The 144,179-nt window shown below is 43.2% G+C and overlaps 6 protein-coding genes and 2 non-coding genes across 10 annotated transcripts; 3 read left to right on the forward strand and 5 right to left on the reverse strand.

Moving 5' to 3' along the window:
- Positions 1–9,493: 9,493 nt before the first annotated feature.
- Positions 9,494–9,612, reverse strand: LOC138954011 (5S ribosomal RNA). Its single transcript, XR_011451679.1, has one exon. It is a non-coding gene; the product is annotated as a 5S ribosomal RNA (ribosomal RNA).
- A 1,908-nt stretch (positions 9,613–11,520) lies between these two features.
- LOC138952433 (exocyst complex component 5-like) lies at positions 11,521–44,656 on the reverse strand. The gene is made up of 18 exons (XM_070324103.1): positions 44,514–44,656; positions 43,838–44,080; positions 41,982–42,179; positions 41,240–41,307; positions 39,183–39,321; positions 38,215–38,259; positions 37,855–37,995; positions 37,357–37,433; positions 36,439–36,549; positions 34,843–34,938; positions 34,106–34,262; positions 32,975–33,083; positions 32,415–32,538; positions 31,717–31,803; positions 30,953–31,058; positions 14,104–14,260; positions 13,696–13,859; positions 11,521–13,230 (listed from the first exon to the last, which is right to left on the reverse strand). Exons 1-18 carry the CDS (start codon positions 44,535–44,537, stop codon positions 13,144–13,146), a joined length of 2,133 nt encoding a protein of 710 aa, XP_070180204.1. The 5' UTR covers positions 44,538–44,656; the 3' UTR covers positions 11,521–13,143.
- A 2,692-nt stretch (positions 44,657–47,348) lies between these two features.
- Positions 47,349–63,110, forward strand: LOC138952435 (endoplasmic reticulum lectin 1-like). Of its 2 annotated transcripts, none has more exons than XM_070324104.1 (14): positions 47,349–47,573; positions 48,699–48,791; positions 49,293–49,373; positions 49,651–49,728; positions 50,464–50,542; positions 50,735–50,772; positions 51,153–51,373; positions 52,561–52,678; positions 54,147–54,338; positions 55,463–55,522; positions 55,902–56,011; positions 57,131–57,208; positions 61,192–61,270; positions 62,891–63,110. In XM_070324104.1, exons 1-14 carry the CDS (start codon positions 47,439–47,441, stop codon positions 62,963–62,965), a joined length of 1,437 nt encoding a protein of 478 aa, XP_070180205.1. In that variant the 5' UTR covers positions 47,349–47,438; the 3' UTR covers positions 62,966–63,110. The 2 variants fall into 2 exon arrangements, with proteins under 2 accessions (XP_070180205.1, XP_070180206.1); XM_070324105.1 differs by having other exon boundaries at positions 54,150–54,338.
- A 9,168-nt stretch (positions 63,111–72,278) lies between these two features.
- Positions 72,279–72,397, reverse strand: LOC138954012 (5S ribosomal RNA). Its single transcript, XR_011451680.1, has one exon. It is a non-coding gene; the product is annotated as a 5S ribosomal RNA (ribosomal RNA).
- A 3,363-nt stretch (positions 72,398–75,760) lies between these two features.
- On the reverse strand, positions 75,761–95,533 carry LOC138952380 (histone acetyltransferase KAT5-like). 2 transcript variants are annotated; one of them, XM_070324041.1, is made up of 13 exons: positions 95,504–95,533; positions 95,317–95,374; positions 94,528–94,596; positions 93,662–93,804; positions 92,059–92,223; positions 91,354–91,425; positions 80,675–80,824; positions 79,253–79,336; positions 78,708–78,797; positions 77,959–78,099; positions 77,221–77,314; positions 76,604–76,766; positions 75,761–76,163 (listed from the first exon to the last, which is right to left on the reverse strand). In XM_070324041.1, exons 1-13 carry the CDS (start codon positions 95,525–95,527, stop codon positions 75,947–75,949), a joined length of 1,470 nt encoding a protein of 489 aa, XP_070180142.1. In that variant the 5' UTR covers positions 95,528–95,533; the 3' UTR covers positions 75,761–75,946. The 2 variants fall into 2 exon arrangements, with proteins under 2 accessions (XP_070180142.1, XP_070180143.1); XM_070324042.1 differs by lacking the exon at positions 91,354–91,425.
- Positions 95,534–97,064: 1,531 nt separating this feature from the next.
- On the forward strand, positions 97,065–107,512 carry LOC138953070 (anti-sigma-I factor RsgI6-like). The gene is made up of 12 exons (XM_070324844.1): positions 97,065–97,446; positions 98,276–98,421; positions 99,361–99,456; positions 99,696–99,840; positions 100,717–100,762; positions 101,043–101,204; positions 103,411–103,466; positions 103,844–103,981; positions 104,640–104,811; positions 105,655–105,765; positions 106,436–106,657; positions 107,006–107,512. Exons 1-12 carry the CDS (start codon positions 97,253–97,255, stop codon positions 107,225–107,227), a joined length of 1,710 nt encoding a protein of 569 aa, XP_070180945.1. The 5' UTR covers positions 97,065–97,252; the 3' UTR covers positions 107,228–107,512.
- Positions 107,513–110,511: 2,999 nt separating this feature from the next.
- Positions 110,512–122,003, forward strand: LOC138952386 (uncharacterized). The gene is made up of 2 exons (XM_070324049.1): positions 110,512–110,862; positions 115,515–122,003. The coding sequence occupies exon 2, from the start codon at positions 115,651–115,653 to the stop codon at positions 120,547–120,549; it is 4,899 nt and encodes a 1,632-aa protein (XP_070180150.1). The 5' UTR covers positions 110,512–110,862; positions 115,515–115,650; the 3' UTR covers positions 120,550–122,003.
- A 3,556-nt stretch (positions 122,004–125,559) lies between these two features.
- Positions 125,560–131,944, reverse strand: LOC138952565 (treacle protein-like). Its single transcript, XM_070324252.1, has 2 exons — positions 131,572–131,944; positions 125,560–128,083 (listed from the first exon to the last, which is right to left on the reverse strand). Exons 1-2 carry the CDS (start codon positions 131,725–131,727, stop codon positions 126,053–126,055), a joined length of 2,187 nt encoding a protein of 728 aa, XP_070180353.1. The 5' UTR covers positions 131,728–131,944; the 3' UTR covers positions 125,560–126,052.
- Between the last annotated feature and the right edge of the window lie 12,235 nt (positions 131,945–144,179).

A 144,179-nucleotide genomic window follows, 5' to 3' on the forward strand; every position in this document is an offset into this window, starting at 1 on the left:
CAGGTCTTCACTGACAAGCTAGGAACAGACGGAAAATTCCGAACAAAAGTAAATGACGTCAAAGTCTCTTTCGCTTTGCGTGTAACTTTGTCATGACGTCTTTTTTGTGACGACTGTATCCGCTGGCTGGCTGTTCTATCAGGCTGCCTGGCTGGCTTTTGCTCCGTGTGAATTCCTCCCACCGCTAAGTCGTTTTTGTAGTTTATTTCGCATTTAGGTCCCAGGTAACATTATGAAGTTTTAATACGATCAATCGGGCCCATTATCAAGTTAGTGTATCAACTTTTGAACGAACTGCGCCCAGTAGTTTCCCAGCAATAAGCTGTTAAGTCGAGACAGACACACACATACACACACACACACAGACACACAATTAAAGTCTGTTGAGCCCAAGTACTAGCGTACTCGGGGATAATTTTCAAATATAAATGTATCTTTAAACAATCAATAATTCAAACAAGTTTCTTTTTCATTTAATTCTGAAAACCACGATTGTATATATTGATCTTTTAGGCATTGCAACGTTTTCAATTTAAACCATTTTTCGGAACATCGTAAATTAAACTGGTCATGCCAAAAACCACTAAGACCAAGAGCATTTAAAGTTGTTTCAACCTGTTTTAAATAGGGTGCTTCATATATGTTATTTACATAGAGGCGATGCAAAAAACGGTACAATACATTTGAAAACTTATTACTATTATTACAATCCACCAATTTGAACCAAAAACTAAATATTCTATTTTTTACGAGGACATCTAGTGGAAATTTGCCTAATTCGCCTAATACCATACACGTTGGGGTCGACTTTCTCAATTTCAAAATAATCTTATAAAAACGTAGCTGCAATTTTGTTGCTAAATTTACCAATTTGAGTTCGTGATTGTTGTTCACAAGAGCTTTGATTTTACCAAGTACCAGACTTTTATGTCAGTGGTATACTAAAATAGTGTATTCTGTCAGCTATTCACATAAATAGATACAAGAGTAATAAGAGATATAATAGTCAATACGTAACACTGTGACTGGCCAACTAGAACTTTTTGAAAAACTTCCGTCACCAATCGTGTTACTGTGTTCATGTTGTGCACACCCAAAACGTTTGAAATGCAGCTGAAAACACGAAGAACTCCACAGTAAAACTAGCAACATGCCACCTGTCCATGGAAATCAACAATTTTCCTTGTTCACTGGTGAATTAATCTGCACTAATTTCAGTTCAACAATTTTTTTTTGGCATTAGAAAATGTCTAATTGTCAACACAGGTCCTCCCAAAATGAAGTTCTGCACTGATAGTTATTCATGCTATACACCCGTCAATGATATCGTTCTACAAGAAGGTCCACGTTTGGAAAAAGATACCGTAACCTTTAATTTCTAAATAAAAAGAAAACACAACAGAAACCATCACATTTTCGTCAGCCTGTCGCCGACTTCTTCAGGTAGGAAATATAATTTCTCTCAAGATTTCGAAGATGTTTGGAGGCACATTACAAATATTCATGAGCCAATATGTTCACCGTCTCATGTTAAGTATTTTCCCTCCATTATGTTTATGTATAAAAAAAAATATATAAAAAAAGGAAGTGTTTGCTTCAAGCTGTTTTTAAAATCCCAGGTTCACGTCCAACCCATGACCAATTTCTTTTCTTTATCGGACACACTTGCTTTCTTGCCATGCCTCTCTCAGAAGCAGTCTTGCGAGAGAAAGAATGAAAATTGAACTAGTCCACAAAGGTAGGTAATTTCAATGGCTTTATTTTACTCCTTTACAGAGTGGTGATTGCAAAGAGAGGAAAAAGTCAACATTGCTTTCTCACACAATTAACAGTTTTAAAGTACATGTACTTTTTGCAGTGCTCAGACACAAACAGACAAGAAAACAGGCAGACAGACAGACAGACAGACAGAACGATCTGCATACAAGCAAAGTACAAAACGGAAGAAAAGAAACCAAAAAAATCACCCAAAGCAAGTACCGTACATGTTGTACAAACAATCTACTTATTTACAATGTAAGAAATAATCTGACAATGACCATTTCAATATTGCACATTTTCACACAACTGGGTGGCTTTGCGGTCTGGTATGGAACCTACCAGTACCATACAAAAATAAAACAAAACAAAAAAATTGTGCAGAGTATTCATGTTTACAAACAAAAACGAAAGATGAACGAAAGGAAAGATAGAAGAAAAAGACAGAACAAGGCACAAAGAAAGACAGACAGAAAGATTAAAAAAGACAAAAACAAAAGACAGACAGAAGAAAGACATATCAAGTAACAAACACAAATGAAAGCTAGGGAAAAAGACAGCATAAAAAACAGAAAGACAGATAAACAGAACATGAAAAAAAGTAAGAAAGAAAATAATTCAAGCAAAGAAACCTGCAGAAAGGCCGTTAAGTTCTGGCTCACGTTGCTGTCTGTAAGGCTTCTTTTTAAGCCTACTGTCTATATGATACTTACCGAGACAGTACTATTCTTGCACATTATCTATTATAGGCCGAAAAAATTGGACAAAACGCTGAGTGGGTACAATTATCTCCCATAACCATGCGCCACCGTGGATCCCAAGCACTGTCCGAGTGCTTCCCCCTTACAGGATGTAGGTGGCGCGTCCTCTTTCTTTATGAGCTGCAGACCCTCAAAAAGCCCATAACATATCAAGAGGGGAGGCGGGAGGGAAACTCTAATAGTACTGTCTCGGTAAGTATCATATAGACAGTAGGCTTAAAAAGAAGCCTTACAGTCAATATAACACTTACCTCGACAGTACTATTCTTGCACAGAATACCAGAGTGGTGTGAGGGTGATATGTAGAGTATTAAACTCCTTAATCAAAATCACTTAAATCCAAGGATTAAGATACCCAGGCAATTTTCGAACAGTACTACCGTAAAAGAAAATATACCCAAGAAACATACCTTAGACTGACGTGACCATGCTGGCAACCACTGCTGTGTGGTGAACTCAATGTCAAAGTCCAGGCCACTCAAAGCTTGAATACCACTGAGTCTACGGCAAGTGGCTAAAGCGATGAGGAACAATTAGTCTTAAAAATCAGCAACTTGATACTGATGCCTGCCAGGGGTTCAAACTCATTGCTACGCAGGAGTTTGAGGACCAGAAAGACATCCCCCTTGGGAAATGAAACCCGAGGTTTAGACACCGCTGCATTGCTAATACCCGAAAGGACATTAGCGATGAGGGAGGACCTGATCAAGTGTTCAGGTCTGCGACCAGTAGCGGCCGCAATCGTGGAAGCGATGGCAGATCTGTATCCAAGAAGAGTCTTAGAAGAAAGACTCTTCTTTTGATACACTTCCACCAGGAAGTTGGCCAAGTCCTGTGTTGAGGGATAAAGCGGCTTTATCCCCTTGGACAAGGCGAAGGTGGCCCAAGCTCTCCAGCGTAAGTCGTAGAGCTGATTAGTTGATCGCCTCTTAGCGTTCAAGGAAAACTCTACTGAACTCTTGTGCAATCCTAGTGCAAGCAGTTTGGAGCGCACAAGAGCCATGCGGTCAAGCACAGACTCTCTGGACGTGGATGAGGGAGGCATGATCGAGGCTGGAGCAGACCTCCCCCGTCCAGATCCAGAGGTAGAGGGTCTACGTGGTGAGACCGCGAAGATCTGGAAACCACGGAGCTGTTGGCCAGTAAGGCGCGACCAAAATCAGTCTTGGTCGTTCCTGCAGATATTTTGCCAGCACCCTCGGAATCAGAGATGTCGGGGGATAGGCGTAAGCATCGAGGAGCCTCCACAAGAGAGTGAATGCGTCCAAGTGGAACGCATTCATGTCTCGAAAGGGGCTGACGTACCTGGGAAGCCGAGCGCTGAATCGAGTTGCGAACAGATCGATCAGAGGACGGTCCCACCTTGCCCACAGACGCTGTAGAACGTTGTGAGCGATGGTCCATTCTGTGGAGAGAACCTGATCGCCCTGACTGAGAATGTCGGCCAGGGCGTTCAGTTTCCCCGGAACGAACTGGACTGACATCCGGACCTGATTGGTCTGGCACCAGAGCAGAATCTCCTCCGCCAACAGGGAGAGGGACCGAGAATTGGTGCCCCCCTGGTGGCGAAGGTAAGCTAAGCATGTGGTGTTGTTGTCCCCGTTGAAAATCAGAGGGGCCAAGGACAGGCCGAATGGGAGGGCCCGAAACTCGAACACCGTGCCCTCCCAAACGAACCGAAGCAGATGTCGGTACCCCGGGGCCACCAGGATGTGGAAGTAAGCATCCTGGAGGTCCCAGACGTGGCCCAATCGTTTGGCCGGATGGCCAACCGGACCGACGAAGGGGTTTCCATCTTGAACTTGCACCTGTGAAGGTACAAGTTCAAGGTGGAGAGGTCCAACACCGGCCTGAACCGGCCGTCCTTTTTGGGGACGGTGAACAGGCGGGAGCAGAACCCCGGAGAAGGCTGAGAAAGGGGGTAGACCGCCTTCTTCTCGACCAACGAGTTCACCTCGTCCTGAAGAACCTGCCATCTGGCAGGGTCTCGAGGAGGGGGGAACGTCCAGGGTAGAGCGGACAATGGAGGTTGTGACGACAGCGGTAGAGAAAACCCCGACCACACCACCCTCAAGAAAAACTGGTTGGAGACCAGTCTGCCCCACATGCCGCGGGCCCGAAAAAGGGAACCGACGGACGAAAGAGGGGCAACTTGAGGGGGCGTCAACGTAGGGCCGGGACTCACTGAAAATTCTGCTGGCGGGCAGGCGCAGGCTTGCGACCACCCCCCCTGGTGGTGCTGCTTCCCCTTACCTGTCTGAGCACCCTTCGTCTTGCTTGGGAACGCAACAGGCGCCTAAGAGGAGGAAGAAGGAGGCAGTGAAACTGGCTTCTTCTTCTTCTTCTTCTTCTTCTTCTGAGGCTGGGAGCTGGAGGTGACTGTAGCACTTCTCTTACTCCCCGCCGCCGTCACCGAAGCAGCGAGGCCAACCATCAGAGAATCAGTGTTCCTCTGGCGTGTGGACTCCACCACAGAACGAACAGTGTCCGGATGAAAGAGGGAAGAAGGCTGAGGAAACGTGTTCCTCAGACTCTTCCTCATATCCGGAGGCACTATAGAAGTAGGCAGAAAATGATCACGGAACAGGGCCAATAAAGTGGACCCGTGTTCCAATGGCCAATTCTGCCGCAGACGTCACGCACGATCGCACGGCATGCAAAGCCCGATCTACTCGAACCGTGTGAAGGACCCGAGTGGAATCGGACTCTGCCCGATCGGGAGGGTCCAACAGTGTGGACAGCGTGCTCATCCATGTCAAGGCCTGTGATTGGGCCTCGACTGTGGAAGAAACGGTGGCCTCAAGATTGTGGAACGAAGCAGAGCTCAGTTCCACCTTCTTGACCGAAGGCACCTCCCCAACGAACACATCACCGTCAGCCCCACCCTAAACACTCGAAGTCTGGAAAGGGAGAGTTCGAGAGTCAAAGGGAAAAGGGAGGGACGAAACAGATTGGACACGAGGAAACAGTGGAGGTGCGCCTCCCGAAGGAAAGCATGGCACTGAACCCGCGTCCTCCCGAGGAACATAGGTCGCGTTTGCACGTGAATCTGTACTCCTCAGGCGATGTGCTGCCGCTTCCACCGTGGCACTAAGACTAGGGTGGAACGCGAATTGCCGGCGGCCGGATCGTTCATAAAACGAGCCGCCGGCAGACGCGGCGTGAGCCTCCCGCGCCCGGGCCGAAGCGGACTCAAAGGACGAGAGGGCGTCTCAGGGAAGGACGTCCTGAAACTGTTCAAACGTCCTTCTAGCTGTGCGAGGACGAGCCTCCTGCCTCTCGTCCTCAGACCCCGGGTCCAGGTCCTGTGTGTCAACACTAGACGACAGACGCTTAACACTATTGTGACTAGCACTGCCACGGCGTTAACGTCCTGCCTGCCCAAGCTTGCCACCAAGAAACTTCCCAAAAATCAGTAACTGTAAAGAAATCTGTCTAGCAAGCTTGAATTAAGTCCAATCACCACCAAATTTTGTGTACTAATTCAAAAATGGATGCCCCGTTCAGTCGTGCTATTTATAAGTTTGTCACGCGATTTGTTTTAGCAAAGGGGGGTGAAAGGGGGGTGAAAGGGGGATAATTTGTGTTTTTTAACGTTTTTTTGTGTGTGTTTTATTTTCCACTGCTTTTTTTAAAAGTTATTTTTTAACAGAAAGTATTATTAATAATGTTATAACCAAACAAGGTGTAAAACCTATGAATTAGCTGAAATATTGTTAACATTGTACACAGAAATAAGGAGACAGTACAAAGAAAAAAACAAGCAAATCACGCATTCACTCACAGCATCCTGACTCAAATGAAACAAAACTGTAACACTCACCAAATGATGTCTAGGTAATCCATATTGAATATAAGTCACATTTTCACAACAAAGTACCAACTGTCCACCTATGAACAATTCCAAAAGGATTTGAAGGCTCCAGCCATCCATTGTTATCAGTGCTGCCACGCCCCCATAGCTCCTGCACGATTCCGAGATACATGTTCGTCTAGCAGTATCACCCCCTACCACGTGTAGTTGCCGACTCGTACTAGCAACAACGGGACTGTTTCTTCCTCAATATCACTGCTATTATCGCTTTCTTGAGGCTAAAACGACACGATGTATCATGATCTACAGGATCCTCAAGATCCAACATCCGGAGAATCTCCTCCCGTGACAAGGCTCGCCTTCGATTCATTTTTTTTGTTCGAAAACACCACGCAAATCTGCATTAATTTGATCAAGCCGGAAGAGAAAACCACGTGTATCAAGGGAAACAACTCAATTTACTGCAAGCTTCAAAAACCGGGAAGCAATCACGAGTCGTGTACCTTGTATGTCTAATACTAAAATAGTCGCTTCCCGTCCGTGGGCGTTGCAGCGCTATTACTAATATAGTCGCATCCCGTCACGAAAGTGTTAAGAGAGGCATCCGTGACGTCAAGACGCCGCGTGATGTCTGTCATGTACTGTTGGAAAGTACGAAGCATAGCTTCGGAAGTTCCATCAGAAACCGGCAAGGGTAGAGGATCAGTGTTAACCTCAGGGCGACCCTGATCCTCCTCCCTATCGTCCTCCGACTCACTCTCCTCTTCACTTCCCGACAACTCCTCAAAAGCAGGAGTGTAGGGAGCTTGAGGGGGAAGAGCCGAAAGCGATGAAGCAGGCTGTGAAGAAACGCCCACAGAAGCAAGAGGCCGCGAAGACCCCTGCCCCAAAGACGAAACGTCTCCAGCAGCCGAAGGGGGAGAAAAACAACAACCCTGCGACTGTTGGGTCAGCCCAGCCAACGAACCCCCGCCATTTATAGACTGAACGGGAACCCATCGGGTCTGATCAGAAAAGAAATGGTCCGGTCCGGTCGGGGGTGCCGATCCGGTCCGGTAAGGTGGTCCGGTCCGGTGCCGTACCATCCGGAGGTCCCGTTCGGCACCGAACCATCGTACCCACAGAAGTGTTCGGGTGGTTAGGTCCGGACGTGGACATACCGTACCATTCGTAGGTCCGGTGGTCCGGTATGGTCCGGTTCGGTGCCAGACCATCCAGACCAACAGAGGTGGTCGGGTGGTCCGGCACCGGACCATCCGGACCCGTAGGTCCGGACCCGTAGGTCCGGTACCATCCGGAGGTCCTGTTCGGCACCGAACCATCCGTACGCACAGAAGTGTTCGGGTGGTTCGGTCCGGGCGTGGACGTACCGTACCATCCGGACCCGTAGGTCCGGTTCGGTGCCAGACCATCCGGACCAACAGAGGTGGTCGGGTGGTCCGGACCGGTCCGGTAGGGTGGTCCGGTGTTCCGGTCCGGTGTTCCGGTCCGGTCCCGTACCATCCGGAGGTCCCGTTCGGCACCGAACCATCCGTACCCACAGAAGTGTTCGGGTGGTTCGGTCCGGACGTGGACACACCGTACCATCCGGACCCGTAAGTCCGGTGGTCCGGTATGGTCCGGTTCGGTGCCAGACCATCCGGACCAACAGAGGTGGTCGGGTGGTCCGGTCCGGACCGGACCACCGGTCCAGTACCGGACCATCCGGACCCGTAGGTCCGGTCCGGTCCCGTACCATCCGGAGGTCCCGTTCGGCACCGAACCACCCGTACCCACAGAAGTGTTCGGGTGGCTCGGTCCGGACGTGGACATACCGTACCATCCGGACCCGTAGGTCCGGTTCGGTGCCAGACCATCCGGACCAACAGAGGTGGTCGGGTGGTCCGGACCGATCCGGTAGGGTGGTCCGGTGTTCCGGTCCTGTGGTCCGATCCCGTACCATCCAGAGGTCCCGTACGGCACCGAACCATCCGTACCCACAGAAGTGTTCGGTTCGGACGTGGACCTACCGTACCATCCGGACCCGTAGGTCCGGTGGTCCGGTATGGTCCGGTTCGGTGACAGACCATCCGGACCAACAGAGGTGGTCGGGTGGTCCGGTTCGGACCGGACCACTGGTCCGGTACCGGACCATCCGAACCCGTAGGTTCGGTCCGGTCCCGTACCATCCGGAGGTCCCGTTCGGTACCGAACCATCCGTACCCACAGAAGTGTTCGGGTGGCTCGGTCCGGACGTGGACATACCGTACCATCCGGACCCGTAGGTCCGGCATGGTCCGGTTCGGTGCCAGACCACCCGGACCAACAGAGGTGGTCGAGTGGTCCGGTACCGACCGGACCACTGGTCCGGTACCGTACCATCCGGACCCGTAGGTCCGGTGGTCCGGTGTGTTCCGGTTCGGTGCCAGACCACCCAGACCAACAGAGGTGGTCGGGTGGTCCGGTCCCGACCGAACCACTGGTCCCGTACCGTACCATCCGGACCCGTAGGTCCGGGGGTCCGGCAAGGGCCAGAGGTACTGTCCCGCACCGGACCCTAAGGTCCGGTACGGTCCCGTACCATGGGTCCCGTCCGGACCAAACCCGGAGGTCAAGTCCAGTCGGGACCCGTGGGTCCGGTTCGATCCCGACCCGTAAGCCTGGAACGTTCCGGACCCTTGGTCCGGACCATCCGTCACCCGAACACCAGACGCTAAGGAATGGCGTGGGGTCAAGACGGTCCGGTCGGAGGTGTCGGTCTGAGCAACAGAAACAATGTTCCCGTCGCCCTGACCATTCGACAGAAGTACCACGTTCTGTCGAACACCTCCACGTCCAGTAACTAGTCGGCCGGAGCGTTTCAAGAGGGACAGCCACCAGTCACACGGACGTCAGAGGGAACCGTAGTAGCAGTGGTCGTAGGCACGAAGCCTGAAACCCCTGCCCCCACAGGACCGCCCTGAACGGGGTCAATTCGCATCCCAACCCCAGCGGGGAGGGAATTCAGAGACCCCGTCATCTCCTCCGATCTCCCCCCCCCCCATGAGTCCGAAACTACTGTCGAAACAGCAGCAGACGACCCAGCGAGGGAGTTCAGAGGAGGACCCGTGTCCCTCCTGGCTTCCACAGCGGTGGAAACCGAGGAGGGCACAGGAGAGGCACCGGAAAAGGAAGATTTTAATGCCAACTGCACCCGGTGTTCCCAGGCGGTCACCCATCCAAGTACTAACCGGGCCCGACGTTGCTTAACTTCGGTGGTCGGACGAGAACCGGTGTTTTCAACGTGGTATGGCCGTTGGCTGTCAAAACCTGAGTCTCTCCAGTAGCCCCTAGATCGGATTCAACAACCCCCAAAGAGGGTTGGGAATCGACCCGCCCCCGGATTCGAGCCAGGGAGGAGAAGGAAACCTTCCCCCCAGGCTTGAAACCGGGAGGAGCTGAAGCCTGAGACTGAGGGCCGGACAACGGCGTCGAAGGGGGGGAAGCCTGTTCCACTGAAGGAGAAGGAGAAAGAAGCTTTTTCTTTCCCCTCGACCTTCCCCGAACCTTCGACGGCGCAGCCCCGCCCGAAGTCCCAGGCTCAAGCCCAGCCTGTTTGAGCAAGCTCGCATTGAGCTTGCTCAAACAGGCTTTCTCCGCCCTCCCTCGCCGCAAACGCAAAGCGTTTGGGGAGGGAGAGTCGGAGCGCCGAAAGGTCCCCTTCTCCGTGCGTAAAACATGACGCTGGGCGCCCGGAGAAGGGTTGCCCCCGGCAGACTCTGGTTCCGTAGAACCAGAGCCCAAAACAGGACGAGACATCCTACCTCGCCCTGTACGTACCCTTAAAGACCGAGAATTAACAAAATTCAAAGAAAATTTAGGTCAATACTCAAGTGAATGCGGCGAAACGAGAAGCAGACGACCGGTCACCACGAAGTAGGACGGGAGGCACGCCGAGTCCGCCACACAAAAACGGAGGCACAAGTTGAAGGAAACACAACGTAGCCTCAAGCCAGAAGTGGAATAACACACAATAATCCAACAGGTGATAGTCCACACAGAAAAGGAGCCTCTTAGTCCAAAATAATCCGGGAGCGTAGCAGAAACACAGCCGGTCTGACACGCGCGAAAAAAGAAAGAGGACGCGCCACCTACATCCTGTAATGGGGGAAGCACTCGGAAAGTGCTTGGGATCCACGGTGGCGCATGGTTATGGGAGATAATTGTACCCACTCAGCGTTTTGTCCAATTTTTTCGGCCTATAATAGATAATGTGCAAGAATAGTACTGTCGAGGTAAGTGTTATATTGACAGACCTTTATATGGAGTGGCTGAATGTATAGCATGCTTCAATGTGTAATCACACAGAGTAACACATGATTGGCTGGCAGAAATCCATATCAACAGCAAAAGCAAGCACTAATTCAACAGTAGGCACACACACATGCATACACACGCACAAGGACACACACACACACACACACACACACACACACACACACACACACACACACCCTCGCATGCATGCATGCACACACCCACACAAACACCTACACACACCCACGCACGCACACAATTGCACACATACACACAAACTCACATGAAATTTTATGTTTGTTCCACAGCTCCTTTAAAACTGAACTCTTTTTTCCTGCGTTCAGCCTAGCTGATGCAGTCTGTTTAACCCTCCATCCACCCCCACCTCTAATTTACACAAACTAAAAGAGCAAAAAGACGTTGTCATGGAATGTTGGCGTAACTCAGTTTAGACAGCTTTTCAGCAGAAGGCCAAAACTGATTCTTTTTGACTCACATGCGAAGCAAAAGTGAGTCTATGTACTCACCCGAGTCGTCCGTCCGGACGTCCGGACGTCCGTCCGGAAAACTTTAACGTTGGATATTTCTTGGACACTATTCAGTCTATCAGTACCAAATTTGGCAAGATGGTGTATGATGACAAGGCCCCAAAAAACATACATAGCATCTTGACCTTGCTTCAAGGTCAAGGTCGCAGGGGCCATACATGTTGTCTAAAAAACAGCTATTTTTCACATTTTTCCCATTTTCTCTGAAGTTTTTGAGATTGAATACCTCACCTACATATGATATATAGGGCAAAGTAAGCCCCATCTTTTAATACCAGTTTGGTTTATCTTGCTTCAAGGTCAAGGTCACAGGAGCTCTTCAAAGTTGGATTGTATACATATTTTGAAGTGACCTTGACCCTGAACTATGGAAGATAACTGTTTCAAACTTAAAAATTATGTGGGGCACATGTTATGCTTTCATCATGAGACACATTTGGTCACATATGATCAAGGTCAAGGTCACTTTGACCCTTATGAAATGTGACCAAAATAAGGTAGTGAACCACTAAAAGTGACCATATCTCATGGTAGAAAGAGCCAATAAGCACCATTGTACTTCCTATGTCTTGAATTAACAGCTTTGTGTTGCATGACCTTGGATGACCTTGACCGTGGGTCAAGGTCACATGTATTTTGGTAGGAAAAATGTGTAAAGCAGTTCTTAGTGTATGATGTCATTGCTAGGTTTAGTTACCCTAAAGGTCGAGGTCAAGCATGTGAGTCGTATGGGCTTTGCCCTTCTTTTTTTCTTATGAAAGATTGTTTATAATTGTACCTGGTATGGATAGAAAAGATAAAAGAATGTTAAATCACGTTTTGTCCATCTTATTTTAGAAAATATTTCTCATGGAGAATGATTTACTTAAAAACATCAAAATCGCCAAGATAGTTCTCGGACGTATTAGAAAACGTATTTGAAGGCGCCACGCTGACCCAGAGAGGCTGCTTATAATTAGATTTGGCATGGCGACCGCTGGCAGTATCGTCCACTGCAAAATAAACATGATCTTATATTTCACCCCCTTTATTTTTCACCAACCGGCTCTGCACTCGTGGACATTAGAAGGCTGTATGATATGAGCAGAAACTTTGTTGTTTTTCTCGACTTCAGAAGCTACATTTTGTAAAGTGTTTTCATCGGAGGTAGAAGAGGAGGCAGGTGGAGATTCACTGAGTTTATACTTTCTGTTTTCGTGCTATTAAAATAGGATTTTTTTTAATTTAATGGAGACAATTAAACTGTGAAAGCATATTTCGAGCAGACAACAGTGAAACTCAAAATTTGCTCAGACTAGTACTGCAGCAGAAAGCCAAGGAAAAAGGAAAAGGATGAATTCCTTTACGCCCGTGACGGGGACGATAATGCCTGTCAGCTGAGATAACTTCCAGATATCAACACTGCCCTCCCCTCGCCCATCCTTTCCTCCCTCTCCCAGCATCCCAGCTTCGAACAAGTCCTTAGGCTAAAGAAACGAGTGACGCCAACATTCCAGGACGACAACGATATGCTCCATCAACTCCACTTGTCAGTACTGCTAGAGTGCGCTTTTTGATTAAAAATAAAGCCTGCTGTAAGGCATTGTTTTTGTCGTAGCAGTGACCTTAAAATTTGATGGAGATGAACCAAACTTTCTGAACAAAGGAGGATTATGCAAGGCTATATCTGTGCTGATTTTGAAGGGCCCAGCTGCAAACAAATACAAGAATAGCAAACTTTCATCAGGGAAATGTCCACATTTCCTGTTGCTATATGGCACCTATGTGACCTTGGCAATGTAATTAAATCAAACTTAAAAAAATGTGTCAGGGTCAACAGGGTCGCCAAGTGTCAAAGGTATAGCTTCAAAATTGTCTAAAAAAACAACACCATGATCCAGTACACAAAAACAAAATTGGGAACCAGTGATTGTTAACTCCGATGAAAAGTAGTCACAGCCTGTCGTTGTGGAATGGATAAACCTGTTGTGTTATCCACACACACTTATTATTTGATGAAGTTGGCTATTCTAGCTGTGCGATAGTCGTCTCTGTGCTGAACAAAGTTTTGAATCACGCTGTCCTCCAAGTCAGCCTGCAACACAAACCAGAAACTTCATGTGAGCAGTAGTCTATGAATGTAGTATTAACCTAGATAGTATAAACTTGTAAATGCAGTGTCAACCTAGATATCATAAACTTATAAATGATAAACTTATATTGAATAAGAGACTGCAGGTGAGAATAAAAATGTACTCACCCGAGTTTATGTTTCAACTTCTTCATGCATGTTCTTCTTTGGTTACTACTCTTGTTTTCTTTATCTTATTCTAGATATTTAAAGCTTAGAAGAAAACAATTGAGAAGTAAGAAGTAGAGAAGGGAGCTAGCGCATAAATCCCCCCAAACAAAAATCCACACTCTGCGAATTTTTATACTCTAATAAGTTTAAGGCAAAACATCAGCAAAGTCATCCTTCACTGTTGATGACACTCCGCAATCTGCTTTGACTTCTAACAAAAAAAAATTAAAACAGCAAAATTATACCCTCTATACTCACCAGCTGCTCACCGCTACGAACGACCTTGAGATTCTCTGGAACTACCACCAACAAGTTGCAGAGAGCGTGCAGTCGCTCGAACAGCTGGGTGATGATGGGAATGCGCATCCCTTCCTTCACGCACTTGCGATACTCATTCACGTCACAGATCACAAGCATCGCACCTGGTTGAAAAAATATTTACAAAAATGAAAAAGGTAAAAGCGTAAAATGGTTTTTTGCAAATCTAACCCTAACCCTTCCTACAAGAACAATGTTTTTTTGGTTTTTTTAATCTGAAGTCTGTGTTCTCCTGACACGTAATTTATATCTTTACCAGACCTGGGAACACCTGTTTTGCACTTGGAGTATTCTCAAAGAGCCATAGTCAAACAAACCCAAACACATCCACAAAAAGCATCCACTGACCTATGGAATTGTACTGAAAGTTGAGGATGTGTTCGTAGACCATGCGATGGAATCGTTTGCCGAGCTCGGTCATGCAGATCTCCACGTTCTGTCCATCCAGGCTGCTTCGTATGGACTCCACGAAAGCGGTGAGTGCTCGTACCACTTTGCTGCAAGCCTACAAAACATATTGGATAATCTGAAAGTTTTACTCAGCATTTTTTGTGTGCAGATTTTGAAAGTACACTGTATATATATATATATGTATTTCTAAGTTACTTGCCACATATTAAAAGTCTCATGCTTTCTCCTCTGCAGCTTTAACGAAGTAAAAGTCTGTACTGCAAGCATTATCTTTTTCAAAACATTGTCCATATTATTTTGCAGGTTTCAGTGTAACCTTTTGTCCTCTACCCTCCCAAAACAACCCTTACCATCCTCTCAACATTCCCAAATTCCCCATACACCCTTAGAGAGCACACACACACACACACACACACACACACACACACACACACACACACACACACAGCAAGAGTCTGACACATACACACACACACAAACACACACACACAAACACACACACACAGAGTCTGACATACACACACACACACACACATACAAACACACACACACACACACACACATAGGGGGATTTTCGCCTATTTGTGTATCATTGTTGTACTTCCGTCAAAATGCGGTAATATGAGGACCTGTTTTGACTTTTTTGTTTGAAGAAATAGAAAGTTAAAAATAAATGGAAAGTTTAGGGAATTCGATACAAAGGTGTCAAAAAATCTTTTACTTCCATATTTCACTAAATATAGTGTTAGGAACGATTTGAAAAAAGCAGCAATATGCGGACAAGTCACTATTTCGAAGCAATTTGCGGACCTCAAAACTACACAGCTAGCTCTGAATTTTAGTGGTCCGTAAATTGCTGCATTTGTTGTTTAAGGGTAAATCCTGGACTTACATAAGCTAATCTACAGAGCTGGTAAGAGAAAACGAGCGGTCGGTTGAGCAAATACCGTTGACACAGGAGCAGTACGTTGTAAAGGCAATACAACCATAAACGAGTGCTGCCTTTCCAGGACTTTTTTTTATGAAGTTGTTGCTTAACATATATTTAAGTTGGGGGGGTCGGAATTATGTCAATCACCCACATCAGTGTTTGCAAGCTCCTCAGGAACTAAAGAATACAAAAAGGGTTTTAGAAGGAGTGTGTGAGTAAGACAGACACAAGATTAAAACTAATGGGGGAAAGAGATGGAGAGAGTAAGAGAGAGAGACAATGACAATTCTTTATTTTACGAGGGTAATAGAATAAGCATAGGAATACTTTTACTGCATCTGACCCTCGCCCTAAAGAGGGACTAAATCTACTATGATAACTACTACTACATGAATACATAAGAAGTGAAATAGTATAGGTTTATGAACATAAGCGCATTATATGGAAACATTGTAGTTCATAAATGTTTATGACCAGGTGCAAAGCAAAAAAATGTGTAAAAATCAGAATAATATGCAATAGTACATCAACTCTGCAAAATGATGGATTTTGTGCAGAACATCATAAATTCGTGGGAAAAAAACACGTTAATTCAAAAAATGAGTTACTGTATCCAAAAGGCACATTAATGCGATATATAATTGTTTTTGAAAGAATCTGTACTTGTATCTTCCCGTAGGGCATTCGGCGGAGCGTTCCAGAGACGGCTACTAGACTTAAATAATTAAGTCTATCCCAGGAAGAGGAGTGTTAAATTTCATAAAGTGGTGTGCATTCTTCAAAGAGAACTTTGAGAAAATGATGTGGGGTAAAGTTTCGGATATAATTTTTTGCATAAGGATTCCTTTGTTTTAAAGCAGCCTTGACTTCAGAGGTAGGATCCCTAAATGTATGTAGTCTAATTCTGTGAGAGTAGTCTGCTTTAGTAATACTACTGTTAGCGCTCTTTTATGTACTCGGCTAAGTGGTTTTAAGGAATGTTCACTTGCTGAGTTCCATAAAGTGGATGCATAATCAATAACAGCTTGGATATGAGCAATGAAGAATAACTTCCGGGTGTGGCAGTTCAAGAAGTGTTTCATTCTAGATAGGAGATACACTTTCTTTGACACCACTTAAGGGGTTACTTGTGTGTTCAAATCGCTCGTCAGAAACATTACACATTTTGTGCACAGGTTCCTCTAAGCAATATGGACACATCTGTGCAAAGAAAAAAGGGGGTCGACGTATTAACTTTTTTTTTAGAATTTTTTTACTGGGGGTTGTCAAGTACGATTTTGCGAAAAACACTGCGATTTTTAACATGATCCCAACTGACATATTTAGCTCTACAAATAATAAATGAGACATTAGTTTGTGTATATAAATGAATGGAGAGTATAACTTTATCATAAAACGGTACTTATCAACGTGCATTTTCAGAAAATGATCGAGGTTTATCGAGGGCGTACACATAAAATTATCACTCCTTTAGTAGTAAAAACGTATTTAAAAAAAATTCGCGTGTGAGAAACATTACACATTTTGTACACAGGTTCCTCTAAGCAATATGGACACATCTGTGCAAAGAAAAAAGGGGGTCGACGTGTTAATTTTTTTTTTATAATTTTTTTACCGGGGGTTGTCAAGTACGATTTTGCGAAAAACACTGCGATTCTTAAGGGGTTACTTGTGTGTTCAAATCGCGTGAAAGAAACATTACACATTTTGTGCACAGGTTCCTCTAAGCAATATGGACACATCTGTGCAAAGAAAAAAAGAGGTTGACGTATTAACTTTTTTTTAGAATTTTTTTACTGGGGGTTGTCAAGTACGATTTTGCGAAAAACACTGCGATTCTTAACATGATCCCAACTGACATATTTAGCTCTACAAATAATAAATGAAACATTAGTTTGTGTAGATAAATGAATGGAGAGTATAACTTTATCATAAAACGGTACTTATCAACGTGCATTTTCAGAAAATGATCGAGGTTTCTCGAGGGCGTACACATAAAAATATCACTCCTTTAGTAGTAAAAACGTATTTAAAAAAAATTCGCTCGTCAGAACATAACTAAACTTGAACACAGCTAAGTTCACTGTATACAGACACAATACCTGCAAACAAAATAAGTTGTTGTCGTATTGTCTGCTTCACAATTATTCCCGTACCAACCCCACCCCCATATCTTGACTGACAAAAATGATAAAAAAAGAAATAATTTGGGAGTGCTGTTGGTCAGTTGGTAGAGCGCTGGACTTGTGATACATGAGTTTGAATCAGGGTGAAGGGTTGGGGGTCGGAACATTTGTGTGCAAAGTTTCATGAAGATCTATCCAGTAAATTTCTATGAATCGCACACCACACACACACACACAGAGACACACAGAGACACACACACACACACACACACACACACACACACACACACACACACACACACACACACACACACACATATATATATACACCAGGGTAGATCAGTTAGTTTGTAAGGGGGGTGTTTTTAGAATTCAAGAGTGTAAATCGAGGTCGCAGAGCGCCCGAGACTGATCAAGGGGCATACGCCCACCCTCCCCCCCCCCCCCCCCCCCCCCCACCTCAACACAAGAAAGAACAAAAAGTCGCACGTGAAATCCATTACACATTTTGAGCACATGTTTCTCTAAGCTATATGTCCACAACTGCAGACAGACAAAAAACTTTGTTTTCTTATTCATTTTTTTTTTATAAGAGTTTTGTCAGTTTTGGGGGGTACCGGGTGGACACATATGACCTTACAGAAAACACTGTAATTCGTAACGTCATCCTAACTGACATTTTTATCTTTAGAAAAGATAAATAAAACATTACTTTGTGTAGATAAAAGAATGGAGAGTATCACTTTATTATAATACGGTACTTATCAATGTGCATGCCGAAAATTATCCAGGATTGGCGAGAGCGTACACATACAATTATCACTCAAAAACGTTGTAACACAAAATTGGCTCGACAGATCATAAACAAATTTGAACACAGCTAACTTCACTATATACCGTTGCAATACCTAAGAAAACCAAAAGGTGTTTTCTTATTGCTTACTCCACAATTATACCCGCACCACCCCCACCCCCATATCTTGACTGACAAAAATTGATAAAAACATTCATTTGGGAGCCCAGTAGGTCAGGCGGTAGGGAGAAGTGTGGGTACTGTGTGCAGAGTTTCATAAAAATCTGTATAGTAGTTTTCTCTGAATCGCAATACAAACACATACACCCAAACACTTGGTGCCTTTAGTGCACCGATACCCCCTGCCAACCCCCCCCCCCCCTTCCCTCCCCCAGATCCAATACCACCCCCCCCCCCCCTACACCACCCGCCTACCCCAGTAATCACAAACACACACACACACACACAAGCAAACCAACCCCTCATAGCGATAAGAATAAGTACACAGTCAATAACTATATTTCTGACTATTTACAATTGGAATACATGCATACTCTCTCTCTCTCTCTCTCTCTCTCTCTCTCTCTCTCTCTCTCTTTCTCTCTCTCTCTCTCTCTCTCTCTCTCTCTCTCTCTCTCTCTCTCTCTCTTTCTCTCTCTCAAATATGATTTTGAAGCGCATTACATAATCACGGTATCTGATATCTAAAGTGTTTCGCTATGTATTCGTCCTGATCTTTAGGATCCGGAGGATTATTTTCTGTTGATGATCTAAGGTAACGGAATTGTTCTTGCATTTTGAGGGAATTTGACAGGTATCGGGGTGTGTGGGGGTGGGGGGGGGGGATTTGGTGTGGGGTAAATTATCAAAAGGCTTGCACCCTAACACAGCTGACTTGTAATCTAGCCTGAACTACGAAAGCAGCCACACGCATACTCATAGAGGCACGCATGTTTGTGTGACGGTTTGCACGAATAAACATTGAAAATTAGTTTTGAGTTTTGATAAAAACAAACGACATTTCCTTTTAGCACACAGGTGCTCAGCAAATGTGTATTGAAACTCGTTCAATTATCCCAAAATGTCATAACGTTTGGCAATATAATTATTTAACAACAACAAAAAGACTACCGGATTCCGTACATAAAGAAGTCAGGGGCTGTAACAACAATTCGCGGCATTGGACTGTGGGAGGTCCTACACAGCTAACACTGCGACGCGTAACCAAAATCTACGGACACACTTTTTATCAGTTGATGATACGAACACACTTGCATATTGGGGCACTACTAATTGTGTATTTCAGTTATAATGCATCACGTTACCTCAAACTTCGTCTCAAGTTGGAAATGTCCCCCTTGTCCAAAACCCCGCTCCTACCATCCACAACAGGGAGGACATTTCCAACTGGAGACAGAGTTTCATGAAGATCTGTCCAGTAGGTGTCTCTGAATCGCACTACAATCACACAAACACACAGACAAGCACACAGACACACGCACATACACACGACACACATGGGTGAATCAGTTACTTTGTAAAAGGGGTGTACTTTGAATTCAAAAGTCTAAATTGAGGACGCGAAGCGACTTAGGCTAATCATAAGAATGCGCCCCCCCTCCCCCCCCCTCCCCGAAAAAATAATCTGTCGTGAGATACATTACACATTTTGTGCACAGGTTCCTGTTAGCAATGTGTACACAGGTTGGGGTTTATAGTATCGGTCCTCCCCCCCTTCTCAATTTCCCCCTGTCCGCAAACAGGCATCCTCTGCCTCGGGGTCGCATGGACCCATATCTTCATAGATCAATTGGATATTGTTAAAAAGGTGTTTGGGGAAAGCTCCTTTGAACGGAATCGAGGTAATAATTCATTTCAAAACCAGGTGTTTTTTGTGGCTAAGTGTCTGTTCTACACGAACATTCTATAACTTGTTAATCTGTGTCCGAATAATGAACTGTTAACAAAGTTACTCGTATGAAGGAACTATGAAGCCAAACGCACCAAATGGACACATATTAACTGTGACACACATACACACACACACACACGGCGAACACATAAACAAACAGACAAACAAAGCTTCGCAATGCCGTAATGGACACCCACTCTCACTTAGTAGATTCCTTTCTTAAACTATTTATCTGTCACTATTTCTCAAAACTTCGCTTTCTCGCACTCAAGACGACATGCACAGACACAAAGACACACGGGCACACACACGCCCGCCCGCCGGCACGCACTCACACAACAAACAACACACACACACACACACACACACACACACATGAGGAAGGGATAATCACACATAGTGCGCCAGTGAGGTTAGAATGGTGAGGTGGGGTCTGAGGCTGGTAAGGGATTTGGGGGTAGGACCGACGAGAGGGCACGGATTCGGCGGTTCGCCGTGTCGAGTCAACTTCATATAGATCTGTGTAGGTGATTAACAGCCCCAGCCGATCTGGATCTGTTCAAGTCAAAAGTAAAGTCAAGGATACGAAGAAGTTTACCGAAAAACATCGATCCCAAGGACTCATGTTGTAACTTTTCAAAGCAGTTACATTCAATCAAAGCTCTATCCACATTAAACCGAACGGGAATCGTCGAAGATCCACGCAACTTCACTGCAATGTCGAAAACGAACTCATAATGTCACCGCAGATCTATAGTTGGTTTTGGTTTTGTGTCGCAGCAAAGAAACGAAGCAAATCTCCGGCTTTTATTTCACACTAAAAAAACGTTCATTTAGCGGGTTATTAAAATATATTTCTTTGAGGTTGCAAGGCAATGGCATCGCTGAGATGTACTCCTTCGAACACACGACACAGGTTAGAAATTGACTGCATTTGGGCGCTTTTTACGGCCAAAACAGAGTGAGCTTTTTGACGGGTTTATGGAAAATTCACTTCGGGGGCAGGTCTAAAATCCTGTGTACAGTGCCAAATCATACATCATTCAAAAGAGCAAAGTATGTTCTTTATTCTAACATATGGGCTAGGGTAAGTCATAGATATAAGTATCTGTCTATTATATCTGTAGGCAAGTGTATTCCATTCCTTCGATAGTCTCGTCATCTACACTTGCGTGAAAAATGCAATTTTGAGTCTGTTTTGCATAAAAGACCTGCGAGATTTGTAGAAGTCAAAACAACAACTTACAGTCCAGCCTCTCAAATTTCGTTCCATGCAATTTGTTTGTCTGTACGTATAGACTGAGGGGTGCCCCGAAATGATTTGTAATCACAACATTCACAGACTTCAAATACGCCATTGAAAACTCGTCCACGTGCGTTTTAGATATATACTTGGGTGACTAAAACTGTCGTACCTACCAAAGGCCGCTTCGCGTAAGAAAATGACTACCAGAGTCGCAAGGCTCGGGATTTTTTTTTACAAGAAATTTATATTTCGTTGTTCTAGTCCGAATGAATATGAAGATATGGCGAGTTGAAAACGCCGATTCTTTCGCCAGAAACACGTCTGTTTCCATACCGGAAAGAAGGAATGGACTGAGCTACTAGAAGCACGGCGCCGTGCGTACAATCGATCGAATGATGTTATTCACACAATACCATTTGGCGATCTCTAAAAAATCATTTAAAAACGAACTAGTTGACATGTAATGAAACTATTTACTGAAATCAAGAAGTATCTTAGTTCTAGCCGTGCATATGACACACCCTTTCGCGAAAGCACACTGAACCGTGCGTATACGCATTCGCACCCGCAAACCACCAACCCAGGCGGGTTATCCAGATCCAGATCTAGATCCAGATCCAAGGGAAGTAACTCAGTGAGTATAAACATGAGCAAGAACCGCAACTCAAACACACTCGTAACACCTTAACTCTTTAAGTTGCTCTATGTGGGTTGACCAAGACAAGTTGCTATCGATAACAAAACCCAGCACTTTGTGATGATCGACTTGTTCAACTATTTCACCATCCAACATTAAAGCAGGACCAGCTGAAATAAGATTCTGGCGTTTTTGTTTTGTTGTTATGATCATATATTTGGTTTTCTTTGGGTTAAGAGACATATGGTTTAGTTCAGTCCACTCTGTCAACTGGTGCAAACTCCTTTGAAGTGATTCTGATAAGCGAGTTAAATTTGTGTTGCTGGAGTGAATTGTGGTGTCATCTGCAAAAAGTTCACATACATTTTGAATATGAAGGGGGAGATAATTAATGTATATAGAGAACAGCAGGGGTCCTAAAACCGATCATTGTGGTACACCGTATTCTACTTCTTGCATGCTCGACGCCGAGGCGTTTGTAAGTACAGTGTGTTGTCTGCCGGTGAGAAATGAACTAATAAGTTTGACAGTTTCGATTCCGACGCCATACAATGCGAATTTTCTCAGTAATAACGTGTGATCAATAACGTCAAAGGCTTTGACAAAATCAACAAAAATGGCACCACAGAATTCATTGTCATTTATTTTCTCTAGCCATTGATCAACAAGAGAAATTAAGGCAGTATGGCAGGAATGGTTAGCTCTAAAACCCAATTGTTTAGGGTGAAGTAAATTGTTTTGGTTAAAATGCGTTAGAAGATGCTTGTTAATGTAAAGAGAGAGAGAGAGAGAGAGAGAGAGAGAGAGAGAGAGAGAGAGAGAGAGAGAGAGAGAGAGAGAGAGAGAGAGAGAGAGAGAGAGAGAGAGAGAGAGAGAGAGAGAGAGAGAGAGAGAGAGACTAAGCTGTGACTAAAAACTCTGTCCTAAGTATCAAAGATCAGTCAATCAGTCAGTCAGCCAGTAAGTCAGTCTCTCTCTTACACTATCTCTCTCTCTTATACATATGTTAGATGTTCATGTTTCATGAATTCCCTGCAGATCCGAATAATCCTTAACAAAACACTGTATTATTGGTAAAGTCTGTGTATTCAAAACGTTTATTCTGCCACATTTTGTCTATATAATGCAGGCGCTGATTGTACCAGACGACGTTCTCACTGAAATTAATAGGTTAATGTTTCGCTTCGTGTGGCGCAAAAAAGACTGCAACCGAAAAGCATTTGAAAAGGTGAAAAGAACTGTTTTATGTAACGAAGTAAAGCAAGGTGGATTAAATATGATTGATTTGCGTCAGATGCAGTGTTCCTTTTTGTTAAGCTGGGTTGTGAACCTAACTCTGTCTAATGAGGACCAGAAATGGTCATGGCTCCCAAAAGCACTGTTTTTCCGTTTTGGGAGTCGCTTTGAGTGTTTTTTTGCGAACATTAATAGCAAACCATTAAAAGGATTGGACAGTATTAAATCGGAATTTTGGTCCGCTGTGTTGAAGGCATGGCTTGATAACAATCAAGTCGATAATAATGGTAATTCTGTTTCGGGTTTATTGTGGAACAACAAAGATATAATTTGTCAAGGAAACCCATTTTTTTTGCGGATTGGATGATTAATGAGATGAGGATGATTATAATGATGATGCTATGGATTTACAATTTGGTTTGAGAACTCTGTCCAGTAGTCTGCTTTTGCCTGTTCATTGACCGCAGCACACTCCTTTTCAACTTCTTCAAGGGCTGTTTTATTGGAGGCTGACTGATTCTTCTGATATGCTTTTGTATAGAAACTGGCTATGTCAACCATGCCAGAGACAGACATTCGGCTCTCCTGCCAGGAAGCCAAACTGCTGCTAGCCAAGCTAAAAAGAGAGGAAAGAAAGCAGGCACTGTCACAAACATGTGAAGAGAGAGGATGGATACACCTCCCCTACAATAGGAAAGGGCACCACCTCCCACTCCCCCCGAGACCCATGAGCCTGTTGCGTCGCTTGCGCACGGTCAGCAGCCGCATCTACTGGGACAAGGTAGTCTGTCAGTGTGGCAAGACTGGACACCTCACACACGTGTTTGAAGGTTGTGACACTCTCAAGGAAGAGATGTCTAGTCTCATCCGCTACAGAAGGGAGAATGCTCTCAGTCTGGGAGACTTTCTCCGCCCACACCCATCACTCGGAGAGAAACCGATGATGGTCTTGGTCACCAATCTGTTCACCTCAACTGTTGCGAGCTGGTTCTAGTGTGCTTGCAGCAGACCCAGCACAGCACAGATCCACTTCTGGAATCTTAAGCTAAATGTGTCCCAAGACACACATTTTGTAGTCCTGGCATCCTGAAAGGCAGAGGCCCCAACCTACAGGTTTGCTTCCATACCAAAAACGCCTCCAGACACGGGAACTTGGGAGCAGAGGCAACAGCTCCGCTTGAACCTCAGAAACCAAATGTGCCTCCAGACACACAGATCCCTTAGACGGCCGAGGCTGTGGCCTCTAAGGTTCTCTTGTACCAAACCGCCTCCTGACTCTGCATCAGATTGCTTGCGCTGGCATCTGCTTACATAGACCCACATTAAGTCACCACCGTGTGGTAGACACAGACGACATTTGGTAGCACTGACTGCCAGCTTTACGGTAATGCGTACCCCTAGCGCGGCTCTGCTTGGGTGGGAATGTTCTGAGCAAAACACTATGTGTTACTCCATACCCCCCGCCCTCCATGGAACTTCTTGACCCCAGTTTGCCCAGTCAGTAGAGGCGCTGGCTTTAAAACCGGTTGTTACTATCAGCGTGGGTTCAACCCCCAAGTTCGGCGCGGGATGTGTGTCCCAGAGTCAACTTTGTGCAGACTCTCCTCGGTGTCCGAACACCCCCGTGTGCACGCATGCGCACGATAAATATCCCAGGGTCACAGCAAAAGCCTCAGGCCTTGGAAACACGAATACATGCATGCAAAAATATGAAGCTCGGGTGTCCGTTCGGCCAACAGCCAATAAAGTAACCATTTCAGCACTGACCCAAGACGACCCAACCCGGTCCCTAGCCCATTTCAGGTCTCCTCTAGCAGCCGGCAGCCAGCTGTCTACACACCCCCCCCCCCTGCATTTTTATTTTTTATTTTTATACAAAGCCGGGTTTTCCATGTAACATGCCCCTAATGGCTTTGCCGTGAGGGCGTAAAACTTACATCATTTTCTCGTGTGTGTATGTATGTGTGTGGGTGGGGGGGGGGGGGGGGGGGGGGGGTGGGGGTGGGGTTGAATAACAACAGGGGTAGGACAGGTAGGCTGACGCTCAGAGAAAACAAGTCTGCACAACACTGGTGGGCAAAAAGGTAATCCATGATGCATGACAAGTACACTGAGGCTCAGAGAAAACAACACTGGTTGTCATAAAAGGCAGGCCATGATGACAGGTACAATCCTACCCGGACCCTTGTGTCGTTCCGCTTTGCTGCACATTGGGGACACGTTGTACCCGCCGTGTGCTGTAACAGGAGCAGAATGCAGCTATGTACCGGTCTTATTCATTACACCATATTATGTGTTTTTCCACGCTGCAAGCTTTAGGTAAAGTAGTCACTGAATAATTATATTACCCCTTTCCAGGGGCCATCGGCCTGTAAAGTAATAATCCACTGTCATCTCTCTCTCTCTCTCTCTCTCTCTCTCTCTCTCTCTCTCTCTCTCTCTCTCTCTCTCTCTCTCTCTCTCTCTCTCTCTCTTTCTCGATCTCTCTCTCTCTGAACGTTTGCTCTCTGTGCGTATTTGATAATTACAGCTTGCACCCCGAACTGTCATCAGTTTGATAGGCTACCCTATGTACCCGTATAGCCTGATGCAATCGACCCCAGCAACCTTCCACTCTTTCCATGTGTTGTTTATTTTGTTTTGCTGTCCCCCACCTCATTCATTATCTCCTAGGCTTAGAGTTTTAAATCTGTCATCAGCTTGTGCCACTAAAGTTGTTGGTGTATGCACAATCAGTTGGAACTTCTTATTCAACAATAACTCTTGCATCATGGTTTGATGACCAGTTTATACCGACCTGTCATATGTAGAACACCTTGTGTACTGATCGTCTGATGCAATCGACCCCGCACCCTCCCACCACCACCACCACCAGCTATCCTCTGAGTGTATGGTGTGGTCAGTGGAAAGACAAAACTGTGTACATTGATAATGACAAAGACAAAATGGTATACGAAGATGGAGACGTAAGACACAGGTTAAGGGATGGTTCAAGACGGAAACGTAAGACGTTTCAAGACGGCGTCAAGACACAGGTAAAAGGATGTTTCCATCGTGGATCCATTGCTGTAAGTCGACATACACTTCCTTAGGTTCCTTATTTTATACCCTCGACAACGAAATAAATAATTTTAAAAACAAAGAAAATGAGAGCTAGAGGCAAAGATTGCACAATCTGTACAAAGATAAAGACGTAAGACGTTTCAAGATGGCGTCAAGATAGAGATGGAGACGTAAGACGTTTCAAGATGGCGTCAAGACAAAGATTAGACCGTAAGATGTTATAAGACGAAGATGGTGACGTAAGACGTTTCAAGATGGTGTCAAGACGAAGATTTAAACAAAACTCAAGACGTAAGACGTTTCAAGACGAAGATTTAAACAAAGATGGAGACGTAAGACGTTTCAAGATGGCGTCAAGACGAAGATTTGAAAGTAAGACGTTTCAAGACGTTTTAAGATTTTCTAAGACATGGTCTCAAGACGTAAGACGTTTCAAGATGGTGTTAAGACAAAGATGTGAACGAAGACGAAGATGTAAGACGTTCCAAGACATGGTCTCAAAACGTAAGATGTTTCAAGACGTTTCAAGATTGCGTCCTCAATTAAGATGCGTCCTCAAAATGGCGTCCTCAAAAAGGCATGAGATCCCCCTTACTATATACTACTACTGGGAAGTTCGAGTGCCACCCACGATCCAAATCTACGTCAGTTGCTGTGTTCTGCCGTTCATTTTTAATAACTTAAACAAGTTCAAATGGACAAAAAACTAAACATCCGAGACACTAACATTTTTTACACACAATGTGCTGGTGCGCTTATCATTATGACATAACATTTACGAAAATGAGTAACAGGTACAACTTGGCAAATTAAAACAAATGTGAACTGTATTATGTCAGTATGATAAGAATGAATTCTGAATATAAATTAACCACCTTTGTTTAAAAGAACAAACGGGTGTAGCTCAGTTGGTTTGACGGGAACACAGAGACATAGAGAATACTACATGGCTCGCTGTGTCGTACCAAATTTACACGAGGTTTTTTTTTAAATATTGAACTGCGAGCGAAAGCGAGCTGTTCATTATTTGAAAAAGCAACGAGTGTAAATCTGGTACGACACAGCAAGCCATGTAGTATTCTGTTTATCCTACACACTGTACTTACGTGTATTTTACTGAACATTTCCTGCAGTCGAGGCAGCTATATTGAAGACGCTTGTTTTGGAACCTCGATCTCTTCTAAAGCCTCGTGCAATATATTACGTCAAAGTAAAGAAACGTCACTCTGAAAGTGTGGCGTGAGGTGTTAGTTCTAAAAATTCATCGAGGGTAACTAGCGAGCACAATTTTTTTTCTATAATGACGTTCGTCTCGGTGACTCTGGCATCATAAGCAGTGGAAAACAGGTCCCTGCCAGACTTGCTTGATATGACCTCATTTACATGATATACACACGTGTGATTTGAACGATTATTATATCACGAGTGTCTCTCTCACGTATGTAGAATAACATAAACTATCCAGCTGACGACGGTGGCCAACTCAGCCGGACGTAATGATGTGTGACCTATGAAGTAGGATCCTTTACAAGTCCGAATGCAATTGTTGTGTCTGCTGCTCTCTCCTCATGGACTTGAAAGCCCTTTCCATCAGTCTTTCATGACAAAGCTTGCTTTAACAATTGCCTCTTGAAAAAGCGCTGAGTGACAACTTCGGGTAACCTTCGCCGGCAATCTCTTGCTCAATATGTAAAGAGAGAGAGAGAGAGAGAGAGAGAGAGAGAGAGAGAGAGAGAGAGAGAGAGAGAGAGAGAGAGAGAGAGAGAGAGAGAGAGAGAGAGAGAGAGAGAGATAAACAGACATACGGACAGACAGACAGAGAGGAAGAGAGAGAGAGGAAGAGAGAGAGAGAGAGGCACACACACCCACACACAGAAGGACGGACGGACGGACGGACATTTCTTTTATTTTCTCTTTGTATTTTGATATGTTTCTTTAGTGTCCTCTTGTGCTTCAAATAATTTTCTCGTCGAACCGAAACACATAAATGTGAAGCCTTTTTTAATCAATCTAACTTGCTCACTAAGTTGTATCATTCGGGCGAAGTGGCGCAGTGGTAAGACGTCGGCCTCCTAATCGGGGGGTCGTGAGTTCGAATCCCGGTCGCTGCCGCCTGGTGGGTTAAGAGTGGAGATTTTTCCAATCTCACAGGTCAACTTATGTGCAGACCTGCTAGTGACTTAACCCCTTTCGTGTGTACATGCAAGCACAAGACCAAGTGCGCACGGAACGGATCCTGTAATCCATGCCGGAGTTCGTTGGGTTATGGACACACGCAAATACCCAGCATGCCTATACCAACCAAAGCGGAGTGAAGCTGACTATGGGGAACCCAAATGGGCAAACGAGCTCACACGTCACCAGAATTTCTGGAATGCTGAAGAAAAAGTATCATGCTATTTTGAAGTATAGGAGCCTTTTTACAGTGATTAGCTTCTTCACTGGTCCACATTAGGAGCATGGGCGCTTGATAAGGACCAGTTGTGAATGTTTCTGTATTCATTTTTGGATGAATTTCTATCAAACCTAGTTTGCTCCAATTAGGCCTAAAGGCTAGCTAAAGAGAGTAAAACTACCAAACACTATATTAAACTTCTTCGCAAGATTACAAGCTAGTTATCAGCGTGAAGCTAAAGACATCCATATTAGGGGCCTCTCCTCCACCTGCAGTAAGTAAACATTTCTGAAACCTCCATCGACCCTGTTTCGAGACACCAATGTCACAGAGTCGTCTGTTATGTTATAGAAACACCTTCCCTGCTTCTTGAGCGAATGGCAAGGACGGGAAAGTAGGTCATCCATGGGAGGGGGGGGGGGGGGGTCTTAAATTATTATCGCCATTCAAATTAGTAAAATAAACAGGATGTTATTTCTTAGAGCAATGTTCTATGCAGTATACCCCGAACTCGTCAAACAAGTTTAAAATGGGGGAGGGGGTTGCGACGGGGGGAAGGGATGGGGGTATCGGTTGAAAGAGGTATGGTAAGGAGGGGGGGGGGGGGGGACTTTCACAAGTATTATACTTTAATAAACTACACAAAATCAGTCATCCGTCGAATAGAATGTAGGACACTTGCTCACAACATGAAACCTGCATGTTAAACTGAGCAAACAAGAAATTCCTCCGAGGTAGGAAAAACACCCCCGTCAAAGGGAAATAACCTTCTCAGTTGGTGGCAGTGACTGAGTGAGAATGGTTATTTCCCTTTGACCATTAAGATGTCCCTCTATAAGTCCTTGTATAATTTTAATCCACCAATAACTCCCTAACCGTGTGTTTGACTGGTCCCAATTTTTGTAAGGACCGTCTCAGGAATGTATAGAACCTGTTCACCAAGTTTGGTGACAATCGGTCCGTTCATTCTTGAGATCTATATGCGGACACAAACAAACAAACACATCGACCAAAACCTATACACACCTCTATACCGGGGGTGTAAAAACCCGCACAGCTGCTTTCATATGCGTGCAAGGAGTGAACTGAACAGTGTGCACTCTAACTTGCTTTCCTTCGGCTAGGAATAAGAAGACACCTCTTGTGTAGTTGTGTGTGTGTGTGTGTGTGTGTGTGTGTATGATAACAATCTGCTATTTGCCGTATAACTGGAGACTGCCTACGTGTGTGCGGTAACTTAACGCAATTCCACGCGAAAAACGTGCTGACCTAATCCACAGAAGCAGGCAGAGAGAGCACAGTCGCTGGGCCTTCCTCCTTTCAATGTTTTGTACTGCTCTTGTACAGCCAGTCCTCCGTTTCTTAGACGCTAGATTTGGCGAGTGTGGCGAGGAATTAGCGTTTCTTAGGCAATTCTCGCCGCGAGCTGAACTGAACTGCACTGAACTTTATTTTACAAGGACACACACACACATTGACCCCAGAGTACCAGGGAAACAAGTCTAATCCGTAGACAGAGAAACAAACAGAGACACAAACTAACAAACAAAGTTCTTTAAGAATAACGGTGGTAATATACACAAAAAAGAGAAAACAATCTAGTTCATGTATGTACATGTAGTACACACACGTTGCAGTTAACGACACCTTGTTTACTTATGTGATTATCTAACACGTTGGTAGATCATAAAGAGGGATGCAATTCGTCAACGACTATCTTAACCTCGAACAAAACAATGCATTTTTACGATGTTTGTTGCGTGTTTGCATGCAATCAAGAGTCACTTCATCCTTACCCCGTATCACACACTTTATGAGGAGGTAAAAATAATACAGCAACTACAAACTATGCACTAATCGAACAGCCATACAGTTTCCTCCGCAAATCTGCTTTTGTTTTTGACGTGCTATATCTGGTTAATATTTTACAGCAGTTTAAAAACGACATAACATCGCTGGCAGCAGTTGGCACTAAATACAGAGATGCTCTGCAAATGTGTAAAATCTGTGTATGATCTGAAAATGGATATCACAATGGATCTGAAATTTGTGTGAAACAGGGCTCGTTGTCCACACATATATCGCAGCAATATGAGGACAACTTGCAAATTAATTTTTAGTGGGGTGCAGCAATTTGCGGACGTCCGTCACTATATTGCAGCAATTTGCGGACCAAAGACCGCCTATTTGGGGACGTCCGCAAATAGTCGCATTTTTTGGCCGATGTCCGCAAATTGCTGCGATATAGCGACGGACGACCCCATTTGGTCCTATTTGGTCCGCATATTGTGGTAAATCCACAAACACACACACACACACACACACAGAGTCTGACATACACACACACACACACAGTCTGACACATACACACACACACACACACACACAGAGAAAGCTACAACTAGCTCCACAGCGTTAACTGTCCACTACATTCAAAAACTGCTTACAGGCGAAATCATCTGCATGGGTGCGTCCTCCTCTGGTTTGAAGTCTGTCTTCTTCTGTTCTGTGGTGAAGATGAACCGGATCCAGCCAACAATCGCTGTGATTGATCTGATAGATACATAAAAGGTAATTGACTGAAAAGCAAAGAATAACTCTGAAAACAAAGTATGGCTGAAATATAAAAGTCTATGAACAAGAAATTAAAGTGTACGTGGGTCTTGTAGCCAAATCAGAAGAAATCAAAGAGCAAAAAATGCTTGTTAAAAAAGAAAATTGATGAAGGACATAATTATGTGAGAAAACAAAGAGAAGAGAACCTTCTGGGAGTGTCGACAAAATGAACCCAACGTTCTTTTTCTTAATCCGATGCATTGCTGCTGCTTAGATTTTTTAACCTAGCCTCTTGCTTTTTTTCTGCCTAAATTCTGATTTGTTTACCACTTTCATATGGCAGGAAAATGCTTCTCTAAGCAAATTTGAAAAATCTGTTTTTACTTGTAACAGAACTGAAAGTCTGTCAGCTGAATGTTTTATCTTCTTACGCCCATTGTGTTGTGTGCTGGAATGTTGGTGATATTTTAGAATAGAATTTATTAAAAAGCAAAACACCATTACTGATCCCCCCCCCCCCCACACACACATTATAGCACTCACAAACACTCTCTCTCTCTTTCTGTGCACTACACATAATAATAACAATGTATTGTATCTCTCCCTCTCCAACTCTGTCTCTCTTTTACACACTCACACACACACACACACTTACCGGTCCAGACCCATGCCTATCTTCTGCTCCAGTTGCTCACGAGTCTCTCTCTTCCTCTTCAGACACACCCCATGTCGCTGAGACGACCTGCACGGTAAGAACAGACTTTGCACTGCATGGGCTTTTTAAATGCTCTCCATAATTGAGCCTGAAGTCTACGCTTAGTCTTTTTACAGAAAATGTCCGTGACAAAGGTTCTTGCAGCCAGATACGTGAAGTAGACTACGCAAAGTTGACTTTCGCTTCTTAATTTGAGTCTTGAACCAAAACTGTTTGGCACATCTGCCAAAATGACAGGAAAGTTTTCTGCAATTTACAAGAAGTTTTGGCGTTGCCAACACTAAACGATATCCTTGTAAGTTGTAGGCAGAGTTCAGCCCGGGAGGAAATAATTATGGGTCAGTTGACAGTGCATATATGTGTGTGTGTGTTTCTGTGTGTGCTATGTATGAGACAAGGGTGGTGCAGTGGTACGTACGTAATCTCAATGTGCCCTTTGACTCCCTGAAGAGAATTGTCATGGGTCATCTTCAGATTGTATGTGCCAATGGCTCATGATGCGTTAGTAAAGAACCTTGATCTGCCAAAATGACAGCAAAATGTTAGGCAATATTAAATATGTTTTAGTATTATTGCTAAATGGCAACCCTTGACAACATCTGTGTAAGTTGTGGGAATGAAGAGAACCAGACACTCACAAGACAAGGGGAATCAGGCTGTCAAGAAACTGCTTCTCAAAGAGATGGAAGAGAGTGTTGGCTTCGTTGACAATGTCGAAGAAATAAATCTCAGGTTGTGCCTTGGGTTCTGCCAAGGGAATGCCTGTAAGGATCAATAGAAAAACATTGAACAATTCTGAGAAAAAAACAAAAACCACAAAAACTCATATACACATGTATGCATGCATACATGCAAACACACACACACACACACACACACATACACATACACACACAAACAAACACACACACACACACACACACATACACATACACACACAAACAAACACACACACACACACACCAGGAAGAGTTATCTATGAAATGTAATTCAAAAATTAAGTTTTTCTTTCATATTTTCTCTACATACACTGAAATAGTAAGTTGCAAGTGGCGAGTGTGTGCATGTGCAGGCATGTGTGTGAATATGTGTGTGTGTGTTTGCATGCGTGCATGTGATTGTGTGTATGTGCATGTGTGTGCGTCAGGCGCTATAACCATATTAATGTGTTCATAAGATCATGTATTTTCTGTCTCACCTAGCAGACCAATCTCCACAGCATAATCGATGTGTTCTGTCACAAGATAGGTGACCAAAACCTCAAAGATTTTCACTGCGTTTCCTGACAGGTCTGATGAATAGGAAAGCTGTAAAAATAGCAAACAAACAAATCCACCATAATTTTGCCATTAAAAGCTAAGTTAGTACATTTATAATGAGTTTTACAGGCTGATTGTCTTTATAGGAGGAATACAACTTTCCCAATTCACTTCAACTAGCAATAGTACCTTACTTTTCTGAAGTAAAATCCTAAAGAACAAGACATTTACAAAATAACTATCAGAAACAAAAAAGACAAAAAGACATACGGAAAATTAGAATCAAATGCACACATCCTCAAGCTACCCCTCCCTACTAATCACCATCTCCCTTGTACCTCCCCACCCCCACCCCCTGTACACGCACATACACACACACACACACACACACACACACACACACTGAAACCCCTCCCACTGACACACACACACACACACACAAACCCTCAAGCTACGCCTGTCTGCCATACTAATCCCCCCAATAACCCTACCCCCCACCCCTTGTTCACGCACATACACACACACACACACACATACATACACTGAAACCCCTACCCCTCCCCCCTACACACACACACAAACCCTCGAGCTACTCCTGTCTGCCATACTAATCCCCCCCAATAACCCTACCCCTACCCCCTGTTCATGCACATATACACACACACACTCAAACCCTACATACACATACATTAACTGAAACCCCTCCCCCCTACACAAACCTTCAAGTTACTCCTCTCTGCCATACTAATCCCCCCCAATAACCCTATCACCCACCCCCTGTTCATGCACATACACACACACACACTCAAACCCTACCCATTCCCCCTCCCCTTTTACACATACACACACAATTCCTCAAGCTAATCCTGTCTGCCATACTAAGCCCCCAATAACCCTACCCCCCTCCCTCTGTTTACGCACATATATACACACACTGAAACCCTCCCCCTCCCCCCTACACACACACACAAACCCTCAAGCTAATCCTGTCTGCCATACTAAGCCCCCAATAACCCTACCCCCCTCCCCCTGCTTACGCACACACACCCTCTCCCTACCCACACACGTACCACTTGGCAGCGCCTAAAGGCGTTTTTCGTCTCTTGCAAAATGTTGATGGCCACTTCTTGTGAGAGGAAGGTCTCTCCCCCAAAATTCTCCACCCCTTGCCCTGCCTTGGTGACCGTCCCGATCTTGGCCTGAATGTCTCGCTTCAGGTCGTGGATACTGGTAGGGACAGAACTACACATTGTCACGTCAGCCCAAAGTTTCCATGGAATTGTGCCACCAGGGCAACAACCCCAATTTTAAGACCTCCAAATTCCAAGAAAATTAGGTCTTAAAAACGCCGGAGTGGGAGTGCTCAAATGGGATTAAATTTACAGTGTTTATGTACAGAAAATCTGAAAAACCAAGGTCTGAAAAAGGGAGAGGTTTTAAATTGGCGGAAGGGGTGGGGGGTCTTCAAATCGGGAGTTCCACTGTACAGTGCAACCCCCATTTCAAGACGTCCAAAAATTTGATAAAGCAGATCTTAAAAAGGAGGGAGTGCTAAACTGGGAGTACATTTACAGTGGTAATGATAAAAAAAAATCTGAGAAAAGCAAAGTCTATGGTGATGCCCAGCAAAATAAAAGATGTAAGAACTGTTTGGAAATGCAATTTACTTATATATGACCTGCCCCAACCAATATAGAAATGATGGCATCTTATCTTAAAAAAATAAAAAAAAATTAAAACAATTAAAACAAAATAAAAGTGTACATTAGCTGATGCAACAGTACATGATAGACCAACAAAAACATACCCGCCTGACTGTAACTGTCTCTTATGATGATCCTTGGATTCGTAGTAGTGCGTGAGTATGGACCCACAGCGAGTGTGTAGGTATCGCAGCTCAACTCTGGTACACACACACACACAGACAGACACACAGACACATACACACACAGGCACGTAAACACACACCCACCCACACACACACACACCACAGAAAGACAGATACAGACTTTACATTATGTTGTAAACTTACGGACACATGTAGTTGCTTTTTATGTTCATTTACATGTATTCAAATTATTCAATTTTTTATTATTGCAGAGTTGCCAACTGATACGGATTTCCCGTATCGGATACGGATTTTTCGTGATTTTCGAGTGATACGGCGTATCACGGGGATTGATACGTAAAAACTTCATTGATACGGGAAATTTCAAAAATGACATTTGTAAAAAAAAAAGGGGGGAGAAATATTCCGATTGGACGAAAGCGTGAGATCGGTTTCCGATCACGGTTCCGTTCATGTTTTGCTGTTCTTGAATGAGCTTCAATATCCCCCCGGGGGGCCGGCCCCGGCCTCCGAGTCCATGTCCGATGCTGATATCTTCGCGGCACTTGGTGCAAAACGCGAAATGTATGCCGCGTCTTGTCGATTCGGAGATGAAGTCATACTCTTGTTTGTAACTCTTTTCAAATTTTACAAGAACTTTCGGGCGCTGGACCGTTGTTTTCTTCATTTTGTGGTCGTCTGCTGCTGCTTCTTCTTCTCATCCACATTCGACTGAAGCGCATGCGCTAGCCACAAATCTCGCCTATTCTCGTTTAGTTTCGATTTTGATCACAGCGTTTGTGTGACGAAGCCTCGCGCTAAACGAGATTTCAGAAGTGAAACTACGCCGAGTACAGGCGCTTGAAAATACACTCCAGTCATTATTAACTATACTCGAAAAATGTTTAATCGGGAAACTTTTGCACTATTCGGGAAAATCCGGGACTGGACATAAAATCAGGAATGTGAAGAATGGATTTTGCCTGTGTTCATTATAGTTTATAGATAAATCATGAAATGATAATAAGAAAGCATATTCAATACACATCACTTTTTCATACAATTCAAATCAATACTGATTTTAGTTCATTATCAGAACAGAAGCACTGAAATCAGTATTGATTGGCATTTTATGATGAAATTGATTGATCTTTATACCATGCACCTCACTACCATAAACACAACTTTCAAATTCTGCCTTACGCGGTAATACCGCGGTGCCGCGCGCTATGTACAGTTTTTTGGCCTGATGATACAGTTTTTTGGTAATGTGATACAGGAAAACATTGATAGGGGTTGACATGTATGTTATTGTTGAAAGTTTTCATCAATTCAGATCCCCATCCTTGCATGAAATAAATCATAGCATTTACACATATTTGAACATTCAAATTTTTAATCTGTCAGATCATAAGAACGGTTTGAATAAATCTACTTTTTGCTTAGAGCACTGTATATTTGATAATCCCACATACAATTCCTTTATCATTTTTCCTAGGACAAAATAAGCAAAGCAGTTTCTTTCCTCCAGGCAGACAGAAATATAAATTAAAGACAAGAGACTATAAGACTCACTCCGCGTATTTGTCTAAATGTTGGCTGAAAATGGCCCGCGTTAGCTTGGTGAGGAACGCACTGTCAGCCCCCAGCTTGAACTTCCCCAGTTCACCAGCCAGTTTGTTAGTTCTGGAATCAAAAAATACAATAAAATAGTTCATACGATTATCAAATAAAATTACGTAAAATTACACACAGATGTTTGCACTGCAATCTAGGAGCATGTTTTCTTTGGCATTTGAGGAAAAATCATTGACTTTTATTTCACTGGTCAAACAGACAGTCATATATGTGACCCTCCACCACGAAATGAGTCGCATGTCACCTCGCGCGGTTCTGCGCTAGGCTTAATATAAGTCCGGGGAGTGTCTAGTAACAGTGTGAGGGTCACCTTAGTCACAGGCTTATAACTCGAAAAGTTTTCGCTCTTTTCTAAAACGGTTTTTACCACTGGATAGAGCATAAAAAACTCTTTAAGAAAATGTAAAAATATGAAAATCATGCAAAGGTGACATGCGACTCATTCCGTGGTGGAGGGTCACATATCTTCTCAGATGCCCAGAACTACCACTCTCCAGGTAGCACACACACAGTGGAACCCCCCTTCTAAGACCCCCAAATCTAAGACTCCCCCCTTTTTAAGACCTCGTTTTCTCAGACTTTCAGTTCATAATTAACCTCTGTAAAATTACCCTCATTTTAAGACTCCCTCCTTTTTAAGACCTGATTTTCTCAGATTTGTGGAGGTCTTAAAAGGGGGGTTCCACTGTACTTCCTTTACAACCAACACTTATATTTATGAGGTAAAAGCGACAAAAATGACATTACTTGCAGCCCTATTTTGCTAAGGTTCAGTGATGAATCATATTTTGCACTTCCAAGTCATATAATTTAACCATCAAATTTCAGTGATGAATCAAAGTAAAACATACTCACTTTGTGTACAAATCAAAGAGATTTTTCAAGTATTGCTCTGGCTCGCTTCTGTCTTCCAACATCGATGCAACATGACCCTGACAGGTAAAGAAGAAGAATAATGTTGAACATTCCATAGAACTTGTTCAATGTTTCTTTTTGTTGTATATGTGTGGGTGTGTTTGTGTGTGTGTTTGTGTGTGTGTGTGTGTGTGTGGGTGTGTGTGTGTGTGTGTGTGTGTGTGTGTGTGTGTGTGTGTGTGTGTGTGTGTGTGTGTGCACACTGGACATAAATGTATGCATGAGCGTGCATTTTATAATAAGAGTGGGTGCGCAGCCACATATGCGCATGTTTGCATGTGTGTGCACGCAAGTGTGCATGTGTGTGTGTGTGTGTGTGGAGGTGGGAGATGCGGGGGGTGTTCAAGTGTACATGAGTATGTGTTCAAGCTCACGCTCACATGCTTGCTTAAACATGTAGACATTTGTTGACGCATTTGTGTGCACATGAGTACAAACCTGTATTCTATTCTGGAAGATGTGTTGCACAAACTTGCCCATCACACTGTCAGGATTGACGAAGACTTCTGTGATCAGCGTCCAGGTTCTTTCACACAGCGGCACAACCTCCTCAAACGGACTGCCTTTCAGGAATGCACCCTGCAAAAAAGGGGGCCAAAAATGTCTATTGAAAGATTGAGAAAAAGAAAAGCGCATCACCTGTGGATAATGACCTTTGTGAATAAGCACACACGCACACACACACACACCTTGTATCATTTTACACGAAGAAACTTTAACACAAGACAAAAACAGAAATACAGTACAAAACCTTAACACAAAAACCCGAACAAAACAAAAGGCTATAGTAATTCTCACCTTCTGGCTCTCCACAATGAAAGTCTCAATGCACTTGCCATAACCCTGAAAAGATGAATCAAATGCAGTACCAACATTGATCAAATGCAGATTTAACATTTTCAGAAAATTAATCACAGAAATTGAAACAGACGGCTAAGATTACAAAATCAAGAATCAAAAAACAAGAATATTTCTTCTTGTTTCTATTCTTTATATATCCCAGAGTTTAAAACCCTTAAAAAAACAATTATCAGAAAGTCTTAAACAGTTAGAATCCTCTTATGCCAGCACTCTGCCCCCACTGAAAACAAACACTGATCAAGAGTGCATCAAAGTTTTTTATTCTGATGTTTGACATTATCTGATGCACTAACAATAAAACTCAGTCATAACAAGGGAGCCAGCAAAATGTGATTTGTGGCTTGTGAAAATGATGATGATGACGACGACGACAACAATGACAAATATGATGATGATGCTTCTTCTTCTACTTCTTCGGTCACGGGCTGAAACTCCCACGGCTTTAACATGTATGACCGCTTTTACCCTGCCATTTAGGCAGCCATACTCCACTTTCACGGGAAGAATGCTGAGTAGTTTTGTGTTTGTATAACCCACTTAACTCTGACATGGATTACAGGCTGATTTGAAACAGATTTACAGGGATGGCCAAATCTCACATTTTTAACTCGCCAACCCGGCGAGAAAGTTCAAGAAAATTACTAGCCCGCCAGAAATGTCACTGGCCCGGTACATACCACGTACAGTTGCTGCATCTACCTTGTTTATATGGCTTTGAAACTCGATATTACAACCAAAAGTGTTGCATTGGACCAGAATTTTCACTGGCGAGTTGCTAGGCGCTTTGAACTAGCCCGGCGGATTTTTTATTCGCCCACGGCGATCGGGCGGACGATTTGGCCATCCCTGCATTTATACATGTACTGTCAAGCCATTCATCCAGTTTTACCTGACACCACTCTCACCTTGAAGTTCTGCAGAACAGAAGCGATGCGCTTCATTTTGCGCTTGTCAGTCTGTTGGTGTGACAGCCTGAACTCTTCTATCAGTTCCTGTTCCACATGGTCGTACTTTTCCGCTATCTTCTGACGAGCTCGGTCAAACCTGGAGCAAGACACAAACTATTTAAAACTGATTGCTATGCTGTGATAATCAGTGGTCTCTTGTGCTAAACTAGGATTCAAATTGTGACAAAAAGATCTGCAATGTTGAAAATGAATACAGTGGAACCCCTCACAACGACCCCCCTCTCTAAGGACTACCCCGCCACAACCACCCTTTTTTTTTTAACCGATGTGTTTCCTTATATAGTTGTCACCAGTGTAGCGACCACCCCGCTCTAACGTCTAAGGACCGACCTAACAGCTTGTGCAACGACTTTGTCAGACGAAGCCAAGACTCAGTCAGCGTAACGCATCACTCATCTTGCGTAAGCAAAGGCACTAATTAACCGCTGAGAGGTGTGATGGTTGGGTGGGCTGAGTAAACATCACAAACCAATCATCGAGAAAACAAACTCACGTGACCAACACACACCGTTCAATTCAGTCAGAATAGACAGTCTTTGGACAGAAGAGCAGTGGAGATCGACATGGCGTCTACAAAGAAAAGAAAATATTTAACTCTCGAGAATCGAGTGAATGTTGTGAACAGACACAAAAAGGGAGAAACTGCCATCGCGATTGCAAAAAGTCTTGATGTTGGAAAATCGCAAATTCAAAGAATTATCCAACTCCAAGAAAACATTCTGAAAAAGGTGGGGAAGTGGTGACAAGGCAGTGAACGCACTCACCATGCACTCAGAGATGATGCACTGACATCATACGAAAGCAGCCACACAAACACAGCACAAAGGCAGAGGCAGGTGTGCAGATGCTTTGTGAGAATAAGCGTTGAAAACCAGTTTGAATAAAAAACCAGCAGATAGAGCCGCAGGTCATAATCATTCTTCTTGTCTGGCTTTATTGACTGCATGCCGATCTTGTGGCAGTGACTTTTCACTCTTCAGTCGGACTGTACACAAACCGCTCTCACTCTCCTTCACTGACTACCCTAAGCCCTGACAACTGATCCTTGGAAATTGTTTGGAAGAGTACACCTCTCTATTTCTCTCCAATGCTCTTCCTGCTGACTTCAGTGGCACCGGACACCCCACTGAGTTTAGCCAGCTACCCCCCCCCCCCCCTCTCTCTCTCTCTCCCCCCAGCCATGTACTGTTTGGTGCTGTGGCCAGAGAGGTGTCACCGGCTAATTGAGGCCAGCTGCACTGTTCACTCAGAGCAAAACTAGTTGACTGTGTCTAACTTTTGACAAAGCAACACAACTGAAGGGTTCACAGATTAGGTAACCGACTCACTGGTCAAGGCTACAGGGAAACAAGAGTATCTTGTCAATGAAAGAGGTTACACACAGATACGCGATGCTGAGAACGGTGGCCGATTTTTCACTCTCTTTCTCAGAGGGCCTTCATCATTGCAGGGACTGCTGTAAAGAAATGCTTGCTCAGAAACTAACTCTTTTTGCATTGAAACATGCACCAGAACTGGTGGACACCATCGACAATGTCAAACATGAAATCGAAGCAGTTTGCTTGAGGAAACGGTCGTCAGCAACTCAAACTTCTCTGTTTTCTTTTTTTAAGAAAATCTGAGGTGACTTTCTTTGTGGCCCCGCCCCCTCCCTCTGTAAGGACCCCCCTCCATAAGGACCGATTTTTGTCAACATTTTCAAGGTCGCTAGAGAGGGGTTCCACTGTACATCAAATATACATCAACATCATTTCAACGTCAATGATTTCAGATACTGATCAACAGCAAGAACTGACCATTCTAAAGATCCTCTCTTTCATAACTTTCAAAAGAACCAACCGATTCTTCTTTTTTTTCTTCTGCGTTCATGAACTGAAACTCCCACATACACTTTTGTTTTTGCACGAGCGGGTTTGTATATCTATAACTGTTTTTTCACTGCCGTTTTAGGCAGCCATACTTCGTTTTCAGGGGAAGAGCAAACACAACTTTACCGTCCTCCTACAGGCAGCTCCAGAGCAATCATGTGAAGCTTCTGTATGATGTCTGCTGTCACCATCAGCTGAAACAAAAATGACAAGATTATTGTACAGACTGCATGCAATTTGATGGACAGATTGTCTTGTTTGTTTCTTCATGTCAAATACTGAATCAGTAATGAGAAAGAGAAAAATTAAACTCATAAAAATACTAGTTTTATGTTTCTAAAGAATGATTGTATTCAGAAGCTGAATTTGAACAGAGAAAACGATGTCTTATAAGTACAGCAGTACCTGCGATGTGTGGACCCTCCCATGAGAGGACACCTCCCTTAGAAGGACACCTCCTCTTGTCCCTTTTTATATTATCTCTACCAAAGTATACCTGTCATGAACGGACACCTGCAATGTAGGGACACTTTTGGCTGGTCCCAAGGGTGTCCTTTCATCGCAGGTACCACTGTATAACATTAACAGATGAAAAGCAAACAAGACAAAATTCATCAAAACAACACAAACACACACTACTTCCAACCACTACCACCAGCAACTGTACTCTCTCTCTCTCTCTCTCTCTCTCTCTCTCTCTCTCTCTCTCTCTCTCTCTCTCTCTCTCTCTCTCTCTCTCTCTCTCTTTTTCTCTCTCTACCACAACAATCAATTAAACACACACACATACACACACAAATATCCCCTCCCCCCCCAACACATAATCACCTCCGCCAATAACCACCACAACAACAACAGACTACTGTACCTGAAATGGATCTGTCAGAACAGCAGAAGTGAGGGGCTGCTCCTGTAAGAACTCGGCCAAATAGTTCATCAGTCGCTGGGCCTCCACCGCTCGTGCTCTGGGCGTGTTCACTCCTTCCAGCTGGTCACCCAGATGAACGACCTTTGTTGCCACATAACTGATCCGCTCGTCAAGCTTTTGGAAGTCTGTGTACAGGTTCTGCAAAAAAACAAGGTAAGAAATCTTTACGCTAACAAGAACACTGACTGTTGTTGAATGAGTAAAAGACAGAAGGGTTTCTTTTATCGTGTACAATCACCTCCAAGATGATCGATTATTCTAGTTACGCCAAGTTAAGAAATCAAAACGTCAACAAGAACACCGACATTGTCGTGTTTTTCCTTTCGCCACTCTCAGTCGCAAAGGAGACACAACGAGTTGTGTAGGTTCTGTAGATTTATTAACAGGTGGAACAACGGTGACAATATCTCTCAGCACAGTGTAAGAAAGAACAAGTGCAAGACTGGTAAAGAACAACAATACGTGTGCGCAGCCCTACTTATATAGTTAATGGACATACGAGAATATTCGGGAAACAACGACACTAATCTGGTTAGATCTACACAGTTCCAACTGTTCCGATGAGCGTCTACGCTTACATCATGAGTGACTGCGCACTTAATCAAAGTAAGTTCCATAATGTTCTTTATCCTTCTATTCGATTCCAGTGGTATCTAGCGATCTCCACAACAGACATGTTGTTGAATGAATAAAAGACAGAAGGTTTTTTTTCTATCGTGTACCATCACCTCCATGATGCATTCTGATAATCATCGGTCCATGCCGTATCGCCGGCATGTCTCTCTGACAGGGTGCATAATTACTGCGCGGAATCTATCAAAACAAGAATACAGAGTTATCTCCTATGTTTTTCGCTAATGTTTCTGAGAATAGACGAACTGAGACGAAAATAATTGCAGATTGGCCGACTTCGACAGTGATCTCCGTTCTGTTCTTCACAGTTATGATAAAGACATCGTTCTAAGGTTAATACAAGTCGAAATGTTGAGACTGCTGTGGGAAGGCGACCTTGATATTGTTGCATCACTCCCAACTGGTTACGGAAAAAGTGTCGTCTGCTTCGTAACCAAAGTTGATTATCACGTGACACTTTTGCCATATTTAGAGTTGTTTGCACAGTCCAGAGAAGGAATACAAAGGCATCCTGTCAGGGATAAATGAGACCCGAAGGGAAGTAACTCATTTTACCTGAGTTCAGGATGCTCCATGATGATCTAATCGGATTATTCTAGTTACGCCTGAATCCCATTTACTCCTGGCCAATTATGCATTAAATAATTCATTTACTTACTTCCCTCCAGGTAAAACACAGATACTGTAGATAGTACAACTACAACTGTACAAGGTTTGGCTTTTTACTATTCTAGCCCCTCATGCTCCATTGCTGCATTAAATCTAAAAAATGACCCATAAGAATTCCATTCAGTGGCAAAAGGCGCATCAAAATTACTAACCTCCGCGCTACCCCGTGCACACCTACAGTGTTTGGATTTGGACAAAGAAAAACCAAACTCAGCATCCACACAGTGACACACAAACTCAGTCACAGAAATTTCTTTACAGGATATAGTGTCAAATACCTAGCTCATTTAGTACCAGATCTTACCATTTGACTTTTGAACAAATACCAAACAAATTCCAGAAGGTGGGGGGTGCATCTGACCTCTGGAACAAGTTAGCATACCTGGCCTTTCGTACCTTCGATTATCATTATGTCCAGGCAGGATTTGCTTCAGAGGGTCAAATGAACCATACTTTTTTCTCCCATGCTGTGACCCCTGGTAGTAATTACCAACCTGGTTTGTTTTCTGCAGCTCTCCGACACGACCCCAGTGTCGTTTTTCTTCTTCCCGTGCTGCCGCTTCCCAGGAATCAATGTCTTTCTGGACCTTTGCATTCTTTTCCTGAAGGTCTGATATCATTTTCTCAAACGCACCATGGAGCATCATTGGATCAAAATCTTCTGGCCGACCTCGAGCCCTGGCGCCCATTGTCTTGGACGTCAAGCGCTCCACAAATTCGTGGACGCTGAAGGGCTCCTGGAAAACATTGAGCTAAAAGGGTGACGTTCAGATTTGGGTTGAGTTGATGTTTAGCATTGCTTTGAACTGAGTGCATGATAGATTAAAACAGAAAGTTGAAAGGAACATCTTGAAATCCTGCTGTCACTGCAGAATCATTTGAGAATAAATCATTAAATGCCACCTCCTGTAATTAATTGTGCTAATAATTACTGCTAAAACAAAAACAGTTCAGATCTACGAGATTAAAATAATAATAAGGCCAATATATCTCAGATACGTCCAGTTTAAAAAGAATTCACAATCAGTTTTCAAACTCGGAAGTTTACTGTCACTTACATGTAAACAGTGACTTTCAGATAGATCATATAGCTGCAGAAGAACACAACTCCAAATCAAAATCGACTTCTGAGGTATACAGTTTACTTTGAAATAATAAAACTGCACTTACCTGGTCAAGCTCCTCGACTGACATTATCTGCAGTCGAGAAGTTGATGTCTTAAAAGTAGAATTCGCGCAATTACTTGCAAATTTATGTGAAAGTAACTTTTTTTCTGTAAAGAATGGGTCACAGGCGGAAGTGGGACGGAACCTTGGTGCTACACCATAAAATGTGCCCCTAATTTTTCCCCTCATCAATACTGCTATTATTCCGGTCACACTTCTTATGCAGAAACATCTAGGTAACAAATGGAAGAAAATTTCAAACACGGCTATAAACGATATTTTATAATCAGAAGTGTCGACAAATGACCGTAAACTATTGCTAAAATAATTTTGGATTGGGCTCAAATATGCATTGTATCCGGTCTGTGAGGGGGAATAACTGCACAAGACTGTAGCAGACGATTTAGTCTTGGCTACAACTTTCGGCGAGACATGACGAGATTTACGAGGCTTTTGTGATAATGACAACAGGCATCAGATTGCTTTCATTCTTTTTTTCTTACTGTCTTTGTCAAGGTAGATGTTGAATCGGTCTCGAGACAAGAAATAACAATATTCAAATAAAACCATTCCGCTTTATCTCGCATTGCCACATTTTAAAAACGGTGATGTAACCACATGTGTCTAAGTTTAAAGGCACAGTAAGCCTCCCGTGAACAATCACAGATACTGTCAGGCTTTTACACACAGTACAAACACCTATGGTAACACCCTTCCATTTGAACGCTTACCAAACGGGAACATCCTAGGTGCCCTACGTAAAGAGCGAGCAATTTTTAAAGAATTAATTTTGCAGATTGTCTCCTACACTTTTTGGACCCATTGTGAACTCAGGTCAAAAATGAGTTACTTCCCTTCGGGTCTCATTCTAAACTGGCGATAGCCGTGGACCGAAGAATGTTTTTGGACCGTGGTGCGTTTTTGCGCTAGACCTAACTTTTAAAATCTAAATAATAAATTGACAGCTTGTTACACAAACATTCTTTAATCATAAAAGAATTCTTTTTTCATCAAGACAAGATCAGTACAATTCGAAGTTGTGAAAGTTTAAAAAAAAGAAAAGCCCGGAAGCAGGGTCACCCAAGTATCCTTAGCGGATTATGACAGTATTCAGTTATTCTGCAGAAAAACAGAAATGCTGGAGAAAAACTGTTTGTTTTTGCAGCATTTCTGCATAATGTCATCTTTCGCGAGAGCAACGTTTTTTTCTGCAGTAAAACAGTTTTACTGCAGTAAAATTAAAATCAAGAATGCTGCAGTAAAACGGTGATGTTGTTTTACTGGAGAAAAACTGTTTACACTTTTGCTGCAGCATTTTGGCATTATTCAGTTATTCTGCAGAAAAACAGAAATGCTGGAGAAAAACTGTCTTTTCTGCAGCATTTCTGCATAATGTCATCTTTCGCCGAAGCAACGGGTTTTTCTGGAGCAAAACATTTTACTGCAGCATTCTTGATTTCAATTTTACTGCAGTAAAATGTTTTGCTGCAGAAAAAAACGCTGCTTCGGCGAAAGATGACATTATGCAGAAATGCTGCAGAAAAGAACGGTTTTTCTCCAGGATTTGTCTTTTCTGCAGAATAACTGAATAAAGTCATAATCCGCAAAGGATACGCAAGGGTCGTAGCAGACGACGGTGTATGCATGTCGCCAGTTCCTCTCAACAGTCAAAAGCCATCACTAGAGTTCTTGTGAATCACAGCCGTTTGTTTCGTGCATAAAAACGTGCTATTGCAGATAAGCTCACATCGAGTCGCATGCAAATTACTAACTGACGACTACATTGTGGAAAAGGGAAACTGGATCACACGGGTTCACGATGGCTCAGGGGTAAGATAAACCACGCAAAAATAAATTCCTTGAACATTGTTCGCTCTTTACGGAGGGCACCTAGGACATGATCAGGGGCGGACGAGGGGGGGGGGGGGGGGGCACAGGGGGCACGTGCCCCCCCCCCCCCCCGAAAAAAAAAAAAGAAGAAAAAAAAAGATTTTTCTATGCTGATTCTATGACCATTTCTAAGTTCAAATGGCACCAGATGGCACCATTTTGCTTCTTTGGGCAAATTTTTTTTCCGGGGGGGCATGCCCCCGGACCCCCCTAGCAAATATACCTTTTCGGTATCTGAGCAGCTCTTGCGAGACACGCTATTTGTTATGCTTTGAACATCGCGAGAACTTCGAACCTTGGCTTGTGCAGCTCGCACGAGATCGCTGTACCGCATGCTTTGCTATGCTCTGAAGTTTGCGAGAGATTACGAGAGCTTGGAATACCGATAGAGTCTAATCGGGTGCTTCGCGCCCATCACATTCACTTTCGATTCAAAGTGCCCCCCCCCCCCCCCCCCCTTACAAAGCAACTGATCTGCCCCTGATGATGTTCTCAAGCGGTGAGTGTTTAAATGAAAGGGTGTTTGTACTGTGTGTAAAAGCCTGACCGTATCTGTGATGGTTTACGGGAGGCTTACTGTGCCTTTAACTGAAATGAATATTTTAATCCAACAGCATTTGTGTCTTGACCAGTCATTGACATTTTAGCAGGTCATGCATTCATGTCAGAGGACGGTTGGGAGGTATGGAAAATATGTGTCAGTCATTCCAAGGAGGCTTTTGGTGACAAATGTCTCTTTCAAAATGTATAAGTTCTGGCAAATTAAATGAGTATCTCCAGGGCGTAGATGACAGACGAGTTGTAAATTAAAGGATATTTTTCGAGGACGATCGCAAGTATACATGTACGTTTATCAATATGATTATATAATTTCGGACGCCTGTTGTTCCGACTCATAGGTTTACCAAGACCAAAGAAATGATTTCGGTTGGCAAATTCACTGCGGGACAACAAGATGGCGGCTTACAACAGTTATTGAGCTCGCTCCACGTCAACCAAGCCTCATTTAGCTCATATCAGCTGGAGAGAGACGTGAAAATGGCTCAGACACTTATTGTTGTCGTCATCCTTTCGATTGCATGGCTGCAGTCGTTTGTTGTTTGGAGCTTTGATCCGTTTATGGATCAAACAATGTTTATGATCGACTGGAAAGGCCCTCTGCTTGAGCCGATCGTGAGTCGTCTGCTAACTAGTACTTCAGTAGTAGTGCTAGAAAGTTTACAGTTCCAACTTCAGATCATACCATCCACAGATAATTATGTTTTGATCAAGAAAGACGCAAAGTTGTCAATCTCATTCGGTACCTCTCAATCTTTCTTTTCGGATAAACTATAACAAAAAATTAAATCAGTCCAGTGCCAGTGGCACCAAAAATACAAGAAAAATACAAAATGTACTGTGTCATTGAGGGACCTGCATGTGCAGTGCAGATCAACCTACTTCACAATTTTGTTAACGATAAAACAGATGTTAGAGCAAACCAGTAAACAAACAATTAAGCAACTGGGGTAGTGTCAACCAGCAGTCGTTGATACTTTACCAATTTAAAGTGTGAAAGTTAGGGCAACGTACACTATAAAAACAAGAGGCGAAGCCATCAAGGCTCACGTAAGAAATCGACAAACAGTAACACAAACTCAATCACTCCGTCACACACACACACACACACACACACACACACACACACACACACACACACACAGAAAGAGCATAGGTGAAACTGTGCAAGAAAGCGAGACACTAGATCTAGATCTGTCTGTCTGCATGTAGCCTACTTACAAGGACACGACTGCCAACTAGTCTCGGCGCGCTCAAAATAATAATGACCGAGACTGTCAGTACTTCCTTCGCGTGACGTCTAACCCTCTTACGTCATAATGTGACGTCAATGTAATGTGACGTCTTCAAATGTTAGAGTTTCTACCACAGACATACACACGCACAGACGCACGCACGCACGCACGCACAGACAGACAAAGTTACGATCGCATAGGCTACACTTACGTGAGCCAAAAAGTATAGGTATAACTGCAGTATAACCCATCAAATTTGCAAAGTTACAAACCTACTGGTTCATATGCACTACTCAGTTTCACAGATTCTTTTCTGACAACGATGATTTTGACAAATTACCATGACTGCATAAATGGATTTGGTGCACATCTGGCTGCATGTGTGTGTTTTTGAATAAACCATTATCAGCTGGCTTGATCGCTGTTACGTGTATATGTGAAAGAAATCAAATGTAGCAATGTTTTATAATGGGTTGCCTTATTTCAATTATCCTTTTTCTTTCAGGAAGGAATCTCTTCTGAAAATGTGGTTGTTATGACCAAGGACAAAGAGCAGTACCGATGCATTCTGCCAGAAGTCTATGACAAAAAACGCCTGGTTGGTATAGATCTCCTCTTTTTCTGTATGAACGATGTATGGGGAGTTACAAAGATCTCATAAGCCTTGCAGTGCAGAGTAGTGTTCAGATCTTTTTGTTGACATTTATCATTTTATGTAACTACATGTACTTTTTCCCTGCAAAATGAGTTCAAGCCAAAGTTAAATGCTTACATGTGATGATGTATATCATTATTGTGCTAGTTTCTTTACTTTAACTTATATAAGAGCTTGAAATTGAATAGATTATCACACTTGGCATAGTTTACAACTATTTTTAATTTTTTTATTGCCATACATCATTACATGTATTACTTTTTTGCTCTTTTATTGGCCAGTTTCTCAGCTGAAATATGAAGAACTTGCGTGATGTAAATGTTAAATGTTGTGTAATTCCTGTTGATATTTGGAAATATATATCTACACTTACCTACTGTAGGAAGGTTACTGTGGTATTTATGGTAGTCTGGATTATCAGTGGATTTACTATGTTTGTTTCAGGAAGGTGCTGATGAGTACCAAGGCCCTACTGCGTCAACACTTATGGCTAGACTTTTTCAGCAGACAACATGTTCTTACAGGGTATGTACATGCTTTTTTGCCTGAAGCCTGTGTGTGTGTGTGTGTGTATATGTGTGTGTGTGGACATATTTATGTGATATTCAACCCTGAAGCAACCCATGATTTATAGTTCATAGTCACACAGGGATTAGTGCCTGCTATTGCTACATTTACAAAATACTTTGAAATTGAAGGTGGTAAAGTGAGAGGATTGAGAAAGTTTGTGTGTGTGTGTGATAGTGTGTGTTTTGCCTGTGTAGGTTTCTCAGAATCTTGTTGACTACTTTTGTCATTGCAGCTTGAGAGTTACTGGACATATGAATTATGTCATGGGAAGCATCTCAGGCAGTACCATGAAGCGAAAGAACAAGGAAAGGTAAGCTTAGCCCAATGTGTTTTATAAACCTTTATAGTGAAATCCCCCTTGACCCCCCCTCCCCCCCCCCCCCCCAATTTATTAAGACCTCCCTCTTTTTCAGATTTTTTGTTAATAACCTCTGTAAATTTACCTCACTTTTAAGACCTAATGTTCTGAGTTAGATTTTTAGAGATCTTAAAAGAGGGGTTCCACTGTACAGCAGTACCTGCGATGTGTGGACCCTCCCATGAGAGGACACCTCCCTTAGAAGGACACCTTCTCTTGTCCCTTTTTATATTATCTCTACCAAAGTATACCTGTCATGACAGGACACCTGCAATGTAGGGACACTTCTGGCTGGTCCCAAGGGTGTCCTTTCATCGCAGGTACCACTGTATTACCAAAGAGTCAATCAGAATACACTTCACACACAGAGAGAGAAACGGTCGTGTTATCACAACAACCAGTCACAATTGAAGTGCAAGAACACATCAACATTTTTATTTTGATACGAAAAACTGTCATATGAATTCAAAACTCGTAGGACTTACTGGTTGACCATTACTTTTCAGAGGATGTAAGTCACTTGTTCATTTCAGTGCTTGTTATTCTCTCGGGTGCCAAAGATTGGTTCCGCATCACTCTTTCTTACTCTTGTTAAACATGTTATATTTAGAACACTCACATCTGATCATAGCACTTTGCCTCATTTGATTTCAAGTTTTTGTTTTTTGTTTTGCAATCTGATGACAGAAGACAAAGCTACAGGAATATTTCCTTGGATTCGGTGACCCCAACTTTGCTGGTACTGCCGCAGGCAGTGACACTACAGGTTAGATGTGTGTGTGTGTGTGTGTGTTTATATTAGGATTTTCTCTGAAAACGTGTATTCATTATTGTTTAGTGATTTGTTGGTTCCATTTTTGCTCTGTTTATATTGTCAGTAACATTGTTTGTATCAGTCGAGCTTATATTTCCTTGTCAGCAGTTTATTTTTTTTAATTTTATTTTTTTTAAATTGCAGACCAAGCAGATGGTACTCCACCACCTGCAGACGCAAATGTAAGTTAAACTGTTAAACTATGCCTGAATTGTACAAACACGTGCATTTTACATTGATTTTCTAGAGAACATTACTTTTGCTAGATTGCAAACAACAACGATCATTAGGCATTATTTGAGTGCCTATGTGTATATGCAGAAACATGCTAACAGACATGCATTGGTTGCATACACAGACACAAATGCACAGAGTTACAGAAAGTTTGACAGGCTCATACATACACACACGCATGTACAGGGTGACACACACAAAGTGACACATGCACACACATGCACACACACACTCTCTCTCTCTCTCTCACTATCTCTCTTGAAGCAAGCAAGTATAATTTCAGCTCCAACCATCCAAACTGTTTAAAAAGTTACTTACTTCCTTCCAGGTAAAAAGCAGGCGCATAGATGGGGTGGACCTCCCATACTATGAAGTGACGATGAAAGAGGGAACACCGTGTGACCTGACGGGAAAACCGCGGCTGACACGCGTTTTGTATGTGTGTCAACCTGACGGGCACGGAGAGGTGTACGAAATGAAGGAAACATCAACCTGTGAATACGAAGTCATGGTGCTTGTTTCTGTCTTATGTTCACATCCTCACTTCAGGTACGTTGTGATTCTGTATACAGTGGAACCCTCCTTGTCAGACCTCAAACAACCTGAGAAATTCAGGTCTTTAACTCATTGTCTCCCAGGTACGGATATATTCGTACCCACTCATATGGCTCTATCTGACCAGGTACGAATATATCCGCTCAGACTGTCAGCTTCAGTCGCTTCCTGTAACGTCCATACAACGCCTGCATTCCAGCGTGTTGATACACAGTTACTACAATTCTGAGTGACCTGCTGCAGCACAGCTGGTCTAGGCTAAAAAAAAACTTGGTCAACATAGGTGGGGTAGAAAGTGTTAAAAGGAGGGAGTCTGAAAATTAGGCTAAATTTACAGAACAAAAGATCTTGAAAATTAAGGTCTTAAAAAGGGGGAGGGGGGGGGGGGGGGGAAGAGGGGATCTTTAAAGGGGGATTCCACTGTAGAACTAAGAAGTATGTGGAAAGATGGGGGAGGGCGGGTGGATGTGATTGGAGGGAAGATGTAATAAATATGTGATCTAATCAAATGGTAAGTACATAACTGTGATTTTGAATTTATCTGGTGTTTTTTCTCTTTGTAGTTTAGGTCAGTAATGCTGATGGGGTCTATGTCGACCAAAAGAGTGGGATTCCCTGTAGGTGGAGTTCCTGGAGGGGGATTCCCTGTATACAGGGAATCCCACCGGGTGGAGTTTTTCAATGAAACTTGCAAACCATACTCGAATTTCTAAGAAATATCAAAAAAGATTGAAAAACATCAAATTCTACTGATGTCGCCAAGCATCACGTGACTTTCAGCGATATCAGCGACACGCTACAGGAACTAAATCCTGTGGTATTCCCTGTATACAGGGAATCCCCCTCCAGGAACTCCACCTACAGGGAATCCCACTCTTTTGGTCGACATAGACCCCATCAGCGTCGGTAATGGCTATGCAAATAATGAAAAGTCAAGTCTGTATGTGTGTGTGTGTGTTTGAAGCAAGTGGGAACAGATGTGCAGAAACTGAAAGTGATTGTGATTGATGTCTGCTTTGTATGTGGATTTAATTTGCAAGTCTGCTTATTTTATTATTTGTTTTATGGAAGGGTCAGTGTACATGACTGTACAATGAGGAGAGAAAAAAAAGAAAAATCTTCAGCATAAATTAGCCCTATGCGCATGCTGATAGTTTGATGGTACACATTGCTTTCCTCAGGCCGAAGAACCCACCGATGAACAAGATCAGCTGTCACTCTTTGTCTGGATCACCACAGAAACCTCTCACCCTTGACACCTGGGAAAGAGAGACCAAGCGTTTAGATGCTGCACAACAGGTAATTGTCTCTGTCATTATTCACAGAGGTTTTGTTTTGTTTCTGTTTTTTACTCACCTGAGCTATCAGGAGGGTATTGGTAATGCCGCATTAGTAATGAGTAGTGTTAACCCAGATTGAATAACTATATACAGTGGAGTCCGGGTACAACGAATCTCAAGGGAGATACATTTTAGTTTGTTACATCAGCAATTTGCTGTAGAGTTTTCAACCCTAAATGGCAAGTTTTCCCACTCACCTTCAAATGATCGTCCCATCGATCTTTCCTTGGAGAGTACAATCTCTGCATGTTTTCAACAGCTTCATAATATAATCCATAGAGAGAGGCATAGTTCAAATGTTCACTTTACTGTCACAATTTTAGAAGTAAAATTTAAAAAGTCGTGTAAAAGCATGTACATGTACATTCTGATCAATCTCCGTGTCCGTCAAAAAAGACACTGCACACACTGACACTGCCGCGACACACGTACTAAGCTGTTTTGAAAAAGTCCAGAATGTTTGTCTGACGCTGCTCAGAACTGGCACACTTCTCCACTGTACACTCCAATTTGGAGATCATATCCAAGTCACAAACATCGCTGCACTTTGCCTGCAAGTAGCGACGTAGGGTATTGGCAGCAACACGTGCTTCTGTGGCAGTTGGTGTTGGGAGCGGTTCTGGGTCAACACAGCGGCGGTGGCTGGTCCGTGCACCTCCCGCTGTTTGTTCAGAGTTGGCTCATCACGCGATGTGCACTTGTGTTTGTGTATTTTTGTGTATTTTTGTCTTTGGCGACAATTATTAACATCAGTTCGTTATAGCCTTGTGACTTTTAGAGACAAAACGCCTCTGGGGCAATGAAAACGTGTTTGTTAAAAGAGGGGTTCGTTATGCAAATGAGTTCAAAAGGTTCGATGTAGCCGGAAAGTAACAAGTAAGAAATAGAAGGCTGTCTGCCGGAAAATCAATGGCAGTTTGTTGAAAGAGGGATTTCTTTATACCCAGGTTGGTTATAGCTGGATTCCACTGTATATATATATGGATTGATACAGGTCAGAATGGGGTCAAGTAGGAAGGAAATCATCGTTCTCTTGAACATTATTTGATAAAGCTAGACCAGCAAATACTTGGGTATAGATTCATATACGGTCGAGCCTGCCCTTGCGACCACCTCCCCAAAGTGACAATACAACCACCACTCCCATGGATCCCAGACCCGTTTTTCTTCTCATTAGTTCACCTTTCCATACCGACCACCTGTCTGTCACCACCATGTTTGTTTGCTTCCCTTGGGTGGTCCTTTTTGACAGATTCAACTGTATTACATATAAATTATAATAATAATAATAATAATAATAAATCAATTTTCTATTGTGCAAGTCCCGATTCACAGCTCCAAGCACTTTACAAATCAAAAACACCTCACACTTACACACATGATGAAAGTCGAGTCGTATAAGCATTTGCATTTTTGGTTCCTCTCAGCAGGAGTTACTGTTTGGCATGCCAGAAACAGATGAAAGCATGGAGGCGCCCGCACAACCCACAGAACGCAAAGTCCCCAAAATTCTAACGTCCAAGTCGACACCCGCCCTTGGGGTCAGCACATCCATTAATAAACTGACCGACCACCAGGTTCTGAGAGATCTCTTGTCTGGGGACTACTGTTTACAAGGGGTAAGTCTGCATGGCAGCTAAGCCTCTGCAGGTGTAGAAGTTTGATTTGAAGAGATGTGTTATTTTTATGTTATCAACAACAACAAATTTGTTCTTTTCACATGAATACTTCTATCACAGTCAGAAAAACACAAAAACAACACTCCCCTTCCCCTTCCCAAAAAAACTCTCACACATACACACAGAGATTTGCAGACACACACACACACACACACACACACACACAATCACACACACACACATACACACACACACACATCACCATTAGGCCAAAAAAAAAAAATTGTCTGTTTAGGGTAACATGACCAAAAAAAGTAGGGTCGGTAGGTAGGTAGGGTTTTTTTTTGTTTTTTTTTTGTAAATGCTATGTTGACTGAACATTCACTTCTTATATTTGATGAATACATGTTTCAAAACTAACGTATAAATAAAACAGAGAGAAAGGGAGAGAAAGAAACGCCAAATGTCTCTATTTAGCATTTTTACCTTTTTTTTTTTCTTTTTCTTTTTTTAAATCAAAAAAAAGTTTTTGGGTCGGCGCCAAATCGATAGGGTCGGTCGGGTTACCCTAAACAGACAATTTATTTTTTTTGGCCTTACCATAATGTTCAACCATAGCAACAATAACACACACACAAAAACACGCAATAAGGCTCAGCTGTGACTGATATTTCAAGGGACACCTAATACCAGTAAAGTGTAAATTTAGTCTCTCCAGTCAGATATTTATGTCACTATACAAGACTGGCTCATTTATCATAGATTTGTATTTTGCTATTTTCACATCACAAAAGGAAAGGGAAGGGTGGTATGAAGACTTTAATATCTGACCTTAATATCTTCCCTGATGACTTTGATATCTCCCTTCCAGCTTAACATTCGAGGTGATATTATTTTCATGCAAGTATTCTGATCATATGATATTTATGTGGTGACATTCAGTAATTCAGCAGACTTGTTCAACAGCTGTAATTATGAATCCATACATTTCAAATTTTGCTACTGTTGATTCCTCTTTCTCCAAAGCTTTTTTATTGACTGCTACCCCTGAGGACCCGTTTGTCTCAAAACCATAAACAAATATTTTTTAAAGGGCAAAATAATATGTAGTTGATGGTGTGCAGGGTGCGGGGTGGTGGAAACATGAAGTGTGTCTTGGCCGATACGCTCGCCAGTTCCACAAGGTGAGGGGTGTATTATCGCTATCTCTTTTGTGCTGATAGCAGTTTTGTATAGAAAGGTCAGTGTAGATTTTGAATTTTATGACATTTGTGTGTTTGTTTGTTTGCCATTGTGCGTGTGTGCATGTGTGTGTATTTAAATGTTTGCAAAAATAGTGTGAGTGCTTCTGCTCCACTGTTTATGTCAGTGTACACATACGTAGATGTGCCTTTTTTCATTTGTTGTTGCTGTTAGTGTGTGTGTGTGTGTGTGTGTGTGTGTGTGTGTGTGTGTGTGTGTGTGTGTGTGTGTGTGTGTGTGTGTGTGTTTTGTTTCTTGTGCGTTTGTTTGTTTGATGTTTTGTTTTTGAATAAAGCATAATTTTTCTTTCATGTTGCTCAGGATAAGAATGGAGAAGTTTCCGTATTGCTGGGCAATTTTGATGAAGAGGCACACATTCAGTGGCTGGCAGGACATCCCAATAAAAAACCAAAGCCTACAGGACAGAGAAAGTGAGTAAAAAATATCGCCTATATATTGTTAAATTTGATACATATACAGCATCTGAGCTAGATTTTAACTCACTCCAAAATGTCTGATCTGCATTTATGTATGCACTCAACTACACAAGCACACACACAGACACACATACACTTTGTAAAACTAGGCGTTTAGAACTGCGTTTTGTCCCCCCCAAAAATACAGTGAAGATGCTAATGAGTTGTGTTCAGTTACTGTGTTGAAATTAGTTTTGTGGTTCACACTTGAGTTAACAACGGCTTTTATGTCTTAGTTAAAGCCCCAGTATGTCTCAAATGGTTTACAAAACGATTTAAATCTTCCAATGAGAAAAGAAGTTCTAAGCTTTTGGAACACACTTGCAATAGCATTTAATAACATTACATGGAACTGTTCGTTTGCATTGCTATTTAGCTCGCGTAAACCACACACCAGATTTCGTGGTTTATCTAAACCCTGAGCCATCGTGAACCCGTGTGATCCACTTTCGTTTGTTTCACAATTTAGTCGTCAGTTTGTGATTTCAAGTCAATCTGCTGTATCTGCAATAGCACGTTATTGTGTACCTCTAAGAGTCACACGAACTTGTCGGCGGCGGCTGGCTTAAAAAAAAGCGAGCGCTATGCAGAAAAATCGTCTGCTTTGAGACACGACCTTTCGTGACCCTGCTTCCAGCCTATCTTTTTTTAAACTTTCAAAACTTCGAATTGTACTGATGTTGTCTTGCTGAAAAAAGAAATCTTTTATGATTTCGGAATGTTTGTGTTACAAGCTGTCAATTTATTATTTAGATTTTAAAAGTTAGTTCTAGCGCCAAAAACGAGGCGCCTGATTGTGGAAGAGACGGTCCACGAAAATAAATTCTTTGAAAATGTCTCACTCTCGACGGAAAGCAGCCAGAATGTTCCCGTTCAGTGAGCGTTCAAATGGAAGGGTGTTTGTAGTGTGTGTAAAAGCCTGACAGTATCTGTGATGGTTTACGGGAGGCTTACTGTGCCTTAAAGGTACAGTATTAACAATTTATAAAGGCTTAAAATGAAAGAAAACAGGGCCCACAGATATAAAGTCTTGAACCGGTAATGGTAATCATGGCATGATGTTTTTCCTTACAGATACCTGAACTACCTCTACACCGGTGGAGACCTTTGTGACTTGACAGGCAAACCTAGAAAGGTGGAAGTAAGACTAAAGTGAGTCGATCATTTATTTTGTTATTAGAAATGGAGGGATGTTCATCTAAAAAAAAAAAATAAAAAAAATAAAAATTCCTTCTTGTGTAAGTCATCATGGGCAATCTCCAGATATAACCCCGTCGGTTCGAATCTTCAAATGGTTCATAACTACAAACACCGTACCGTACCGGTTATGGATTCCTAGAACCGGAATGCGTACGGAACGGGAAAACCAACTTCATCGGCACTCCATATATACTCCAGTTATAGCCCCGTCTGCTTCTTTCCGTCCATATGATTTTCAGTAGAGACGGGGCTATATCGGGAGTATATATAGACACAGGACATCTTCTGAATTTAGTTATTTTAATTTTATATCCGTTTTCTGACAATCTAAAATCTGCACGAAAAAGGGTTTGCTTTTTGGAGATCATTTAATGCAGATAGCAAGGGGCGTGGAAAGAGGGGGGTGAAAAAGAGAGACGGGGTGATTTAATAGCCCCGTTTAATAGTAGCAAAAATAGCAAAAATAGTGTGTGTCTCTTTTTGTCATGGTCAGATTTCTTGACGGAATGAACCGTATCAGATCCCAGAACTTCTCTCCCTCTGTGACTGTCTCTTTCTGTCATGGTCGGATTTATCGTCGGAATAAACCATATCTGTTCCAAGAACTTCTCCGGCTTCCCGAGGCACGAAAACATAGAAATGCTAGGAAAGATATGGTTCATTTCGTTGATTAGTCTAGTCATGACAGAAAGAGACAGTCACAAAGAGAAGGATTTGTTCCCAAATCTTCTATCTCTCTGTGACTGTCTCTTTCTGTAATGGTCGGACTCATCAACAGAAAGAGTCATATTTGTTCCCATTTCTTCTATCTCTCTCTGACCCACTGTCGCTTTCTGTAATGGTCGGACTCATCAACAGAAAGAGTCATATTTGTTCCCATTTCTTCTATCTCTCTCTGACCCACTGTCGCTTTCTGTAATGGTCGGACTCATCAACAGAAAGAGTCATATTTGTTCCCATTTCTTCTATCTCTCTCTGACCCACTGTCGCTTTCTGTAATGGTCGGACTCATCAACAGAAAGAGTCATATTTGTTCCCATTTCTTCTATCTCTCTCTGACCCACTGTCGCTTTCTGTAATGGTCGGACTCATCAACAGAAAGAGTCATATTTGTTCCCATTTCTTCTATCTCTCTCTGACCCACTGTCGCTTTCTGTCATGGTCGGATTTATCAACAAAAAGAGTCATATTTTTCCCATTTCTTCTATCTCTCCCTGACTCACTGTCTCTTTCTGTCATGGTCGGATTTATCAACAGAAAGAGTCATATTTTTTCCCATTTCTTCTATCTCTCTCTGACTGTCTCTTTCTGTCATGGCGGGCCTTATGGACGAAATGAAGTAAGCCCTATATCTGTTCCTATCACTTCTATTTTTTGAGACTCGGAGAGCCGGATAAGTTCTGGGAACATGGTTCATGTCGACTCTTTGACTGTATCTTTCTGTCATGGTCGGATTTATCGACGGAATAAACCATATCTGTAACCAAATCTTCTCTCTGTCTTTCTGTGACTGTCTCTTTCTGTCATGGTCGGATTTATCGACGGAAAGAGCCATATTATTTTGTTCCCAAATCTTCCATCTCTCTGTCACTGTCTTATTCTGTCATGGCTGGACTTATGGACGAAATAAAATATATCTGTTCCCAGCACTTCTATTTTTGTGTGACTCGGAGACCCGGATAAGTTCTGGGAACAGATATGGTTCATGCCGACTCTGTGACTATCTTTCTGTCATGGTCGGATTTATCGACGGAATAAACCATATCTGTTCCCAAATCTTCTCTCTCTCTTTCTATGGCGACCTCTTTCTGTCATGGCTGGACTTATGGACGAAATGAACCATATCTGTTCCATGTTTCTGTGCCTCGGAGACCCGGATAAGTTCTGGGAACAGATATGGTTCATTCCATTGATAAATCCGACCATGACAGAAAGAGACCGCCACAGAGATATGGAGAAGTTTTGAGAACAGATATGGTTCATTCCTTCGATAAATCCGACCATGAGAGAAAGAGAGTCACATAGTGAGAGAAAAGTTCTGGGAACAGATATGGTTCATTCCGTCGATAGATCTGACCATTACAGAAAGAGACAGTCAGATAGTGAGAAAAAAGTTCTGGGAACAGATATGGTGCATTTCGTCGATAAATCTGACCATGAGAGAAAGAGACAGTCACATAGAGAGAGAAACGTTCAGGGAGCAGATTTGGTTCATTTCGTAGACAAATCCGACCATGATAGAAAGTGAGTCAGATAGAGAGAGTAGTTATGGAACAGATATGGTTCCGGCATTCTGTTGATAAATCCAACCATGACAGAAAGAGATGCAGTCACAGAGAGAGAGAAAAGTTCTGGGAACAGAATGATATGGTTCATTCCGTTGATAAATCCGACCATGGCAGAAACATACAGTCTCACAGACAGAAACGTTCTGGGAACAAATATGGTTCATTTCGTCGATAAATCCGACCATAACAGAAAGAGACAATCACACGGAGAGAGTAGTTCTGGAACAGATATGGTTTATTCCGTCTATAAATTAAATCCGACCATGAAAAAAAGAAACAGTCAGCTGAGAGAGAGAGAATTCGTTGATAAATCCGATCATGACAGAAAGAGACAGTCACACTCACAGAGAGAAAAAAGTTCTGGGAACAGATATGGTTCATTCCGTCGATAAATCAGACCATGGCAGAAACTCAGAGAGAGAGAGAGAGAGAGAGAGAGAGAGAGAGAGAGAGAGAGAGAGAGAGAGAGAGAGAGAGAGAGAGAGAGAGAGAGAGAGAGAGAGAGAGAGAGAGAGAGAGAGAGAGAGAGAGAGAGAGAGAGAGAGAGAGAGAGAGAGAGAGAGACGGAGAGAGAGAGAGAAGGAGAAAGAGAGAGATAGATAGAGAGAGAAATAAATCAGACCATGGCAGAGAGAGAGACAGAGAGAGAGAGAGAGAGACGGTCTGGGAACATATACCATTCATTCCGTCGATAAATCAGACCATGACAGAAAGAGACAGTTACAGAGAAAGAGAAGTTCTGTAACAGATATGGTTCATTCCGTTGATTAATCCGACCATGACAGAGAGATAGTCACAGAGTCATGACAAAAAGAGACAGACACAGCCAAGCCTGTCACTGACAAAGAACTTCTGGGAAAAGCCTGTTCATTATGACTCGTTCCGTCCACACACACATACACACAAACAAACGCACGCACGCACGCACGCACCCACATCCACACACACGCAGACGCACATACGCGCCCACACCCACGCACACGCAGACGCACATTTTATTCAGTTTTGCTATTGTAAGTATTCATGTCAAACCGCGGGGCTATTAAATCACCCCGTCTCTCTTTTGCACCCCCCTCTTTCCACGCCCCTTGCTATCTGCATTAAATTATCCCCAAAAAGCAAACCCTTTTTCGTGCAGATTTTACATTGTCAGAAAACGGATATAAAATTAAAATAACTAAATTCAGAAGATGTCCTGTGTCTATATATACTCCCGATATAGCCCCGTCTCTACTGAAAATCATATGGACGGAAAGAAGCAGACGGGGCTATAACTGGAGTATATATAGAGTGCCGTTGAAGTTGTTTTTCCCGTTACTAATTTTATAGTTAGCTTACCCATTCCGGTTCTACCGGGAATCCAGAATCGGTACGGTGTTGAACCATTTGAAGATTGAACCGACGGGGTTATATCGGGAGATAGCCGTCATCATGTTCCAGCATTATAAGAGTTCCAGAGATCCCCAAATTGCATGATTCTGCATTAAACTTTTATTTAAATTTTTTTTTTGGGGGGGGGGGGGGGGGGTCGGGGTCGGAGGGCGTCATGCTTTTAGGCTTTTTGTTGTTGTTGTAAATGTCATGATCTCATGGTTTTTACTGATAAATTAATGTATGAGTTTATAACACTGTTTGTTTTATCTACAGGTGTGTTGCTAACAGCCAGAGTCCTCATGGAGTTTCGCTGTTTTTGTCAGAACCTTCAAGCTGTGAATATGTTTTAGTCGTAAGTACTGATTTGTCCTTTTCCATGTTTGAACAAGTCTGTAGTTTTGTGCACATGGTTCAGACATGGGACTGGTCCGAATTTTATCGGAATTCCGATAATTTCCTTAGCTCACAGACCATTCTTGAGATCGATGCAAATTCGTTGAGAAAAAAAAGGGGGGGGGGTGGTGGTGGTGGTATGAACCGTTCAGCTGTAGCTGTCTGCGTCTGAAGTCAGTGCGTTCACACCCCAGCACTCGCGTGAACACATAGCAGTATCATGGGTCGCGTTTGATTGGCTGTCGATCTCCGACGATTATCGCCTAGGCCTAATTATTCACCGATGGCGGTTTGCGGGTTGTTTTGATTGGCTGCCGATCTCCAAACGCCGAAGGTGAAAAAGGTAGCATCATGGCGTCTGGATTCCGTATTGTTTTGTCGGCTGTGGAAGCTCTTACGATCGACGACCAAAGTGTGAAAAACAAGTGGAAAGCCAACTGGCTGTCAGAAGAAGTGACTATCATTATCAACAAGAAAGAAAGGCGCCAGCTCATTGGCGACAGTATCGCCAAAATATCCATTCCCGGTCAGGCCGTGTGGACGTGGTGCGACAACGGCCACTGCGTGATGAAATACGGACTTGGTGGAAAAAATGTGTTGGTTCTGAAAGTTTTCAAGTAAGTTTTGTGTGTGTGTGATTGTTATAAATTACACTTTTGTTTAAAATGCTAAAACATATTATTCTTGTGGTTTTTATAGCTTTTTAAAAAGGCATGATCTAATTTTTTGCTATCAGGAGAGGCCCCAAAATGGCCTTTATAATTCTAACATTCATTTTCCGTCAGGGGGGCTTTGTCCCCCTGAACCCCCTACCGGGGCGTTGCCCCTGGACCCCACCAGGGGCCTATGCGGCTTACTTTCCTACTTTTGGAACATTTGCTGGTCTCATGTCTGATGGTTACAATTGTTGGTTGTATGCGGGTAGGGTAAGGATAGATTCTTTCAGCAAACTTTTTTTCCATTTGCTTTCCGTTCTTTTCCTAAAAGTCAAACAGAGACAGAGACTCAGTGTTGTTCCTACTCCAAGGCCTCAGTTTTCGGTCATTGGTATATACTTTTTTTTTATCTTATGCATTCGTCTAACCCCTGGTCTATCAAACGTCTGATCATTTTAAAATGTAGGCCTTTTGACCACCATTTTCCTGCCAAGCTGACAAAGCCAGGACATTTTGACTCATACATTATTTTCAATCCATGTCCGACTGACCTTTTGTCTTCTGATGCTGGGAATAACACTGTGGTTTAAGACACACACACATGCTTGAATGTCAAAGGCACACATACACACAGAGTTTACACCAGGGACAGCAGTGTGTTTGTTTGTTTGTGTGTGTGTGTGTGTGTGTGTGTGTGTGTGTGTGTGTGTGTGTGTGTGTGTGTGTGTGTGCGCGGGTGTGTGCTGAACCCATATGTGAATGTGTGAGAAAAAAGATTTACGGAAGTAATGATGAAATGGGCGTGCATGTATGTAGTATGCAGTGCACATTTCTTGCAGACTGCTTCCACTGTGAACAATCAGTCATGCAACAGATTTCTCCTCCATAATTAAATCAACCCTGTGTAATTTTTCGATTGACAGGTTGAATCTGCCATGCTGTGTGAACTGATGGATCAAGCGGATGAAAATGCGCTTTTGAAAAATGTCAACTTGTAACATCAATCTCCAATCTGCCAACTTACACATCCTGATTTATCTGTGATCAGTTAGATTTAAAACACTGCATTTGTGTGTGGGAGAGAGAGAGAGAGAGAGAGAGAGAGAGAGAGAGAGAGAGAGAGAGAGAGAGAGAGAGAGAGAGAGAGAGAGAGAGAGAGAGAGAGAGAGAGAGAGAGAGAGAGAGAGAGAGAGAGAGAGAGAGAGAGAGAGAGAGAGAGAGAGAGAGAGAGAGAGAGAGAGAGAGAGAGAGAGAGAGAGAGAGAGAGAGAGAGAGAGAGAGAGAGAGAGAGAGAGAGAGAGAGAGAGAGAGAGAGAGAGAGAGAGAGAGAGAGAGAGAGAGAGAGTGTGCGTGTGTGGGAGAGAGTGTGTGTGTGTGTGTTTGAGGCGAAAGAGTGAGTGTGGCCGGTGCTTCTTTGAATGTGTGCATGAATGATATTAAGTTTGCAGGAAAATGGGTGTGGGGATCGAGTGGTGACAGGTAGTTTCATATGCATATATTGCTCAAACTTTTTCTTTATCTTGGTTTTTGGCATTAGCCATCAGTCTGTTTTGAATGTGTTCTTATGAGATTTTTATTTGCGACCTCAATTTTGTCTTCCACTTTGTGGCCTTCATAGTGCATACTAGCTTCCTTCGAATAAGCGTTCAAACATCAGGGGTATATACAGCTGGAGTCGGTAGTTCCACATGTAACCAGATGTGAGATTTTTTTATGTAAATTTACAATTTTCCGTACATTTCAAAGTGACAACGGAAAGTCTGTTTGTTTGTTTGTTTTTTTGTTAGTCATATATATATATTAACCTCATTAAATTACATATACTCTACGTGGTCCTTCTAAAGGGTCAAGGCCGTTCTTTTTTTAGGGTTGCTTCCCTTGTTACCAAGGTGATGCGTACAAGCGTCCTAGCACTAAACTGAGGTAAATTGCTCTGTGAGTTGGTAAGTATATTAATCAAATGAAAATTTATTACTAAAATGTTTGATTAAATTACATATACTCTACGTACTGTTAGTAATTTCAGTTAAAATGAAGGTTTTACAATCCTATAGCTCGTGACACAATAACTAGGATATTTTCTCTTGATGTTGTTTCTGTTCATAACCGAAGTAAACTTGAATACAGAGTTTGGGGCGGGGATGTAGCTCAGTCGGTAGCGCGCTGGATTTGTATCCAGTTGGCCGCTGTCAGCGTGAGTTCGTCCCCACGTTCGGCGAGAGATTTATTTCTCAGAGTCAACTTTGTGTGCAGACTCTCCTCGGTGTCCGAACACCCTCGTGTGTACACGCAAGCACAAGACCAAGTGCGCACGAAAAAGATCCTGTAATCCATGTCAGAGTTCGGTGGGTTATAGAAACACGAATATATACCCAGCATGCTTCCTCCGAAAACGGCGTATGGCTGCCTAAATGGTGGGGTAAAAAACGGTAAAATTCCACTCGTGCAAAAAACACGTGTACGTGGGAGTTTCAGCCCACGAACGCAGAAGAAGAAGAAGAATACAGAGTTTTGGAGAGTGCCAATTTATTTTCAATTTTTCCAAAGTTCAGTAGGTAGGCAATGTACGCAGCTACATTTATTAAAAACTGTTACCTGCATCAATGCCTGGAGTACGTTTACTGATTTTGCACTCGCATTATTCAATGAAGTGCTTTTGTTTGATCACGTGACACTTGTACTTACTGACAATAACTTTTATGCTGTTGTCCAAGAAGCACTTATCAGATTATTTCCTGCTGCAAATGTAAAAAGGATTATCCTTGAGCCAGATCCTTGCTAATTTATTTTAGCACATATTGGTTGGTGGTTTACGTTTTAGAATGGATAATTCCTGTATTAACTTTTTTCTCCAGATATAGTGGGATTGAGATAGACATCAACTCATTGGGCAAAAAAAAAAAAATAGGTGTGGTTACGGTAACATAGCCAAAAAAAAATAGGGTAGGAAGGTAGGCAATCACTTTTTTTTTTTTTAACTTTTTTTTCTAATGTGTACAAATTAAACCTACTTGACAGGGAAATAAGTGTGCGACTCGGGCGATTTCGCTTTCATTGCGTTTTCTGCACTCGGTTTTTTGTGTGTTTTTTGTGGGTTTTTTAAGGTAAAGGTAAAGGTATTCCCATAACCATCTGGTCGTAGGGGAGAGAGATGTTAGAGATCTCCACTTTTCTGGGGGCCAGCTTTTTATGAGGGCGGTGCCCATCTCCTCTCCCTCGCTGCCTTTGCCTTCCCCGGCCCTGAATAGGGTCAGGTACCCATTTCCAGCTGGGTGGACTGGAGAGCGCTCGGAAAAATCGGGTATTTGTATTTGTCCCCGAGTGGGGGACGAACCACGACCTCCAGCGTGAGAGGCAAGCGCTCTAACCACTGCGCCACTCCGCTCTCTTGGTTTTTTTACAAATGTAATAAAAAGTTATAGGGTCGGCTCCTAAAAATAGGGTAGGTCGGGTTACCGTAACCACACCTATTTTTTTTTAGGCCTTATCAAAAAACAAGAAAGGTAAGTTGTTGGAACGTTGTTGACAAAATTATGTTATTCACTAATTGATAATTAATTATGATCAACTTTACAGTCACTAATTAATAATTATGATCAATTTTCATCAACTCATTAATTATGATCACTTTATGTTTGTATGAAAGAAGATGACTGTCCTGCTTGTGAAATTATTGTTGTCTGGAGAGCTTTACAAATGTAGTAAATATAAGTATGTTGTAAAAACAAGTGTGTACAAATACCTGCTGTTTTCATGAATATTTGTTACAAATGTCAAAGAATATAACAGGGAAGTTCATGTGTATATCAGCCTGTGTTTTCTGGGTTTTTTTTGTGGAGAGAGAGTGATAGAGAATGTCACTGTGTGTGTGTGTGTGTTCTCACAATTTCTTACTGCAGCATTTTAAAGGACACACAGATTTTCATGCAGATTATCAGAAATCTCTCTAAAAAGCAGCTGGAAATGACAATTCTTTTTTTAACTTTGTTTTATTTCCACTTCAGCACATATACATACAAATGTTAAACACACTATTTTAGAATCCTCTCTTCTTTCATTTCGTCATCTGTCCACTTAATACACAGACACACACATACTATAAAACACACACAATTCAACCATCTCACCCTCTCGCTCTCATCTACACAGCGATACATAACAGTTGCAATCTTTATAACCTGTACAAGACTGGGTAGATATTATAACATGTGACGTACGACTGAGAGTCGAGACTACAAGCACACAGTCACACAGGTCATACAAATGTTTACACCACACTTTGATGTACTATCCCAAGAAACAATGGCGGCAGCAGCAGCAAGACATCACTACTGGAAGTAGAAGAGGGTTGTCTGTAACAATTAATCACAACTGTAAGGCTTCTTTTTAAGCCTACTGTCTATATGATACTTACCGAGACAGTACTATTCTTGCACATTATCTATTATAGGCCGAAAAAATTGGACAAAACGCTGAGTGGGTACAATTATCTCCCATAACCATGCGCCACCGTGGATCCCAAGCACTGTCCGAGTGCTTCCCCCTTACAGGATGTAGGTGGCGCGTCCTCTTTCTTTATGAGCTGCAGACCCTCAAAAAGCCCATAACATATCAAGAGGGGAGGCGGGAGGGAAACTCTAATAGTACTGTCTCGGTAAGTATCATATAGACAGTAGGCTTAAAAAGAAGCCTTACAGTCAATATAACACTTACCTCGACAGTACTATTCTTGCACAGAATACCAGAGTGGTGTGAGGGTGATATGTAGAGTATTAAACTCCTTAATCAAAATCACTTAAATCCAAGGATTAAGATACCCAGGCAATTTTCGAACAGTACTACCGTAAAAGAAAATATACCCAAGAAACATACCTTAGACTGACGTGACCATGCTAGCAACCACTGCTGTGTGGTGAACTCAATGTCAAAGTCCAGGCCACTCAAAGCTTGAATACCACTGAGTCTACGGCAAGTGGCTAAAGCGATGAGGAACAATTAGTCTTAAAAATCAGCAACTTGATACTGATGCCTGCCAGGGGTTCAAACTCATTGCTACGCAGGAGTTTGAGGACCAGAAAGACATCCCCCTTGGGAAATGAAACCCGAGGTTTAGACACCGCTGCATTGCTAATACCCGAAAGGACATTAGCGATGAGGGAGGACCTGATCAAGTGTTCAGTTCTGCGACCAGTAGCGGCCGCAATCGTGGAAGCGATGGCAGATCTGTATCCAAGAAGAGTCTTAGAAGAAAGACTCTTCTTTTGATACACTTCCACCAGGAAGTTGGCCAAGTCCTGTGTTGAGGGATAAAGCGGCTTTATCCCCTTGGACAAGGCGAAGGTGGCCCAAGCTCTCCAGCGTAAGTCGTAGAGCTGATTAGTTGATCGCCTCTTAGCGTTCAAGGAAAACTCTACTGAACTCTTGTGCAATCCTAGTGCAAGCAGTTTGGAGCGCACAAGAACCATGCGGTCAAGCACAGACTCTCTGGACGTGGATGAGGGAGGCATGATCGAGGCTGGAGCAGACCTCCCCCGTCCAGATCCAGAGGTAGAGGGTCTACGTGGGTGAGACCGCGAAGATCTGGAAACCACGGAGCTGTTGGCCAGTAAGGCGCGACCAAAATCAGTCTTGGTCGTTCCTGCAGATATTTTGCCAGCACCCTCGGAATCAGAGATGTCGGGGGATAGGCGTAAGCATCGAGGAGCCTCCACAAGAGAGTGAATGCGTCCAAGTGGAACGCATTCATGTCTCGAAAGGGGCTGACGTACCTGGGAAGCCGAGCGCTGAATCGAGTTACGAACAGATCGATCAGAGGACGGTCCCACCTTGCCCACAGACGCTGTAGAACGTTGTGAGCGATGGTCCATTCTGTGGAGAGAACCTGATCGCCCCGACTGAGAATGTCGGCCAGGGCGTTCAGTTTCCCCGGAACGAACTGGACTGACATCCGGACCTGATTGGTCTGGCACCAGAGCAGAATCTCCTCCGCCAACAGGGAGAGGGACCGAGAATTGGTGCCCCCCTGGTGGCGAAGGTAAGCTAAGCATGTGGTGTTGTTGTCCCCGTTGAAAATCAGAGGGGCCAAGGACAGGCCGAATGGGAGGGCCCGAAACTCGAACACCGTGCCCTCCCAAACGAACCGGAGCAGATGTCGGTACCCCGGGGCCACCAGGATGTGGAAGTAAGCATCCTGGAGGTCCCAGACATGGCCCAATCGTTTGGCCGGATGGCCAACCGGACCGACGAAGGGGTTTCCATCTTGAACTTGCACCTGTGAAGGTACAAGTTCAAGGTGGAGAGGTCCAACACCGGCCTGAACCGGCCGTCCTTTTTGGGGACGGTGAACAGGCGGGAGCAGAACCCCAGAGAAGGCTGAGAAAGGGGGTAGACCGCCTTCTTCTCGACCAACGAGTTCACCTCGTCCTGAAGAGCCTGCCATCTGGCAGGCTCTCGAGGAGGGGGGAACGTCCAAGGTAGAGCGGACAATGGAGGTTGTGACGACAGCGGTAGAGAAAACCCCGACCACACCACCCTCAAGAAAAACTGGTTGGAGACCAGTCTGCCCCACATGCCGCGGGCCCGAAAAAAGGGAACCGACGGACGAAAGAGGGGCAACTTGAGGGGGCGTCAACGTAGGGCCGGGACTCACTGAAAATTCTGCTGGCGGGCAGGCGCAGGCTTGCGACCACCCCCCCTGGTGGTGCTGCTTCCCCTTACCTGTCTGAGCACCCTTCGTCTTGCTTGGGAACGCAACAGGCGCCTAAGAGGAGGAAGAAGGAGGCAGTGAAACTGGCTTCTTCTTCTTCTTCTGAGGCTGGGAGCTGGAGGTGACTGTAGCACTTCTCTTACTCCCCGCCGCCGTCGCCGAAGCAGCGAGGCCAACCATCAGAGAATCAGTGTTCCTCTGGCGTGTGGACTCCACCACAGAACGAACAGTGTCCGGATGAAAGAGGGAAGAAGGCTGAGGAAACGTGTTCCTCAGACTCTTCCTCATATCCGGAGGCACTATAGAAGTAGGCAGAAAATGATCACGGAACAGGGCCAATAAAGTGGACCCGTGTTCCAATGGCCAATTCTGCCGCAGACGTCACGCACGATCGCACGGCATGCAAAGCCCGATCCACTCGAACCGTGTCAAGGACCCGAGTGGAATCGGACTCTGCCCGATCGGGAGGGTCCAACAGTGTGGACAGCGTGCTCATCCATGTCAAGGCCTGTGATTGGGCCTCGACTGTGGAAGAAACGGTGGCCTCAAGATTGTGGAACGAAGCAGAGCTCAGTTCCACCTTCTTGACCGAAGGCACCTCCCCAACGAACACATCACCGTCAGCCCCACCCTAAACACTCGAAGTCTGGAAAGGGAGAGTTCGAGAGTCAAAGGGAAAAGGGAGGGACGAAACAGATTGGACACGAGGAAACAGTGGAGGTGCGCCTCCCGAAGGAAAGCATGGCACTGAACCCGCGTCCTCCCGAGGAACATAGGTCGCGTTTGCACGTGAATCTGTACTCCTCAGGCGATGTGCTGCCGCTTCCACCGTGGCACTTAGACTAGGGTGGAACGCGAATTGCCGGCGGCCGGATCGTTCATAAAACGAGCCGCCGGCAGACGCGGCGTGAGCCTCCCGCGCCCGGGCCGAAGCGGACTCAAAGGACGAGAGGGCGTCTCAGGGAAGGACGTCCTGAAACTGTTCAAACGTCCTTCTAGCTGTGCGAGGACGAGCCTCCTGCCTCTCGTCCTCAGACCCCGGGTCCACGTCCTGTGTGTCAACACTAGACGACAGACGCTTAAGAGAGGCATCCGTGACGTCAAGACGCCGCGTGATGTCTGTCATGTACTGTTGGAAAGTACGAAGCATAGCTTCGGAAGTTCCATCAGAAACCGGCAAGGGTAGAGGTTCAGTGTTAACCTCAGGGCGACCCTGATCCTCCTCCCTATCGTCCTCCGACTCACTCTCCTCTTCACTTCCCGACAACTCCTCAAAAGCAGGAGTGTAGGGAGCTTGAGGGGGAAGAGCCGAAAGCGATGAAGCAGGCTGTGAAGAAACGCCCACAGAAGCAAGAGGCCGCGAAGACCCCTGCCCCAAAGACGAAACGTCTCCAGCAGCCGAAGGGGGAGAAAAACAACAACCCTGCGACTGTTGGGTCAGCCCAGCCAACGAACCCCCGCCATTTATAGACTGAACAGGAACCCATCGGGTCTGATCAGAAAAGAAATGGTCCGGTCCGGTCGGGGGTGCCGATCCGGTCCGGTAGGGTGGTCCGGTCCGGTGCCGTACCATCCGGAGGTCCCGTTCAGCACCGAACCATCGTACCCACAGAAGTGTTCGGGTGGTTAGGTCCGGACGTGGACATACCGTACCATCCGGACCCGTAGGTCCGGTGGTCCGGTATGGTCCGGTTCGGTGCCAGACCATCCAGACCAACAGAGGTGGTCGGGTGGTCCCGCACCGGACCATCCGGACCCGTAGGTCCGGACCCGTAGGTCCGGTACCATCCGGAGGTCCTGTTCGGCACCGAACCATCCGTACGCACAGAAGTGTTCGGGTGGTTCGGTCCGGGCGTGGACGTACCGTACCATCCGGACCCGTAGGTCCGGTTCGGTGCCAGACCATACGGACCAACAGAGGTGGTCGGGTGGTCCGGACCGGTCCGGTAGGGTGGTCCGGTCCGGTGTTCCGGTCCGGTCCCGTACCATCCGGAGGTCCCGTTCGGTACCGAACCATCCGTACCCACAGAAGTGTTCGGGTGGCTCGGTCCGGACGTGGACACACCGTACCATCCGGACCCGTAAGTCCGGTATGGTCCGGTTCGGTGCCAGACCATCCGGACCAACAGAGGTGGTCGGGTGGTCCGGTCCGGACCGGACCACCGGTCCAGCACCGGACCATCCGGACCCGTAGGTCCGGTCCGGTCCCGCACCATCCGGAGGTCCCGTTCGGCACCGAACCACCCGTACCCACAGAAGTGTTCGGGTGGCTCGGTCCGGACGTGGACATACCGTACCATCCGGACCCGTAGGTCCGGTTCGGTGCCAGACCATCCGGACCAACAGAGGTGGTCGGGTGGTCCGGACCGATCCGGTAGGGTGGTCCGGTGTTCCGGTCCTGTGGTCCGGTCCCATACCATCCGGAGGTCCCGTACGGCACCGAACCATCCGTACCCACTGAAGTGTTCGGTCCGGACGTGGACCTACCGTACCATCCGGACCCGTAGGTCCGGTGGTCCGGTATGGTCCGGTTCGGTGACAGACCATCCGGACCAACAGAGGTGGTCGGGTGGTCCGGTACCGGACCATCCGAACCCGTAGATTCGGTCCGGTCCCGTACCATCCGGAGGTCCCGTTCGGTACCGAACCATCCGTACCCACAGAAGTGTTCGGGTGGCTCGGTCCGGACGTGGACATACCGTACCATCCGGACCCGTAGGTCCGGCATGGTCCGGTTCGGTGCCAGACCACCCGGACCAACAGAGGTGGTCGAGTGGTCCGGTCCCGACCGGACCACTGGTCCGGTACCGTACCCTCCGGACCCGTAGGTCCGGTGTGTTCCGGTTCGGTGCCAGACCACCCAGACCAACAGAGGTGGTCGGGTGGTCCGGTCCCGACCGAACCACTGGTCCCGTACCGTACCATCCGGACCCGTAGGTCCGGGGGGTCCGGCAAGGGCCAGAGGTACTGTCCCGCACCGGACCCTAAGGTCCGGTACGGTCCCGTACCATGGGTCCCGTCCGGACCAAACCCGGAGGTCAAGTCCAGTCGGGACCCGTGGGTCCGGTTCGATCCCGACCCGTAAGCCTGGAACGTTCCGGACCCTTGGTCCGGACCATCCGTCACCCGAACACCAGACGCTAAGGAATGGCGTGGGGTCAAGACGGTCCGGTCGGAGGTGTCGGTCTGAGCAACAGAAACAATGTTCCCGTCGCCCTGACCATTCGACAGAAGTACCACGTTCTGTCGAACACCTCCACGTCCAGTAACTAGTCGGCCGGAGCGTTTCAAGAGGGACAGCCACCAGTCACACGGACGTCAGAGGGAACCGTAGTAGCAGTGGTCGTAGGCACGAAGCCTGAAACCCCTGCCCCCACAGGACCGCCCTGAACGGGGTCAATTCGCATCCCAACCCCAGCGGGGAGGGAATTCAGAGACCCCGTCATCTCCTCCGATCTCCCCCCCCAGGAGGCCGAAACTACTGTCAAAACAGCAGCAGACGACCCAGCGAGGGAGTTCAGAGGAGGACCCGTGTCCCTCCTGGCTTCCACAGCGGTGGAAACCGAGGAGGGCACAGGAGAGGCACCGGAAAAGGAAGATTTTAATGCCAACTGCACCCGGTGTTCCCAGGCGGTCACCCATCCAAGTACTAACCGGGCCCGACGTTGCTTAACTTCGGTGGTCGGACGAGAACCGGTGTTTTCAACGTGGTATGGCCGTTGGCTGTCAAAACCTGAGTCTCTCCAGTAGCCCCTAGATCGGATTCACCAACCCCCAAAGAGGGTTGGGAATCGACCTGCCCCCGGATTCGAGCCAGGGGGGAGAAGGAAACCTTCCCCCCAGGCTTGAAACCGGGAGGAGCTGAAGCCTGAGACTGAGGGCCGGACAACGGCGTCGAAGGGGGGGAAGCCTGTTCCACTGAAGGAGAAGGAGAAAGAAGCTTTTTCTTTCCCCTCGACCTTCCCCGAACCTTCGACGGCGCAGCCCCGCCCGAAGTCTCAGGCTCAAGCCCAGCCTGTTTGAGCAAGCTCGCATTGAGCTTGCTCAAACAGGCTTTCTCCGCCCTCCCTCGCCGCAAACGCAAAGCGTTTGGGGAGGGAGAGTCGGAGCGCCGAAAGATCCCCTTCTCCGTGCGTAAAACATGACGCTGGGCGCCCGGAGAAGGGTTGCCCCCGGCAGACTCTGGTTCCGTAGAACCAGAGCCCAAAACAGGACGAGACATCCTACCTCGCCCTGTACGTACCCTTAAAGACCGAGAATTAACAAAATTCAAAGAAAATTTAGGTCAATACTCAAGTGAATGCGGCGAAACGAGAAGCAGACGACCGGTCACCACGAAGTAGGACGGGAGGCACGCCGAGTCCGCCACACAAAAACGGAGGCACAAGTTGAAGGAAACACAACGTAGCCTCAAGCCAGAAGTGGAATAACACACAAAAATCCAACAGGTGATAGTCCACACAGAAAAGGAGCCTCTTAGTCCAAAATAATCCGGGAGCGTAGCAGAAACACAGCCGGTCTGACACGCGCGAAAAAAGAAAGAGGACGCGCCACCTACATCCTGTAAGGGGGAAGCACTCGGACAGTGCTTGGGATCCACGGTGGCGCATGGTTATGGGAGATAATTGTACCCACTCAGCGTTTTGTCCAATTTTTTCGGCCTATAATAGATAATGTGCAAGAATAGTACTGTCGAGGTAAGTGTTATATTGACAGTGTTCCATATTGACAACACAGGACATGAAAGTTACAACTCCTAAATATTATATGACAGCCATAAAGAGGCAAGCAAGGTTTTTTTCTGAAGACAATGCTTTTTTTTTATGCAATGCTGTTTTTGACTTGGTTTTATTACTCTTTGACAGGCAGGGGGGAGCTATCAAGGCCACAGAGAAAAACTACTGCATTTTTTTCTGAATTAATCGTCAATCACTCCCATTTTATTCACAGGAAAAAACGGCACTGATGCTCAACAGACATGAACAATATTATTCCTCAACTCTTTCTTCTCAGAGGATGTTACGCCACAAACTAACACTCGGTTTAGTACAAGTACTACAGTTTCAACAAGTGACCAATTTTTTTTTTATATAATCCTTTTTCTCTCTTAAAAAAAAAGTTTAGATGCTATAAACAACTTGTAATTATCTAGTATATTCTATACAAGTGATTACTAAAACAGATAAACAAATGTGATTTATAGAATTACCCTTATTTACCTACATGGCATATATGTAGTTTAAGTAACTCTATATTACTACAGTATTAGGATTGCCACCACCTCAATCTCGGCTAAAAATAATGTCATATTTTTGTTCATGCTATCAAGCTATATCAGTATATCACTGCTCCGCTGTTGTTTTTCCAAGTCTTCAATTCTGAAGTGGCCCTCACAGTCACAATGAAGATATCTCATATATATGCATGTAGAAAATATGACACCAATTAAAGTTTTTCTATCCGCAAACCTGCTCTTGTCTTGTAAATGCTACAAAATATTGGCTTACAAAACTAAAGCACAATAAGTACATTTGTACTTAACCTAACTTAAGCCAAGCTTTTACCTAACCTAACTTAAAGTTAAACTTAAGCGGGGCAAGATACACCCTTCTGGCGTCTAGACCTTTACAGAGAAAAATGCAGTTATGCACAAAAGCCGTTTCTGCCTTAACAGCAGACACAAGGACACAGCAAAAACACATCAACCACTGCAAAACAGCTGCCTCCAATGTTCTCCCTCGGGGCTTAGGAAGAAAAAACAAAACGTAAGAATTGTCACAAAATCACGAGGCAGTAGTTGCAATGATCTCTTCTTTTTTTTGTTTTTATTTTCAATTCTCAGTGCTTGCCTTGCAGAAGATTTCTTTCATCTTTGGCTTAAAAAAAAAAGTGTGACAGCCACAGAGAAATTCTGCAATGCATAAGCTGAATTAATCCAAACTCTACTCCTTTCTCCCCCCCCCCCCCCCCCCCCCCCCCCCCCCCAACATCCCTCAACATGTCAGATCAGTGCCTTTGTTCTCAAAAGAAAAGAGGCCTCTCTTTCCTCACACACAGAGGTACAAAAGTGCAGAATTGTAACCAAACATCAGTCGTCATAATAAGCTGCCATTACATGTCCCCCCCCCCCCCCCCCTCTACACCAGGTGTTCATCTGGCTAGGCTGTTTCCCACAAGAACAGAACCTTAAGGCTGCTTGCATACCCCAGCTTTTTTTTCTTAGACACAAAGGCGCACAGCAGACTCTCAGTGTTATAAGTCATTTCTGTGTTCATCAAAAACAGCTTTTCTTTCTCTCACAATTCACTGCCTGAAGTATGTTACAGAGGTACCTGCAATGTGAAGCCCCTTCGATGAAAGGCTACCTCCCAATAAAGGGCAGTTGTTGTCGTTGGTCTGTCATCTTCACCACAATATACCTGTCATGAAAGACCACCTACAATGTAGGAACATTTTTGGCTAATTCTTATCGGGCCAAAGTTTCTCTCAAATTTTTGTCCTAGGAGCTACGCTTTTGTTTCAACTCTTCACGCGAGCAGACGATGATGATACAGCACAGTCATTAAATGCCAGCCGACATCACTACTTTCCCCGTTGATTCCAGTGCTTCTGGTCATACTCTGTCTCTCAATTTTGTCTTTGAAAAGCTTCGCTCTTTCAGCATAGTTGCTATCAACAGCTGTCATAACATTTGGTCTTCCCTTGCATTTTGCTTATATTCTCATCCAGCCAAACTTTCTTGCAAAATGTTTTGTCTCAAAGCCTCATAGATAATAACAAAACACGGTCACTACACATCAGCCATCATCCTCACCACATTGACTCCAGTCCTTCCGGTCAAGCTTTCTCTCATACATTTTGGTCTTCCTTCTATTTTTTGCCTTCTTCGATTCCTGTCCGGCCACACTTTTTCTCCAATTTTTGTCCCAGAAGCTCAAAGATATGATGACAGTCAGCACATTCACTACACCTGGGCTGTCATCGCCACTCTCCCCGGCAACTCCAGAGTTTTTCCCGTCAAGCTTTCTCTCATAACGTTTGGTCTTCCTTCTATTTTTTGCCTTCTTCGATTCCTGTCCGGCCACACTTTTTCTCCAATTTTTGTCCAAGAAGCTCAAAATATGATGACATTCAGCACAGTCACTACACCTGGGCTGTCATCGCCACTTTCCCCGGCGACTCCAGTGTTTTCCAGCCACATTTTTTCTCCAATTTGTGTCCAAGAAGCTCAAAGACATGATGACACAGCACATTCACTACACACAGGCTCTCATCACCACTTGCCCCGGCGACTCCAGTCTTTTCCCTGCCAGTGCAGGCACTTGGGGTCGATGCGGATAATGCGCTTGGACATGGCGCGCTCGTGCGAGTCAACCTGCTCCGTGTTCATGGTGATGATGTACTGGCCCTTGTAGTAGTTGATGAGGTTGAGGTGCTGCAGGGTGGACACCACGTCTTCCTTCTTGATCGATGTCTTCTCAGAAATCTCACTGCAAAGACAAGATCAAATTAATCATTACGGGAAACCTGATAAGATCGGGCAAGAGATAAGGAAATTGTAACAAAGCAACAAAAAAAGAAAACACAACAGGAACCAGTTACGGTAAATTCTTTATCAAATTTTCGCCAGACAGTTGCTGACTTCATCAGAATAGTAAGGATCGTAAGTAAGCCTCAAGATTGAAGATACGCCGTAAGAGTGGACAAAATAATATTTAAATCAATAACAAACCATCTGACACTGACATTTTAGACTTACAGCTACCACACTGATATAATCTTACCAGCATCAAAACAGTTACCACAACCTGCTGTTAACAAGGATAATTGACACACTTTGACACATCCGATTTTCTAGACAGATGGTGTCCAACCACAACAAAAAATCAAACTTCACAGCAGGAGATGAAGAAACATAATCTTGACAAACTTGATGGTGATGCTGGGTTGTTCCCCTTGTTCGGTGGGCTTCATCTTGAGCAGGATTTCCATGATCGTCTGAGACCAGTAACTACGGTAACTCAGAAGTCCCAAGTCAGACAGGGGCTTCTCAGGAGACCCCGTTTTACATTCCACTTTGGACAACTCGTAACCTGCAAGAAAAAGTCACTCAAGGATCACAGTGAAGTTATGTCATTTTAAGTTTCAGCAAACAAGAATGCATAGTCTAGTTTACGTCATCACATGCAGCAAACAAGAACTTCCATTATTCATTCAACAATACAGTGGAATACACCCTCCCCCCCCCCCTTCCTTTTGAAGACCACCCCAATTTAAGACTTTCTCCTCTTTAATAACTTCTTTTTTTTTTTTAGATTTTCTGTTCGAAACCTCTGTAAATTTACTTATGTTTTTAGTCTCCCTCCTTTTAACACCTAATTTTCTCAGTTTTTTTGTTGGGGGGGGGGGTGGTGGTGGTCATAAAAGGGTGGTTTTACTGTACATAAAAACGTTTCACTCATTCATTTTTCCCCAGAGGATCTTTACTATTTAAGGCAGACAAAACTAAAACGCAGAGCAATAAAAGGCCTATGTTTGGATACTTACTGAACTCGATGAGAAGCTTGCCATAGCCTTTGCGTTGGTAGGGAGGTAGAGTGAGGATACAGGCAACATTGTAGTCCTCAGAAGATTCTTTCTCCTGAAAGAGTTATGTTTTGTTTTCTTTAGATAATTATAAATGTTTCAAATTCTGGAAAACTTTGTCTTGCTTTTTTTAGTTCAAGTTTCAAAAAGGATACACCACAACTACATTGATCTTTTCGTATTTCTTTGTTGTTGTTTTACTTCACCAGTCTAAGACTTCTAAAAAAATATAACACCAGAAAAGATGCTTCACAAAATCACTTTTACAGCATCAATTCTTGTACAATGTACAGTTCCCAATCAGTCAATGTTGATTTTTGTATGCCCTGCGCCTGTTTGAATTCGTGACAGTTGGTGTTACTGCCATACAACAATTCACATCTCACAACTGATCTGATTTGCAAATACTGTGGAACCTGTTTGTAGCGACCACCCATGGGACCAACCCAAAGTGGTCCTCATAGACCGATGGTCGTTATGGAAAGGTGAATCTCGTCAAGGTTTCTTTCGAGTAATCATAATGGGCAGGGGGTCATTATCAAGAGGTGGTCGCCAGGGCAGGTTTGAATGTATCAATGACTATATTACTGTTGTGTGTTTGTTATCAGCCACAATGTCCTTTCTCATTCTTAGATAAAAAAAAAAGTATTGTTGTAATGTATTGTATAGTATTACTAAGAAACAAATGAATGGCCTGACCTTGGAGAAGAAGCCCACCATGTGGTATCCTCTGTTGTCGTACTCGCACATGACGTAGAAGAGGAATGGATCAGTGTCGTAATACAGCGTTTTGTGGTCTAGAAACAGCTTGGCTAGAAGACAGAGATTTTGAGCGTATGCCTGCACAAAAACAAGACAAGCCAGCATTCAGTTGTGAGATCATAAGATTAAAATAATTTGTTTGTAACCCAAACAGTCAAACTAAAAACTATATTGTTAATATGAAAAAACAATGTTGTTATGGCCATTCCTAAACTGCTGAGGTTAGTGTTGTAAAATCGTCCTCATTCACAAAAGTCAATGGAAGAATGGAAAAGTTTTTATCTTTACAGACCAGGATGTGATATATAAAAATCAACCATTACTTGTAAAAGTAAAAAAAAATACCCTGTTGCTAGTTTTCTTTACATAATATTTTCAGGGCTAACACCAAACAAAAGTGAAAAACCGAAAGGCCAGGGTGGCAGGGGTAAAGAACAGCCTCTCCTGGTACCAAAATGTATGTTAATAAATGATAAAATAACACACATTTTGCCTCCATCAACCATCCAAACTAAAAATAAATAAAAAGTTTTAAGTTGTACCCCAAGAAAGTTTTCAAAAACCGGATTTCCGGTGAGAACTGGAAAGGTGTTAGCCCTGTATTTAGTTCTCAAACTTACGCTACACAAAAAGTACTGCAAAAAAAAGGTTAAAACAGCTCAGAATACACCTCCAATTACACTAACCTTGTTCTTTCGACCATCAATCTCAAAGAAGGAAATGTTGTTTTTTCTGTAGATCTCGTTGCCAGGAGGGTGACGGTGCAAGCATTTTGCCTGATGAAGAAAACACAGTTAGTAACTCATCACATAAGCAAGTTTATGAAACGTATAACTAAGATCTGATAACCGAGATCTGATAACTGAGATAATCAAATATTTTGAAAAGGCCTGAAAGTATGCCCCCCCTCCATTTGTCATTGAACAAAAAGCAAACCCATGCAATCTGGGGATCAAAATAAAAATCTTTGCAGCACTGAAAATGCCTGAATTAGCAGAAAATTCAAAAGTATACTTGGAATGATACAGGCAATCTACGGACTCTCTCCCCCTTGAACATGTACTTGCTTCATTCTTTTTTTGTGGACTGAGATGAAGACGACATGCTGTTGAGATAACCACACACATTTTGCTCAACATTTAAAAAAGACAGACTGATGCAAAACAAGTCAAAAGCATTTCTGAAATATTGAAACATGAAAATGCACCAAAGACATGTGTTTCATACTTACTAAATGTCTTTCCAAGCACTTGTTGCTTTTGAGGTATTTGAGGCAGTATTCACAGAGGTATAGAATGGGATTGTTTGTCAGCTCCTGAAACAAACAGAGATTTGTCATTTCAAACTTCCTAATGATTGCGATAATCAGCTCCTCCTTCGAGTAATGAACTTCTGAATCCTGTCCTAATGCCGATTCCACTGTGCAGCTGCATGGAAAACCTGACCATAGATTTCTCACAAATAAAGCATACAGTGACAGCTAAACGTCATTCACCGAAGTTTCTACCACAGACATACATACATACGCACGCACGCATAGACAGACAAACATGACGATCGCATGGGCTACACTTACGTGAGCCAAAAATGAACTGTTAAACAAAATTACAAACCAGTAAATACTGAAAGTACAGCTCCAATATACCGCTGAATCTGTGACAGCTTAATTAACATTACCCGCTATTACGGGCTAGTCGTGTGACAGAGAGTTTTCTTGCACACGAGACTGTAGATGTTTCACGACGGCTTTAGCCGGAGTGAAACAGCAGCAGTCGAGTGTGCAAGAAAACTCTCTGTCACACGACTAGCTCGTAATGGCGATTATGTCTCACAGCTTCAACAGAGGAGAGAACAAACACGTTTTGCGTACTCACGCTTGATAAACCTAAACACAGGAGCAGCCATTGTGGAGAGATCTACTTTTTGACGAAAGTGACCGAACAACTATAATTGACGTCTCGGAATATGTGAATGACGTCACAGTCATCGTCACAGTCTGTATCTTTTGAAGCATCGCAATCTTCATGACGTCTTTCTGTGTCTGCATCCGCGAAATGTTTGTTCTTTCCGGGATCTTTGTCATCTATGTTCACAACTCTGTCCTTATAGTGTCAGACTAACAGGCCTCCTGAGCGAGCCACTTTCCAAGGGCAGCTAAATTCGCGTATGGAAACAGTACTGTCGTCTGGGATGCCGTTTTCAGTATTCTGAGCGTTGAAGAATTTGTTAAGAGAAGAAACGATAACAGCAGGAGAAATAAAAGTCGTGTGTGCATTTTGGGGTTTTTGGGGGGACGATTTCGAGTTTGAATCCGTTCTTGCACATGCTCCAAAGCGCGTAACATACAATCTTGCACACGTTTGCTTTAGTAGTGGCAAAGAAGGAAAGCGTGTGACATACATTTATATCTCACAGCTTATTACAACCAATTAACAGCAATGACTATATGGTACAGTTGTACTTGCCATGAAAAGACACCTTTGGGGCCAGGCAAAAGTGTCCCAATATTGCAGGTGGTCTGTTATGGCAGGGATATTTTGGTAAAGATAATCGACAAAGGGACAACAATAGGTGTCCTTTCATGGGAGGTGTCCACCCCACGAATGGGCCTCAAATCACAGGTACCACTGTACCACAAAGCGATGGAACTGACCTGAGGGTAGGGAGAGAAGTACCAAGGCTTAATGCGCCACCGACCAATCTCTATCAATTCAACATTCTTCATGCGTGTGACCACATCGTCGTGGTGAGCGACCATGCTTCCTGTCTGTCTAGGGGCGAACTGGCCTTCCTGCGAGTCCGTCTGCAATGGACAGAAAAAGGACAAACGATGAATATCTGTGCCTGCTGATGCAGTGCAGTTTACCTAGACCCACACAGGAAAAGTGAAACTCAAACAGTGTCAAAAAGTGAGACATACTCATAATAGAATTTGTAAACAGAATGGGTTCTGCAAATCACCTTTATCCCCATTCCTATCCTTCTTATAACATAAAAAATCTCACTCTATTAAACCATAGATAAAAAAAAAATAAAAAAAATTAATAAAAGAAAATGTTTTCCACTGTCCATTTAAAAAAAAAAGTTATACATTGCTGCCAACTACAACAGTAAAAGGCAGGTCAATATCACAGTTATTAATGAGAGCTGAGTCATGCCACATTCATGTTAACATAACATTTTTGTGAGTATATTTTATGGTACATATTACAATCCTCTAAGCTGGCATAAAGACGTGGTGAAGACAGATGAGTAAGAGGGTAAGAAATGGAGGTAGGATAAAGATTGAGGCAAGAATCTTTCTTTCTTTCTTTATTTGGTGTTTGACGTCGTTTTCAACCACGAAGGTTAGAGGCAAGAATAAATATATGCTAATATGGGTATATGGGTAAGGGGGGGGGGGGGGGGGGGGGAGGGGGAGGGGCTGCATGGGGGGTGGTGATGGACAGAGAGAAGCCAATATCATGGTTCGGGCCAGGCAGACTGCAAGTGCAAGGTGATATCCACCATTTCAACCCGTCTGAGTTTAGAATTTATGAAAGGTAAGTTAAATGCTGTTAACTGACTGTATAATTCTAGGAAACAACACTTTCAGGGCTCAAAAGAAACAATGACACAGAAGAGAAGACAAGATCAGACATAGCTTAGGCGATAAGGAATTTAATGCTGCAAATTTGAGGCAAAGCAAACCCTGTGGTTCAGAAGACGGGTTCCACAGTAAAGTTCAATATTAGCGTCAGAAACATTATTTGGGAGCGCTGTGGTGGCCGTTGTGGCCAGTCAAAGTAGTTGGTTGCTCAGTTTTGACTAACATGATTGGCCATAGTAAGGAACTTACTGCTCCACCGGTGTCGAACATTGCTGTGACCGTGCTGAAATAATTGACCGGACACATTTTGCGAATCTCGACGTTTATTGCCAACAAGAATCTGTAATGGTTGAAGTATCATGAATTATGACCAACTTGGCTACTAAGCAGTAATTACACGCAATACATCAAAGAGGGGTTCTTATTGACGTTCAAAGCAGCTGTGCCAAAGCCAAAGACAAAAGCTAAGAAAGTGGCATAGCAAACTGCGTGAGCGACATCGTGTTTTTTTGCATAACATAGAGTGATTTCTTTAACCATTTAACCGATTCCTTCACATTCAAAAATATAAAACTAAGTATCAAAAAAGTCGAAAATCTCAAAACAGTTCATCTGCACCGGGGGTGCAAAAAAGAAACGCACCGGACATGTCACCGGATGTTTACCATCGCGCCAGCCTGTGAATTGCTAAAGAGCACGCCTTCGTCTGAAGACTGTAAGTATATTACTGGGTTTTACTACAGAAATGTATTATGTATGACATTAAAAGAATGTACAAGTCCTTATTAAATGAATGTATTCTTTATCCTGATATTGTCGGATGGATTAAATGTGATCGATGCATGCCGTTGCTTTGATCGCAACTTGTGTACGATAGCGGCAGGATAGCACGTGTACTTTTTCAAAGAGAAAAGGCCATTCAGACATAAAGATTCAGGCAGGGAATAATGTATCTGGTTTGTAAGCTTACTTCTGGAATGTATATACCACTAATCGTACGTGTTCAATGTCTGAAAAATGTACTCTATGTGTTTCTGCACTGCTAGATCTGCGCAGTTTGTGGAAAAAAGTATGGGAAGCCATTTGTGTCAAAACAAGCTCGAATGTTAACATTTCTCTATTGTTTTTTGTTTTTACAAATTCGGCGAATTTTCTTAAATAAAACCGTTATAGTCATAAATGGCTATCAGAATATGTCTGCAAATGCTTATGTGTGCGCGCATGCGTACCAGAGAGAGAGAGAGAGAGAGAGAGAGAGAGAGAGAGAGAGAGAGAGAGAGAGAGAGAGAGTTATCTGCTGTCACATTGTTTTTCACAACATAGGAAAAGGTGTTTTAATTGTCTATGTTGTCACTTTTGGATTGCAGAGACGCCATGTGAAACTCTACAAATAGACAGGAACTAAGCAAAACATGTCAAGAAAGTATCAACGCCTTGATCATTTCAGTAAATATGGAGAACCTGCTAACAAAAAGGTGGTTATTGACTGGAAGTTATGTGCGTTGTGTCAAATTAGTTCAAAAGAGCCACTCATTTGCCCAGCTAAGAAGGACGGTGTAGGTTACAAATATGTGGCTGAAAACCTTACACAATTTCAAAGTCTTGGAGAGTTACCGATCCCTGTATCACTGGAACTATTGGACGAAGGACATGGACTGGAGAATGCTTTTAAAGCGCATAGTGCTTTGTGGCATAAGTCTTGCAGAACGAAAGTAAGTAGCACTGTTCTCACACGGAAAAGAAAACAGGATGAAGTATCGGTGAGTCCTGCTAAAACTCGGAAGTCGACTGTTTCTTCTGACTGTATCAACAATGTGTGCTTTTTCTGCGATGAACCATCCGGAAGTGCAGGGTTTCATAGCGTGTCAACAATTCCAGTGGATACCAAAGTCCGTAACCATGCTAAAATTATCAATGACCAGCTTGTCCTTAGGAAGCTTGCGCCTGGTGATATGGTAGCAACTGAAGCAAAATACCACAAGAAATGTATGAATGCCTTTTTTAGGCGAGAACCAAAGTTACATCTGGACAATGTGGAGGCAGATGGGGACCAGAGGATCAAAGATGTTGCTTTTGCAGAACTTGTTGCATACATTGAAGACTTCCGAGACAAGCCAGAAACAGCACCCGTTTTCACAATGTCACACATGTGCCAGCTGTACATCTCACGTTTAGCAGATCTTGGTTTGAAAGATTCCTATGTGCATACAACAAGACTTCGAGAAAAGCTCCTATCAGCTGTACCTGATCTTGTTTCAGGGTAAAGAGGCTGTCCTTGCATTTGATAGGGACATAGGAGATGCTCTTAAATCAGCATGTAACACTGGTTCTGATATTCTTCAGCTTTCCAAAGCTGCTCAGATAGTGAGGAAAGAAATACTCAAGTCACAACAGGTCTTTCAAGGCAGCTTCAAAGACAGATGCCAAGAAGAATCAGTCCCATCGTCTTTAAACACGCTGGTTAGCTTCATATTGAAAGGACCATCTGTTGTTGAGCAGCACCAACCCGACAGTGACCCTCAGCAACAAGCTGTCTTGACAATTTCTCAATTGATTGCATTCAACTGTAAAAAATCTTCAAAGACAGGAGCTGTTCACAGGCGAAATCGGGAAAGGGAGACTCCGTTGCCTATATACATCAGCCTAAAAATACACGCTGACACTAGAAACAAAGATCTGGTGGAAACAATGCACACTCTTGGAATCGGAATTTCGTATGCCCGGGTGCTTTGTATTTCTACAGAGGTAGCTAGCAAGGTATGTGCTAAGTTTGAAGAAGAAGCAGTTGTTGTACCAACAAAGATGCTGAAAAACGTCTTCACGATAGGAGCTGTGGATAACATTGACCACAACCCTTCTTCAACAACAGCTACACACTCTTTTCACGGCACCAGTATTTCGTTGATGCAACACAGAGTGAGTGAATGCGAGGGTGAAGAACAAGCAGTCCCTCTCATTGGTGAGAAAAGCAACCAACCTCGAAGTATTCCTCTGCTTCCTGCTGCATACACCAACGTCATGCCTGTACCTTGCACATCAAAAGAAAACTTTGTACCAGACGTCCAAGGACCTTGCAGACCCTGCGTCAGCAAAGAAATCGACGGCAAGGAATCAGAATATGAGTGGCTGCGGCATGTTCATGCCTTTCTTGAGAGCAATCCAGCGAAAGAAAATGAAAACATTTCGTGGGCAGCATACCATGCATCACAGCTCAGAACTGATGACAGGCCTGTGTCAAGGATAGGACTGATGCCCCTTCTGTCTGACAATGCACATTCAGTAGCTTTGATCCGCCATGTCATGGATCTCATCAAATGCGCAACTCAACACCTCAATCCATCACAGACCCCCATCTTAACCATGGACCAGCCACTATTCGCAATCGCAAAAGAGATACAGTGGCAATGGCCGGCAGAGTATGGTGAGCAGAACTATATCATCATGCTTGGTGGTCTCCATATTGAAATGGCTGCCTTCAAAACCATCGGCGATTGGTTGAAGGGTTCAGGGTGGGTCAGTGGGGTGGCAGACGCTGGTGTTCTTCTACCAGGTATTGCAGAGTCGTGTGTCAAAGTTACTCATCTGAAGAGAACTCGACACATCCATCAGATCACCGCAGTGGTTCTGCACATACTTCAGCAGCGAGCGTACATGAAGTTCAGACACCTGTCAGATCAAGTCATTACCTTTGAGGAGTGGCAGACAAACACTGCTGAAGAACAACCACAGTTCAAATACTGGTCACTGGTGTTGGAATTTGAACTCTGCATTCTGCAGCTGGTACAGTCAATCCGAATCGGAAACTTTCAGATGTATGTGCAATGTTTGACAGCACTCATCCCCTGGTTCTTTGCGCTTGACCATGTCAACTACTCACGCTGGTTGTCTGTCCATATCCGTGACCTCACAGCCCTTGAGACGACTCACCCGGATGTGTTCCGCCATTTCTGTGCTGGAGCATTCGTGGTCAGGAAAACAAAACGCAGGTTCTCTTCAATAGCCCTGGACCATGCCCATGAGCAGTGCAATGCCCAGATCAAAGGAGATGGTGGAGCGATAGGCCTTACGAACAATCCAAGTGCACTGAGACGCTGGATGATCGCCGGACCGGAGATATCAAGGATCGTGAAAGAATTCGAAGATCAAGTTTGTAGGAAAGACAATACCTGCAAGGATCACCATGAGCAGCAACCAAGTGTCCAAACCTCATTTGCCTCCCAGGTGAATGCACTAGTCAGCAAATTTGAGGAAATAGGGAACCCTTTTGAAGAAGACAGCAAATACCTGTTTGCTCTGGACACAAGAGACATCATGAGTACTGAACATGTTGACGCCATGCTGAAGGTCACGACAGTGGGAAAAGCGCTGTACGATACCTTTGTTGAAGAACGCTTTGTTCAACGGACAAAGTCAATTGCTGCACCGATCAACAAGATCAACCTTCCACTGTTCTCAAACCATAAAGCGAAGCCAAAACCAAGATTGAAAGGAAGTCTGGCAGCACTCAAAAATGACTGTGCTTTATTTTCAAGGCTATACATTGCCTGTCAGACAAGAGATGGGAACCTGGACGAGTTCTTCAAGCATGAAAACCAGCCATGGCCACCCTCACTGTCAACACTTGGTGACATCAGAGCAGGTACAAAGACTGATCTGCTCGTCTGCTTGACAGATCATCCTGCAAAGACAACAGAAGACAACCCTGCCCACTGCCTGGGTGAAACAGATGCTGCAAGTTCTACCACTGGGAGTCAAAACGAAGCACAAGATTCATCCGAGATTCCTGCTGAAGTTCTGGATGACACAATTGGCACATTACTTCAAGACCCCCCAGATGAACTTGACGAGGTGTTGAGTGAAGCCGTCATTGTTCCTCTACCTGACAGTACTCCAAACGTGGATGCCAAGGTTCTTGACGGAGCAGCAATTGTCCAGATGCTGTTACCAAAAGGTGCAAAGACTTTTGAAGACTATGTTGACAGCATTTTCCTGCCATATGTTGTGAGAAACTCTGAAGGAACATCACGGATAGACATTGTTTTTGATGTATACAGCAGCAACAGCATCAAAGCAGCAACAAGAGAAAGGCGAGGGTGTGGCTTACGTCGAAGAGTGTTGCCTAAAACTTCCCTGCCGGCAAATTGGCAAAGTTTCCTTCGAGTTGATGACAACAAAACTGAATTATTTCAGTTTATTGCACAAAGACTTTGTGACAAAGCAGAGCTGAAGAATCAGATCCTCGTGTGCACGTTTGGAAACAAGGTTCTGTGTTGTTCAAACTCGCTGAAAGAAACTGCTCATCTGCAACCATGCTCACACGACGAGGCTGACACCAGAGTCTTTCTGCATGTTTCTGATTGCGTGAGAGATGGGTTTGACACTGTTCTTATCAGAACCACAGATACAGACGTTCTCGTACTTGCTGTGTCTGCAGTCAACGTGTTACCACTGAGAGAACTCTGGGTAGCCCTGGGGGTAGGGAAGCACTTTAAGTACATTGCAGCCCATGAAATAGCAGCCAATTTAGGACCAGAAAAATCCAGAGCGTTGCCAGCGTTTCATGCCTTCACGGGTTGTGACACGGTTTCTTTCTTTGCTGGCAGAGGGAAGAAAACTGCATGGAACACATGGAGACTGTACCCTGAGGCCACAGAAGCCTTTCTCATGATGATGGACATGCCTGCTGTTCCAAGTGACAAACTCATGAAAATACTGGAAAGGTTCGTCATCATCATGTACGAACGCACAAGTTCAGAACAGACTGTCAACAAGGCCAGACAAAGTATGTTCACCAAAGGGAAGAGAACTCTGGAAAACATACCACCCACATCTGGTGCTCTTCAACAGCACACAAGAAGGGCTGTTTACCAGGGTGGCTTCATCTGGGGTCAGTGTCTGCTGAAAGAGCCTGATCTACCAAGTCCAGCTCAGTGGGGGTGGGAGAAGGATGCAGGTCAGACCTGGCGACCGTTGTGGACCACCCTGCCGCAAGCCCAAGAAACTTGCTATGAACTCATACACTGTGGCTGCAAACAAGGATGTAGAGGCCGCTGCAAATGCTCAAAGGCAAACCTGCAGTGCACAGCGCTGTGTTTCTGTGGTGGGGACTGCAAACGTGATTAGCCGCGTATGAACAACACGCAGACCTCTTAGTAGTATTTACTTCAAGGTAAGATTTATGTCAAGCACAATCTCATCGGTTCTTATTTTCCTCTTGTTATTTCATCGTAGTTTTGGTTTGTATTGCATTTGTTTTTGCCGGGAAATTCTTACTCATGATAAGTGGCGCCGGTGAAGAAAATGTACGTGGGCGGAATGGGTTACCTTGTTTAACGCTCTATTGTGGCTATCATGGGCCCCGTACAAGGTGTTTCTGACGCTAAATTTGCAGGCTAATGTGTCCACAAGGTGTATGCAAAAAATCATGCTTTGCCTCAAATTTGCAGTATCAGCCTGATATTCGACCCTTATCGCCCTAACTAACAGAGGATGAACAGGTTTGACAATTCAGTCTGAGATACACAGGTTATAGGCGATGTGAGAAACCGGTTAGTTTTTTGTGCACTTCAGTTCCACTCCTTCACCTGTTCGCCAGAGAAACCAGCATCAGTACATGTGCACCAAACAAGAAAACATGCAAATAACATTAACAACACGAGCTTAGAATTATCAATAAATATCAAATCAACACAAAACAAATAAAACAAAAGCAAACCAATAAAACCCTCAACTTAAATTACAACTGGGAGACGTTAGAGAAAGAAATAGAACTAAGGTCAACAACTAGCGTACCAAAAATGTATTGCAGAACTCACTTGGAAAAAAGCCACTTTATATTTGAACTATTAACCAAAGCATAGCAAATCTTGCTTTAAACCAAAGACAATACTGAAGATAGACTGTATCCCAACTTGCAGGCACAAATCTAAATTCATTTATGATGAAGAAAATATGTTTACTGCTTTAGTTAATTGAAACAGTAAAGAAATAAATCTGATCTAATTATTTCCCTCTCTTTAATTATAAAAAGAAATGGTCACCTAGTACAAAAAATAACAACACAGAAACACAAACAAGTCGCGTAATGCGAAATTACTACATTTAGTCAAGTTGTCAAACTCACGGAATGAAACTGAACGCACTGCATTTTTTCACCGAGACAATACGTGGCAGCTTCGTCAATCCCCCGCACGTGTAAAACGCAGTGAAATTGACAAGCCAGTCAGAATAGCGTGGTAGCGGTTGCGTTTAGCAGGATAGCGCGTTTTTCTGTATCTTTATTCTTTTTAACTATCTGAGCTTGTTTTAAATCCAAACATAACATATCTATATGTTTTTGGAATCAGGAACCGACAAGGAATAAGATGAAATTGTTTTTAAATCGATTTCGGAAATTTAAATTTAATCATAATTTTCATATTTTTAATTTTCAGAGGTTGTTTTTAATTTGAATATAACATATCTATATGTTTTTGGAATTAGAAAATGATGAAAAATAAGATGAAATGGTTTTTGGATCGTTTTATAAAATAACATTTTTAATTACAATTTTCAGATTTTTAATAACCAAAGTCATTAATTAATTGTTTAAGCCTCCAAAATGAAATGCAATACCAAAGTCCGGCCTTCGTCGAAGATTGTTTAGCCAAAATTTCAATCAATTTCATTGAAAAATGAGGGTGTGACAGTGCTGCCTCAACTTTTACAAAAATCCGGATATGACGTCATGAAAGACATTTATCGAAAAAATGAAAAAAACCGTCTGGGGATATTATTCCCGGGAACTCTCATGTAACATTTCATAAAGATAGGTCCAGTAGTTTACTCTAATTCGCTCCACACACACACACACACACAGACACACATACACCACGACCCTCGTCTCGATTCCCCCTCTATGTTAAAACATTTAGTCAAAACTTGATTAAATGTAACAAAAGGAAAGTGGGAGGAGGGGAGAGACTGAAGAAGGGTCTATTACACACAATATATATACAGTGGTCGCCGCTTATAAAAAACGCGGTTAATAAAAACAGCCGCTTTTTAAATACAGTCTGGTCCGGTCCGGATTTACCACTATATAACCTATGTAAAATTTCGCCGGTTAAAATACAGGGGCCGTTTAATAAAAACACTTTTTGTTCATTTTCTCTCTGCTCAGAGGGTTAGTAGTTGCCTTCTGGTCGTGAATTCTTGTCAGTAAACCGTTAGATGACAATTCAAGACACTTCAGCGTTTGTGTGAACAGTGATCACACCCTTGTAAACTGTCAGATGACAACTCACACCCTTGTCAGTAAACCGTCAGATGACAATTCAACACTGTCTGGTCTTTCTTCTCACTGGATAAGCAGTGAAACTGAAAATGGCTTCAAATTCAGCTTTAGCTTCAAAGAAAAGAAAAAGAATGGATCTGACATCCAAAGACAAAGTTGACTTGCTTGATCGCTACCGAAAGCTGAATGCAAGAAGTATGAGGGAGGGCGCTGAAATTTTGGGTGTGTCGGCATCATTTCTGTGCCAGACACTAAAAAAAGAAGACGAAGTTACGACTTTGGGGTTTGAACACGCTGCCAAGTTTGAAACTATGGGAGGGGAGATCTGTGACTTTTTGCGCAAACAGCCCCTAAATCAGATGACCATAGAACAATGCCGCGGCAAACTGTGATGTGCGATACATGTACATATTCTGAATCGTTTTTATTTGTCATTAAAATGCTTTTGGTAAAGTTTCAAAACGGTTGTACGGTGTAATCAGTTTAGCTTGTATGCGTGCGTCGGTCTTCTTACCTTTCGTTACTGATGGACATGTTCAACACATGTTCAACACGCAGCCGTTTATTAAAAACGCCGCTTATTAAAAACACTTTTGTTCGGTCCCAAGGTGTTTTTTTTTTATAAGCGGCGACTACTGTATAAGAATGAAACTTTTCAACAACACATTGCTAGCAACTTGACCTGAGTTTATCATAAGTCAAAACAAAGGACTCAACAAACTGTCCAAAACTTTCAAGATGATTTTTGGAAATAACTCCCGTCTGGTTTGTATGGGTTGTGGAAGAGTGACCTTTTCTTGCAAAATATCTGCCAAACATTGAGGGGCCAATCAGTAGCGAGCGGTGTGTGTGAAAACATGGATGGGAATCACGTGTTTCCAACATTCCCGTTGCTAGTGATTGGTCCCTCCAATTCCCCCCGCGGGTTAAGGGGAAGAATTTACCCGATGCTCCCCAGCATGTCGTAAGAGACGACTAACGGATTCTGTTTCTCCCTTTACCCTTGTTAAGTGTTTCTTGTATAGAATATAGTCAATGTTTGTAAAGATTTTAGTCAAGCAGTATGTAAGAAATGTTAAGTCCTTTGTACTGGAAACTTGCATTCTCCCAGTAAGGTCATATATTGTACTACGTTGCAAGCCCCTGGAGCAATTTTTTGATTAGTGCTTTTGTGAACAAGAAACAATTAACAAGTGGCTCTATCCCATCCCATCCCCCCCCCCCCCCCCCCCCCCCTCTTTCCCTGTCGCGATATAACCTTGAACGGTAGAAAACGACGTTAAACACCAAATAAAGAAAGAAAGGTCCCTCCAATGTTTGGCTGAGGTTTTGCAAAAAAGGTCACTCTTCATCAACCCATACCAGTAACCCAAGTTATTTCTGAAAATTGTCCATTCTGAGTTAAAGAGAATGTGGGTGAGTAGAGAAGAGGACTTGACCCTGGTGGAGGTATATTTTTTATTCGTACCAGTAGCACTTGATTGGGCAATAGTCTCGGAGGTGGAGGCGGAGGCGGATGATCTCTAGCCTGGCTTGCAGGCTACGGGTACAACAAGCATAACAAACCATGCACCAAAAATAAAGCAAAAGAGAAAAAAAGCAGAATAAAATCACAGTACTCAACACATAAAATAAATCACAGATATTTTGTAAACTAAATGAATTATTTACAGAAATCAAACAAAAAATATATATAACATAAAATAATAGAAAAATGAAATTAGAAACAAACTGATATAAAAGGGAAATGAATGCGAAGCCGATTACACCAAAGAACGAAGAATAAACATTGACACCGTGACTGTTCTCACAACCCCATAGAAACTAATTGATAGAATAAAAAGTAATTACAACTGTGTTACAGCATTTGCAATTTTACTTTTATATATTTCAGACAGCAAAGGTTGCAACAGAGGATGCATTCACATTATTTCTGCATGTTCATGAACACACACAAAACACATAATTATAACACACCACAGCAGCCCAGTTTTTCTCCTACATCAATCCTCGACTCGGCTTGAGAAAAAAGACAACATGAAAAATAAAAAGAATATGGCATCACACATGCGCACACTCAACCCCACCTACCCATGTGTACACATTTACAATAGCAGCATGCACACTTAGAACTTACGTTACAAAGTTAATATAGCACAAACACAGTACTTACGTCTTCTTCAAGCTTGCGTTTTCTGTTGAGCAGGTTGTTGTTTTTCTTGTTTAGTCCCCCAGTCATGCCCCCGCCCATGCCCCCACCACCCCCTGGAATAGGTGAGGGGGCGGGTGAAATTCCCCCAATGGGAAGAAGTACGCTGGTGCTTGCCCCATTTGGCAACTGCAGAACAAATAAGTTATTAATAACACACAGAATCATAAAGAAGTAAATTCAAATGATCATCCAGAATGCTTGCTCTTGCACAATAAGGTGTGTGTGTGTATGTGTGTTTGGGGAGTGGTCAATTTTGAGGTCACCAGCCAGGGCAGGTGAACCGGGAATTTGAACTCGCCTGACACGATTCCAGGCCTGTTTACCCTAAACCCGAGGCAAGAGTACTTTCTCAAAAAGTTGAGTGTATTTTTCAAAAAGTTGGTGTACTTTGCAAGCAAAGCCATATGGGCTAGGGAAAATGTACGCGTGGGTGCAAACGTGTTTGTGTAAGAATAGCATGTCTTGTGAACACCTTCAGAATTTAACTCCTTCCAATACAACAGGGATAAAACAATTTTATTTACCTGTCAGTTTATAGCATTATAACCAGTGTCTTCCAAACAGATTCTTTCTTTCTTTATGTGGTGTTTAACGTCGTTTTCAACCACGAAGGTTATATCGCGACGGTCCAAACAGATTGATAATGAAAAGATGAAGTTCGTGAAATAACATCTGCGGTTGACAGTGGCAAGTTCATTTTTACAATCATCTCAGAAAACATTGCTTCAGCACGGATTACAGCCTTTTCTTCTGGCAGGATTTGCTTTGCGGGAATGAACTTCATAATTCCTTGGCAGCTTTCAGCGGATTTCTTTGCAGCAACCTTGTCCAGGTGAGTTTTGGAAATGCAGTGTCGTTCGATGTCATATTTCCCAGCATGGGCAACGGAGAAATCTGATTTACAATACTTGTAGTGTGCATGACTTTTTCCCATAGTAGACTCCACAATTCCTGGCTCTTTCTTATATTTCTCCAAGAAAATCTGCTGCTTCTGCTGTTTACATTTGGTACAGTCATCCGAAACTGACACATTTTACCGCTTCATTTTGCCACGATTGTCCAGACGATCGCACGTGCCAACAACTGAACAAGGTTTCCACAGCTGAAGACTCGCTGTCATGGTTATCTCCCTTCGACCGAAACCGGTATCAGTTGTACCATCCCGTAATCAGCACACCAACACCGGAAAACGTATTCTAGACTTTTTCTTATGCGTATTTTGTGCGTGTGTCGCGTATTTGCGTACCGATAATAATTTGGCGTACAAAATACGCCCAAATCGTACTGGTAAACAGGTCTGCGATTGATACCCATCTCGGACGGCCAAGTGTACAGGAGCACATACATCCCTTTGATCACTTAATTTTGACTGGTCTCATTTGTCGATGATTTTAAGACTACCAGAATTCATTAAAGATCTAGTCACATGTTAGCGCAGACTTAAGGCAGAAGTTGAAACAGAATCAAATGCACTATTTTCAATCAATCACTTAATTTTATGGTAACACTAGCAGCAAAATACCGAATCTCTCCATCAATTTTAATCACTCAAATTCTAACTCACCTCAGGACTAGCCGGCCGAGAGCCATTGGTCATCTTGCTGGCCTGTGGTTCTTTTTTGGGAGTCTTTGCGTCCTTCTTCGGCAGTTCTGCCTTTGTGACATCCATACGCTCCTCTGGCACCCATTCGTCCAGCCGTTTGTTGACTGTTGTGACAGAGATAAATTAATTAAACATCTGCAATATTTATTGTTGACAGGAATCATGCATTGATTGCACAGGGTGTTTTCTTCAGCTAGCCTAACACTGCTCATAGCTAAAACTTTCCTGATTAAAAAACAGTAATAATACCAGAAACATTCAGTTAACACAAGCATTGGTCTTACCTTTTTACCCTAATCAACATGCAAATGAGCACAGTGCACACCTCAGCAAATCTGCTTTAGCAATACTTTATCTACATTTCTAGTACATGCGCTGATCCAGTATTACCATAATACCAAACCAATCAGCACAACAATGAAAAGCACAAGACAAACAGTAAAAACTAAGACTAGACAAAATGTTTCAGTGTACGTCAGGACCTACGTGTATATTTTCAAGTTTACAGTGTTAGTTCCAGACACAGAGTACAATACCTAGGTTAGATGGATTCAAAATATATTTTGATCAACATGTCGTGGCTGATAAAAATTGTTGTGTAAAAAGACAAACCATTTGTCAAAGCTATTGGAGATTCCGCCGACAAGGGGTCACAATGCATCAGATGAACCAAAGCATGCGTAAATGACTGAAGTCAGTGAAGACCGAGGAACAACACTGATTTCATACATCATCAGCTGATTATTAAGCTTCTTATATCCATACCAGATGAGATGAACACTGTACTTTTTGCTTTTCTATGAGCAACTACATAAACCCGAACTCACAATCATCGAAATGGATGTAGTATAGGGGCTTCCCATTGATATCTTTCTTGCTGAGAATTTCTGCCCAATCTGCAAAGGAAAACAACTGTTCAATATTTTGACATCATAATATTAGCTTTTGGGCTGAGTGAACCACACAAATCACTGATCCAAAGAATTTTTCAACAGCAAAAACCTCAACTTTTGACAATGTTTGCTAGTGCTAGGGTATGTCTCTTTAAAAGTAGTAAGATTAAGAAGCCTTGGAAAGGCCAAACAAAACATCATTTCTATTACTATTATAGCGGACTGACTGGCATTTAACCTTTCTGGATTGGTTTTCCGACACTGTTGTTCCAAACAATGGTATGAGACTTACCACCCCAAATGTCCTGCCACTATCACTATCTGACAAAATCCTTTAAAATGTAAAAGTATGCTTGCTTCAACTTCAAGGAAGACAGCACCTTCATTACAAAGGTATTATATCGGGGGGGGGGGGGGGGGGTAGGAGGAAAACTGAGTGATGATATACTACTAATCTAATACTGAATACTAATACTATAATAGTAATAATCAGTAACTTATACGACAATGCTAGGGCACAGAAGTCAACATGATTATGCAGCCTGGTTTTTTTTCTGATCTGTGTAAATTGTAATGTGTACAAACTAACATATTTATATAAATCAAATGTATAGTTTTGTTATTCATCGTGCCTTACTCTGGAAAGGTAAAGGATACCGCACAAGAGAAAGAGAAAGAGAGAGAGAGAGAGAGTGTGGAGGGGGGACAGGGGAGATCACTCACGCCAGCCATCTCCATTGCTGAGCAAAACTGGAACTCTGCACCCTTCTATAAGCTCAATCTGAAAAATAGAGAGTATGTAAGGCTACGGGAAGGTATTAGAGTTACTTTAAACAATATATTGTATACAAAGAGGTCGTATAATAACAGCTTTTGCACAAAATATGCGGAAAAAAACTTCGAAAAGTACCTGCGCTTCCGCCATAATAGTCATGATTAATCCCGCACTAAATGTCACAGGTTCGAGCTTGCGCATTTGGCGTACTTTTTAGAGCATTACACAAAATCAGTAAACCATGGATTTGTTAATATAGGGATTAGGAAAATTTATTCAACAAAAGTTACTATATTTATTGTGAAGAGACGAATATTCGAATTCATATTTCTCGATTTACGGAGTTAGCTCCCTTCCATCAAACACCCCCCCCGGCCCCTCTCTCTCTCTCTCTCTCTCTCTCGTGGAAAAGACTGACTGACTGACTATTAGGGTTTAACGTCCTCTTAGACCAACTGGTCTATATTGTTTATTTATTTATTTTTAGGATTGGTATTGGTAATACGCTGAAGATATGGTGTGATACTTTGATTCGAACAAGCCCGCTGTGGCTGTCTTCTTCGCCGTGACACACCAGCATTGGGTTTGTCAGTCTCGTCAAATAATCAAAATACGATCATGATAATCAGAGACGAGAGATGATGCATGCGTGTCTTCGTGTTTTCCAAGCCCTGAGACTTTCGCTGTGAACGTGGGATCTTTTTCGTGCGCACGGGGGTGTTCGGACACCGAAGAGAGTCTGCACAAAGCCGGTTGACTCCGAGAAATAAATCTCTCCGCGCCGAACCGTGTGTGACGGGGATCGAACCCACGCTCAGTGATAGCGACCATCACTGGCGCGCTACCAACAGTGAGCTACGTCCCCGCCCCGTGGAAAAGAGGGACTGAAAAAGCAACAGCATGAAAGTTTACTGTGACACTCGGTTTGTCCGCTCTATCAGATTCCTAGCCCTGAAGCCGGCTTAGTCTGAGTACGGTCTGTCAGTCTATGCCATATTTTAGCTCTCAACACGCACCAAGTCAACCACACCGTCTGAGAGCCTCTCAACAATAACAAATTCGTAAAAAATAAAAATTTAAAAAAATAATAGACCGACTGCAGACAAAAATACACAATCTACTAAAACTCTGGATAAACCACCACACAAAAAAACCAATATGGCAACAGTTGCGCCACTGAAGTTCATGATTGTCACGTCGTCAGAAGCGGCGGCTCACGGTGAGGGCCAGTGGCACTGACCCGGCCGGAACTGTGACTTGACTGAGATTAGTGACTGAGTACAGTTTATAACTGCTGATTTGATATTAGTCTGTCTAGTCACGTTTTTAGCTTGTATGGCATCAGTGAATTATTTTAAGTTACACGTCAGCAGGCTTTAGACAGCCAGCACTGACTGAGCGGGTGATCAGTGCGACTAATGGGAAGAAAAACTTAAACAGCAGAAAAGAGAGCAAAATCGGAAAACTACACTGACGTACACACACACACACACTGACACGGCGGCCGTGACACACACGCGTACCGACACACACACACACACACACACACACACACACACACACACACACACACACACACGGCACACACACACACACACACGACTAAGTCAGTATACACACACACACACACACACACACACACACACACACACACACACACACATAAACACAAAACAAAGTAACGCAGCTCTCTTATCAAAATAATCTCTTATCTTCACAATTGAAAGACAGACTGACGAGAGAAGAAAAAAACCGCGACCTTAATCTAAACAATCGACAACTATTCCATTTTATAAAGATTCTACATGGATGTATATCACAAGGGACAATTTTTACCCCAAATAAATTGAAAGGGTCAAGCATAAACTGTCTTCACATACCGTCATGCTGCCAATTGGAGCAGTATTGGTGTTGGCATTGGCTAGCGCTTTAATCTCGCTGGACAGTCTCATATCGGGAGAAGAGCTGTTACAGAATGGAGGGTTCGAATCTACGAGCTATTGGGACTGTAGCAACATCCACTGTGCCCTGTCCAACGACAAACACTCGGGGCATCATTCCATAGAAGTCAGCGGCAGGTAAATGTATTGATGACTTTGAATGTCGGTCAGTTCAGCTATCCACCACTCGGTACTGAGAAGTGTCGAAATGTTTACATGGTTTACATGCCGGAATGAGTGGCATAGTGGTTAAGGTACTTGCCATTCGCGTTGGTGGTCGGGGATCGAATACCAGTTCATGTACCTGATTTTTACGTGCGCTCTCCGGTCCACCCAACTGAAAATGGTTACTGACCTGACCCTATTTACGACCGCGGAAGGTTATATGCAGCGAGGGAGAGGAGATAGGCACCACCATCATAAAGCTGGTCCCAGAGAAGCTAAGATCTCTAACATCTTGCTCGGCCTACGACCAAACATGGTTATGGCTTGGTTTAGCCCTAAAGAAATGGTTCAAACTCTTTCTTCTTGTTAGAATTCGATTTTTTTGTTTCTCACTACTACAAAAGTGAGTGACGGTACCCTACCCACAAAACTGTTTCTACTGAAATGTATATTAACTTTTGCATTCGCTGACAAAATCAATGCTTTGCATCTTTGTTATGGCCTTAAAACTATGGTAAGCTTTGGACCCTTCTTATCATTGCATCTTTGTTACGCCCTTAAAACTATGGTAAGCTTTGGACCCTTTTTATCATTGCATTTTTGTTACGCCCTTAAAACTATGGTAAGCTTTGGACCCTTCTTATCGTTGCATCTTTGTTACACCCTTAAAACTATTGTAAGCTTTGGACCCTTTTTATCATTAGTAATTGTTAAATAATTTGTATAACTACCATTGGACTTATTATTATTTATCAGTAGTTATGCTCGCATTACAGATTTGTAAACTCTTCACTTTTTTCAGGCACGAAAACTACGAGAGTCCTACACAAAATATTCATCTGACCCCGGGTCACTCATATCACGTGAGTGGCTGGGTCAAACTGCTGACCGACCCAGCAGATCAACACGGGGAACTGTTCCATCTGGAAATTGGATACACGTTTCAAGGTAAACATAGTGCACATAGAAACTGGTTATTCGTTTCACAGTAAACATAGTCCAACTAGAAATTTGTAACACGTTTCATTGTGAACATAGTCTACCTGGGAATTGGTTTTACGTTTCAATGTAAACATGGTCCGTTTGAAGACTGGTTATACGTTTCAATATAAACATAGTCTACCCGAAATTGTTTATACGTTTCAAGGTAAACATAGTCTACCTCAGTGGAAATTGATTATACTTGTACGTTTCAAGGTAAACATATTGTCTATGTGAGGATTGGTTATACGTCGTTTCAAGGAAAACTTAGTCTATGTTGGAATTGGTTATATGTTTCAAAGACATTAAAACTATCTAAAACTTGGTAAGCGTACTTCACTTGGAAACTGTTCCCACATTTCAATGTAAATATAACCCATCTAGAGTCTGGTTATCCGATTCAAGGTAAACTTTATCATTCTTTTTTTTTTCTTTTCTTTTTTTATTTTTTTTTTATTTTTTATTTTTTATTTTCATTACTTTATTGTCCCATCGCTGGGAAATTCGGGTCGCTTCCTCCCAGTGGAAAGCTAGCAGCAACGGAGTCGCGCTACCCAGATGTCTGCGTGTTTAGGTGTATTCAGCCACCTGCACTTATGGCAGAATGACCAAGGTCTTTTACGTGCCATTGTGATGACACGGGGGTGGGACATGGCTTCCGTCTCTGGGTCTGCACATAAAGTTGACCCGTGTCCGTCCCGGCCCGAATTCGAACCTGCGACCTTTCGATCACAAGTCCAGTGCTCTACCAACTGAGCTACCGGGCCCCCGTGTAAATTGAGAATACGGTTCAAAAACATAGGCATTATCAAATTTGTTTGAATGCAATTCTATTCTATCTGCAATCTTAAAGGATGCTCATGCGTCGTATCTGATTTGGTGAATTGGATGTTGCTGTGACGACAGATGGAAGACACCAGTATGTGAGCGTGGCAGCTCGCCAGGTCTACCTGACAGATGGATGGGTTCATCTCAGTGGAGGCTTCACTGCATCCAACACAAGTTTGACTTAAAAACAAAAACTGTTTCTCATTTTAAACGATAACTTTCTAAGTGGGAGTGAATGTGTGTGTGCGCGTGCGTTTGTGCGTGCCAGCGTGCGAGCGTGCACCGTGCCAGCGTCAATGCACGGTGTGTGTGTGTGTGTGTGTGTGTGTGTGTGTGCGTGTGTGTGTGTGTGTGCGTGCGTGCGTGCGTGCGTGTGTGTGTGTGTGTTCATGTGTGTATCTGTGTAATTTCAGACATAAAGGCAGCACGGCTATACTTTCCTGGACCTGTGCCTACTGCACGCTTCTTGGTTGATGAGGCTTCTGTGACGTCTGTGAACGTCGTTAACAACTCAAATGTGGTCATAGATAAAATACGAAAGAGTAACATCCATATCAAGTAAGAAACCGATATTTTTGCTGTTTTTATGTATTAGTAAAAGAAAATGTTAACTCTAATGCGAACAATAATTAGGTCAGAGGCATCCTGAACTCAGGTCAAAATGAGTTCGGCGCATTCTGACAGGATGCCTTGAGTTTCCTTGTCTGGCAAGGAAACCGATTTTTTTGTTTTACATATTTAGAGCTTTTTGTAATGTATTATTGATATAAGCAGATTCGCGATCGTCGATAATGATTTTTCATGGTGTTTTGTAATTTTTGAATTACAAAGGAATTGATAGCCTATGTAAGACAGTTTCAAGCGAGCTATTTTTCGCGGCTGTATTTACTGTGCAAACAACTCTAAATATGGCAAAAGTGTCACGTGATAATCAACCGTTTGGTTTCGGCGCTAACTGGAGCAAACGATTTTTTCTCTAACCAGTTGACAATGATGAAACCATATATTACGGTCTCCTTCCGGCAGCAGTCCCAAAATTTCGACTTGTTTTGACCTTAGTTTGAACGATGTCTTTATCATAACTGTGAAGAACAGAACGGAGATCACTGTCGAAGTCGGCCAATCTGCAATCATTTTCGTCTCGCGAACACTGATCTCAAATTTAGATCAGTGCTCGCGAAAACCATATGGGAGATAACTCTGTATTTTTGTTTTGATAGATTCGCGTAGGACTGTAGCGTCCGGTCAGGGAGAGAATGAGCCGAACTCATTTTGACCTGAGTTCAGGATGGGTCAGAGGAGGATATACGCCTCGTCACATTTTAGATGAAAAGAAAGTGTGTTTGTTAACAAGGGTAGAGGGGGATTAATTTTTAAAGGGAGGGGGGGGGGGGGGTTGCATTTACCGATTGATCAGGGTTTATCTGTTTTCAGTGTCACCACAGCTTCCAACATTAACAAGAACGACCTTAGAATTCACGTAAGTGCAACACAACTCGATACATTGGCAACACATCCTTAGTGAACTATTTTACTGACTTTCGATCGCTGACTGCACAAAGTAATGACGCGTTGTTGTTACTTCTGCTTTTGTTGTTGTTGTTGTTGTTGTCGTTGCCGCTGATATTGTCGTGGCTGTTTAGCGTTATCATTGCAAGGAGATTTAAGAAACTCATATAACACGTTAAAAAAATTAAAAACATTAGTCTCGAGCTCTAATCATGTTTGTAACATTTGAACATTAACATTACAAACAACAGGTTTTACAGACAAGAAAATCGTTCCCATTTGGCGTGGCTGTGAACGCGTGGAGGTACGACTCGAACATTGCTGGGGGGAAATACCGTGACTTCATCCACAAACATTTCAACTGGGCCACGCTTGCAGGGTCACTCAGGTGGAACCACGTCGAACCCAAAAGGGTATGGACTGCTTTGTTATAAAATCCAGGGCTCACCAAACCGTGCGTCCCTGCGTCCTATACGCAGTCGAAGCCGAAAACACGAACTCGAAATTCTTGAAGGGGATTTCATGACGCACTAAATGTGCTTTATAATGTGATTGCACGTTAAAGACACAGTAAGCCTCCCGTAAACCATCACAGATACTGTCAGGCTTTTACAAACAGTACAAACACCCTTTCATTTAAACACTCACCGCTTGAGAACATCCTAGGTGCCCTCCGTAAAGAGCGAGCAATTTTCAAAGAATTTATTTTTGCGTGGTTTATCTTACCCCGGAGCCATCGTGAACCCGTGTGATCCAGTTTCCTTTTTTCACAATGTAGTCGTCAGTTTGTAATTTGAATGCGACTCGCTGTAAGCTTATCTGCAATAGCACGTTGTGATGTACCTCTGAATCTAAACGAAACAAACAGCTGTGATTCACAAGAACTCTAGCGATGGCTTTTGACTGTTCAGAGGAACTGGCGATAGGCATAAACCGTCGTCTGCTACGAGAACCACGACCTTGCATGACCCTGCTTCTGGGCTTTTCTCTTTTTTCAAACTTTCAAAACTTCGAATTGTACTGATCTTTTCTTGATGAAAAAAGAATTCTTTTATGATTTAAGAATGTTTGTCTAACAAGCTGTCAATTTATTATTGAGATTTTAAAAGTTAGGTCTAGCGCAAAAACGCACCACAGTCCAAAAACATTCTTCGGTCCACATGTAATCGTCTGCTATATTCCATACAGAATAGACAGGAACGTACACTTGCCTGAGTTTTGAAGACAAGAAAATGTCCTGTCGGATCTCTACCGACGCAAATGTACGGAATAAATCAAACCGATATGACAAAAAACACTTTTTTGGACCCTCTAAAATTCCGCTGAGGGGTTCCTTTGACCCCCAAATATTATAATTGGGGGTCCCGGGACCCTATAGGTAGAATGTCAATGGGGAGCCCTGAAATCAAACGAATGAAAGTTCTGACGTAAACGTTTGAATTACTGTCTGATAAGTGGGGTAAAATACAAATCTATGTAACATTCTGTTTTTGAATTGAGCATGTTGTTTCTATTTTCTTCTCCTTTGTTTTTTGTGTTGTTACATTTAGTCAAGTTTTGACTAAATGTTTTAACGTAGAGGGGGAATCGAGACGAGGGTCGTGGTGTATGTGTGTGTGTGTGTCTGTCTGTCTGTCTGTCTGTGCGTGTGTGTGTGTAGAGCGATTCAGACTAAACTACTGGACCGATCTTTATGAAATTTTACATGAGAGTTCCTGGGAATGATATCCCCGGACTTTTTTTCTTTTTTCGATAAATGTCTTTGATGACGTCATATCCGGCTTTTTGTAAAAGTTGAGGCGGCACTGTCACACCCTCATTTTTCAATCAAATTGATTGAAATTTTGGCTAAGAAATCTTCGACAAAGGCCGGACTTCGGTATTGCATTTCAGCTTGGTGGCTTAAAAATGAATCAATGAATTTGGTCATTAAAAATCTTAAAATTGTAAAAAAAAAATAAAAAATTATAAAACGATCTAAATTTACGTTCATCCTATTCTTCATCATTTCCTGATTCCAAAAACATATAAATATGTTATATTTGGATTAAAAACAAGCTCTGAAAATTAAAAATATAAAAATTATGATCAAAATTAAATTTCCGAAATCGATTCAAAAACTAATTCATCTTATTCCTTGTCGGTTCCTGATTCCAAAAACATATAGATATGATATGTTTGGATTACGCTCAGAAAGTTAAAACGAAGAGAGGTACAGTAAAGCGTGCTATGAAGCACAGCGCAACCGCTACCGCGCCAAACAGGCTCGTCACTTTCACTGACTTTTGCACTAGCGGCGGACTACGTTCAGTTTCATTCTGTGAGTTCCACAGCTTGACTAAATGTAGTAATTTCGCCTTACGCGACTTGTTGTTGTTGTTGTTGTTGTTGTTGTTGTTGTTGTTGTTGTTGTTGTTGTTGTTGTTGTTGTTGTTGTTGTTGTTGTTGTTGTTGGGCTGTCTCATAGTTTATTCCTTCACACCTACTTCTCTGTTTTAAAATGTTTTCTTTCAATGAATCCTCATGGCTCTGGTTTGCGACCCCCTATTGTACATGCTCACTTGTACCTTGTTATAAAGTTTAACATGTCTTGCAAATAATATAACCTCAACTTTGCAGGGAGTAGACGACTATTCGATACCTCTTCCAACAATTCATGGACTGCGAAATCATAAGTAAGTAATTCTGTCTTAATTCTTTCTGCACACACACACACGTACGCACACACACACACACACACACACACACACACACACACACACACACACACACACACACACACACACACACACACACACACACACACACACACACACACTAGCACTAAAAGGCACACGCATATACATACACATGCGCACTCAGCTACACGCGCTCGCTCTTAGCTGTCTCAGTGTCTGCTTTTCTATCTGTCTGGCTTTTCGTGTGTCTGTTAGGAGACAAATACAAATTAACAACGATACAGATTCGATTCCCCGACTCAATTCCCATGTTGTTGTTTTAATCTTTTTATGTAGCTGGTTTTTCATGTTTATGCATAATAATGTGTACCCAGCATCAAGATTAGAGGTCACAACCTGGTGTGGTCAGTTCCGCAGTGGGTGCCTGACTGGGTCCAGCAACTGTCCAGTGATGACCTCAGACACGCCGTCAAGTCACACTTCATCAGAACCATGAATACAACGCGTGGCCTGTGAGTTTTGACTTTTAATTTTTGGTTTTTTTAATTTTAATTTTTTTACTTAAACGACCCCACAGGCACATGTGCACAAACGCTCACGCGTATGCGCACAAACAATTACGCACGTATATACGCATGCGCTCATAGAAATTCGCACAACTAATATCCAAAACGTATCTAAGCTAAACTAAATCAAACTAAAGCAGACCAAGACAAGACAGTCCTTAATCAGTTGATTATAGAAAGACACAAAGAGGCTAAAAGTTCTTAGTCATGATTTAATTGGGGAAATGTAGACAGTGACTACTTTTACTATTAAATGTGGTATTCGTGTAAGATAACTGTCTGTAGTCCATACGTTTCTTGATCTCATCAAAACAAAAGACTCCCATCATATTCGCTATGCGCTACCCGAACATGTTTGTTTCTGACCTATTGCGTAATTTTTATTAGGCTACATAAACAATGAAAAGTGCCTGGCCTACTGCTATTACGGCATTAACCATGAACAGCGCCCGACGTCTTGTTTATACAGCGCTGATAAACTAGGAAAAAAGCTTGTACAGCATAAACAATGAAAAGCAAAGCCGTCATCTGGTGTTTACAAACTTGAAGCCAATCAAACCCTGCCCACATACGTGCAAACTCGATATGGTGCGTGTCTACCTAGCCTGGAGCACTGGGACGTGAACAACGAGAACCTGTACAGCCATTGGTACCAGGAGCGACTCAACGACCCTCACTACAATCTGGAGCTCTTCAGGATGGCTCACCAACAAGACCCTCACGTCAAGCTCTTCCTCAACGATGTTAATGTCGTCATCAACAGCGCCAGGACCAAAGTGGGTGTGCTTTTCGTTTGAAGCTGATGGCTTTCTATTTCTCTGCCTTTCTGGCTATGTTTTTGTCTTCCTCTCCTTCCCTGTGTGTTTGTTTGTGTGTTTGTTTGTTCGTTTATTTTTTTCTCCATTCTCGCTCTTCGTTTCATGTTTGTGTTGTAGTAAAGACTAGCTGTAAGAAAGGATGATATGGACCTAACGCTAGTATTCTTCTGTAATACTTGCAGTTTTTGAGTTGGAGTTCTCTTAGTTTCTTTGTCTCCGCCCCTCTCTCTGTCTCTGTCGTTATCGGTGCAAAGATAATAGCAGAATAAAGCCTTAGTGAGGTATGATCGACCAGGTATGATGGACCCAGTCAGGCACCCACTCCGTCACTGACCGCACCAGGTGTGTGACCTCTGATCTTTATGCTGGGTACACATCATTTTACAACAACATGAAAAACCAGAAACAAAGGGACGTAATTAGCGCTCTTAATACAGACGACAACAAGAGTAACTAGGAATTATGCGGAACCAATCTCCTGTAAACCACAGAGAATAACCAGCAATTTAAATGTGAAAGCACCTTTTATCCTAAATCTTTATGATTCTTAACGAGGTATTACATTTTATCAAAACATTCATATGGCACTAATGTGTTGTGTCCCTTTCTTCCAGAGAACGTCCAGTGTATTTGTCCACAGCTGCCTGATCATTTTTTTAAGCAAATATTTAACGTGAGGATATCGATTCCAGAAAAACAACAACAAAACTAAATAAAACAACATCATCAACAACAACGACAACAACGTCAACAACAACAACAACAACAACAACAACAACAACAACACTGTTCTGTGTGTAGGATTACCTGGATCAAGCCAAGGAGTTCAAAGCGGCCAACGTGGGTCTGTACGGCATGGGAGCTGAGAGTCACTTTGGCGTTGACCAGGAACCCGACCCTGCTGCCATCAAGGTCAGCTTTATACAATAATATATATGGTATAATATTGCTTATCAATCAAACTTTGTGTCAATCTCGTCTATAGATAACCAGTGGTATTACCATCAATACCTGTCGTGGCATTACCATCAAGGTTATGTTCCTGAATAACAATGTTTGGTTAAAACAATTTTACTCAGAAAATTACAGATAACAATGCCGCAGAAAAAAAATAACAGTGTTTAGTACTGACATTGTCAAAAATGTTGGACATAACATAAGTTTGAAAAAGATGTAAAATCACTTGTCTTCGATGTGTTGGGGGGGAATTTGTGTTTTGTTTGTTTGTTTGTTTTGTTAAACACATAGCTGAAACCACTGCGGTATTTCACTGTTGTGTCCAACCCCCAGCCCCACCCCCTGCCCACACTTACACAAGCACAAATATTCAAACAAAACCGCGAAACTACCCCCCCCCCCCCCTTACCACCCCCCCCCCCCAAAAAAAAAAAAAAGACATACTGTTAATGTTATTATTACATTCTGTATAAAGCTTTAGATTTACAACAGCAACAACAACGATAACAACAACAACAACAGCAACAACAACAACAACAACAACAACCCGACCACAACGACTAACGTTGGACATAGTACTCACAAACACCTCACTGCCTTATACTCATTCGCATGACATTTTCAGGATCGCCTTGACATCCTTGCTCAAGCCGGAGTTCCCATATGGATCACGGAGCTGGACACTCAGTCTGCGGACGAGAACAAGCGAGCACACTACTACGAGAATGCCCTGAGAACGTTCTACGGGCACCCCGCTGTGGAGGGCATCATTTTCTGGGGCTTCTGGGACAAGCTCATGTGGCGGGGGCCTAGAGCGGCTTTAGTGAAAGGGGAGAACTTGGAAGAGGTGGATGAAATTTGTTTGTAGCTCTTTAAAAATTGTTTCAAGGTTCGTGTTTTGAACATTTTGATATCATCGTATTTTTTGCGTATATTTTAACACTATAGACATCAGATTATTTATTGTTCATTCAATTAAAAAAATATGTGGAACTTTGTGGCGTGAGTGCTCTTCCCAATTTAAACCAACGTGCAGACTGAGACTGTGTTGTTGTTGTTGTTGTTGTTGTTGTTGTTGTTGTTGTTGTTGTTGTTGTTGTTGTTGTTGTTGTTGTTGTTGAGGAGTCCAATGACTGCGTTGCGGATGGAAATAAATGCACATAACCCCTAATTATGAAAATACCTTTATTTACAGTTGACAGCAGCAGGACGTCGAGTCTTTGACCTGCTTGAGAACCAGTGGATGACGGACGACACGCGCGTGCTGTCACAGACCGGAAGTCACTACACTGTGCGTGGTTTCCATGGTGACTACGAGGTGCACGTCATCTACAAGGGTCACGACCTCAGCAACCTGAAGCAGACGTTCACCCTGGGCAAAAATGATCACACTCTTCACATCAACGTTCACACCTAAATGTTGAAAACTTGGTCTTTACTTCTTGCGATTTCAGATTATTCTTTTTCACGAATGTCGACTGTTGTTTTTTCTTCTTTTATTTCTGAGAATTTTCCTCTGTGTTTTGTTTAGTTGCTATTATTGATATTGGGTTGTCTTTTAATGTTGATTTGTTTCTTTTTTAGATTTGCTTGTTTTGCATTAAACTAACACGTTGTTTTTCTTAGTTTGGTAGATGAAGTGTGTTAAATAAGGAATGACATTTACTAGGGTATTCGAATAAACGCTTTGAAACACCGAAAATGTGCACTGATTTTCATTCAATAGCAAGAAAAACACACTCACGGTAAAACGGAAGTAGTGTTGCAAAAGAATATAATCCATGTTTATGATTATTCAGCACGATTATGTCCTGTACACATCTAAAGCACTGGAACCCCACGGTTGGACATGTGAGCCACATAATCTTATCAGACAAGGACAATTTTAGGCCACTTGTGGAGTTCAAATGAAGGTATATATACCTGCACTCCCTTCCTCAGGGCAATAAATCAGATCAGTGGTAACTACCTTAGAAAAGACTGTTTGGCTCACCATCCAAAAGCTAGCCAGGCTTTTACAAGGCCAGGGACATGACCATCCCTTCCTTTGGACACATGCCAAAAATCAGCGTCCTGACCGGCACGGTTGGCCTTGTGGTAAGGCGTCCGCCCCGTGATCGGGAGGTCGTGGGTTCGAACCCCGGCCGGGTCATACCTAAGACTTTAAAATTGGCAATCTAGTGGCTGCTCCGCCTGGCGTCTGGCATTATGGGGTTAGTGCTAGGACTGGTTGGTCCGGTGTCAGAATAATGTGACTGGGTGAGACATGAAGCCTGTGCTGCGACTTCTGTCTTGTGTGTGGCGCACGTTAAATGTCAAAGCAGCACCGCCCTGATATGGCCCTTCGTGGTCGGCTGGGCGTTAAGCAAACAAACAAACAAAACAAACAAACTGCTTCCTGAGCAGAGTGAGAATATCTGAAATTAAGTTGACTGATTGATTACCTTTTATAGTGTCCCTCAAGAAATGAACTCATCTTAAACGTTCCACTCTGCACAGAAAGCAGCCAGGCTTGGAATGTGAGCAAGTGGTAGTTGTGGCTGTTGCGACCCAACTCGTCATCGGCGCTTTTCCGGAAATGACCTGCGCTTTGTTGGAATTCCAACAATGGCCGCCGTTGTAGGAATTCCAACTTTGCGCTACGCGACTCTAGAAATGTACCGCGCGCATAGTGAGAATTTTGCTCTTTCTTAGAATGCGATGTAAAATGATACAAGTCATGGTGGCCTATGATGATCCTTGTGTTTTAAAGTGATCAATGCTTAGTCTTGAAAAAGCCGCGAGATGCATTGTATAACGCACCAAACCAACCGAATTACAAATAATTTTGATAACTTCGGCGGGCTGTAACAACACAGTTTAACGACCCATCTCACTCGACCAAAACGCACCAATTTTACGTAATTTTTCACGTTTCAGATCTTACATTTTACAACAACAAAAACACAACAAGAGTGTTCCGATATAACTTTTCACTGGTAACTATCGATTGTAATAATTTTTTACTCAGTCTTAACTGATTATATATTAAACTCACACAGCCAGTCTCTCTGGGCTGCAGAGACAGCATTACGTCCCTTTACTGAGTAGGCTCTTGTCACTGCATGGTAATCTAGGCTCTTGAAACGTAATGTGCAAGTCTGTGCGCTATATTGATGTGATTCAGTGATTGTTGCAACATGTTGATTCAAATTAAAGATGATTTCAGCCTGTTGTAACAAACTAATACTCTACTCTGAGAAAAAAAATCATTGTGTTCAAAACAGATCGAGACAGCAGCAACTAGCTAGCTGCATGCGCTGAGTCACTGAGAGAATTGTTACACAGTGTACCCCCACACTCCCAATTCAAGACTTCCCATGTATAAGACCTTGCTTTTTCATATACCTTATTCATGACCTGTGAAAAGGGTATACTTTTTTTGTGCCAGTCGAAGGGTTGCCATTTTCAGAACGAGGCAGCTCGTTTCCGGAAATGCGGCGCTTTGTTCGAAATCAAATGAGGTTTCGGGAAATCCCGATCATTCCAACTCTGCCCCGGATTCTTACTTTGCGCCCAACAGTGGCAGTTGTAGATTAGCTCCCTTTGACAGTTATCGGTACATGGCCAATCCTTGGTATGAAAGGGGTGGAGAACTTTATCTGAATAAAGATGGAAGCAGACCACATGCTGGCGTCTGAGTGAAGTTTGTCTTTAACAGTACTGAGTAGTATGATATTATTCCATTTGGAAGCTTGGCCCGCTCTCAGATTGTGGGTTGAATGGTTTACACGGGAAGGACTGTGCCTTTAATATTACTGAATGAATAGTAATTATAGTTTGTTACTACTACACCTGTGGGTATAGCAATCCAATATATGGTGCAAAGCATACGCTTAAAGCCGAACATCCGTATTCTGGAGACCAAGTCTTTTTGTTAAGATAGAAGAGTTGAATTCAACGTTGCCAGAACAAGAACATATAGCTACATCTGCCGCGCGCCAATGTCACCTTGAGCTACTATTTTCTTCCTGTATTACTGTAGTTTACACCACCACAGGCCAGGCTCATGAGTTGTGGATGTAGACTGTAGTTTTGTTGTTGTTGGTTGTTTGTTTCTCCAACAGAAACAGACAACCACAGCCTATAAACAATGAGTCCTTACTGTCGAATTAACTTAAATGATTTCTGGCTTGTGATGCGTGGACGCGTAACTTTAACTGGCTCGGGGCGTGTTGGCGTCAACCGCCATGCCATGTTGACGTCAACATCGAGTTCGTCGCCAATAGAAACGATTGGGGAATTTTTCATTTCTAGGTAAAACAAGTCTCCGATTGGTCGGTTTATGTTAACACGTCTCTGGTGCGTTGACGCGTATGGAAAGCCGTTTGGCTCATAACCTATACGCGCGTAATAAATAATTCATACGCGCGTAATAAATAATTCATACGCGCGTAAGAAATGATTCATACGCGCGTACTAAATAATTAATACGCGCGTAATGATTGATTCATACACGTGTAATAAATAATTCATACACGTGTAAGAAATGATTAAATACACGTGTAATAAATAATTACACGTGTATTTAAACATTGCTTACACGCGCATGAAATGTTAATTACACGTGTATTTAATCATTTCTTACACGAGTATGAAATATTTATTACACGTGTATTTAATCCTCCATAGCATAAGAAAAAGATAAATTACACGTGCAATAAGAAATAAATACACGTGTATTAATCATTTATTACGCGTGTATTTATGTTTTATTACACGTGTAATGGTTATGAGCCAAACGGCTTTCCATAGACGCGAACATGCTTCAGGCTTGTTGCTGCATTCGGCCCGCCATACCGTGGTATCAGCAGGTAGACTCATTGTGTCACTCTGACCCGAACTGTGTTGTGTCTTTACCTCTGACACTGTTTTCCGGCCGCACGAACAGCGCAGTAACTTTGCTATTGTTCATAGGGACTGCCAACTACACGGCCTCATCCGTTTCTACTGCCTTTATTCATTATTCCACATCATCCTGTTGTCACACCATTCGTCGCTAACAGATTTTAGGTAAGCTGTACTTATTGTACGCATGCTGAAGTTTGATCTTGTGTTTGTGATCTTAGTGTACTGGAGGGGATGCGTCGTCACGTCTAGGAGCAATTTAACTTGACCAAACCATCTAAACATGTACCATATCTACGTGTAGTTCATAGTGTGAAGGGTTACTTTTAAGTTAAGCGCGTTTGTGTTCGGTGTGAAAACTCATGGAGCAGAAGTAGTGAAATGCAAAGCCTTTCGTGTATGTGTGTGTCCATCAAAGCTGTGTTGGGTTTTCCACGAAGATAAACACTATAGCCCCCAGGAGTCCTTAACCAAGAATAGCATCTCACGCGCGCGCCGCGGCGCGTAAACCATGTAAACTGACTCTCATTGCAGACGCTCCTCAGTTTGTAATAATCAATACCACAAGTGAATGACTTCTGTCAATACAAAATAATAAAATGAAAACTAATCTTAGTTTATAAATGACATGTATCTAAACTGTTAACGATATTGGTAAAATGTACAAAAAGTCACACAGCTGCTGACAGCTGTATTATTGTTTTCAGCACAGCAGTGAGTGAAACCAAAAAGGGACTGCTTTTCCAACTGTTATTCATTTGATCATTCATTGCTACTACAAAGGAGAGTGATAGTTACACATGCTATATAAACATTATTTTTGCCTGAAACAGCTCGGGATGTTATGATTGTCTGTGACTTCTCCAGTGCTTTTAATACCATTCAGCCACATTTAATGGCAGACAAGCTTTGTAAGATGAATGTTCCAGCTTCCACCATTCTCTGGATCATGGACTATTTGACGAAGAGGCCTCAGTTTGTGAAAATGGGAGATAACCTAGTGTCTGACACTGTGTGCACGAACACAGGCGCCCCACAGGGCACAGTTCTCTCTCCTTTTCTTTTTTCTTTGTATACAGCTGATTTTAGTACTTCTGGCGACTCATGCCCCATGGCAAAGTTTGCCGATGACACTGGACTGGTCGGACTAATGACTGACGATGACGACTCTGACTACAGGCGGGAGGTAGATAAGTTTGTTGGTTGGTGTGATGATAATTATTTAGAACTTAATGTAGGCAAGACTAAGGAAAATTAATGATTATGGACAATAGGAGGAAGGAATATGTACATGGGGATATAGTGATTAAGGGGGAAGTTGTAGAGAAAGTAGAGCAGTATAAGTATTTGGGAATAATCATAGATAATAAGTTGACATGGAAGCCCAATATTGATGCTATTGTGAAGAAGCTCCACTCCCGCCTGTACTTTTTGAGAAAACTCAGATCTTTTAATGTTAGACAAGAGATTCTCCAGATGTTTTATACTTCAACCTGCAATAGTGTGCTGTACTTTGGATCCGTGTGTTGGAGTGGCAGCATCAGCAAGCAGGACAGGGATAGATTAGAGAAGTTCATTAAGAAAGCAGGTGGGGTAGTTGGGAGGAAGCAGGACACTTTTGCATCAACGCAGGAACGACGACTGACTGACAGGCTACAGAAGATTTTGACCGATGACACGCACCCACTCAGACCTGAACTTGACAGCAGACGGATAGACAGAAGCTTAAGATTTAGACAGCCATACACAAGAACCACACGCTACAGAAACTCATTCATTCCATCTGCAATTCACATCTTCAACTCTCAGGTGGGGCGCTAGGTGCTGGTGCTGTCGCTCTGACAACGGCATAATCTTTACATCCTTTTATCAGTTGTTTTTCTCTGTTGGTAGTTATATTGACTTATAGGATACAAATGTGAGAAGATAGTGTGGTTAAAGTGTGATAAGGTGATAATGTGATATAATTTTTAAACAGGCAATGCATTGCTTCTATTTGTAGGCTTATTTTAGTAAGTGTGTGGGTACAATGTTTGCGTGTAACAATATGATGTGAATATGCGATGTGAATGTTACTACATGCATGGTTGATTGACTAATTGATTGATTTTACAGACACACAGTCAAGCTTGTAATTTCTCTTTTAGAGATGAATAAAGATTATTGTATTGTATTGTATTGTATTGTATTGTATTGTATTGTATTGTATTGTATTGTATTGAGTGACATGGTACTTGCAGGAAGTTGAATTGTAAGTTTTTCTCGGTGCTCGACATGCAGCCATCGGGTGAAAAAGCCAGTGTCATATTTTGAACTCAAGTCTCTAACTAGCTCGATCAGTAGTAATTAAGCAGAAGAACAAAATTTGCAGCGTGAAAATCTCTCTATCCAGAAATTGCACCACAGTGGAGATCGATAATATAGTAATAAATAAGAAATAAAAGAAGAAGAGGTAAGTATGATTTGGTTAAGAAAATGTTTCTGTAATATCTTTTGCACGACATGTCTGGTCTACTGCATGTAGGTGAACTCTTCCGGTAGTAGAATGGCAGTGTGTGACATAAAGCAAGATATTTTCCGCTCTTGCCAGTCAAATGTTGTGTATGCCTACCTTTTCAAGGTGTTACTTTAATCCAAAAATACACGAGGTTCTTCGAGGGCGGTTGAAAGCAAATAGATAAATAATCAAGTCAATAAATTATTGTAAACTCTTCCGGTATTAATGGCAGTGTGTGACATGCTCAGAAAGTTAAAACGAAGAGAGGTACAGAAAAGCGTGCTATGCACCACAGCGAAACCACTACCGCGCTGAACAGGCTCGTCAGTTTCACTCCGTTTTGCACAAGCGGCGGACTACGGTCATTGTGAAAAAATGCAGTGCGTTCAGTTTCATTCTGTGAGTTCCACAGCTTGACTAAATGTAGTAATTTCGCCTTACGCGACTTGTTTTTACATTTAGTCAAGTTTTGACTAAATGTTTTAACATAGAGGGGGAATCGAGACGAGGGTCGTGGTGTATGTGTGTGTGTGTGTGTGTGTGTGTGTGTGCGTGTGTGTGTGTAGAGCGATTCAAACCAAACTACTGGACCGATATTTATGAAATTTTACATGAGAGTTCCTGGGAATGATATCCCCGGACATTTTTTTTTTTCGATAAATACCTTTGATGACGTCATATCCGGCTTTTTGTAAAAGTTGAGGTGGCATTGTCACACCCTCATTTTTCAATCAAATTGGTTGAAATTTTGGCCAAGCAATTTTCGACAAAGGCCGGACTTCGGTATTGCATTTCAGCTTGATGGCTTAAAAATGGTTAAAAATTAATTAATGACTTTGGTCATTAATAATCTGAAAATTGTAAAAAAAAATATGTTTTTTTATAAAACGATCAACATTTACGTTCATCTTATTCTTCATCATTTTCTGATTCCAAAAACATATAAATATGTTATATTTGGATTAAAAACAAGCTCTGAAAATTAAAAATATAAAAATTATTATCAAAATTAAATTTTCGAAATCAATTTAAAAACACTTTCATCTTATTCCTTGTCGGTTCCTGATTCCAAAAACATATAGATATGATATGTTTGGATTAAAAACACGCTCAGAAAGTTAAAACGAAGAGAGGTACAGAAAAGCGTGCTATCCTTCTCAGCGCAACTACTACCCCGCTCTTCTTGTCAATTTCACTGTCTTTGCCACGAGCGGTGGACTGACGATGCTACTTGCTGAAAAAATGCATTGTGTTCAGTTTCATTCTGTGAGTTCGACAGCTTGACTAAATGTTGTATTTTTGCCTTACGCGACTTGTTTTACATTTAGTCAAGTTTTGACTAAATGTTTTAACATAGAGGGGGAATCGAGACGAGGGTCGTGGTGTATGTGTGTGTGTGTGTGTGTGTGTGTTTGGGTGTTCGTGTGTGTGTCTGTGTGTGTCTGTGTGTGTCTGTGTCTGTCTGTGTCTGTGTGTGTCTGTGTCTGTGTGTGTCTCTGTGCGTGTTTGTGTAGAGCGATTCAGACTAAACTACTGGACCGATCTTTATGAAATTTTACATGAGAGTTCCTGGGTATGAAATCCCCAGACGTTTTTTTCATTTTTTTGATAAATGTCTTTTATGACGTCATATCCGGCTTTTTGTAAAAGTTGAGGCGGCACTGTCACACCTTCATTTTTCAATCAAATTGATTGAAATTTTGGCCAAGCAATTTTTGACGAAGGCCGGACTTCGGTATTGCATTTCAGCATGGAGGCTTAAAAATTAATTAATGACTTTGGTCATTAAAAATCTGAAAGTTATAATTAAAATTATTTTTTTATAAAACGATCTAAAATTACTTTTATTTTATTCTTCATCATGTTCTGATTCCAAAAACATATAAATATGTTATATTCGGATTAAAAACCAGTTTTGAAAATTAAAAATATAAAAATTATGATTAAAATTAAATTTCCGAAATCGTTTTAAAAACAATTTCATCTTATTCCTTGTCGGTTTCTGATTCTAAAAACATATAGATATGATATGTTTGGATTAAAAACACGCTCAGAAAGTTAAAACGAAGAGAGGTACAGTAAAGCGTGCTATGCAGCACAGCGCAACCGCTACCGCGCTGAACAGGCTCGTCACTTTCACTGCCTTTTGCACTAGCGGCGGACTACGGTCATTGTGAAAAAATGCAGTGCGTTCAGTTTCATTCTGTGAGTTCCACAGCTTGACTAAATGTAGTAATTTCGCCTTACGCGACTTGTTTATTTGTAACACAACAAGCAAAAAACTTGACTAAATATAAAAATGAAACCTTTTTTGTTACAGTAACCTGGATCTGCGTCAACATGCGTCCCTGGATCACCATCCAGCACCCTCTGGTCAGCTATGCTGCTTGTAGCAACAATCATGCTAATGCGATCATAAAAGAAGCTGCCTCCTTGGGGGAGGGGAGGTCGATAAAATGCAGACTTTGGACGACGAGAACGATTGTCCAAACGTTGAAGAAAGCACGTGGGAGAGAAAAGTGCTGCAACTGGTAGCCGTAGGGCGATGGCAGGACATAGAGGACACGTTGCACAAGGTAGCTGAAGCTTCTCGACAGGAATGGTGGACTCCAAAGGACGCTTCACATGCAGCGGATCTTGCATTTGCTAGTCATATCGTACCTCACTGTGCTAAAGGCCAGCTGGAGTCACTGCTGACTTCACTGGTAGAGCGAGGCATGTGGGAGTCGGTCGGAGAGGTCTTCAGGCATTGGGATGTCAGCGACTCTCTGGGGCAGTGGGCAGTGCTGGAAGCATGCAAGTATTGTGATGACACGTTTGATAGCACTGGGAGCCCCATAACAGGCAGTATACTACCGTTTTGCGCCGACGAGCATGTCGACTCAGCGGTGACGACCTTGGTGGAGACACGAAAGTGGGGGATCATGCTGACCATGTTCAAGCAGCATTACCCGGTCAGCGAGTCTCACAAGCAGTGGGCACTACAGGAGGCCTGCAAACACTGGAGCGTTAGCTTCGACTATGAAAAGAGCATCATCAACAGCATCTTGCCTCTGTGCGCTGACAACCAGCGAGACTCTGTGTTGACGATACTGGTAGAGCGGCAGCTGTGGGACGCGGCTCATTTTGTAATGCACTGGGGCGTCAGTGACTCCGTTCGACGTTGGGCGGTGCTTGAAGCGTTTAGGAAATGCAATGATGGGACGCAGCTGGCGTGTTCCATGCTGTTACATTGTGCGGAGGACCAGCTGGACAGTGTTGCAACCACCCTGGTGGAAAGAGGAGTGTGGTCGGCCTTAGGTATGGTACTTGCACAAGGTGTCAGTGACCGTGTTCGGCGATGGGCTGTTAGAGAAGCGTGTGAACGGTACGAAGAGGGTCACTTCCCTGATTGGTTATACGGTGACCCTTTCATAAAAGACGAAATACTTCCTCACATCGCCGACGACCAGGTCGAGTCCCTGTTGGAAATTTTGGTTGAACGACGCTTTTGGTCCGCCGTGGGAGAGCTGCTTCATCGAGATACCGTGAGTAGCCCCCTGAGAAGATGGGCAGTGCTTGAAGCCTGCAAACACTGTGTGGTAAAACAAGCACACAGCAGCGAGTTCCTGATCAATGAAATACTTTCCCACTGTGCAAACGATCAGATGGACTCTGTGTTGACGCTGCTGGTAGAAAAGCGTCAGTGGCAGGCCGTCGCAGAAGTGTTAAAGCAAGATTGTGTGAGCGCTTTTCAAAAGCAATGGGCAATGCTGGAAGCTTGCAAGCATTACGAGGATTTTCAAATCGACACTGAGGTCGACGAGGGCTTTTTTATAAACAACATACTGTGTCACTGTTCCGGTGACTGGGTGGAATCCGTGCTGAAAACGTTCGTGCAGCAACATCATTGGCTCCCTACAATTACTTTGCTAGGCATGGGTGTCACCGACAATTTCAAACAATGGGCAGTACATGAAACGTGCACACACGCAGATGAACACACTATATATAATGTGTTCTCTCACTGCGCAGATGATCAGCTAGACTCAGTGATGGCAACCCTGGTTGAACGACGCTTCTGGGCAGCTGTGGGAAGCATGTTTCAACGAGCTGTTAGTGACTCTGTAAAACGGTGGGCCCTACTAGAAACCTGTAAGCATTGGACAGATGGCTTGGAGAAACTGAATCAGTTTATTATCCGTTCAGTGCTTCCTCATTGCACGGAAAACCAGCTGGACTCTGTGCTGATAATACTCGTAGAAGAGTGCGTATGGCAGGCCACAGGCCAGGGATTGAAGCTAGGTGTCAGTGACTCAAAACGGCGTTGGGTTGTACACCACGCTTGCGCACGTGCAGACGAAGAAACTCTTCTACAGAACATCCTCGAGCATTATGCGTACGAAGACATCCAGTCTGTGCTGAAACTGACAAGCTCGCGAAACCTGTGGAAGGCCTTCCTTGTACTGCTGCAACATTTTATTATCGACACACTACACCATTGGTCTGGTACCCTGAAGGAAGAGTCAGAACCAGACGAAGAAACGTTCTGGGCTGTGGTCAGAAATCCTTGTGAGGGGGTAGAAACTGTGTCGCATGAAATCTGGCGATCGGTATGCTCTTGTGAATTTCCAAACTGTCTGAAAAAGCGGCTGGACTGGGACACACACCTGTGTGAAGTACTGTTTGAGTCCCTTCTGGAGGCCATGAAAGAAGTATGGTTGACTGGACGGCACAATGAAACTGTCGACCAGTCTGTTGCAGATCTAGCGCGATTAGCAGTTCATGCTGTACACCAGGAAATCAAGCAAATTGCACTGGAATCTGATAAACACTCAGCGTCAAATTTAAGGTTGTGCATTCAGAAGCTGCATGACCAGTTTTCTGATAGTGGCAACAGATGGAGTCCTTTCTTCGCGATTTATTTCATCAAGCATCTCATATGTGAGTATCACAAGCGTAGGGCATGGACACAAATGACCATCACCATTCTCGTAGTGCTGACCACTGTCTCCGTTGTTCCTCAAATACAGAGCGTCGCCCTGGGATTCATGCTGCGTCACAAGAGATGGGACATTATCACCGACGCCTGTCTGTCTTACGTGTGTGAACACGTTCGGCGTGAATTGTTCCAGGCAGCCGTGAAGCAGAGACAGTGGAATGCTGTCAAGCAGTGGACAGACCATACACTGTACGACGATCAGCGATGGTGGGCCCTGAAAGAAGCTTACAAAGAGAAGCAGTGGGAGGTTTACTTGCTTCTGGCGGACCACGGGCTGACAGAGGTAGAAGTAATGCACGTGCATCACCAGTTGGTCTTGTTCGCAAACTGGAAAGTCGTGCTGCAGTCGTTCGAACGCGGTTCGTATGTGACTGAAGCAAAAGAGGTGTTAATAGAGAAACTACGACAATTAGCAGCCTCTGAAATCTCAGGCAAAACCCAAAGAAAACAGCCTTTGCATCCCATAGAGAAGCACAAAATCCTGAACAGAATTCACAGGGTCGTGAAACTTGAAAAGAAACTGCTCAAACAGAAAACTAATATAAATACAGCTACCAATAAGAACTTTAAATGGCAAGTGGCACTCTGCAGGGTAGTGCGCTGCCCTGAAATCGACCACAGGTTTGTACAGAAGGTTGCTAAGGAGGCAATGGAAAGCAAGGCCTGGCATGTGGTGATGCAGCTCAGCAAGTTGGCAATGAACGCAGCGCAGCGGGACTCTCTGTTCCCTGAGATGGTCAGACAACAACAGTGGTGTGTGTGCAGAGCGCTGCTGGAGAAAGGCATCAGCATACAGCTCTGTCTCGATGCCCTGCCACAGCTGATGGACAAAAGCCAGTGGACTCTCGTGGCAAGAATGGTGGAGTACGACGTGCACGATGACGTCAGGCGTCACGTCATGTCACGTGCTTTGGAGCGCAGGGAAGGGAGCGTGGTGTGGAAGTGTATCAGCACTCTAGGGCACAACCTCTCTGTGGAAGAAAGGAAGACGATATTTCACCAGGCCTTTCACCGCAACATCTGGCAAGCTGTCAAGCCACTGGTTGAGGAAAAGGACGTCCTTGGAATTCGGCATCGTGACATCGCTCTATTGGAAGCCATTGAGCAGCACCAGTGGGACGTGGTGGACCACTGTCAGCGTCACCATGCCGACATCAACATGCGGGACAGTGAAGGCCACACAGCGGCACACAGAGCAGCTAGGGCCGAGGACTGGGAGGCAGTGAAGGAGCTGACAATGAGAGATGGTGACCCCAACCTGCTGGACAACGACGGGCTCTCTGTGCTGCACAGAGCGATAAGAGCGGAGCAGTGGGATGTTGCGAAGCTCCTGATTCAGTTCCATGGGGACATTCACTTGGCTGCTCAGCCACCACTCTACCCGACAGACTCGCAGACATCACTGCAAATGTTGATAACCGCGCGTCAAGTGGAGGTCATCGAATCCACGTTGATGTGGTGTCCTGACCAGTGGAAGGGAGTGAATGCAAAACGTGAAACGACTCTCCATGCCGCGTGCGCGTCGGGTTGGCCCAGTATACTTTACCATCTCATCGCCCGGAAAGTCGACCCGTTGGTAGTGACGGGGACTGGAAAGTCGGCGTTATGCTATGCTGTTCTATGCAAAGACATTCCGCATGAGACAGTGGCGGAGTGCATCAGACTTGGCTTCAGCACACATCAACCTCACCTACTGAAACCTAAGCGGCGGTACCCTGGCAAGCCACAGGACGTGTTTCGGTCCCCTCTGGCGCTGGCCTTGATGCGTGGCTTGCCCCGTGTGACGCAGATGCTGTATGAATCTGGTGCCTGTTCCAGCAGTCAGTTGTCTGAGATGAACCATCACCTTCACGAACTTACAATGGAGAGATTTCACTTTCAGTATGAGTTCGAAAGGCTGTGGTACGATGTTAACCCTATGTGTTCCGTTATCAGTGCTGATGAGAACAAAGAACTCAACTGGGAAGGAACCATCCGCGGGGTCAGATTGGTTGACTTCACGAAGGAATCTCAAGTTCATCCAATCCGACCGAGCAGCTGGGTCCCACCCAGTTGGGAAATGTACGGTTTCCAACGGCCCAGTTATCTGTTTGATGTTGCTTTCATGAAGGAATCAGCCAGTTTCTTGAGGCAAATGTCCAGCACCCCTCGGAGCCTGCAGTCCACGTGTCGCCTGATGATCTCCCGCTGCCTCACACTCAGCAAGACACGTCACGGAGATATTGCACAGCTCCCCCTGTCGCGAATGATGAAGAAATACCTGATGTTCTCCGACCTCTCCGACCTCTGCTTGAAGGAGGATGCAGACCTTGCTCAGCGGGAGGTCGTCTGCGAGTCCGATCAGTCTGACGAAGAAGAATGTTATGATTTCTAGTGTTGTACAGTAAAAACCCGCTTATAAGACAGTCCAGGGGAATTTTGCTTTCTTATATCCGAGGTTTATCTTACCGGAGACCTCGGAAATCCAAAAACAGATAGACTGCCAAATTTTCGAAATTCAGAATCAAACAAGTCGCGTAAGGCGAAATTACTACATTTAGTCAAGCTGTCGAACTCACAGAATGAAACTGAACGCACTGTATTTTTTCACCAAGACCGCATAGCATCGTCAGTCTCCCGTTTGTGGAAAAGGCAGTGACATTGACAAGTCAGTACTGCGCGGTAGTGGTAGCGCTGAGCAGGATAGCACGCTTTTCTGTATCTCTATTCTTTTTAACTTTCTGACCTTGTTTTTAAACCAAGTATAACATATCTATATGTTTTTTTAATCAGGAACCGACCAGGAGTAAAATGAAAGTGTTTTTAAATCAATATTCGTAAATTGAATTCTAATAATAATTTTCATATTTTTTATTTTCAGAGCTTGTTTTTAATCTAAATATAACATATTGATATGTTTTTGAAATAAAACAATAATGAAGAATAAGATGAAATTATTTTTGGATCGATATAAAAAAATAATTTTAATAACAATTTTCAGATTTGTGACCACACTCATTAATTAATGTTTAATTCCGGCCTTCGTCGAAGATAGCTTAACTAAAATTTCAATCAGTTTGCCAGTTGGTTAAAAAAAATTAGGGCGTGACAGTGCCGCCTCAAATTTGACTAAAAGCCGGATATGACGTCATCAAGGACATTTTTCTAAAGAAATGATTTTTGTCCGGGGATATTATTTTGAAAAATGTTATGTAAAGTTTCATGAAGGTCGGCCAAGTAGTTTCCTCGGAATCTATATACACGCACACACACACACGCACACACACACGCACACACACACACCCACACACACACACACACACACACACACACACACATACACACACACACACACACATACACACACACACACATACATACATACACCACGACCCTCGTCTCGATTCCCCGTCTATGTTAAAACATTTAGTCAAAACTTGACTAAATGTAAAAACAAGAATTGTGTGTGTGTGTGTGTGTGTGTGTGTGTGTGTGTGTGTGTGTGTGTGTGTGTGTGTGTGTGTGTTCCTGTCTCTCTCTGCCCCAATCTTTTTCTGTCTACCCCCCCCCCCCCCCTCTCTGTGTCTAATTTTTGTGTCTATCTATTGTAAATTTAAATGTTCTTGCTCTGCTTTTGCGTAGAAAGCAACGTGAAAGCATAGTGGAGCTGTTCTTTTTAGATACCCTTTAAAGTATCTTGTTAATCGACATCGGTCCAACCAGGCTATCACACAAGATGATAGCATTTTTCCGCGTAGCCTTAGACAGATATGGATAGACATCTACGTCCTATTAATGTTTTCTGCGCAGAGTGGCAATTTCTTGCTGAATGTATTGTGCACACACACACACACAATAACACACACACACACAATAACACACACACACACACACACACACACACACACACACACACACACACACACACACACACACACACACACACGCATATGTGAATTGGAACACCATGAAAGCAGTTTACAACCACAACGCAGTTTATTTTTTAATTGACACATGAGATCGATATTTTGTACTTAAAGAGTTAAGAAAATACTGATGAAGCATAACTTCTCTTACATAGTCGCACTTACATGAAAACACACACACACACACACGCACGCACGAACACACTCACGCGCACGCACCCTTGCACGCACGTACACACATAACTAACACACACACACACACACACACACACACACACACACACACACACACACACACACACACTCTCTCTCTCTCTCTTCAGACATTTGTTGATTTTCGCAAAGCATTTGATTCTGTCAACCATGCTAAGTTGTTGGAAGTCCTTTCACAAGAAGGTGTTACAGGTAAATTTTACGACGCCCTGAAGGCTATGTATGCTAGTTTGGTGTCCTGCGTGCGAGTAAATAACGAATATTCTGATGTTTTCGATTGTCCAAAGGGTGTTAGACAAGGATGTGTGTTGAGTCCTTCACTGTTTTCACTTCTTATTAATCAACTTGCTGTACATATAACCTCTGTGGGAAAACATGGAATACAGTTGTTGCCAGGTTTGATGGAATTATTTATATTGCTTTTTGCAGATGACATTGTTCTGTTTTCCTCCACTCCTATTGGATTACAACATCAGTTGGACTATTTGAGAGACTGTTGTGTAAGTTTAAAAATGGAGGTTAATACAGAGTAAACAAAGGTTATGGTGTTTAGGAAGGGATGATTTTTGGCCGAAAAAGAAAAGTGTAATTATGGTGGCCACAAATTAGAAATTGTAAACGAATATTGTTACCTTGGTTTTAAATTTACAACCATGTTTAGTCTGAAACGAGGAACTCATCATTTGACAGTAAAAGCGAAACAATGTGCATTTTATGTTGTAACAGTTTTCCTTAGGCTAAAAGAGATTACAAGAGAGACATATTTTTGAATTTTTGATGCCAAAGTCCAATCTGTATTGTTGTATTCCTCCGAAGTATGGGGATTAACTAGATTGGATAGTATTGAAAAAGTTTACATGTTGGCCTGTAAACGATTTTTGGGAGTTTCAACTCGTACGCCTAACAAGATGGTCTATGGTGAATTGGGAAGATATCCTTTGTATATTAATGCCTACGTACGATGTTTGCGATATTGGTTCCGTTTGCTTGCAATGGATGAAAAACGACTTCCAAAACAGGCATACAAGATGCTTTTAACTTTGGACGGAAACGGAAAAAAGTGTTGGGCATCTGATATTCGATTGATATTGTCCAAAACAGGTTTTTATTTCGTCTGGCTCCAACAGGGTGTTGGAAACATAAACATGTTTTTGTGCGTATTCAAAGTAAGATTATTGGACATGTTTAAGCAGGAGTGGGCAGAAACAATTTGTCTAAAAGATCGTTACAGTCTGTATTGTACATTTAAAGACAGTTTGTCAGTTGAGTTGTATTTTTTTTTAAATGTTAACATGTATTGCTTTCGAGTTTCGCTAGCCCAGTTTAGATTAGGTGTTCTCCCAATTAATGGAAATTTGAAAAGGTACAGCGATTGCGTTGCAGCTCGTAATTGCTCTTACTGTGGAAATGTGGAAGAGAATGAACACCACTTTTTATTACACTGTCCATTGTATTCTGATTTGAGAATGAGATTTCTTACTACTTTTGGAAATATGCCACTTCCTTCAGTATTAAGATGTAGAGACTCCATACGGTGTAGATCCCTTGCAAAATGTATATATTATGCAATCAGACGGAGACAATTGTTCTCATAGGTATATTGTAAATGAATACGTTGATGTTTAATGTTTCGGAGTTCAAGTAGCAGTAATGTTTTTCACGTATTTATTTCATGGTTGTTGTCGTTTTTGTGTTGTTTCTGTTTTTTATTCTTCCCCCATTCCCCTTGGTTTGTATATATGGGTCTGTGGCCTTAGTACAATAAACCGTTCTGAGTTCTGAGTTCTCTTCAGACATTAGCCTTTTCTACGCCACGGCGATTCAATGCAACTTGAAAAAGAAATCATGCAAAACAGTTCAATATGTGTCCATTTTCAAGATTTCAGTGAGATCACACTGTCTATTGACTATAAGAAGTGAGCGCTAAGCACTGTCTTTTGTTGTTCTTGTGAAACCGGAACCACTGTCGTTTATCTGGTCACTTCAAAGCCGCGATTCAACTCGTATGCAAATAAACAAACAAACACAAGGGACATTTTTACGAACAGTCTTGCCGTTCAATATTCAGAACATAATACTTGCTACAGCACGACCACCTTACAATTTGTGAAATTTGCATTTTTATTCAATTCAATGTCTCTCGCATTTATATGTCTGAAAATATGTTAAGACTTTTTAACTTGTAAGTTACCCCAAACAGTGCGATTACTCACGGTTAGCAATCGATGAACAAGGTTAATCTCCTTTTGTTTTTGTCTGCTCTATATTTCGACACAATCTTCATTCAATAGTCTCGAGAGTTCCATTGTTAATTGCCTTTGTCTAAGGTCAACGGGTAGTGCATGGTTCATCACAGGTTTGTTGTTATCGTTGTTGTTGTCACCTGTCTAATTATGGTATTATTTACTCAGGACACTTGTTTTATGGTTTGTAAGGCAATCGTTAAATTGTCTTTTTCGTGAGAAATATGACCTCTCACGTAAGCTAAACAATTCTCTCAAAAACAAGAAAACAACGAAAATGTACTCACCAGAACCATGGACAATAACACATATTTTTTTATTGTCCATGTTTCTGGTGAGTACATTTTCATTGTTACCTTGTTCTTGTTCTCCTCTCCTGCAGTCTCGTGTTCCTATTCTGATTATTCGCTCACAATTTAAAATAAAAAGACACTCCAAATAATAGCAACCCTTCAGGAGCTGTTTCTAAGTCACAAATGGGCTATAAGTCCGGGATTCCGACACTTCGATGATAGTCACGGTTCACGTCTGCAACTTCTAGGTGTAAGCAGAACTGTCGATGATCCGTTGTGGTGTCTCAATCTGAATCTAAGATCCCTAGATCCTCAGAGACGACTAGAAAGTTGCAGTTCAGTCTAAGTCTACTAGTACGAGAACTTTATATATTTAAAAAATAAAATTGCACTCGCAACTGGCTGTCCAGTACTCGTCCAAAATCCCCAGATATCACAAGAAAGTTGAAAACTGCAAATGCTGTTGGGTCTAATTCTAAACACTCAAGTTGCAATTAAACAGAAGTCTGAGATCTTCAATATCAAAAAGGTGACCTTGAAACGGTGTCCATGTTTACCAGTTCGAGATCCTCAAATATCACACCGAAATCTTCATATCTCACAAGAAAGTAAATGCAGCTGGGTGTGCGTCTGTTAGCGCCTTATCTGGGTTAAAGTACACTAGTGAAAGAGGTGTAGGGAGCTTGACTAGGTTAAAATTGCTGCAACCCAGACGACTACCCAAAAACGACAAGGGTAGAGACAGCTGGTGCAGCGCTCGTCACTGCAGTGCCCCTACGACCCTGGTAGGTTACGGGACAAGTCAGCAGTAAGTTCAAGATCTTTGAGCTTCAAATATCGCAACAAAGCTGTAATGCAACTAGTTATAAGTCTACTTTCCGCACACAATCATCAGTCATCGAAACTCTGCTCCAAGGTACGAGGTTCTTGACCATCCTCTGAAGCTGAGCACTGGCCATCAGAAAGTTTAGGCAAGCAATACGGTCCACTTGGATAGCCTCATCATTCATCTGTGAGGAGGAAAGTCGCTTATTTATTTCAATACTTGTTCTTCTCCCAGGTGCGAGGAGACTGGTTCTGGATAACCCTCACTTACTTCATTACTCATGTCATTTCCATTTAGAGAGCTTACTTCCCTTTGTTTATCAAATCTCATCAATCATCGTAATTAAATATCACCAGAAATGCTCAGTTATAACGAACTATATATTATTAGACCGTCATCAGTCATCCAAACCCTGCTCCCAAGGCACGAGGTTCTTGATCATCTTCTGCAGCTGCTTGCTTTCCCTGAGCATGTGGCGGGTGTTGGCCTTCTGATTCTCGATCTGGGCCAGGATGCCCGCAACAGTTTGCCTAGGGGCCGGCATGGAGCGATGGCTCAGCTCAGACTTGCTGGGTGCCGTCTTGGGACGTTTGGCTCCCGCGCTGCTGCTGCCAACTGGGTGTCCTGCACGCATCAGCTTGGCCATCAGGGCGACAGGGGGCGTGACGATTTCGATGTCGCTGGTCTCGGACTGGTGGGACTTGGGACGTCTGACGGCGTTCTTGACCACTGACCATCTTGTGGAACTGCTGTCCCCTTCTGAGGCTGTGTCGTTGCGCTGGTCGTTGTGGTTGTTGTAAGGGTGTTGTTTTCCTGGTATCCGCAGTTGGTTTGATGGGTGAGATTGAGCGTCGGCACTTTGCCCTGAGGTTTTAAGTACTGACGTTTTTCTCGTCCGTTCGTTCCCTTTGAGCTGCGGTTGACTGGAGTTACTAGTTTTGGCGTGTGCACGCTTTGTTTCGTGGGTGTCCTGACAGTTTTCCCTGGGAACACTGTGGTTCAAGGTTGCAGCCGGGCTTTTCACACGACCAAGTACAATCGCGTCATCGGATACTTTCTTTCTCTGTTGCTTTCTTTGAGAAGTATTGCTATCAGGTTTTGTCGCGTTTACAGAGGGACTCTGCATCTGATCATCAGAGTCTTCAGAGTCCTCCTCATCACGCGAAGAGACGTTGGAAAGCGGCGACGCCCTGCCTAGATAATGAACGGGTAAACTCCTTTGCAGAGCCAGAGCTTGAACTTTTGGATCCAGAGTAACAGGAACAGTCCTTGTATCCGACGACCCCATGTGAGTCCAGGCACCAGACTTGGCTTTACCGTTCATCGAAGACAGCGAAGAAGAGTGCAGCTTGGAACTTTTTGGACGTGCCGAAGAAGAAGCAGGGCGAGCGGCAGAGAACGTCGCTGATCGTCCAATGGAAGAAGCCGGATGAGAAATGGGCGGAGCTTCGGAGCTGGGGCGTTCTGGCCTGGCGCTGTTAGGGGCTGAAACTGTTCTGACCCTTCTGCTGGGTTGAGCGCTCCACACAACCCGCCTTGGGCCTGAGGGTTTGGTGCTGATGTTGAACTGCTCTCCGTTCACGCGGATCACGTCCACGTTGTTCTGGTCGAGGAGTGCGCTGCCTGTAGTCGTTGTCATATTGTCATCAGTGTCTTCAAAGTCTGGATCCACCACCACAAGGGGCGTTGCCATGGTGCTGAGGTTGACCTTCCTGGCCAGGGTCTCCGGGTCGAAAATGACCTTGAACTTGTCGATGACCTTGTCGCGGACGGAGAGGTCGTGCTCCGTGTAGGCGTCGCTCCCGTACTGCGGAGGCTGAGTGCGCGACTGCTGACTAAACGCAGTGGACGGTCTGCTGTGGCCCGTCATGGCGCTTTGAGGTCTTCCACCTCTGCCTACTCTCCCACCAGCAGCCCCGCTTCTCAGAGCTCCAGGTCTGCTGCGATTCCTCCCTTCACCCTTCGCTGAACCCAACCTTCCACCAAGTCCATCTCTGCCTCCTGGCGGTTCTGCTGCTGCGTAGGGCCTACTGCTGGCACCAAACCCCTCCTGCTTTCCGCTCCACGGTCTAGTTCCCGGAGCTGGCGCAGCGCAAGACATCCTCCTCCCTCCACCCTCCTGCTTACCGCTTCGAGGTCTTCCTTCTGCAGGAGTGGACGATCGCCCGTCCTGTTTTCCGCTGCGGGGTCTCGACTCCGGAGTACCGCTTCTTGCCTGGGATGGCGCTGAGCCAGCGAATGTTCGTGTGAGAGTGGAGTCTCGAGAGAAGGGCCTGTGGGGGCGAGAGTCGTCGTCATCGTCGTCATCGTCGCCGCTGAGAAAAGAGATGATGGAGAAGCGGCGTTCCTTGAGCATGGAGTTGCTGTTCATGGCCCGCGTGTCTGGCTGCCCGTAGCAGTGTAGGCCTGGGACCGTGCTGTACAGAGTCTGGAACAGAAAACAAGTCGCGTAAGGCGAAAATACAACATTTAGTCAAGCTCAGTCGAACTCACAGAATGAAACTGAACGCATTGCATTTTTTCCGTAAGACCGTACGCTCGTAGCATCGTCTGTCCACCGCTCGTGGCAAAGGCAGTAAAATTAACAATCCAGAAAAACGCGTTAGCGGTTGCACTGATGAGGATAGCACGCTTTTCTATATCTCTATTCTTTTTAACTCTCTGAACGTGTTTTTAATCCAAACATATCATATCTATATGTTTTTGGAATCAGGAACGGACAAGAAATAAGATGAAATTGTTTTTAAATCGATTTCGGAAATTTAATTTTAATCATAATTTTTATATTTTTAATTTTCAGAGCTTGTTTGTAATCCGAATAAAACATATTCATATGTTTTTTGGAATCAGAAAATGATGAAGAATACGATAAACGTAATTTTGGATCGTTTTATAAAAAAAATTTTTTTTTACAATTTTCAGATTTTTAATGACCAAAGTCATTTATCAATTTTTAAGCCTACAAGCTGAAATGCAATACCAAAGTCCGGCCTTCGTCGAAGATTGCTTGGCCAAAATTTCAATCAATTTGATTGAAAAATGAGGGTGTGACAGTGCCGCCTCAACTTTTACAAAATGCCGGATATGACGTCATCAAAGACATTTATCAAAAAAAGGACAAAAACATCTGGGGATATCATATCCAGGAACTCTCATGAAAATTTTCATAAAGATTGGTCCAGTAGTTTACTCTGAATCGCTCTACACACACAGAGACACACACACACACACACACATACACCACGACCCTCGTCTCGATTTCCCCTCTATGTTAAAACTTGACTAAATGTAAAAACCATCGTTTAGAAATGAGGAGGAAGAAGGGGGAAAGAAGGTGGAGAAGAAGACGTAAAGGTTACATGCCGAGTCTCAGTGAATATTAAAAATAATGGTCGAAGTTAGAGGATAATGAAAAATGCAAGCTTCAGCGAGCTTTTTCGTGACTGCGAACTGAGACCATTATTTTTAATAATCACTGAGACGAGCTGTGTAACCTCTTCATTCCTCCTTTCTTCAGTTATTCAAAGAAAAGAGGAGTTTTGTGCGAAAGTTTGATCGAATTTTATTCACTCAACCAGTCAACCTGCGCAAGGCGATCGATCAATGCGCGGTTGTATAGTTCCGTGCAAATCATTCCATTCTGTTAACACTTCTTGTCAGTTTCCCTGTTTTGGACTAATAGTGATATGTTGTTATTCTGCTGTGGCGGTAAAGGCAGATATTGTGTGTTCTGTTCATGTTTTGGTATCGCTTAGGATAATGTTCTTTCGTCAAATGGGACTAGCAGACGAAGTTTTGCACCCGTGTTCCAACGCTAAAAACTCAGTGTATGAAGTTCAGTTTCAAGTCTGGGGAAAACAGTGTATCAAAACGCTTTATGTTCTTTAAATTGATGACATGTGTGCATTTGGTTGAGTGTGATCTGTTTATAAAATGAAATATTGTTGAAAACTAACCGTCGGATTTGCAGTCTTTTGTCGAAGCGGCTGAGTGAAAAGATATTGAAAGGGGAACTATTTTTGTCGCTAGACGAAGTATGAGAGTTACTTGCCTTGGAATTTGCTTGCGGTGATCGTTTGTGCACGGCAGATCTAGATTCAGAAAACAACGGAACTCGTGGATTTTATATGGAGATTCATGATTGTGTTCAGGCCTGTAGTTGTTAATTTAAAGGCACAGTGCAGCTCACAGCCTTCGTTTTGCGTTTTTGTTGCAACTGAGTGCATTTACAGTTCAAAAATCCTCCTATGGTAGTAAAACAAACCCAAAACTACCCAACGACGACATAATTATGTGAAGCTCGACAGTTTCTTGTTCACGCGAGTGCATAAATTAACCTAGTTATTACGTGGTGTTTGGTCGGAGTTCGATTCAACTGAGTGATTCCGGCCTCCATTGTGTTTTACACAAACTCATGATGACGTCTGACATAGTTTGCTAGTGACGTGTCTTTTTGTGCATGATGTGGTGATCTGCCTGATCTAAATTTAGATCCAAAACTAGGTCAAGACCAGCCGAGTACGAAATTAATTCGTAAAAAAATCGCAGTTCTTGACTCTTTGGGTGCAAGTCAATGAAACTTGGTAGTTCTTCTAACGGATAGCTGCCTGAGGTATGACTAAAAGCCCCAGGGGCCGGCTCCGTGCACCTGGATTTGACAAGTTCAGTACCTTTAAATGCGGTATGTTTGTATTGTTTGCTCCAGAGATGTATACTTCGTACATTGGAGCGTTCGGATCATTTTAGTCGCAAAAGTAGTTCCGACACAGAACAGCTTCTCAACCCATTGCGCCATCGAGGATTCAGGCGGTTGCTGGCTCGTTATTTGTTTGGTTGCTATGTGTTTATCGAAAAATAACTAGCTCTACAAGTTTACAGAGGTAAAGAAGCGGAGGGGGGAATAACAATGGTTTGTTGTCCATAGCTGTGTAGGTTTGGCAATGTGTTCAACAAAGACTGCACATACAGACAAATCTGCCAGGGAAAGTAAATTAAATTAAATGAAAATTAGAGCGGAGTGTTGAAGACAATCATAATGACGCCGAGGAATAGTAAAAGGATTTTTTTTTTTAAACATGATAATGGAAGAAATGCGCAGGGCAGGCATCGCCATGTATGTACAAGCGCAATATTGAAGACGTCGACGACGACGATGCTGCTGCTGCTGCTGCTGATGATGATGATGATGATATCGTCGGAAATAAAGTTTACGATGGCGGCGACGCCATCGAAGAGAAAAGCAACGATGAGAAAGGAAACAAAAAAGTAGGAGTGCTGTTATGGTGAAGATCCCTAGCCTCGACCAGTTTTCTTCGCTTTTTCTAAAACACAAATATTACACATTGGTGCAATTTGTGTTTAAAATATGACATCTTACACAGATCAAGACAACTCGCCAGCTGCGTAAATATACGAATTTTATAATCGACCTCTGGTATAACATGGCTCAAAGAAAGAAATTCCAATGCTAAATGAGGGCCCCCAAGGGGGGGGGGGGGGGGGGTATCATCACGATCACGGGAAGGGAAATTTTAGCTTTCACGATCACAGTTACCTTGATTTTTGTTTTCACGATCACAAACACCTTGACGAATAGAGGATCATAGAGTGATACAGCTGTAAAAAAATGTACGTTGAAAATAAAATGCTTTGCAATAATGCCCATCACGATCACGAAAAAAAATGACGATCACGATCACGAGACTTGATTTTTTTGTCATCACGGATCACGGGCAAAGTCCTATCACGATCACAGAAATGGAAATTTCGGCAATCACGGTCACAGAAAGGTCAAAAAACGCCAATCACGATCACGATTTTAAACCCTTTGGGGCCCTCCTAAATCGATACATGACAGTTTAATCACACACATTCATTATTAGACATCTGGTTCAAGACCTATTGTGTATCACCAACCTGTAAAAACATGCCGCATTCTCGCTCATCTTTGTACATCCGTTCCTTTGTCTGTCGGTACTCCTCATTCAAAATCTGGAGCGTGAAATCCAACTGCTTCTGAAGGTTACCGTTGCGCTTGAGCACAAGGCGGTCTTTGGGCGAGATGTCCACCATCTTGGATTTTTTGGTTCTCTATGTGTCGTCTGAAAAATAAGGAATTTTTGCGTGACTGTCCATTTCTTCCCTTATTGAATGGTATTGTAACATACTTTACCTCTAATCTTACTTTGAATGTTTTTCAATGTCTGTTCTGATTTGTGTTATGGGAGGTTGTTGGGGTGGGGTTTATCTGCTTTGTTCTTTTGGTTTCTGTTATTTTGATTTATTTTAGTTTGTCTGTTAGTTTGTCTGTTAGTAAGTTTGTTTTGTTTTTTGTTTGTTTGTTTGTTTGTTTGTCTGTTGGTTGGTTGGTTGGTTGGTTGGTTGGTTTTTGATTTATTTTGTAAGTTCCTTTCTTTTCAATTAATTCAAAGCAGAATCACGCCCAACACACACCCCACCCCCCAACAAAACAATAACCAACACGAAAAGAAAAATTAATAAAAATCAAAACTTGCAAACCCGGGGAAATTATGCTTTTCAGGCTCCGTACAACAAATACATAAACCTGTGTCTACATTCCCCTCCTCTCCCCCCCCCCCCCTCTCTCTCTCTCTCTCTCTCTCTCTCTCTCTCTCTCTCTCTCTCTCTCTCTCAACATTTTGTACTAGTGTTAACGGATGTGTAGCTGATCGGAGCAACTTTATTCCCAAATGAAAGGTATAACTATGTCAATGTAATTTTGTAATTTTTGAGTTCTCCTTATGTAATTCCTTAAATGCACATTGTGTTGCATTCCATACAATGTATTTCTGTATTTTATATGATTGAATTTATATCTTTTATGTGCCATTTTCTTTCAAACCTTGTTCGTTCCGTGTTGCGTCTGCTTTTTGTTGTCTTTTGTGTTCTTTTCCTGATGAAGCGAAAATTCGTAATCGTCTTGTGTCGTCTTTGTATTGGTGAGTACAGTAATCCTTTGTTTTTTTTAACTTTCTTTTATGTGCGTCTGTCTTTATGTGTTGTAAAGGACAGGTTGGAAGAATAGGCTTTGCCTAAAACCTTTATCCTTTTGTAATAAAGTTCTGAGTCTGAGTCTGAGTCTCTCTCTCTCTCTCTCTCTCCTCTCTCTCTCTCTCTATTGTAAAATAAAGTTCAGTTCAGTTCAGTTCAGTTTTCTCATCGTTTCCACGCCACGTGCAAGAAGCGGCACAGTTGGCAAATTGTACACAAAACATCATCATTCAGTGTTTCTTTTTGACCTGCGTTCACCTGCCAAGTAACCGACGAAAGAGGTAATTTGTATAGCGACAAAAGTAGATCTACTGTACTCGACGCAGTTTGTTCGTAAACAAACCAGGCGTAATCTAGTGGTTTTCATTATCTGTCCATCATTAGAAATGTTCCAGGAGTTTTTCAGCACACTCAAAATTAACCACTTCAATATAAAGCCTCTCTCTTCCACAATGGAAGAAACGTAAACACTTCCACACACATAATGAAACGCTCTGTACTTCATCTAATTTGTGCTTTAGTAAACACGCTAATTATGACGAAGCAAGCAGAAGAACCAAGAAACTAAGCAACACCAAAACCCTAACTTGTTCCCAACCCCTGTAGACATTAGAGTTACTCTGTGTAACCACAACAAGTGAAGGTTGTATTTCCTACGGCTTCTAGAGGATTGGTCTTTAGTTTCATGTACAACTGGAATGCTAGGAGACTTTGGGTTTTGCAAGAACACTTCAGGGTTTCTCCGTAACTGAGTGCTTGATTTGGATTAAGTACAGGCGTATGAATCAAGGAAAGTGAGAAAAAAAAAATTTAAAACATGTGTGGGATTATGTTCAAGCACATGAATCATTTAAGGATTAAAAGATTGCTTTTGATCTCCTCAGAAGTTTAAGTTAAGTTTTGTTCACGTAATCCTTCGTCTGGATCAGTTGAGTGTGAGTGTGTGTGTGTGAGTGTGTCTGTGTGTGTGTGTGTGTGTGTGTGTGTCTGTGTGTCTGTGTCTGTCTGTGTCTGTGTCTGTGTCTATGTGTGCCTGTGTGTGTTTGTGCCAGTGTGTTTTGTGTGTTTGTGGCTGCGAGCATGCGTGTGTATGCGTGTTTCCCTGTTTTGTATCTTTCGTTGATTTTCCATGACTGATTTCATAACAGTCCATTATCGTATGACAATTTAACGTTTACTTTTCTTGTATTTACTCAGTTTGGGGATTCCTAACTCCGATTTCCACACAGTCCAAAAATATAACTTCATGACAATTTAAAACTTCTTTTATTGTATACCCACCATAGAATGTGCGTCACACGCTCTCAGTATCATACGAATGTGGAACGCTTAGCAGGGGAGATAATCTTTTCGAAGACACATATTGATTTTTCAGATTAAAGGATGACCTGAGAAATTTAGAAGGGTCTCAATGTCTTATTTGTTCTTAAATCAAGATCGGCTTTGAAATGGGAAAGGAAATCTCAGCTTTGACATTTTAAATTGCTGATTAAACAACGAATTGACAACTTCAAGACGTTTACCTTTTCGAAGAGAAATACAAATACGGTCTCTGTGCGGCACTGATCTAGCTGTGAGCCTGTGTGTATATGTCTGGATGTGTGTGTATGAAGTTGTCTTGTCGCCCGGATAGACACACAGACAGAAAGATGTAAGAGAGAGAGAGTGAGAGAGAGAGAGAGAGAAAGAGAGAGTGACAGTGAGAGAATGAGAAAAAAAGAGTGAGAGAGAGAGACTGGCTGACAGACAGAGAGACAGACAGACAGAGAGAGAGACAGAGAGAGAGAGACAGAGAGAGAGACAGAGACAGAGAGAGGGACACACACACACACACACACATACACACACACACACACACACACACAACGGCACACATGCACACACACACACACACAGAGTCAGAGACAAAGAGACACACAAGGACAGAGACAGACCAACACAGAAACCACAAAAATAAAAAAACAAAAACAAGGAAGAAAATGTCACGCTACCTTGTAAGCTCCGGGAAAAAATGAACCGCACACCTCACAACAACTCGATCGTTCTTCCTTAATCGATTACCAATCAACCTTTACCATTAGCACTTTTCTTAGCCACGTACCACGCCTGTGATCGAAGTGTTGATGTTGGGGCTTCCAGAGGCTTAAAGACTTCTTACTGACCAACGGTCAAGGCTTCCAGTAAGTGATTAAGGAACTCAGTGGGGTCAATAATAGCGTGCAAGACACTAGTGCCTGAGCCTCTCTTGAAAGAAAAGAATCGCTGATGTGGGAGGGTGGGGTGTAAGGTATTGACCAAGGGGAGAAGAGAACAAGTAGGACGAATGTATCTTGCCAAACAAAGAGTAAGTATATGCACGCAAGTTTGAGATCGTATGCCAGCGTGTAAAAATGTAGGTGATAATAAAGGCACTCACAGTCCCGAATGCAGACAGAAGCTTATACAGGCACACATTTGCTAACGACAAATGCAAATGGTACATGCAGGTAGTGTAGAGTGGAGGTGGTGGTAACACGAATTACCCTTACCGTCTTCATGATCTTACCAATTCATAACATGACAACGCGCACGCGCGCGCACGTACGCACGCACACACACACACACACACACACACACACACACACACACACACACACACACACACACTCAAACACACTCACACACACACACACTCAAACACACACACACACACACACACACACATGGACTCTCCCTCACTCTCACCCTCTCTCTCTCTCTCTCTCTCTCTCTCTCTCTCTCTCTCTCTCTCTCTCTCTCTCTCTCTCTCTCTCTCTTTCTCTCTCTCGCTCTCGCTTTTGCTCTCACCTTGTTTGCTTACTTTGCTAGTTTTTGGCTTTTGCGAATCATTGGTAATTCACCTTGTATTTGTTTATGCTAATTGCATTCACTCTGTCGTTTGTCTTGTGAGTGTTTTTTTTGTTTGTTTAGATCTTATCTTCATGAATATTATGCGTTGTATAGAAAACATTATCGCTATTTAATACAGATAAATCAGTCAGTGAGTCAGTTAGCTGCCCACCCCCCCCCCCCCACCCCTGCCTCTCTCCCTCTCTCTAGCCCCTATATCTCTATCCCCCCTTCCTTCGCGTACACATACCAGGCACCTGAAGTAAGACGAAGACAATGATCTGACTACAGCTGCTCCCATGGGGTCGCCTTCACGCGGCGGGAGTGTTTCCACAGAGCTACCCCACCCCTTTACTTCTCTTCTTTTGTCTTTTTTCTGCCTTACTATTCCCTGCAGATTTCCAATTCTTTTCTTGTTGTCTTATTTCTATCTGACTGGATCCATCACCTTTATTTCACTTACCAAAAGTCTTCTTTTCCACATCCTTATTTCTCTGCACCCCGCATGTCGTATGAGGCGACTAACGGATTATGTTTCTCCTTTTACCCTTGTTTAGTGGTTCTTGTATAGAATATAGTCAATGTTTGTAAAGATTTTAGTCAAGCAGTATGTAAGAAATGTTTAGTCCTTTGTACTGGAAACTTGCATTCTCCCAGTAAGGTCATATATATTGTACTACGTTGCAAGCCCCTGGAGCAATTTTTTGATTAGTGCTTTTGTGAACAAGAAACACTTAACAAGTGGCTCTATCCCATCTCCCCCCTTTCCCCTATCCCATCTCCCCCCTTTCCCTCGTCGCGATATAACCTTCGTGGTTGAAAACGACGTTAAACACCAAATAAAGAAAGAAAGACTACAGCTGGATATGTTTTTGTCTGAGCTTTGAGATCATACACTATCCTATATATTGTCAAATAAGATAATAGCCACAGACACGCCTAATCGACTCAGCAACCTGGCTGTCACGTTTACCCCAACTCTGCCTTGATAGAAATCAGGAGTCACTCAACCGTGTGATTTGCACCTCACGGTCAAACAAAACCAAGGCGTCGCATGTTCAAGTATAGGCGCAGTATCGATTTACCATTGTTAACTTTCAGGTCAATGTTCCTGGTGTCATTAATTGCCTCCTGTCGTTGAAGGTGAGAAATGTTTGTCGTAGTGAGAGTTAATGGCCTGCATATGTGAAAGGCGTCGCGCGTGTGTGTGTGTGTGTGTGTGTGTGTGTGTGTATGTGTGTGTCAGTGCATGTCTGTCTGTTTGTCTGCGCATGTCTGACCTTAACGGAATCACGAGAAGGGGTTGGGAATTGCAGGTCAGACAGACATACACCGAGAGACAAGGCAAAATAAATCACCTTTCAAATCTGTGATGACCTCAAACCCACCTCCACTCCCCACTTATACGCCTTAACCCCCAATCCCACACGCCAGAAAGAGTGCGAGGACAAGTCAAGAGGCCTGTTAACCCGTGATTTGTTAGAAATCACGGGGCGCGCCTCGCGATTTGTAAACATTTTTACAAATCACGTTTTTGCGCCCGATATTTTTTTGTCATCTCCAAAGTCAAGGGACAAAAACGAAATCCTTTGACTTTTGGGGTAGCGCGACTGTTTATTTTAAAAAAAAAATGTCATTACTAGGATGTCCCATCGTTGGGAAATTCTGGTCGCTTCCTCCCAGTGGAAAGCTAGCAGTGACAGAGTCGCACTACCGCAAAGTCAATCTCAAAAAGGGATCTATTAGTCCCGTTTCGCCGTTATCCCAATTTGACCCCATCCCATTTTGGCGACATTTCTCAGGCCAAGTGTCATTTTACCACCATGTCATGTACCATTAGCTCCACATCCCATTTTGGCGCAATCCCGTTTCGCCGTTAGCCCATTTCGCCCCCATCCCATTTTCGCGACATTTTACAGGCCAAGTGTCATTTTACCACCATGTCATGTACCATTAGCTCCACATCCCATTTTGGCGCAATCCCGTTTCGTTGTTTTCCCATTTTGCCCCATCTCATTTTCGCGACATTTCACAGGCCAAGTGTCATTTTACCACCGTGTCATACCACCAGCGCCACATTCCATTTTGTCGCCATGGTGTTTTGCCGTCATCCCATTTCGCCGCCATCCCTATTTCGCGACATTTTGGATTGTGGCAAAAATGGGATTTGGCATAAACGGAATGTCTTCCTAGTTTAAGACTCATTGATTGATTGATTGATTAATAACGCAGTATAGTAGTATAGTGAGGCTTGGCAAGAAGAATAAATAACAAGTCGCGTAAGGCGAAAATACAACATTTAGTCAAGTAGCTGTCGAACTCACAGAATGAAACTGAACGCAATGCAACGCAGCAAGACCGTACACCCGCAGCATCGTCAGTCCACCGCTCATGGCAAAGGCAGTGAAATTGACAAGAAGAGCGGGGTAGTAGTTGCGCTTAGAAGGATAGCACGCTTTTCTGTACCTCTCTTTGTTTTAACTTTCTGAGCGTGTTTTTAATCCAAACATATCATATCTATATGTTTTTGGAATCAGGAACCGACAAGGAATAAGATGAAAGTGTTTTTAAATTGATTTGGACAATTTAATTTTGATAATAATTTTTTTATTTTTAATTTTCAGAGCTTGTTTTTAATACAAATATAACATATTTATATGTTTTTGGAATCAGACAATGATGTACAATAAGATGAACCTAAAGTTAAATCGTTTTATAATATTTTAATTTTTTTTACAATTTTCAGATTTTTAATGACCGAAATCATTGATTAATTTTTAAGCCACCAAGCTGAAATGCAATACCAAAGTCCGGGCTTCGTCGAAGATTACTTGACCAAAATTTCAACCAATTTGGTTGAAAAATGAGAGCGTGACAGTGCCGCCTCAACTTTCACGAAAAGCCGGATATGACGTCATGAAAGACATTTATCGAAAAAACGTTCGGGGATATCATACCCAGGAACTCTCATGTCAAATTTTTATAAAGATCGGTCCAGTAGTTTAGTCTGAATCGCTCTACACACACACACAGACACACACACGCACGCACGCACATACACCACGACCCTCGTCTCGATTCCCCCCTCTACGTTAAAACATTTAGTCAAAACTTGACTAAATGTAAAAATGGGATGGCGGCCAAATGGGATGGTTTCAAAATGGGATGTCGCGCTATTGTTATGACACGGTAGTAAAATGACGCTTGGCTTGTGAAATGTCGCGACAATAGGATGGGGGCGAAATGGAATGCGGTGAAACGGCATGGCGGCCAAATGGGATATGGTGTCAAAAGGGGATGTCGCGCTATTGTTATGACATGTTAGTAAAATGACGCTTGGCTTGTGAAATGTCGCGAAAAAGTGGATGGGGAAAAAATGGGACGGCGGCAAAATGGGATTGCACCAAAATGGGAAGTGGAACTAAAACCACCCCCACCACTCAGCGTAGAGGCTCTAAACAAGACAAATTAATAATAATAAAAGGCATGCATTACTTTGTGGCTGCTACTGGTGTATATGCCTTGCCGTGGCGTGGCAGCTTGCGTGCCCTGATGATCCAAAGAGCTACGCCGGCCGGAGCCTTCATAGTGCTCCAGGCAGGTGTAACCACGCCGGACAGGTCTGAGGTGAATGGGGCCAGACTAAGTATACACCCTGGCCCTCCAGGTTGGGGGTTGTGCGAAGGGCTAACAACTCATCAATGGAAAAAAGTACTCGTTACAGAAACGTCAACAAGAGCACGGCTGTCAACTAACAGATGCCTTCCAAGTGAGAACAGGCGTGAGACAAGGATATCTACTATCGCCTTTCCTGTTCCTACTTGTGATTGACTGGGTGATGAAGGCATCCACAGCCCAGAAGCGGAACGGAATCCAGTGGACACTCTGGACACAGTTGGATGACCTGGACTTTGCAGATGACGTGGCCCTTCTTTCCCATACCCAACAACAAATGCAGGAGAAGACCAGCACTGTGGCCAACAACTCCGCTCGATTTGGCCTCAACATCCACAAGGGGAAGAGCAAGGTCCTTAGGACCAACGCAACAGCCAACACGACCCCCATCACGCTGGATGGTGAAGCACTGCAAGAGGTAGACAATTTCACCTATCTCGGAAGCATTGTCGACAAGCAGGGTGGCACGGACGTTGATGTTAGAGTCCGGATTGGCAAAGCAAGAGCAGCTTTCCTTCAACTGAAGAACGTATGGGCATCAGCAGACCTGAGCATCAACACCAAGCTCAGGATTTTCAACACCACGGTGAAGTCAGTCTTGCTGTATGGAGCCGAAACCTGGAGAACTACAGTTGCCATCACAAGAAAAATCCAGACCTTCATTAACACCTGCCTCAGAAGAATCCTCCGAATTCGCTGGCCTGACACCATCAGCAACAAAGACCTTTGGCAGCGAACAAAACAGTTATCCGTAGAACAGGACATTCTGCAAAGACGCTTCCGGTGGATTGGCCACACACTCCGCAAGACGACAACCAGCATCACGCGACAGGCCCTCACATGGAACCCGCAGGGCAAGAGGAGACGAGGCCGGCCGAGAAACACCTGGCGTCGTGACTTGGAGGCAGAGGTGAAACACATCGGCTACACCTGGAGACAACTGAAGAGATTGGCCCAGGATCGGAGTGCCTGGCGAGCTCTTGTTGGCGGCCTATGCCCCGGACGGGGTCAAAGGCATAAATGATGAAAAATGCATTACTTTGTGGAATGCGATATTTTTTACATTTTTACAAATCGCGGTTTTAGGTTCGACGTGATTTGTAAAATGTTTTTACATTTGTACAAATCACGGGTTAACAAGGCCTCTTATATGATAGGGCGTACAAAGGTTTCCAACACACACGGCACTAATCCACCACAAAAAAGAAGCACGTCCTTCGAAGTGATTTCAGGACTGGTCAGCTTAATAAATTAAATATGGAGAAGGCGTTTTAATGGCCACCGAGTACAGAACTTCTGGGATACTGACTGGCTTTTAATGCGTCCGTTGGTCAACAGAGCCCCTCCCTCTCCACACGTACATACACCCCCCCCCCTCCCCCACCCACCTACCCCCCGCTCATATGACTGCTTACTAGAACAATTGCAGGACACTTGGTGAGGTCAGTGTACTGTGTTTTCACGGTACAGAATGTTATTCTCTACACTTTGGAGAGAAGCACAGTGATAGATACAGTGGGACCTCCCATTTAAGACCCCCTCCCCTGGAACAACACTGGACCTGCCTTTCTGATAGCTGCAAATTTATGGTAGCATTCTTAGCTCAGGGGTCTGGACATATCTGTGACGCTGAACATGACCGTGTACGCGCGGACTTCGGTATCTTTAAAATCGACGACTGACTACGAGAAAATCCGTCACAACACTGTGAATTGAGCTGTTCTCTGTTGCCCAGAAAACGCTAGCCACACGAAAGGAAGCCTGGACCCTGAGTTCCTTTGCTACTCATTTTCGCCGGTTGCCCCATTGTCATTTCCAAGCAGCATGCGACACCCTCAAGAGGTTGCCCTGACTGTCTTTCATATCAGCTTTGTCCGCGTCGAACTCTCGTCATTAGAGAAGTTCTTGGCTGCTAACTTTAGCATTTTGCACCCTTGTCGTTTCCAAGAAGCAGACAACACTCTTAAGCGCCGGTTATTTACTTTCTCCTATTTTATATCTTGACAGACTAGTCTGTCGGGTGTTACGACTATGATTAGTCATGGCACGTTTCATGATATTGAGGATTGCAGTTTCCCTCTCACACACAATATTCCAAAATAATAAATAGTCAAACAGGGGCCAAAAAACAGTTTGCACCAAGAGTTCAACTTTTTATCTATCCAAAACAGTAAAAAAAATTATATGAACATTCGTATTTCCAAGATGATTGGCGTTCCAAGACGCTATATCCTAAAACCCCCAAAACATGCTTTTACAACTTCAGTGCATAATAACTGCCCAAAGGTGCTGTTTAAAGCAACCATTGATAATAATTTTTAACATACTCCTTGAACACATTAATAAAAACGGTTAACTTGCAAATAAAGGGACAGTATTGATCAGAACAATGGTAAGATGAAGGACGCTACTTATATTTTGTACATTTTTTATCTTTATCGTTTCCTGTAGACCTCAGAAGTTCTAACCAGCTTAAGAAATCATTCTAAAATCGAAAAACAAACATCTATACAGTTTGTACGCAAAGTAGATTGATATTTGACACAGTCACACAGACATACGTGGGCTATGGGGCAACCCTACCCCCTAAATTTGAAAACGGGGTCAATTTCTTAACTGCATGCATTCAGCAAAACAATCCCTAAAAATTTATTTTTTTCACAAATGAACTTATGACTTTAGAAAAGCATTCAAAAATGCATATATACAACGCTTTTTCTTTGGTCCCAATTCAAGGGGGTGTGCTATTCTCAGGTAACACTGTGAACGCTCAAATGAGACTTGGTCACATGTCAAAATAGTAATCCCCCCTGTTGTTCATGGTTCGTTGGTGGGATTTTTTTTTATCTGAGCCATTGGCAAGCATGAAATGTCATCAACATTAGGAAAGACATAGTATCTCCCATTGTCTTTTGCGCGCAAACACTTCACACAGATCTCGATCCTCTCGATCTGGCCCATCGGGGAAATGGGTTGACTTGGGGATGATCACCGCCCTGTATCTCTCCACCTTTCCATCCATGCTGACAAAGTCAGCGGTCACAAAGTCCCCAACTTGAATGTCTCACTGTAGGACAAAGAACCTGGTTTTCACGACTGGCACCACGCGGCATCCAGTGGCGTGTTGTGGGTAGACGTCCATTGATTTTGATAATAATTTTTATATTTTTAATTTTCAGACCTTGTTTTTAATCCGAATATAACATATTTATATGTTTTTGGAATCAGAAAATGATGAAGAATAAGATGAACGTACATTTAGATCGTTTTATAAAAAAATAATTTTAATTACAATTTTCAGATTTTTAATGACCAAAGTCATAAACTAATATTTACGCCACCAAGCTGAAATGCAATACCGAAGTCCGGCCTTTGTCGAAGATTGCTTGGCCAAAATTTCAATCAATTTGATTGAAAAATGAGGATGTGACAGTGCCGCCTCAACTTTAAAAAAAAAAGCCGGATATGACGTCATGAAAGAAATTTATCGAAAAACTGAAAAAAACGTCCGGGGATATCATACCCAGTAACTCTCATGTCAAATTTCATAAAGATCGGTCCAGTAGTTTACTCTCAATCGCTCTACACACACACACGCACACACACACACACACACACACACACACTCACACACACACACACAGACACACATACACCACGACCCTCGTCTCGATTCCCCCTCTATGTTAAACATTTAGTCAAAACTTGACTAAATGTAAAAAGAAAAAAAAATTCAAAAAAATGGGATAGCGGCGAAACGGGATTGCGCCAAAATGGGATGCGGGAGTAAAATGACGCTTGGCTTGTTAAATGTCGCCAAAATGGGACGGCGGCAAAACGGGATTGCACGTAAATGGGATATTGCGCGAATTATAAACGAAGGAGTAGGCCCTAAGTTTCTCGTACGAGATGTTTACTGGGAGTAAATATTTGGGGAGTAAAAATTTAGTTCCTTGTGAGTTCTTTTTTCGTACAAGATTTTTACTGGAAGTTTACTCCGTCCGAGTCAATTTTTCGTGGAGTAAAAATTTTGTGTTACACCGGTTCATGACCGTTGTGGTAACGAGCGCACATTGTTGTCTCTATATATTGTGTTCCTACGAATCGAAAGTACGATCGCCAAGCCAGTCTGTCATTGAAGGCAACGTTCGATATTTCCGTCTGTCAGCGTTGCCAACGTTCGACAGATTTTACTACTGTTACTCACAAACTTTCAATTTACACAATGAAATGCCAATAACATGTACACACAAGAATGGGAGACGAAGGGAAAACCTACTAGCGATTGAAATTATGCAAACGAACTCACAAATCCCTCACTTTCCGAATGCAAACGCTGCAAATCCGTATGCGTGCGTCGCTGTGCCGAACGTTGGGTTGACGAACGTTGCTGACAGACGCAACAAAACTTGATCAAAAGGCACTAAAAACGATTAAATGTTTTACTCACTGGGTATCGCATTCCTCTTTTTCTTCCTGCAGACGATATGAAGCGGTTGAAACGTCGTTTCCGATTAAAGGCTCGGTTATTTCCGTTAAAAACGAAGTTTGCCGAACGTGTGATTCAGTCTACAGACACCGGTCGGATCACAACAAAAATGTTCATTCTTTGCGATTTTGTGATACTGTTGATGATACACCTGCTTTCCAGTGAAGAACATCAATAAAATGATGTTCACAAGCAAGAATAACAGACAAAAGCACGCGATGTGTAAAATTAGGCTTTGCTTTGCAAACAAAGCACGTGTTTTTTTTACTGACAGACACTTTCGGTGGTGATTGAACATTTTTCCAGAAACGGTTTTATGCTCCCATTTGATATTGTTTCCCTATTTTATCTAGTCAGAGACTAACCTTGTGTATTAATTGAATTAATAACCCCATTATCATAAGTTTTGTGTGTTATTTTTGTGTCTGTTGAATCACACTTTGAGATGGGGTCATGTGACAGAAGGAAATGGTGTCTGTCA

Source organism: Littorina saxatilis, linkage group LG17, assembly GCF_037325665.1.
Source record: "Littorina saxatilis isolate snail1 linkage group LG17, US_GU_Lsax_2.0, whole genome shotgun sequence".
NCBI lineage: Eukaryota > Metazoa > Mollusca > Gastropoda > Littorinimorpha > Littorinidae > Littorina > Littorina saxatilis.

What these genes read in the sequence shown, in the direction of transcription:
- LOC138952433 (XM_070324103.1), bottom strand. Translation starts at nt 44,537, where the DNA reads ATGTCAGTCGAGGAGCTTGACCAG. An exon ending in GAGCTGCCTGTAGGAGGACG is followed by an intron (nt 39,322 to 41,239) that starts GTAAAGTTGTGT and finishes GTCTTGCTCCAG; the next exon opens with GTTTGACCGAGCTCGTCAGA. An exon ending in TCTTCCAGAATAGAATACAG is followed by an intron (nt 37,434 to 37,854) that starts GTTTGTACTCAT and finishes TTTACCTGTCAG; the next exon opens with GGTCATGTTGCATCGATGTT.
- LOC138952380 (XM_070324041.1), bottom strand. Translation starts at nt 95,527, where the DNA reads ATGACTATTATGGCGGAAGCGCAG. An exon ending in CAGCAATGGAGATGGCTGGC is followed by an intron (nt 94,597 to 95,316) that starts GTGAGTGATCTC and finishes TTTCCTTTGCAG; the next exon opens with ATTGGGCAGAAATTCTCAGC. An exon ending in CAAGCTTCTCATCGAGTTCA is followed by an intron (nt 76,767 to 77,220) that starts GTAAGTATCCAA and finishes TTTTTCTTGCAG; the next exon opens with GTTACGAGTTGTCCAAAGTG.
- LOC138952386 (XM_070324049.1), top strand. Translation starts at nt 115,651, where the DNA reads ATGCAGACTTTGGACGACGAGAACGATTGTCCAAACGTTGAAGAAAGC.
- LOC138952565 (XM_070324252.1), bottom strand. Translation starts at nt 131,727, where the DNA reads ATGGTGGACATCTCGCCCAAAGACCGCCTTGTGCTCAAGCGCAACGGT. An exon ending in AATGCGGCATGTTTTTACAG is followed by an intron (nt 128,084 to 131,571) that starts GTTGGTGATACA and finishes TTTCTGTTCCAG; the next exon opens with ACTCTGTACAGCACGGTCCC.
- LOC138952435 (XM_070324104.1), top strand. Translation starts at nt 47,439, where the DNA reads ATGGCTCAGACACTTATTGTTGTCGTCATCCTTTCGATTGCATGGCTG. An exon ending in CACCACCTGCAGACGCAAAT is followed by an intron (nt 50,773 to 51,152) that starts GTAAGTTAAACT and finishes ACTTCCTTCCAG; the next exon opens with GTAAAAAGCAGGCGCATAGA. An exon ending in GTTTAGATGCTGCACAACAG is followed by an intron (nt 52,679 to 54,146) that starts GTAATTGTCTCT and finishes GGTTCCTCTCAG; the next exon opens with CAGGAGTTACTGTTTGGCAT.
- LOC138953070 (XM_070324844.1), top strand. Translation starts at nt 97,253, where the DNA reads ATGCTGCCAATTGGAGCAGTATTGGTGTTGGCATTGGCTAGCGCTTTA. An exon ending in TCCATAGAAGTCAGCGGCAG is followed by an intron (nt 97,447 to 98,275) that starts GTAAATGTATTG and finishes CACTTTTTTCAG; the next exon opens with GCACGAAAACTACGAGAGTC. An exon ending in AAGAGTAACATCCATATCAA is followed by an intron (nt 99,841 to 100,716) that starts GTAAGAAACCGA and finishes ATCTGTTTTCAG; the next exon opens with TGTCACCACAGCTTCCAACA.